Source organism: Haliotis rubra, unplaced genomic scaffold (assembly GCF_003918875.1).
Source record: "Haliotis rubra isolate DU_JTF1 unplaced genomic scaffold, ASM391887v1 Scf52, whole genome shotgun sequence".
NCBI classification, from domain to species: Eukaryota; Metazoa; Mollusca; class Gastropoda; order Lepetellida; family Haliotidae; genus Haliotis; species Haliotis rubra.
This window is the reverse complement of record NW_025767213.1, coordinates 308,527-452,705: the sequence shown is the minus strand read 5'-3', so window position 1 is coordinate 452,705 and position 144,179 is coordinate 308,527. Positions and strand designations below refer to the sequence as shown.

The window sequence follows — 144,179 nt, the reverse complement described above, 5'->3', positions numbered from 1 at the left end:
GTCTAAGTCGAACTTGTTGCCATGGAAATGCCAAAAATATTTTATTCAGAATTCCAAAACTAACAAAAGGCACCAGTACACCACAAGATCGATCTATCTATGTGTCAAGCTTAGTGAAGAAATAGTGAACGGTTTTAGAGTTCTGCTCCGGAAAAGACAAATGTGCACAGACGGACGCACGGACGGAGTCCATTTTAATACCCCCCGCAAAACGTGTTGCGGGGAATAAAAAGATCACCCACTACTAATTTCAAAGGTCCTTACAACAATTATGAGCATCCTGAAAACTACCGAAATGGAGTATTGTACTGAACTGCAGGATATAATAATTATTTCTATTACTGGAACACTGGAGTTCGTGGCAAGAACTTAGTGCAAGGAATATTTTTGTGCATCCCTTGGGATGAAATGTACATTTTGTGTGCGTCAACTTGTAATCACCGGACAGAGACTTCGTCCCATTAAACTCTGGTATTAGCAAATGGTAAATGGTTTAAGGAAACTGATCCTGCATATTTTCATTAGCCTTTAAGACATCCTGAAGTTAATGGCCTGGATAAATGATTACTGGCATTTGTCAAGCTGAGATGTGTATTTATGAAACCTTGAATTCTGTTGGCCTGTGTAACTGGATACATGTACACCATATGATTGGGTAACCCCTATAAAACCTCACTTTCATGATGAACAAGAAGACAAAGTCATCAATATCCCCCGCAATGGCAAAATACTCTTTATGAAAATGTCTAGTAATTATGATTATGTCAATGTTTTGGAGTGTATACAGCAAAGAGGAAGGAGAGTATTGAAAGGTTTTAAGATCTGCTCCAGAAAGGAGCACTACCACCAAATTCAGTTGAAGCCTAACTTGTTGCCATGGAAAATGCAACAAGATGACATCCTCATAGTCACAGCCTAAAGTCATGTTTACATGGTAACAGCCAAAAATAAAATTCATATCGGGGTCTAACCCCCAAAAGACACATCTAGGGATCATGATTGATATGTGTACCAAGTTTGATGAAGCTAGCATGTATAGTTTAGGAGATCTGCTCCAGAAAAGATGACATCCTCATAGTCACAGCCTAAGTCATGTTTACATGGAAACCACAAAAAATACAATTCATATCGGGGTCTAACCCCCAAAAGACACATCTAGGGATCATGATTGATATGCATACCAAGTTTGATGAAGCTGGCATGTATAGTTTGGGAGATCTGCTCCGGACAAGATGACATCCTCATAGTCACGGCCTAAGTCATGTTTACATGGAAACAGCCCCCAAAAACATTCATATCTGGGTCTAACCCCCAAAAGGCACATTCAAGGATCATGCTTGACATATGTACCAAGTTTGATGAAGCTAGCATGTATAGTTTAGGAGATCTGCTCCAGTAAAGATGACATCCTCATAGTCACAACCTAAGTCATGTTTCCATGGAAAACGCCAAAAATAAAATTCCCATCTGGGTCTAACCCCAAAATGGCACATCTAGGGATAATGGTTGATATGTGTACCAAGTTTGGTTAAGATATCACCAATAGTTTAGGAGATATGCTTCGGACAAAGTGTGACGAACGCACGGACAGACACGGATTCACGAACGGAACTCGTTTCTATATCCCCCGCAATTTCATTGAAGATCACCTTAATTATACACATATTTGTGCAGCTGAAAGAAGTTCTTTGGGCCATCAAAACTTGTTTTCCTGATTTTTTTTAAGTTTCAGTTTTGATCATACTGACCATATTGGTTTACTGACAATAGACATGTGTTCATTAAACATGACTTCACATGATATAGTCCAGCTACTTCAACAGATGCATACACTGCACTTACTCATCTGAGTTATTGTCAATGTGATAAATACCCCTATCAATCAATGTTTTTCAAGGTGTTCCACAATACTGACCTGTCTATGAGGTTATTGTCCAAAACACATATATAGTCCCACCCATCTGTGAGATTATTGTCAATATGTACATACCCATCTGAAGTTATTGTCAATATGTAAAGATATACGCAGCCCTCTACGAAGTTGTCAATATGTTGATACCCATTTGTGAGGTTATTGACAACGTGTACAGATATACTCAGCCTTCTATGAGGTTGTGAATATGTACATACCCATCTGGGGTTATTGTCAATATGAACAGAAACACTAAGCCTTCTAAAAGGTTGTCAATATGTACATACCCATATGAGGGTATTGACAATATGTACAAATATACCCAGTCCTCTACGATGTTGTCAATATGTACATACCCATATGAGGGTATTGACAATATGTACAAATATACCCAGTCCTCTACGATGTTGTCAATATGTACATACCCATATGAGGGTATTGACAATATGTACAAATATACCCAGTCCTCTATGATGTTGTCAATATGTACATACACATCTTAGGTTATTGTCAATGTCTATACATTTTAAACCCCGGGGTTACCATCCGTGTGTATAATTACTGGAACTTGGTTGAATAATCGCAAGGGACACCAGAAATGGCCTTCACACATTGTGCCCATGTGGGGAATCGAACTCAGGTCTTTGGCATAACGAGAGAACGCTTAACCACTAGGCTACCCCACCGTCCAGGGTGAGGCAGAAATGCCTACTCCAAAAAACATGAATCTGCACTTGATCAAGACTGTAGGTCTGAGTTTCAAGATGTGGATGAATCAGATCTGGAATTTGATTCAGAAGATTATATAGTTACTAAATAGCCATTACACCTATGTATTGGTATTTACGTGGAACAAAAACGGGTACTATTCTTATGTTTATCCTTTTGTTACATTTTTTATAAAGTTGAGAACGGGCAACATACTATCTCGACAAGTCACTTTGCAAAGTTGCAAGACTGTCTGACTGAAATTTTGGGGAATTTGATACATTCTCATTAGGCCAGACCAATTTTATTTCTTGTTTTACAGATTTTTGCCCTCAGAAAACAGAAAATAAAAAATAAAAATCAGTCGAAGTAATATTCCTTTTAAATACTAAAAGTTTAAAAAGTATTTTATTTTTGGCAATTTATGAAGTGTGTATGGGGCAAAAAACAATTTTTAAAAAAAAAAATTTTTGTGTGGCAAGTTTACATTTTGGGCAAATAAAAACATGAGGATTTTATTTTTTGAGCAGAGAAAAATTTGTATTTTTTTTTTTATTCTTGAAAAATATACGACTGGTAAAACAAGAAATACAATTGGTCTGGCCTCATGTATATATATTTTGAAACAAATTTGAAGTTATTCACAGTGATTGTGGACAAATACCCCCACCTATCAATGTGCTGTTGAAACAAAAAAATTTGGGCTATAAATTTGCTTTCCTGATTTTATGGGTTTCAGTTTTGGTCATACTGACCATATTGGATTACTGATAATAGACAAGTGTTCATTAAACATGACTTCACACAATATTGTCAGAAACACACAGGTTTTGTCCACATGTACAAATACGCCCACCCACCTATCTGACTTTTGTCTGTGTATCAACATACCCACATATCTATGATGACCAGATGTTATTGTCAATGTGTAGGTGTCAAGGACATACAGCGATCAGTGGTTTGCATTTGACATTTCTCATGTTTGACGTAATCATTCAGTCTAAGATTGGGTTATAAAAAGGCTTTGAAGTGGTGAATTTCTTACATGTTGTGTAATATGCACGTGGCAAAGCAACAAGAAAGGATTTGTCAAAAGAGTTTATGTATGTAGGCATAGTATAGCACATAGAATATGTCCAAATCTAAGCTGTACAAAGGAGTCAATGTTAGTATGTTGACTGATAAATAGATGTCATTAGTGTTGGGAATTGGTTGAAAACTCACAATTGATGATTGGTTCAATACCAACGACCAATCATCGAAAAAAATTGGTTAGCATCATTTTTTAGATTTTCCTATTCATGTTGTAGTTGCAAATAAGTATAAAGAAAAAAACATTGGTTCTCTGTTGTTTTTTAATAACAGCACAAATTACATTTGCAGATTTCACATCCAGTGTAAAATGATTCAGTTCCAGTGTAACATTAACTTCCCAGATTCTTCAAGAAATATTCAGTCATGACTTTTCAGAAAGTGGAGCGAGTTTTCTAAGAAATAAACACATTTTCAGGCCCTGACAACGTCCTAGATATGTTCCATCATCAAGTATTTCAAACACTATTACAGCGGTTCCAAAATTGTTTTTGTTCGATTATGAGAAAATGTGATTGATTGCTTGGTCGTTCGGCCACTGCGACCAGTCTTCGATTATTTCAATCAATCAGACCACCACTAGATGTCATGTGTGCTATCTCATTGATTGTGTGCAGCAGGAGTGTCCGAGTCCTCAACAGTTACTGAATACCCTGTTTCATGGATACAAATTACAGCGCAATAGCAGTCAATTATTCCAAAGCGCTATTATTTTATAAAATATGTAAAACATGCAACTAAAATAACTTGACATTGGAATATATTATATCTGATAATAACTCTTTCCATTCAACCATTGAACCAAACTTCTTTGAAGTTATATTGTTGGGTATTTTTTAATCTAATCACCTGTAGATTAGTGAAAAATGTGCATACAGTCGATAGTTAGCCATTGGCTTATTTTACGAGATCATACACACAGAAATATTTTTATCTGAGTATAAAGTATACCTAGCAAGAAATACAATATAAATAGTAAATAATAATGTCTTGGAATAATTTGTCTGATTTCGCAATACACATCCACAAAAATATGTCAGTTTGGTTGAACCTCTTTATTGTATGTTCTTTGTCATAAAAGACAGCTTCTCATTCTCGATCCTCCGAAAAGTGACGTGTCATGCAGTGCATTGATACGGTTGCTGAGAACAAGTAAAACTGCAGATATTATAGTCCATAATAATCAAACTAACATTCAACAGAGGAAAGACCTGATCCATACTTTGATGCTTTCTAAGTAGAGTTGTTTCCCTTTGAGTGAGTATGGTTTACGCTGCTTTTAGCAATATTCCAGCAATTTCACGGCAGGGGACACCAGAAATGGGCTTCACACATTGTACCCATGTAGGGAATTGAACCCGGGTCCTCGCTTTAACCACTTGGCTACCCAACCGCCCTGTTTCCCTTTCAGGTTAATGTCAATATGTAGGAACACACTAACCCAAGAGGTTATTGTCAGTGTGTACAAATATCTGCTATCATCAGAGGTTTTGTTAGTGTGTACAAATACACTCACCCACTGAGGTCTATGTCACTAAATACACCATACTGTCTGTGAAGCAGTGAACATGACGTAACTTTGCTCTTTGAAATTATTGCGAGTGGCTTATAATAGCTGTGTTAGAAAAGCAGAGGCCTAGATAAGCTGCTTATCCCGGTAAAATATGCATAGAAAATTTCCAACTACGCATTGAAAAATAATTGTTGCGTACCAATTACGCATTTAAAATGTTTGATACGCAAAACGTTTAAAACAAATGCGTACGCAATATATTTATAAAAATCGCTTGCATAATGAAAAAGACCTTGATTGCAATTGTCAGTATAGGATGAGTGATTTTTTATGAAATTATTTCCATTATATTTAAGTTGGTTTTAATTAGGTATGACATAAGGCAGAACATACCTGCTTAGTAAACTTACTCAATGACAAAATACTTAGGTGAGCAACAGTATACTATCCTGTGTCGGTATTAACAACACACCCTCCTGTGCCAATATGCAACAATATACCCTCCTGTGTCGGTATGCGACAATACACCCTCCTGTGTCAGTATGCAACAATATATCCCCCTGTGCCAGTAATAGTGCATGCAACAATATACATCCTGTCGGTATGCAACAATACACCTTCCTGTGTCAGTAATAGTGCATGCAACAATATACCTCCTGTCGGTATGCAACAATACACCCTACTGTGCCAGTAATAGTGCATGCAACAATATACCTCCTGTCGGTATGCAACAATATAGCTCCTGTATCGGTATGCAACAACATACCCTCCCGTGTCGGTATGCCAACCTGTGTCGGTATGCAACAAAATACTCTCCTGAGTTGGTATCGAACAATATACCCTCCTTTGTCGTTATGCAACAATACACCCTCTGTGTCGACATGCAACAATATACCCTACTGTGCCTGTAATAGTGTATGCAACAATATACCTCCTGTGCCTGTATGCAACAATATACCCTCCAGTGTCGATATGCAACAATATACCCTCCTGTGGGAGTATTTACAAAATACTTATCTGTGCCTGAATGCAACACTATACCCTCCCATGCCAGTATGCAACAATATACCCTCTGTGTCAATATGCACCAATACACCCTCCTGTGTCGATATGCAACAATATACCCTCCAGTGTCGATATGAAACAACATACCCTCCTGTGGGAGTATTTACAAAATACTTATCTGTGCCTGTATACAACACTATACCCTCCCATGCCAGCATGCAACATTATACCTTCCTGTGTCGATATGCAACAATACACCCTCCTGTGTCGATATGCAACAGTTTACCCTACTGTGCCTGTAATAGTGTATGCAACAATATACCTCCTGTGCCTGTATGCAACAATATACCATCAAGTGTCGATATGCAACAATATCCCCTCCTGTGTCGGTATGCAACAATACACCCTCCTGTGTTGGTATGCAACAACATACCCTCCCGTGTCGGTATGCCAACCTGTGTCGGTATGCAACAATATACTCTCCTGAGTTGGTATCGAACAATATAACCCTCCTGTGTGGGTATGCAACAATACACCCTCCTGTGTCTGCATGGAACAATATACCTATCTGTGCCTGCCTGCAACAATATGCTCTCCTATGGGTATAAATCTACCCTCCTGTGCCTGTATGCTACAATATACCCCCGTGTCGGTATGCAACAATATATCCTCCTGTGTTGGTATGCAATACCCTTCACGATCGATATGCAAGAATATACCCTCATGTATTGGTATGTAGCAATATACCCTCCTGTGTCGGTATGCAACAATACACCCTCATGTGTCAGCATGCAACAACACACCCTCCTATGCGGAATAATGGAACAATGTACCCTCCTGTGTGGGTGTGTAGCAATGTACCTTCCTGTGCCTGGATACAACAATATACCCTCCAGTGTCGGTATGCAACAATACATCCTCCAGCATTGACATGCAACAATATACCCTACTGTGCCTGTAATAGTGTATGGAACAATATACCTCCTGTGCCTGTATGCATCAATATACCCTCCTGTGTCGGTATGCAACAATACACCCTCTGTGTCGACATGCAACAATATACCCTACTGTGCCTGTAATAGTGTATGCAACAATATACCTCCTGTCGGTATGCAACAATATACCTCCTGTCGGTATGCAACAATATACCTCCTGTGTCAGTATGCAACAACATACCCTCCTGTGTCGGTATGCAACAATACACCCTCCCATTTCGGAATGCAACAATACACCCTCCTGTGTCAGTATGCAACAATATACCCTCCTGTGCCAGTAATAGCGCATGCAACAACATACCCTCCTGTGTCGGTATGCAACAATACACCCTCGCAATTCGGTATGCAACAATACACCCTCCTGTGTCGGTATGCAACAATACACCCTACTGTGCCAGTAATAGTGTATGCAACAATATACCTCCTGTTGGTATGAAACAATATACCTCCTGTCGGTATGAAACAATATACCTCCTGTGTCGGTATGCAACAATATACCCTACTGTGCCTGTAATAGTGTATGCAACAATATACCCTACGATGCCAGTATGCACCAGTATACCTCCCTGAACCAGTATGCAACACTAAGCCCTGCTGTGCCAGACTTCAACAACTTGCCCTCCCATGTCAGTATTCAACACACAGCCCAGTTTTGCCAGTATGAAACAATATGCCCAACCATGTCAGTATGCAACAACATACAATTTTGTGCCGACATGCATCAATTTGCCTTCCTGAACCAGTAGGCATTACTAGGCCCTTCTGTGCTAGATTGCACCAATATATTCTTCTGTGCCAGATTGCACGAACATACCCTTTTATGACAGATTGCACCAATATACCCTTCTGTGCCAGTATGTTGCAGTGGTTCCCACTTGTGTAGTGCATGTAAATTCCAGGACAATAAGGATTTCTTTCCCAGTTTTCAAGAAAACATTTACCACACAAAAAACGACTGAGCAAAGTTTAAGTTGGGTTTAATGCTGCTTAAAACAGTATTCCAGTCATGCCATGGAAGGTCAGCTCAATGTAGGAAAAGCCGGACGCCATGCATGTCTTAGTGAGTTACACCTTTGGTGAAACCAATGAGCACTTGTATGGTGGTGACAACTATAAATATACACAAAGGAGAATCAGGATTCTCTTTGGTGTGCCCAAGGGATGCCACACTGCACGGTGAATTGCAGCCATAAATGGCCCACAACTCCAAAGGCAAGAAACATATATGATGGCCAAGGGACTCCTGGATGCTAAAGATTATACCTATTTGCATTTACACTGAGTAGAGGGAGCCATGTTATAGCATGCTTCAGGATTTATCTAGAGACTTATAAGGACATGTGACCTCATAAAACATGAAGATAATCCCTCCACATATGTATAGAGTAAACAAACACAAGGCTAAAGATAAGTAAGATAAGCTTTTAAGTTGGTAATGTTTATTTCATCGCCAACATTACCACAATCTGAAGACCTTGGTACAACAGCTGATACCTGTACATGTTGTGAAATAATATTAATCACCATGTCCTATCATAAAATTATCTGTATGGTTATATCCAAACCTTGCTATGTCCCAAATACTTAGCATGTTTAAAAACAAGCTCGAGTGATTAAGTACACAAATGACTTTTATGGAAGATTTTGTCAATCTGTCACAAACAATCTGAAATAGAGTTAATTACATGAAAACATGACTTTTCAACACATGAATAAATAGTGTTAAAAAAGCAGTAACATGTCAACAATGAATGAAAGACAATTATCCCTGAAAAGAAACTTCATTAAACATGACAAGTTCAACATCTTTCTCTCCCAGTCACATTCACGCTTGCCTGCACTTACGTAACAGTTTTAATTATGTGTTAAGTGGCTTGTATGCTTACTCCACATCAAGTAAAATTTGCTTACTTGCAAGTATCATTTCCCTAGACTGAAATCTTACAATAAATGGTATATTTATATGCACATCCTATCTCACAAGCTGAACAGTGTAAGATAGGACTAGCTTTAAAAATGTAGTTCCTTTCTTACGTCCGTAATCTTGTATGTAGTCAAACAATTTTCACCATATTAGACCCAAATGGGTCCGAAACCTGAAGCTTTCCATAAAAGCATAATTCAACCAATGAAAAATCAGTACCACATCCATTGGTGTACTAACCAAATCATTGAGCTGTGATAAGCTTTTGTTATAATGTGTCTCAAGCTCAAGATGTGTTTCCACCCAGCCAGGGTTAACATATATGTCCATCTGCCATCACCCTTTAAAGAAAAACCCCACCCCAAACCCTACAACTTTCATCAAAGATTTCTGTGAAGCTAAACAAAGATGCACAGTACCTGTGTATTATGAACAGATACTCGAAATAACTTACTTCTCCCCAATGAGGTTTACATTCTTACATTAAAATAAGACTTAACACAGACATGGAATTAACTTCCCCAAAAAGAAACAATTATTTGATACAATGTGAGTGCATGACTGGCACATTGTAGCATACAATTGCATTTATTAAACATGCTCAGATATGTTGGCATCAAATGTCAAGTCAACTAAACGTTGGGTATTGGGTTTTGGACAAAATAGTTTTGGAATGTAATTTGGGGACGAGCAGAAAGATGATGTTATGTTGCAAGTACCAAAACTTTCACATCTCATTCTCACCACACAGAAAAAATTGAAACAACACAGTGAAAAGTCAAAGGCCATGTCAGTTTGAAGTGGTTTTATGCAACATTCTCAAAAAGAGAAATAAACCCACAAGACAAACTTGGTAAAGTAACCATGGTAACCTAATCATGAAACTTCACAAAAAGCATACTTTCCTGAACTCAAGACTGCATCATACACAAGACATAAATGATCATTTTCATGCAATCAAATTTCCTCTTTCAGCAATCCATGTAGACAAAGTCTGCATATGATTCCTTAATCACATCCGGAAATGTTGCTACATCTGGTTCACACTTCCAATAATCATTTATGCTTAAGAAAAAACAAGGACACATTCCAAATGCAGGGTCAGAAATCCTGTGAAGGTTTTTCACGTTCAAATGTCTTGATTGTCAATAATATAATAAAAATCAGATCTGTTAACTCTCCTTCATGATCATACGCCTTAAGATCTCATAACCATATACACGATGTTGTATAAAGTGAAATTTGAGAGAACTTTTAATGCTTAATGTCAATGAAAGATGAGCAAGTCCTTGATCCAGTTAGCTTAAGTTCTTTACAATCATGATTAGAAAAATATGATTTAAACCAAACCATACATACAAACATAACACAAACATTCCTCTGCTGGAGCTCCATCTCGGCTATTGATGCCATGGAGCACAAGCAACATTGAATAAATTATCCACAACCATTCGCTGGTGCAAGCTCTAATACTGGCCTACAAAACATGATAATGAAGTTGGTTTTCGAGACAAAGAAATCAGACGTGCTGGTCTTCATGTTTTGTTAACTAACCCCTACCAAGGATTTAGAAGCTTTGTTTCTGATAGGCAGAAGATGGCAAAAGATAACCCCTTATATCTTCTCAAAGTGGTATGATATCAGAGTTAGAGATCTGTTTTTAATGAATTTGATTGTAATGGTCTGTACCAAATCCCTTGTTTTCACAGGTGCTGGGCCACTTCATGCAGCTTTCTGAGATCTGAAGTTCTTCTCAAGAGAGAAAATATGAGGAAATGCCTACATTAAGGATTATGTCCTTGTATCTACTGTATCACAATAATTATAAGGTATAAACTTAATAACCTCTTGCTCTATATAGATTTTCCAGTACTTCCCAGCATTTGGAAACTGTTCCACCAGACGTTCATAGACAACCCTCGCGTCTTCAATCTTTTTCATCTAAAATAACAAACAAGAAATTCAGTGAATATGTTGCAACATGATGCATTGAAAGCGATTTATTATCAAACATATTTTCAAACATGTTTCATGCAGTGATTGTTCTACATATCCATTCTGAATAATACAAATTGTACTGGGGCTGCCAGATGCTTTTAATGGGAATGTGCATCAATATTCTGCTTTATGAAAGGTCATCATTAATATATCATGTATCAATCATTTATCCAGAAGTTTAGAAACGCTTTCTAGGAATGTCATCATCCTGATTAATGGTTCAGATGCATTTCCAAAAGTGGCAACAAACTTGATGCACAAAATATAGGTTCTCTTGAAATTGAAAGTTATGGTTAACTCTCTGGTTGATTATCACCACACACGCAATATTTGGCTGTATGTCGGAACATGACACTGTTAACTTATCTCTGACAGACCACCAACCACCATGTCAACATGTCAAGGAGTGGGTTTAGTTTTACGCCACTTTTAGCAATATTCCAGCAATATCACGGCAGGGGACACCAGAAATGGGCTTCACACATTGTGCCTATGTGGGGAATCAAACCCGGGTCTTTGGCATGATGAGCGGCCACCTTAACCACTAGGCTACCCCACCGCCCCTATGTCAACATGTAAATCAAAACACTACTGATGACATGAGTGAGACACGGGTGAGATACATGGGCTTAGCACATTGTACCTTTGTGGAATCTCAAATGAAAACAATAGGCTATGACATTCAAAATCATGTTGTACCTGCGCATCTCTGATGAGAATACTCCAGGCCTCAGTATCTGACGGATAGGCCTTGATCCTCCGTTCTGCCTTTACAATCTTGTCAGCAATGTAGCCTTGCTCCTGAAACACCGACACTAACTGTAATAACCACACACAGATAAATCCAAAATATACTCATGGAAACGAATAAGGGAACACATTAAAGTACAAGTGTTCCTTTATTCTTTTCCAGGTTTCTTCACAAAGTATGTATTGCACTGTGAGTGAAGTTCTGGAAATAAATAAAGGAACACTTGTACTTTAATGTGTTCCCTTATTCGTTTCCATGCATATAACTTATAAGTCTTTGGCAGGTAAATTGGAACAAAACATCAATGTCACCAATAAGTTCATATAAATACACAAGGACACAGTCTGTACATTAAAGTCAAAGGGTGGTCTAAAACTAATGTGTTTGTTGGACTTGTGTCTGCAGAATGGTTTGCTTTAGCTAGTTCAATATGGAAATCTCCAGGTTTGATCACTTCAAAGTAAGACTTAAAAATAGTGCACAGTCTCCAAACACCAAGTGATTGCTCGCGGCGCTTTATCAGAATCTGACTATTATTACCCCGGATAACCCAAGCTGCCTGTTAGGCACTAGAAAGACATAGTCATATGACTTACTCCAAATTGATTCCATCAAAATGTGGTTGACTCCTGTTTCTTTTGATCAAATAGGTACAGACCATTGTTATTCGGGGGAACTCTTTCAGACAAAACAACTAAACAATATCCATGTCTTTAGTTTTTACATCAAATATACCGGTACTTGTGTTAGAAAAATATTGGAAAATAACATGAAAAATGGACCTACTTTGGCATAGTGGTATCAGTCACAGTTCAACATTCAAATAGAATCAACAATGTCCTAAAACAAGCCCTACATGAGGTTTGAACTACATCACAAGTGTTGATAAACTGACTATTGCTACCAATTTGAAAAAATGCCAAACAGTCCAGACTAAATAGTGGGAAAAGCGAAACATACAAGTTGAACATATAGAAACACCGTAAATAAACAGTGTTACTTGTACTTTGAAAAAAAAATCATTGGAAATGCCAAGTGCTGTTTTTCAGTGGTCATAAAATAAAAATATGATTAAAAACTTTGCTTATTTTTGTGGTCTGTCATTAGTGTGTCATACAGACCCTGAAGCAAATATATCCATTATAGCCCTTGCAAGTCTTGAAAAAATGGTAAGTCTTGGTTTCCACACCTTCTGAAAATGAAGAAAGTCTCAGGGCTCCTTTTCATTATATTTTATTTTTTTACTATGAACTTTTTTTCTGTAAAATATGTTAATTTCAGAGACTAGTTGTTATCTTTATTACTGTCATCTACAGACATGAGAACGACAAAGCACAAAAAAACACTGAAAATTTTGCCGTAGGTCTTGGGGTCTTTAATTGTAGATTTACAATATACATCAATCTCAAAAACGTTCAAAATGAAACAAAAATCCTGGAAATCCGAGGAAAACTCTCTTGTATGCATCTTTCCTATTTCCCTAATCTCAGCCCTAGCTTGCGATAACATTGAAAGAGTTGCTGTTTTAACAGAGACTGGTATAAATATTCCCCACCCACCTGGTCTGTAGTCATGGATGATTCAGCGTCATGTTTTAAATATGCTAGAGTCATCACAAGCAAAGAAGTCCTATCGGACTATTGTATAGTTGTAATGTGAAGTGGCTCTCAAATCTGTAGTAACTATCTCTTATTAACCACTTCAAATGTAGCAAATTGATCAATTATTTCAACTCAACCTTCAATATCAATGTAATGTGAAAAACAGTTGGTTCCAAATAAGTGGCCTAAAATACTCACCAACACCTAACTACAGATCACAAAGTGCAGAAATTTACCAACATTGTGTGAGTGAATGAGTGGAGTTCCACTCACTTGTCACACAGACCAGAAATTATGGCTCAGAAGCAGTGGGCACTGGCTGAACACAACAGTATCACTCTCACTTGTGACATACAATGGTTTCATGATCATTATGATCTGAAGGAAAATTACTGTGGTTCTACTAATATCGTGGTATACAGTTTCACCCCTAACCATGCTTACTTTATTGTAAAAGACAACTAACAGGATTAGATGATGGATGTTATCCTAGCCAAGTATATACATTATACTCCACGAGGAAATCCCTATTGTGAGATGAGCATGAGTATTGGAAGCATGTGTTTGCTATATTATATGTGTGTCTAAAGCGTAGACAGTTTGGCATGGACAGTAATACTAGTGCCAAATTATACTTCTGTATAGGTCCATTCAGAAATTTTTAACTAATGTTGCAAACATTTTAATGTTAGATGCATTAGTATTTATACTGTATGTAGATGTTATTTAGATTAACTGCATGCATTTAACGTATAAATGAAAAATAACAAAACATGTAGGCCTGAGTCCCTGCACATAATGTCTGCTGCAATAGATTGGCTGCGTTGGTCTATTTGCAACTATTTATCTGTACTTGACAAAAAGAACCAGAATAAGTCGTCACACATATCTTACCTCTGGTGGTAGGGCTCCTAGATGCGCCATCATCAACTCTCAGATTCACGGACTTTACAGGGAACAAGTAAGTTTGATGATAATTAAAGAATGACTCGGCGAGTTTTCCGAGACAGAAGACAACAACAACCTAGCCAAAAAGTACAAATAGACGTATGGATAGATATATATTTATTTTAAATAGTTATCCTAAAGGTGAAATAAAACCAAAATGTGTAATTTCTCCCGCCATCGTCTCGGGTTTTGCGATAACACCCTAACAAGAACTGAATTTGGTAAGGCATGTGCTACTCAACAACACAACATGGCGACCTCCATCAACACCGATCAACTTCCGGTTGTCACGTGATCTGCAAAAGTGCCTTTACACTGAGCGGGAAATACAATTTCTGTACTGTCGCGTACTGGATGGCAGTTTTGAGGTTGGCACATTTTGTAAAGGCGCATTAACTTAATCCATACATTGCCATGCATATGTAAGAAATGTCACTAAACATGGGTTTGAATACATGACACGTTTTATGGATAACAACTACTTTTTTTATTCTTTACACGACGTTTCAGAGCTTGATGAAGGAGCAAGAATTAGCTCTGAAACGTTGTGTAAAGAATAAAAAAGGAAGTTGTTATCCATAAAACGTGTCATGTATTCATGTTCATCCAACTTCTAAATGCCTTTCAAAAACTTTAAACATGTGTTTGATTAATATTTTCAGAAATCCCAACATATAACGAAAGAGGCATTACTGAAAGCAGTCGTAATATAACTTCACATTTATTTAGGAAATTATGCCTGTCATATGATCATTTGGGGGCTCCCTTTTGTGGACTACTTGAGTTGATAAAATCACAATGAGGCGTATATATATAGTATGTTGACGAAGGAAAATATTTTGTTAAAGGTCACATGCAACCAAAAAATCAAACATAATTAAAACACAATTATCACTTCTTCATGACATATAATATGCATTGCTGATTATGAAAAAACAAATAAACAAAATTATAAGCGTATAATCGCAAATCAAAAAATGCAATATTTTGTACTTGGGTTTACCTCACTCGAAACGAAGCAGCCGGGATACCGAACCCAGTCAGAGCGGGTGGGTGTGCACTCAAGTGTAACGGCTGGTTCATTTGCAGATGCCGCCCTCACAGCTCATTGTGTGTGTATATATAGAGATGTTGGGTTTTGTAAATACATGCTCATATTTTGTGTATAACATTTTGCAATCAACAGACATCATAACATGTCATGTGCTCAAGTATCACACCTGCCTGTCTGTGTAATTACATAATGTGACAGAGACCGAACTCGGGCCATAAATCAATGCGTTTTGTTTATGGTGTATAGCCTGATTGGTGTTAAGTTCAAATTGCATGTGGTCAGTGATAGCAGTTGTGTATTGAATATTGTCATTAGCAGACAGGCAGGCAGACACACAGGTGTCAATAAAACAAGACATTGAGTTTTGTCTGTGACAACGACATATCTATATCACAGTTAGAAATTCTGTCAACGCTAAATAATGACATTGCTTTTAAGTATCAAATTCAGAAAGTGACTCGGTAAGAAGGACGTGTGGTGAAATAGACAAATGAAACTATATAAACAGTTTACTTACTGTCATAACATATAAAAAGCTCGCGCCTGTGAGATATCAACAAAACATTAGGAAAATAGCTCACACCAAAGCCTTCACCGAGTATTCACCAGACAGCCCGCTTCCAAGTTGCGCGAACCTATTTCACTGCGCACATGCTATGAGCGCAGCCCAGCTGTTGAAACCCGTTTTCCCCAGAAATTTTAGGGTGAAAATTAGTGAATCGTTTGAACTCCGATTTCGCGTGGTGTTTTTCATCGCGTTATTTTTCAACTTTATAACTTGAATTTGCATTTTTGATGATTTGTTTTGGTAAGTCCATACCGAAAGGTATCAGAATCTGCAAAGTTGTGTTTTACGTTGCATGTGACCTTTAAGCCAAATGAGTATGCTTAAGTTTGGAAGAACAACACAAAGAAAGCGAAAACAAACCCGCAATTTATCATATACTACTGGAATAAAGTATCTGTCCATTATTTGTGGTGTTTTCCTTAATCACTGTTTAACTGTTGACAGGATAATACCGAAATCTGTATGAATTGACACCAGGCATCGTGACACACCCTTGAAGAGATGTGGAGTCAAAAGTCAGTTCACAGTAGGCTATCGTGTGTTTCCACCATTAGCGTTGATGCAGGCTTGACAACAATGACGCATAGAACACACTATGCGGTTGAAGAAAGCCACGTGTCTGAACCAACGCTTGTCCCATTTCAGCTAACGTCACTGCCTGATTCTGGGCTTGACGTAAACGATGTTCCATTTCAGCCCAAACCTGCTCGAGAAGGGACAGGTCCGTAGAAACAGATGGCCAGGGGAGTACCGGAATGTTCTGCTGTCTCAGGAACTCACAACACGAGCGACATGTGGACGGGCATTATATATCTTGATAGGCGCGTAGCCAGGAAACTACAGAGTGTAAGCACAAATGATGAAACATTTTGAAATCAGGGGAGTATGCCACATTTAAAAGTAAAGCATTCTTCTGAACACGAGATAAAGTTGAGACAAACATCAATAACATGGTAAAACATGCAAAACATAAAAATTAAATCCAAACTAGCGGACCCTGATCACGTAAATATTGTAAATAGTTAAGTATTAAAACAACTCTAAAACTCGGTAAATGAAACACTTCAACTTCAAACCGTAAGGTGGATCTCATGACGAGAGGATTCAACAAACTATCAGAGCAGCATTAGGTCTTCACAGATGTTAGTCAAAGAGAAGAGTCAGTCTTCTAGTTAGACCTTGTGCGAATATGTCAATGGCTTTGTCCATGTCTACCACGAAATCACGATGTACGTGAACCAATCTTAATATTTGTCAATTCTCAACAGAGGCAGAAGATGGTTTCTGAGTGTCTGCTTTACCAAATGGCGAGGAATCAGTACATGACTCAGATAATGCTATTGTATCAGAATGTGTTTGGGAACACTGGGTACTATTGTCAGGTAAAACGGGCGTTTCAGTCAATCCGGGTTGTTTAACGAAGTAACAAACAATTGTAGAAGAACGTTTTGCAGATTTGTACTCATTTCTGCACATAATAAAAGATACAATACTTAAGGGGTAAAACAATTTCAAAGAACAGATCAACGATATAGCCTACTGAACAAACGATTTCGACCTGTTTCCAGACACGATTTATTGCACAGTGTAGACAAAACATGTTTGTCTATAAATGATCCGCGAGGCGAGTTGCGTTCGGGTGCCACGGTACTATACCAGAAACCACCCAGAAAACATGAAAACAAATTAAATACTACTTTTTTTTCATCTTGAATCAAAACATTTTGTTTTCAATTTTAAAGTGTAAGCACGTGCTTTTTGTGCTACGCTGTAGCTACGCCACTGCTTGCTGAAGCGTGGAGTTAGTCTCTGTCCTTGAATGAACGGCTGCACATGAGTCCCAATGAAGTCATCCCTGTATCGCAGATCTGGCCGACTGCCAATGACACGTTGTGTCCGACCATGAAATGTTATGTCTCCCTGTTCCATAAAGCTTACGTCAGCATACCGTTCACCTCACCGTCCGTACACCCTTGCCCTGCCATCTGATCTGTCTAGATGAAATCTCGGCTCGTCAGTGAACAAAACATTCCAATCTTGCCTCCTGTACCGCAGATGTGTCCGTACCAGGCAAGATGTGCCTGTCGGTGACGTTGGAGCAAAATTAGACGTATTGCATGCCGTCGGGGCCGGGTGTTGTGTTCCCTCAGTCGGTTCCTACAGTCCTGGAACTGACGTGACGTAAGCCAGGAATGGTTCGAGCAGTCAAACTAGCAGTCTGGAATCGATTCCTTAGATGGGTCAGCCGAATGTGGTTGTCTTGCTGTCGTGACGTCAGTCGTGGACAGCTGGTTCGAGGCATAATGTTAAAAACGTCTCCATAAAAATGAGATCGTGTTTCGATGAACACCAAAATCAGTGTCTGGCCACTTCATTTTGGGCCATTCCAGTCTCCAGCATACCCACGGCTCTGATTCTCTGTAAGCCGTGGCATGACGTACGCGTAGTTCAGGTTGAAATTAATGTTTTCCACAACATTCAGAGGCAAGAGAATAATCAACTGTTCTTCAATATTCAATATCAGGTGTGTGAACCTCTGGTGTCAAGAAGCATGCAAAATGTGAGTAGGTTCATTGTGCACAAAGTGCATATATACTTTCACTTTCCTCCATTGCGGAGAGCTCGTACAATGAGAATTACAAGATTACATCAGAAATATAATGAGAATTATAAGATTACATCAGAAATAGAGAGTGGCTCAGTCTTCTTTCCATCATTCCCTCAGTACTAGAAGCCAGTTTGTGTTTTATAGTACACATCCTATACACGCACCGTACAGCAGTCAGTGTGAATTGTGATCTATCACTTTCACCTTAAGTGAAGTTAGGATTGCGGGATAGCAGATTTAGGGTCAGATCACCTTCAGATATATTGTGAAGAAAAAACATTTAAATCAATTGGTCCAATATTGGCAAGTTCACACCACAGATCATCTCGCACTTCAGATGTATATTCACATGACGTTATGATGTGAGACAAGGGATCTGAAAAGAGGCTTCCATAGTGTTCGCACATATACTCCTCAGACTTCAAGTTTGTAAACGGCTACAATTTTCATAAAATACCCCGCAGAATGTCTAAGGAATGGATTCTTCCACACAGCTACCCATCCTGGGTGAACTGATAATGAAGAGTGAATGTGCATGAATTCTTTGAGATGTGAGTCGTTATGGATCCGCTCAGTCCAAGATCTCGATTGAACGTCGAATACTGCAGATTTTACTTTCGTTTTATACCGTTGGCAAGAAAAGTCATGATATAATCCATTATGCCACTTATCACAAAGTCTATAGTTATCTGGCACAAGACCTTGTTGATTTGGTGAACATCCATGGTGAAAGCTGATCAATCGAGTGAGGAGTATCTTGTATGGACGATATGACGTAACCATTTCCAACTGCCTGCCGAAGAACAGTAGTTTTCTGGAGTCTATCACGCCTTCAAGTGGAATAACAAAGTAGACGCAAACAGACCTCAGTACGTGTTAGTTTCTGCAATCCTTGAGTACACTTGATTATATATCTGTATGCTCTCTCAAGCATCGTAATTTCAGTTTTTTGTTAGTGCTGACCAGAGCTCACATCTGTATAGGACCCTGGGCAGTGTTATTGCTTCAACGAGTGCGAGACAGGTTTGGGGACTGACAAACTTGAGACTAAATCCAGGCCTGATGAGAATATATACACTGTCTCTCATTGTCGTACAGGCATTATTACCTCACGACTTTTTTATTGATTGGTCTCGGGTTTGGTACATGTATCACGACACCAATGATGAAGTCAAACTCCGTTTCAATTGGTTGTATAAAGGATAAATTCCTTTTAGACACCAAGAGAGCTACACCTGCTTTAGCAATAAACTATTCGGATTATATGTTTGATTGACATTTTAGAAGATGCTATTTGATGAATATAGAGAATTTTCATCTTCTTTTTTATTGTAGTATTATACATATTCGGATTATGTATGTAATCCTCTCCATAGCATTTAACAAACGCTTCGTGCTGGCGAGACAGTTCTTTTAGCAAGTAGAGATTATGCGTCTACAACTGGTGTTCCGTTAAGCCACATATATCAGTATTATATCCTATTCCTTCACTCAGTTTAGTAGGTCAGGGATACTTGTCGACAAACCTCGACATTTCCACGTCATAATCTTGATCGGAGACATGTGGTTTTAATCAGTTCGCTTACTTCAGCAACGTCGAGGGGCATGACAATTCCGCTGGGCCAGAAACGTGAATCACTTACAACCTGTCTTTCAAAGAACGGTACATTAAGTTGTGCCCAAGCAACGCGTCGATGGGGATTGTAGTTATACCTTATTGACATGAATACCTCTATCTGACAAAAGTTCTCTCATTTCATCTTCATTCGTATCTTCACTGATATTACCACATAGAATCTATAGTAGGGCTGTAACGATGCATCGAACCATCGATGGATTGTAATTGTTGGGTCTTCGATAGCAATTAGTCGATGGTAGAAGAGTCATTCTCAAAAGTTGCAGCTATTTGATGCACACAAGACAACATAATTGAAAATATACAAAATCATCAATCTTTACTTTCACAAATGGCAAGATACGTTGTTAAGGTTCACATATCGATAGTATTTGAGGCTTAATTATTTGCCATATTTCTATGAAGACTGCTTAAACTAATTAGGACGAAGACACAATGTCATTCCTGTAACAACAGTAATATCGAATTTTTTCTTAAAAATACATTGATATGTAAAGATATTGCATTGTAAAATCTACCTTATGTGTTATTTTGTTACTCACACTTAAAACATCAGTTCTAAAATTGTATTTTTATGAAATAAACCTGTTATACACAGTTCAGATGAAAACTTGAAATGTGTTAGTACTTTGCAATACTCTTGATATCCTTTCAACTGTCTCCCCTCAAATATCATTGCACTGAAGGTGATTTGAAGAGAACATTTTGATATTTCTGAGTGATTTCTGACAATGTTTTACTCTTTAGATGATAAAACATTTACTTTTTAGTCATGTTATATGAAAGACAGTATCGTTATGCGAAAGACACCCTATGTTATTGGAACGAAAGTACATGTATATCAAATAAATTTGAAAAACCATTTAATTGTAGCAAATGTTTTTTATCTATCTGTAATGAAAGATAGAGTTTTTGCCTGTTACCCTCAGAAGTATAAAGTGTTACATGTTATATTTGTATCTCCAGACAAGGTGAGTAACAGTGACATGTTTGTTACAGAGAAGACAATTCAATCGTATATTTGAGTTAGGATAAGAATACTTCTATGCCAGTGATGATAAGATAGGTTCACATTAATCAGTTTATAAAAGTATTGTTTTTCTCATACTTGAAGTGCAAAATATATAGTCTGTATTTTGGAACTTAGCCTATTTGTTACCCCAAAGACATGTCAGTGTTACTGGAAAGACATTTCAGAACAACTTGATGGGAGACAAAGAAGAATTAAATTCTGGTATTCAATAAAAACTATAGGCATTGTGCTTTGAATGAACAACAATAAAAGTAGCAGTTACCACTTTGAAATTTGTTTTCTAGGAACTCAGAAACTCATTTCACAACAAGTTTGACAGTAATTGTCATGAATTTATCAAACCATCAAACAGGTTTGCAACTAACAAAAGTATCAAAGTTTGGATCACCATCCTCAAACTGTCACACAGGTTTGCAGCCAACAAAAGTATCCAAGTTTTGATCATCCGTCTCAAACTGTCAAACAGGTTTGCAATTTACAAAAGTACCTTCCTCAAGCTGTCAAAGTAACAAATTAGTCACTAAAAATAATCTCCGCATTTGTCCTGCCCATCTTGACAGTTCTGAAAAACATACAGAAATGAATGTTTCATTGAATTTCTGTTTCGGATTACGACACATTAACTTTAAATAGGAAACTAGATGTTAACACTTTGATGGTTTTGCAGACTGATCATTACACTGTCATATTTATTTTTAGTCACAGTCACACACTGTCTTTCAAATAACAGTCTTTGAAAATTCATAAAAGCATTCAAAGTTTCAAGAACAGACTTCTTTGTGAAGCATAAGGTAATCTCATCCCATATATTTAATGCCCATCTGAATGAATCAGGAAAGAAAGACAAAAATGAAAGATAATTAGTATTAAACCGTCTTTCCAATAACGACCTTTGACAAAAATTAGTATGATTGCATTCAGACAAGAAAGTGTAAAACATGTTTCAACCTCAGCATATATAAACCTTAGATGATAACTGATGTTATCTATAAGACACTGATAAAAAATACTCACAAATGCTGACCTTTTCAACTTGATTTTCTTTGAAAATTTTGTCTTGAACTCAACACATGTTCATCACTCTCAACCAGAAGTTGTTAATAGGCATGACATGTAGTTCCACTTTCACAGGATGAGGGATCATTAATTATTTCATAATTTTATGGAACTGTTACAGGTAAGACATTTTTCTTGTATACAAGAGAAAACATTTGTTTTTTATATCAAAATTCAGCTTGAAAATCATGATCATCTACCAGGAATGGGAAAAAGGTCTATAGTTTTCAACCACTCCAGAATCAATATCTTCTTAAATAAAACTTAGTGCTCAGCAGACACATGATGTCAGGTTTTTGCACCTGGATACATGACAAAATGTCCCTAGTTACAAAAAGGACAAAAATAAACATTATTTGGTCCTTTTGTTTGTGATAAAAATTCCCAAGTAAGACTAGATATGGACAATGAAGGAGAAATCAGATTTTTACACATTGATAAAATTTGACGGTTTTAATGAGGTTTTAATCCTGATACGTGAAAAAGCTGCATCTTTTGAGAATGACTCAGAAACGAAAAACTATCGATGCAGCGATAGTATGTGTGACTATCGATAGTTTAGTAATTGACTTCCGTTGATAAATGCGCAGCTTCAATGAGTTTATGTTTTAACCGTTTACTTGATCTGGGTTTCAAGTTTCTTGTCAGTTATTAAAAGAGACTAAGACTACTTCAACTTGTGTTTATTTCATATAAACTATACATTCATGTGGGAAATGAATTCAAATGAGACAGTTCAAGGAGAAAATACCCTATTGCATTATAGTATTGCAATAGTTGGTCGCAATAGTACATGTATGTTGCAGTAGACTATCGCTATCGCAATAGTCCCCCCTAGAATCTAGCTACCCGTGGATGGTGGTTGTACACTGTCTGTAGGTCGTGGTATCCTGTGTTACTTATAGATGGTGGTTGTACACTGTCTGTAGGACGTGGTACCCTGTGTTACTTATAGATGGTGGTTGTACACTGTCTGTAGGTCGTGGTACCCTGTGTTACTTATAGATGGTGGTTGTACACTGTCTGTAGGTCGTGGTATCCTGTGTTACTTATAGATGGTGGTTGTACACTGTCTGTAGGTCGTGGTATCCTGTGTTACTTATAGATGGTGGTTGCACACTGTCTGTAGGTCGTGGTACCCTGTGTTACTTATAGATGGTGGTTGTACACTGTCTGTAGTCTGTAGGTCGTGGTACCCTGTGTTACTTACAGATGGTGGTTGTACACTGTAGGTCGTGGTATCCTATGTTACTTATAGCTGGTGGTTGTACACTGTCTGTAGGTCGTGGTATCCTGTGTTACTTATAGCTGGTGGTTGTACACTGTCTGTAGGTCGTGGTACCCTGTGTTATTTACAGAAGTTTGTTTTGACCTATAGATGCAGTAAGGTCTTTTACAGTCCTTTTATTCCTTGTCTTCTATGTGTGGAAACTAACAGATATGTCATATGATAGTCATATCGTCTATGTTTGTTCTTCCTGATGAAAGAATCATAATCTGTGTCAACTGACTTCCTGTTATCCACATTCCTCTGGTTCTTTGTTGATTAAGATTCCTCGCTTTGCATAGGCGGATCCAGAAGGGGGTGCAGGGGTAGCGCCCCCCCCCCTTTTGTCCTGAAAGTTTATTAAATCAAAATGAAATGTGCACCCTCCCTTTTCTCAGTAGTATGCACCCCACCCCTTTCTAAAAAGCTGTATCAGCCCCTGCTTTGATTGAATTCATTGTGCCTGTTATCCACCGGTTGTACCGTAGTCTTAGCGAGTAATTCGTCACAGAAGAAGGACAGGTCAGCACTATGATTATTCAACTCATTGTATTTCACTGCATTCTCAATGTTTATGTTATGCGCGGTTACTTTTATTCCGTTTGGATACTGCGTTACTGTGTTCCCATGGAGCACAGGGCCTATAACTTATATTGTACAGTGGCGGATCCAGAGAAGGGGGGTAGCCATTCGTGGTGATGAGATTGTATATTAACATAACTTCCAAGAGAGAAGAAAAGCCTGAGGTGCCGGCAGGGTTCAGGAGCCGGGGATCCAGGGTGAAACGTGGTTAGGGGTTCAGGGGGGCAAAGTCCCCTAAAGCCAACGCATAAATGCAAATTAGCTTTTCTGAGAAAAGTCCCTGAAAACGTGTGTTCAAACCTATTCGTGAGGTTTTAAGTGGTCAAAGTGTGCATGAACCGGGATCGGGGTGAGATTACCAGTTTTTTAATTTTTTGGTCCCGAGAGCGTGACATGAGTAATAAACCCTGTGAGTTGCGGCAGGTGTGTATGAATCGAAACTATATTGAAAAGTATTTGGATTATGACTAACCTGTCACACACTTTGTTTAAGAATAGCCCCATCCTCAGGATGGAATAGCCCAAACACCTCAGATATCGTATCCAACTACGGCGTTGCCATGGAGGGACTCACGCTTCTTGCCCAATGTAGACGATACAGGCAATGTTGACGGGTTCATGACGTGTCCCAAATGTAAGACTATGGTACTTGTCAAATGTGAATATGAAGAAAGTCTCTGGGCTCCCTTTAGTTATATTTTAACATCATTAAAGAACCCCTTGTTGTAACCATAACCAACCAGTTTCACTGAACAAACTAGCTCTGGATGCGAATTTTGGCAGACCGGTTACAATTTTTGGCTACTTCAAGCTGAATCATTTCAAGTTTATCACAAATATCTGCGGGACAATTATCACAGACCTCAGAGGCATATTCTAAGATAGGTCTAGCATACATTTCATACATGCTTGCTGGAATGTTTCTAGGTAGGAAGTACTTTAACGCCCGTAATGAGGAAACTATTTTAGAGGACTTTTCTATTACAGCAGTTACATGATGAGACCGATTTGTATTGTCTGATAAGATGACACCAAGATGTTTATGTTAATGTTAATGTTAATGTTCATTATTGAAGATCAAGTCAGGAATTTGTGGACAATTTCCGTGGCTGGAAAGCATAAATTTTGTCTTATTAGGGTTAAACTTAACTAAACCATTTGTCCTCCCATTTATTCAGTTGGGCTAAATCATAGCTGAGAGTAGCTTCTATCGATTTTACATCATTTCCCGCAACACCGATTGATGTGTCATCGGCAAACATTCTTGTGATATTTTTTAAATTTTCAGGCAAATCACTGATATATACAATGAATGAAAATGGACCAAGGCCAGATCCTTGCAGAACCCTTCAGTAACATTTAGTTTTTTGATAATGTTCCATTAACAGAGACACACTGCGTCGTCTATCAGATAGATAGTTAATCAACTAAGTACGTTTCCACGAACACCATAATTTTTAATTTGTGCAATTAACCTTTATGCCTAACCCTATCAAAAGCTTTTGAAGTATCACAAAATAGCATACAGTAAAGGTGGCATTTGGCTAGGGCAGAGCACATATTATTATAATTGTCTATGAGTTGAGATGTAATGATTAGCAGTAAAACCTGACTGGAATTTAATTAAAATACCATTTTCATGGAAATTGTTGTGAAAATGCTTTAACATTATTCTGTCAAGAATTTTCCCAAGGATAGATAATAAACTAATAGGTCTGTAATTAGTTGGGAAGGGTTTATCCCCTTCTTTCAAAATAGGAGTAACATTACCCGTTTTCCACCTTGTAGGAAATACACGGTCACTCAGTCTTGCCGCCATCATTAACATTTGAAACAGATACAAAATATTCATTTAATGTTTGAGCTTTATCCAAATACGTATGGTTTTGGCATATCCACTTTATTAAAATAATCCCAAAACACCAAGTGTTTACTTTCTTTTGTACGGCAGTTAAGACAAACCAAGTAATATTGTGCATATAGAAACTAATAGAATGTATTGCTAATCTTTTTAAAATCGCATCTCCGTTTTCCCTACTGCTACGATATCTGATTTTTATCAAACAACGGTGTGTGGACATGTCAACTCTAGCTTATCAGTCTGTGGTGCTTGTAGGGACTGTTTCGCTCTTTTAGCCTATAAACCGTATCTTACATTTCGAATAACCTTTTAATAAAACCTCCGTCTAGAACGCAGCATATCATCGTTTTGTAAACGTTTGGAGGAGGTCTATTTCTGGACATGCCACGTCCATACAACACACTATAAAGAGTAAGTCATAAAAATATATGTAAACAAATCATATATCACGAGCGGCATTTCAGGATCCCAAAGATAAAGATATCTTAAATCTAACCTAAGTCTTAAGCAATTTCCGTTTGGTTTAAAGGGAAAATAACTGTGAAAATTGGATGACTGGATGACTGAAAATCATGTTCGTGTAAGCATGTTCTGCCCTAAGGATAGCACCAGAGATGGCAACCTTAATTTAGGCCAATTAGTATTTTGGCCAAAAACTGCTGAAAAAACCCAACCCCATACAACAAACAAACACACAAACAAACAAACACAACACACACACACACACACACACACACACACACACACACACACACACACACACACACACACACACAGAGCAAATCATGCAATAAACATTTGATTTGAAATCTTACCTCATTCGAACTGACTTGTATTATATTTGAGGTGAGACTATAACATATTGTCACCATATACAACTTGTTTATTTATACAGGAAGCTGCACATCACACAATCCGTCAGAAACACCCCTTCCTAGACATAATGCATCCCGTTCCAGGAATCAAATCTAATAAAATCTAATGTACGTTGAATATAGTTATTTGTTTTATTTAACGTCGCACGCACAACTAAGGTATTTCGGCGACGGGGTAGTACACTTATTAAGAAATGAGGGGGAACAGAAAATAAAATTTTTGAATGAGTGGTGTTACTACAAAAAAACAAAAACAACCCAAAAAAAACAACCCCAAACATCTGGGATGTTTATATCCAGTGGTCAAGCGGATGTCATCTGTGGCAAGACTCCATGCCAAGTGAAAAAGCAATTTCTCAGTGTGGTGGGCGAGCTGGTTAAGGCGCCAGGCTAGTGATCCAGCAAGCTTGAGGTGCCGGGATCGAGCCCACCTCTGACCGGGCGTAAAAACCTTGGAGTCAACTTTTCAACTGTTCACTGTTGTCACAATCCCTAGTGTACAGTACACAACCCTGTGCACTTAAAAGATCCCAGGAATCCGCTGGTAAATGACCAGATGGTGGCCACATGAATACATGCTAACTGCCCCCCGACAACTGCCCCCTGGCTATCTGCCCACCGTCCATTGTGCCCCCCGGACAACTGCTCCCTATCATGACTAATCATGTTCTGGGACATGTGGTAGAAGCAGCCCTTCACTTCTACTGCGGGAAATACTTCAGGAATTGCATTAATGGCTGCTTGTTGGAAGTCCACAATCAAATTAGGGATGATAACTGTGTGAAAACTGCTCATATGTTGACTGTCGCTTGTTAGGAAGACTGACTGACAGAGCATGGCTTAACGCCGTTTGTAGCAATGTTTCACTTTAAGTTTTGATGGGGGCACTTGTCCGGGGGGGAGGGCAGATGACCAGGAGGCAGTTGTCGGGGAGGCAGTTGGAACAGGAAACCAAACAGCACCACACCTTGTCGGTGACATCAACTGATTTGTTTTCTACTAACAGTCACAATGAGTAACGCGACATCGTGACAAACATGTTTGTGCTACGTCAGTGTGGTAGTCAGCACAGCAGGAGGTCCTTCTGTTCATCCTGTACGTTGACTAACGTATTCTCTTGTGTCCGTGTAACAAGAGTATACTCACATCCAGGTCACTCACCCTCAGGATCAAGGAACACCAGGCTTCAGATAGGAAAAATTATTCTAAATCAGCCATTGCCGACCACATCAAAGCCCATCCTAGCCACACCATCAAATGGGACAAGACCAAAACCATAGAAAAGAACCAGTCAGACTACAAAATTCGTAAACTTTTGGAAGCAGTACACATCAAGAAGATAGCACCCGCCCTCAACAGGGATGAAGGATACTACATTCCCAGTTCCTACCATCACTGGATAAAGCAATCAATAATATTCCTTGTGTACATTATCTGTTTCAATTCAACTATGTACATCAACCTCATCAACCTGAGCCATGTTGTCCACCCCTATTTAATTAATGAGCTGACCCAGAGTCACTACAGAGTATAGTAACATATTACTAATCTAATCCTTTACTGAACAGTACAGAATAGAACCGAAATTGTATTCTCAGAAATCACATATAGTGACACAGAGAACATACAGAATATTGATACATATTAAAACATTGAACAAAGTCCAGTTTTGACAGTTAAGTGGTGAATAATCACATTTCATTAGATAAACACTTTTTTCAATATTAGGGTGTTTACAGAAATACTGGGAAGAAATTGATTTCTGAGGGCATTTAGTGCTGGACAGTATAATAACAAGTGAAGTTCATCACAGACATCTAAATTCACACTGTGTTTCCATTCTTTACAATACTGGTCAAACACATTCAATCAGTTTTGCAATCCATCACTTGTTTCAGCTAGTATGACAGTATCGTCAGTGTAAAGTAATATCAACAATTTCATAAAGATACCAAGCTGGTCCTCAATCGGGTTATTTACATGTTTGAGGCCAGTTACATCATCTTCATAAAGAAAAACTCAAGATCATACAAGTATAAATAACTGGAGAATAGGACGTTTTATAACAGTTGTTGAATTAGTGTTTGCAAATAACTGGAGAACAGGATGTTTTTAGTACTTAAGATTATTTAAAGTTGAAAGTGAAATAGTATTTATAAAATTCAGTATAAAGAAAGTATATAACAAGAGAACAGGAGGTTTTATAATTATTTTATTTTGAAATAATATGGTGCTTGGTCTCATATGTTTGACAGGTACATGTACATAAATTATTGTTTTGCATAATACTCACAAGTAAATGTGATCTAGCTAATATATGTTGATGTACATATATGTTGATGCAATATGTCTTAATTTAAAAAATTATAATTCATTACATGATTGGATAAAACTATAGTTAATACCTAATGTTGTCTTTATTATCTGACACATACCATTACCATCGTGACTCTGAGAAAGTATATGCGAAACTTCGTGAGAACAACTTTTACATCTTTATCTATAGAATTTGATAATAAATACAATTCTGTGAGTGAGTGAGTTTAGTTTTACCTAGTTTAGTAGAACCTTGTGCTAAAGTAGAACCTGCACCGAAAGGTCGTGATTGAGTATGGTTTTACGCCGCTTTTAGCAATATTCCAGCAATATCGCGGCGGGGGACACCAGAAATGGGCTTCACACATTGTGCCCATGTGGGGAATCGAACGCGGTTCTTCGACGTGAAGAGCGACCGCTTTAACCACTAGGCTACCCCACCGCCCTTTCGTACTTATAAATAAGTAGGAGTTGAAATCCATAAACCCTGCTTGTTGTTATTTACACAAACTTCTAAATGCCACCAAAGATACTACTGGAACTCACTCACAAGTGGGTAATGACTTGACTCAGTGCCACCACACTTTAGTGATTTTCCCCTCAGAATATACCCGCTGTTTGCACGATACATTCCTGCTGCGTTCCCGCTGCATCCAATCAACATATTACTGACTTCCAATGAACTCTCGCTGTCTACGTTTAATTCTTGGTCAACCGCCGAGTTTCTTAGATCGTGAACCGGTTCAAAGATTACTCCCGCTCTCCCCGATCATAGAGATCTATTCCAGACCATTGCCGGTATCTTAAGATCAATTAACGACTTCTGCCGTTCAATTACAGATTAATTTTCGAAAAAAAATAAGTCCGAATGTTTCAGTTTATATATGACTATCAAATTTTAGGGTGTTCCCATACTTTTTGTTTGTAGTATATATAAGTTATATAAAATATATTCATTAATTCTATCACTGCATTTTGTCATTTTGCCCTCTAATCACAATATATGGACTCTCCCATACCCACTTCACCTAATCCTGAGTAATCAACCAGGTATGACATACCCACTTCACCTAATCCTGAGTAATCAACCAGGTATGACATACCCTCTTCACCTAATCCTGAGTAATCAACCAGGTATGACATATCCACTTCACCTAATCCTGAGTAATCAACCAGGTATGACATACCCTCTTCACCTAATCCTGAGTAATCAACCAGGTATGACATACCCTCTTCACCTAATCCTGAGTAATCAACCAGGCATGACAAACCCACATCACCTAATTAATTTTCCGTACCTATCGGGTAAAAATTAGGTGACGTGGGAGGACTCCGTTTCTGATAGCTGATCATGGAGACATAGACATATCTTCGCTACTAGGTAGAACCTGGAACATGTCTGTGAAGCGGACATTTTGTATGCAGATGGAACCTTCTACTCCTCACCCAGACTGTTCCTGCAGACGTACACCATCCACGCCGAAGTACAAGGGATCGTGTATCCTCTTGTGTACATGCTTCTCTCCAGCAAGTCCCAGGCAACCTACACCACAGCATTCCAGTTGTTGAAGACTGAGACAAAGCGACTTCATCTGAATCCCCAGCCGCAAATTCTGCAAATAGACTGTAGACAGCTGTCGCCAACGCTGCTCTTGCTGTCTTTGATGGAGTGGAAATCCGTGGCTGCTACTTCCACTACGCCCAGGCACTTCAGACTTCAGGCAACGGGCCCATAGAGGAAAGACCCATCACTTGCACCCCTAGATCAAGTCGACAATGTCTGGTTAGACGCTATTGCTGAAGCTCCACTGGATGAGACCAGCTCGAAGTTCATGGACTATATGTGACAACGACCTGGGTAGATGTGGGAGGGCTGTGGGAGAAGCTTGTATGGAACCACTTCGCCAATGACGGCCACAGGACCAACAACCACCTTGAGGGTTGGCACTTCAAGCTGAACTCCCTGACATCAACAAGGGGAGTGTTTTCAAACAGGTGTTTGTTTAAGAACGAATAAACTGTTGTTTTTTGTACTCTTTTAACCATTACATATGAAATACTTGTGGTTAGTCTTAAGCGGAACACAAATTCAAACTTAAAAAACTTGTGGTTAATTAAAACAGAGCGATTATAAGTTGCCCAAAGGTCGTCTGCTTCTCTCTCGCCCGTCAACGAAACCCCATACAGGTTACGTAACTCTGTCGCCAGAGGCACTGCAGCGAACCGGAAGTGACGTCATGTGAGGAAGGATTTTCAGTTAGTTGTATATGAGGTGTGTAACAAGCTCGTCATGTTGCTGATTTTTCGACGTTTTCATCCAGTTAAAAAAATCAAAACTACTTACTAGTTGTAGTAAAATATGTATATGATTGATGACCAAAAACATTTTCCATGACACAACTTGTAACATAACGATTTCTTCCTCGGAAGCGAGGTTGTGGTCGAAGTGACAATATAATACTGTAAGTAGTATTATATTGACACCCGCTTCGCTTCCAAGAGAGAAATTGTTATGTTATACGCTATGTCATACAAAGTCCAATTGGCCATCAATCAAATACATATTTTACTACCAGTAGAAAGTAGCTTTGATTTTGTAACTCGGTGAAAACAAACCTAAATAGTAGGTCTGGGTAACCTATATATATATAGGGGGTGGTTAATGAGTTGGACCTGGGTACCGGTCTCAAAACCAGGACCCGTTATGATCATGTGACTAATAGATTACACAATGTAATATATTATTCTTTCATGATTAAAAGGTTTCAGGTTTAGACAAACCTGTAAACAAGATAATATCCCCCCAGAAATGTACATGAATTCTACAGAGACGCGCCCCTCTGATTGGTTGAAATTTCGTTGGCGGGCGAGAATTGTGCACTGTTGTCAAAAAGGTCGATTTAAGTTAATTAAATGTCGAAATGAGTAGTTTTAATGACGGGGTTTCATTTATAACGATGCCAATAAATGATTTATGTGTTTGTACCCCCCTAGAGTATATGTGATCTTTAAAAGCAATTATTAAGACGCCTTTTTTAGACGCACCGTTGCACACGGTAGTAGCTGTGGACGGCGGGTAATATTTTAATAACAGGAAATGAACGATTTTACACGCGAGAGGTGAGCAAGTTTTATTTTTTAGGTGTAGGAAAATTGTCAATATCTTATTTTTATAAGCCACATTGTCACCAAAAATTCATGCTGTAAAATAGAAGACACGTTTGCGAAATTCCACCAAATAACTTTCCATTCCGTCATTATTCTAGCTCACGAGCCTGTAAAACAATGTCTTGCTTCGGCTACGTTTCCGTAAATATGCATAAACGTATCAAGGTATTTATAACCTGCGAGGGCTAAAAATTTCGGGGTTCATATTTAGGGGGAATTCCATAGTAATTCCTGTTTTTATGAAATACTTACTCATAATATCATGAGTTCTTTTCAATTTGCCCATACTAGCCAAACTTACAAAATACACGAAATGTGTTACCCCGAACCGGGAAACAAACGTAAAGATTTTCCCAGCCATATGGTTCTAGCGCTACGCTGCGCTGCTCTCGGGGCAACACACCACTCGTCCGTGGCGGGTGACGTCACGATATCTATAAATACGAGCGCTAACCACGCAACTTCCTCATTGTCCAAACCATAACCGGTTACCCTACCACTCCTAGAGGCCCGTCCTTGTTAGAACGTTGCTCAACATTCGGAAAATAAGTTTCCCAATGTGGGGAAGGGGAATTATGATATTACAGGAATTACTATGGAATTCCCCCTTTTTATTGCAATACTTACTCCTAATATCATGAGACTTTGTCATAGCGGATGGCGGGAACCGAGCCTCGTCCTGACAAGTCGCCGTTTACCTCGATCTTTTATAATCAGATACTGTTAAGTGAAAACATTCGTGTCTGATGAAAACTACACGGAAATTAAATGTTTCATTCCAAATGTGTTTGTATAAAACATACACCATAATCAGTCAAAACAATAACTTTATCAAGATTTCACATGTCTGAACTTTAAGAATACCACAGTTTACTCATCTGCAAAACAAACGGCATGATCAGTAATGCCAAATTTACATACTAGTAGATGTCTCCCTGTTACGGAGGTTATAATTTGACATTAAGTTCTCAAATATAAGCATAAACATGAAACAATACAAAAATATCAATGTAATATCTCAGAAAAGGCAATATCACTGTAATTCTAAAAGCTACAAAGCAATATATGCTGTAACTTGCAACACGTTACGGAGGTTACACTAGAATTTGAATTATTAAAATTGTCTGTTTTATCAAAACCAGACAAACGTAACATCCATCATGTGTCCATAGCACATGTGAAGCACCCTCTGAAACAATGTCCGCTTTGCTATATACATTACCGTTATGGAGGTTAGGATTGTTTTCATCACAGACATCTAATTAAAAACCTGTCATCATGTGCGCGTTTAAGTTACATATTTTTAAATCCTCTTTCATCAATTATTTATTGAGTAAATTCAGTCTTTGCTAAATGAATGTTTACAGGATGAAACACATGTTATGGAGGTTAGGTCCTTAAATGCGACATTCACAAAATCCAGGTCTAACGCGATGCTAAAGATATATAATGTGTTATGTTGACATTAACGCTAACAATATATATTCAGTGACTATTTCTTAAACCTTCTGAATGAAAAATGCAAATATTTCTGGCTGTATGTTGAAGTCACTGGTGATAATTAAAACGTTACGTAGGTTAGACGAGTTTTGGCGACATGAAAACATCCAGAAATATTTGAGTTTGGATTTGGTACACTGTGGTTGAACTTTTTCTCGAAGAAATTTAATATATTTATCTCCAAGACATAATATTAATTTTAAAGGACCACTGATGCAGAGCAATTTCCGTGGACTGGTTGTTGCTTTTGTTATTGTTTTTCTCCCGTGAGTACCCGGATGATATCCCAGAAATTCATGACTGGTTCGTTACCTCTGTTGCGCCACCACCATGCGCACAATTGATAGAAAACGTATAGACTGATCAACAAAGATGAAATCTTTTTAACTCGATAATCTTGATGTTGTAAAATTATGTAGACTGTGATGAATAATTTGGTTTCTTATAAAAAAAATTGATTTCATAGTAATGTTGACTTTATAAAAATGTTAACGTAAATGGATGTAGAATTTGATTTAAGAAATAGTTTGACCTTGAATTTGGTGAGAAGCCTGAATAATAGCATTGTTTGAAAGTAAGAGGGGAGGGGGAGGGGGAGTCTTGGGGAGAGTAGTAAGCTTGGTTTCACTACTAGTCAATCTTAATTTTGTATTAAATGGCATTATTTTGATAACAAATGAAAACATTTTAAGTTTAACCATCTGCCAGTGGTAAAAAATGTTAGGACTGAAATAACGAAGTCAATGTACGTCTTTATATTTTGTATTATAATCCTAATTAGTTTATTATCATATTTGTATGCATTTTGAAACTTAATTAAATGCACATCCAAACATTTGTAAATCTGAAAATGCCTACACTGCTGGGATACTTTATCACAATCAAACAAGAACTACCGGGGATATTTTCAAATATCCATCTGATGGGCATCCACCCTTCCTAATGTCCCAATGATAAGGTTGAAGAAATTCTGCCAAGGTGGACAGTAGCCAAGTCCCCGTGTCCGTCACGGTCGAGGGAGCAGGGGCTGACCAGTTTGCAGCTAGGTTTCGTAATTAGACTGTTGCCTGGAGCACAACAACGACATGCTAGTCGATTGCCTTTTCTTAAGAGCCGAGGAGAACGCTGTTGATCTGTCAAATTCATGATAACGGAGTGATCGACAACTAAACCGGAAGCACGCAAGGGGTTTATTTACACGCTCAGCGCATGCGCGCCGCGAGTCGCAAATTAATGTGATCTGCATCAGTGGCCCTTTAACGATTACAACAACAGCACTGCGCCTTATATAAATAAAGACATTTACTGGCGACATTGCATTTTTAATGTCTTGAACTTATTATGACTACTTTCTGGCACTGATAACAAACAGCAGTGAAACTGTTTTTGTTTTCTAGTCAGCCTTGCCTAAACAAAATTCCCCTCAAACCAATTTCTTGTTTATTTAAAAATGTCTATTACCGTATGTATGCTGGAGACATGGATAAACATCAATTGCCACCATTTTGGTGGAATGACTGCAATGTACAATACAATTGGCTTACAAGCAAAAGTAAAGCAATCAATCATGCCAGGGCACATTTTGTTTATCTATAATAAAACCATCATGCTTGCCGGAATGACACCAGTAGATACGAATGTAATAAAACGTGACGTGTGAATTAACTCCCTTTGTTGTTGCGCATAAGATGCGCAGAAAATCTTTTATAAACCATGCTGCCGTACACGTGAGGCGGAATAGACCACATGACCACTCTAAGCAAATCAGAAGCCAGTGTATTGATTGTATCGTTGAATGTGCGATGAGCTGTGTGGAATTGGTGTGAGAGATACTTGATTTTGACCTGTAGTTACCTGTCTTCATATCGAAAAGACGAAGACTTCAAACGATATGACTTGAGATCAGAAATTTGTGAATTTCATAGCAGTCAATTATGTCAAGACCAAGGAAGAATACTGTACACTGGTTTCGAAAAGGCCTCCGCTTACACGACAATCCGGCGTTGCGAGAAGGTATTCAGGATTCCACTTCATATCGGTGTATTTATATACTTGACCCATGGTTTGCTGGGGCTTCTCAAGTTGGAATTAATAAGTGGAGGTAAGTTTAATCGAAAAATTGTGTTTTTACTCTGTGTGATGAAAAAAAGAGACTCGCATCCATTTTCCGCCTGCTGTCATAACTTAGTTCTATTTATAAACCAGGCCAATGTCAACCTCATGAATATTAACGAGATCTTGTACACATTGCATAACGTCTGAGCCCAGGCAGTTAACTTGAACATGTTTTTTGGATTTAAAATTTTATTTTTTTTAAATATGGGTACATGCCTAGGCCCTAGCATATGAATGTACTAGTCCAGCATATTATAACTAGACGACTTTGCAAAGGTGTGCTCGATGTTGGCCTTGTATATTAATTGGCTGGAATACGAGTTTATTCATATGAACTAATGAATGTACAAGTGAAGAACCTCGGATGTCAGTGAATCGAATAGAATTCAAAACTACATTGCGGAATTATATATTATTCGATTGATATACCGGACATTACCGGTATATGTAAACAGGCCAGACCTTAGAAGTGCGTAATTAATAAACGAACGATTTATGTGTGTCAAACGAGATCCTCAGTCTATGTACAGTAGCCCAGTAGAGACGATAATCCAAAAAATCCAAGTCATTTAAAAATCATCATTGTGTTTGTTTGAGATTTCTTAGATGACATTTGCTCATTGATTTCATTAAGCTGAACTTGGCTTACATTCCTGGCTTCTGATTGGTTGATTATTTATTTCAAGGTTGACATTACTGTCTTGTCCCCATCCTTAACATAAAATATGCTTTCCTTATTATGATCAAAGTCAAGGCCAATATAAAGTGTTCGGACTATTGTGTATTATTATTTTATACTTCCATGGTTTTATCAAGGAATGTTCTTATGCCTGTTTTTCTTGTGTAAATATGATTCAGTTTTTGACATATATCCATTAATAATGGAATATCCTCTTTATAGTTGTACTTGCAAAGGTCAATCGTGGGCTGAAGGGTGACTGATCTGGAGTAGAAAGTACATGGATTTCTGTTGCTTCATCACATTGTTAATAATTTTTCATTTTTGGTAAATAATCTGTCATCTAGTTGTGCTTAAAATACATGATCTAGTGTTAATTTGTTCAGGGTTATTTTTCATTAAAACTCTGAAAGCAAGACTTTTCTTGAAAAGTCTGTTGCAATAATGGCTTTCACAAGCAGAATATATGCAGCCTTGATGCCATTGTACAAAGCCATCTTAGCACTTTGGTGAGGGTAACTCTATATTGCATTAACATAAACTGACAATATTTCTAGGTTGATTTGCTTGTTGCTAAAGTTGCTTTGTACAGCAGCACCCTGATCATCACTGAAAATAAAGCTGATATGGATAAAATTACCAGTTTTGGGCCTATTAAGTATGTTTGAATGAGTATTTTCTAACCAGACTATTTAGAATTGAAAACTTAATTTTGATAATTTTGATAAACATTTAAGAGGTTCTCTCTGTATATTGAGAGAACATTTTAGAAGAATTACAGAATTAAGAGTATTAAGAATTATGATGATGAATAATTATTGAATGCTACAGTCAAGTCTCGTTAATCCGACATCGTCCGTTGCTCAGCAAATTGTTGGATTTAAGAGGATGTCAGATTATCAAATTCTGAGTACTGATCACGTTCATGGTCAAAAACAGGACAATCATCATTCATGTTAAGCGTGTGTGTGTAATTAGTGTTGGGAATTGACCTCCTAAACCATAACCGATTATCGACTTTAGATCACAAGTTTGACAGCTAAACGATACGTACGTCAAGATATTTGTGTGTGTGAAAACTGAGATAGTAGAATCAGCTTCATCATCCCCAGACGAGAAGAGTGGTCAGACTGAGTGCTTCAGTGGAAGATGTCGGAGATGCTTTAAGTTCTCCATACCATGCTCAATTTATTTTCTTGGTGCATGAAAAGTTGTAATTCTATTGGCCTTGCAACTCATGAGGAGAGGTACATGAACTGTTTCCATCTTCTGCTATGAGTATTGTTACAGTACAGAAATTAGCATGACAAAAGTCTTGTGGGTCCCCTTTAAACCAGCAAAATAGAACAGACAAGTCTATGATATTCAATATTAATATATTGAATAAGCAATAATACATAACAATTGAGTCACAAATCACACCCAAGATTGTTGGGGCTATGCGTTTTAGGAACGCAAAGCTTTTTTTCCTACCACGAACACTGGAGTTAGATTGTTTTGCAGCGTCTACTGTTGGCACATCTGTTCATTTCAAAATGCCATACGAGAACAAGGAGTGTGGGATGACCAAAGTTAGGAACGAGGGTCAGTCTAGTTTCTTTTCACTGTATCAGGGGGAACACACAAATAGGCTAAATAGGAGTGATTGCAGTGAATCGCCAGTGAAATATGAAAGTTTACAACTGAAGCAAGAAAGATGCTTTCAGTCTGTGATTAGATGGCAAAGCTTTTAAATGGTTTGAGGACAATTCTTGTGAGAAAGTCTGCTTAAACAACAACCCTGAATGTCCATTAGGCCAAATCCAAGTGCTGCTTATGCCTGCATAAATAGTGAGTGGGTGGGTGTGTTGGTCTTTACACCGCTTTTATCAATATTCCAGCAATATCACTAGAATTGGGCTTCACACATTGTACCCATGTTGGAATTGAACCCAGGTGTCTGGTGTGGCAAGTGGACGTTCTTACCACTAAGCTATCCACCGCTTCTATTGATGAAGACAAGGGGACACCCTCGTGGACCTTACTTTACCAAACAATACTGATCTTTCAATACATTTTATACCTGTAACAGTTTTTGCCATAGTTACCAATCCCTGTCTTGTGTGTAAATGTTCAGTGAGTGAGTGTGGTTTTTCACTGCTTTTAAAATATTCCAGCAATATCCCAACAGGGGACTCCAGAAATGGACGTCACAAATTGTATCTTGAATAAATAGTTAAACAAATGACGTAGAACAATAGTGAGCATATATAGGATGAGAAAGCCACAATAACTCGGTGCGCCTAGTGGCAGCAAGAGTTGTATACTCTCCAGGGAGTTGAGATTGCTAATACGATGTGCAGTTGATATTGACATCCAATGATCGAGGAGGAAAATACCAGCGCCTTGAGCATGCACTAGTGCATGGATATGTGCGCTATATAAATATCCTATAATAATAATAATAATATACACTTCCTAGGGACCAAGCACAAGTCAAGAGCAAGCCTGAAGACACTGTTTCTAGAATATTATCAGCATGATCGTGTATTACGATTACCAATGTCTGCTTGTGGGTAAAGTGTTGTTTCTTTTCAGGTTCTTGTTGGAGTGCTTGGAAGATCTTGACAAGAGTCTACGGCAGTTGGGATCACGTCTTTTTGTGATCCGGGGTCAACCCACAGAGGTCTTTCCTAAAGTTTTCAAAGTAAGAATGATTGAAGTTCATGTTTTGTAGTGTTTGTTTGTTAATTAACAGTGAACTTGGCAATATTCCAGCTATATGGCGGCAGTCTGTAAATAATCAGCTCTGGATGAGGCATTCAGTGATCAACGACATTAGCATTGATCTATGCAATTAGAATATGATGGCGTGTCAACCAAGTCAGCGAGTCTAACCACCTGATCACGTTACTTGTCTCTGACGACAATTATAGGTTGCCAAAGACCAATGCTAACCTGGATCTTTATTGATTTTTCATGTTGGAAGCGTGCATGGTAGTCAAAGGCTCCTTAATAGAATGATAGGTGTGATAAGCACAATGTTTAAAGTTAAGGTATAGGTGGGCCCTGGATTAAAAAACTGAATCTAAAGAAAGAGAAAACAAAGGTCTCCTGAACTCTGTTTAGCAATAAATGAGTTTGAAAACTGATGTCTTAAAATATTTTTAACAGTTATGGTTATAGTTCTTTTTCCATACTTTTTAGCTTTGTGCATATTATGTGAAATGGAGACCAATTTACGCAAGTTACACTAGCTTATTGAAGACATAATCATCAAGCCTGAGTTCGAAAAGTGGTAAATATTTTTCCAAAGTTACTTCTCTTTCCACCTGCTTGATCTTTGGCATACACAGTTATGGCACTTAGTAGATTGATGATATTTTACTCAGTGCTTTGTCTGAATGGGGAGAAGTATTCTCAGATACTGCTTGAGTTACTAAGGTTTCAGATGAAAAATTAGTGTCACAGAATAATTTTTTCCAGAGAAGGCTCTAGACTGTCTCCTTTGTTTATGCTTGTAGTTAAAGGTCACATGCAACCAAAAAATCAAACATAATTAAAACATAATTATCACTTATTCATGACATATAAAATACAAATATCAACAAAACATTAGAAAAATAGCTCACATCAAAGCCTTCACCGAGTATTCACTGTCAGCGAAGGTTTTCCGTCTTGAAATGTCGAACGCCTCACTGGTTGACACATAGCTGAGTAGATCTAGATCCTAACAAGGTTCTTTTATGTAATGAGTAGATTATTTACTATTTGTTTTGATTAGACTACTCCTGCTCACTACCTTTTAATCCGGACATCCCACTTCCAAGCTGCGTGAACCTATTTCACTGCGCATGCGTTATGAGCGCAGCGCAGCACAGCTGTTGAAACCACTTTTCACCCCAAGCGCTGGGGTGAATTTAGTGAATCCTTTGAGGGTTTACCTTTGCGTTATTTTTCAACTTTATAAGTTGAATATGCATTTTTGATGATTTGTATCTGTAAGTCCATACCGAAAGGTATCAGAATCTGCAAAGTTGTGTTTTACGTTACATGTGACCTTTAACATTTACATGTGTATTAGTAATTACTAAATCAACTAACTGTGAACATCCTGGTTAGTATTGGTCTTCAGTAACCCATGCTTGTCGTAAGAGGCAACAAATGGGTGATCAGACTAGCTGACTTGGTTGACACATGTCAGTGTATCCCAATTGCGTAGAACGATTCTCATGCTGTTGATCACTGGATTGTCTGGTCCAGACTTGATTATTATACAGACCGCCATCATATGGCTGGAATATTGCTGAGTGTGGCATAGAACTAAACTCACTCACTAACTACTATACCAATATGAAATTCTAATGTGGTAACACTGTTTACTAAACTCAGATTGTCAATATTGCTGAATGTTTACTCTGTGCGTGTGTCAGTTGAAGTTATAGATATAGATAGGCTCAGCGTTAGCTTTACTTATGTTGGCCTATACCTTGACCTACAAAACTGATGGTCTAAAGGGCATGATGCACATTTCTGTTACGTATAAACATTACAAAGGTCATCATGACCTGATTGAGCAGTTTGTTACCCAGACCTGTCCTGTTGGCTGATTCAGATACTATTTCGGTCAGATTTTGTTCTGGGTCAAGTATAAACACAGTTCTAAAAGTCACTATACGTAGATCATGTGATAGTATGGGACCAGTTTAAAAGATTGATGTTGGATAGATGCCCTGATTAATTAAATTTGGGGACCAGAAGGTTAATGGTTAACTTTTCCATTGACAAAATTGCTCAATGGGTTACATTGTAACTAACCCAATTTGGTCCCATGTTCTTTCATAGGCTGTGAGGCATTGTGCCACATCCTGCCTTTGAACTATGTTTTGCAAAGTGGAACCGCAGATTTGATCTATAAAAAATCTTCAAATAACTATCCACAACTATCAAATAAATTTCAGCTGGTCAGGGCAAAACACAAGCATGCATGTTAAACAGGCAACTAAACTCTTGAATTCGACTCTTTCAGATTTGAGGTTCTTTTTTATGCCACCCGTGAAGGTCCGGGTTATATATCCTTTTTAAGTTTGATTTGATAATTTGTGGCGGGGTATTATGTCACCTTAGTGACAATGCTTGTTATTTGTTGTGTGTGTGTGTGTGTGTGTCGCCTGAATGTCAGTCACAAGATAAACAACAGTCACTCAATCAACATACATGGCTTGGGTCAGAGTCGTTTACAATCTATTTTTAGTTTGTTGATAGCACACAAACTTGACCCACTAATTTCACTGTTAGTGTGACACTAGGTTAGTGTATATGTAAGATAGCAGCATTTGTTTCCTTGTTTGTGGGTCATTGGGTCATTAGTTTAGAAATACTGCCTAACATGGACAGGGAATTAATTGATAGGCAGTATCTCTTCAGTAAAGGGGTTTACCTTGACTTAGAAAACTAGGGTGCAGGGGACCTGCAGTCACAATTTTCAAGGGTATTTATATGAGGGTCCTGTAATTTAGTCAAGTGGTGTAGTGTACTATAATGTAAAGTTTCATTATTAATATAATTACAGAAAACCTTTGTTTCTTGTCCAGGATTTTGTACAAAAAAATTAATATATTATTGTGCATGGAACCGATGATGAGTAACCTTTGTGACTTCCCAAGCACTTACAATTTGGATCTTGAAAACAATGAGTGAGTGAGTGAGTTTAGTTTTACGCCGCACTCAACAATATTCCAGCTATATCATGGCGGTCTGTAAATAATCGATCCTGGACCAGACAATCCAGTGATCAACAGCATGAGCATCGACCTGCACAATTGGGAACCGATGACACGTGTCAACAAAGTCAGCGAGCCTGACCACCCGATCCCGGTAGTCGCCTCTTATTACAAGCATAGTCGCCTTTTGTGGCAAGCATGGGTTTGTGAAGACCTATTCTACCCCGAATCTTCACAGGTCCTTGAAAACAATGACATTTAGTAGCCAGTCTATGTAAACTTAGCCTCAGTATTATTCGTTACACTGCTATACTGAGTCTAACAAACCCTAGTAGAAGGTCACGTAGCTAAACTTTGAGCGACCTATGACTGTCCAATCAAACATGAGACAGCCAAACGGATTTAACCAATCCGACAAAGGCTACTATTTTAGGGTTTGGCAGGACTTGCAAAACGGTTTTTGGATTTTCTCTTCCCTGTCGCTGGCACTGATCTCTCAACAAACGAAAATCCACATAAAACACAGATATTTGACCTGCAGTTTACTAGTATATGCTTAGGCCGGTATCTGATGATGTTGTTACTATTAGCAGTGTATAAAATAAGGCCTGTCCAACCGCCCGAGACGGGCTCGATTTCTGACGGACGGTCTAAATTTACAGCTTGCCAGCTCGATGGTCTGGTGAAAATCTTAGATGACATGTTCCATACATCTGAGTAAATTCGCCATATCTTCGTGGCTGGTCTTGTTAAATCCATTTTGGGCTGGTAACATTTTGAAGTTACCAGCCCTGATGTCTGGGTGGGATTTTGGCTCATTTCATACACTGATATAAGCTTATATTTCCGCAAGATGACGTCCTGGAATATTGACAAAAATGCTATGTTCAGCGACTATTTACTCGCTGTTGTGAATAATGCATCCTCTATGTGTAACACTCGGAAGGTATCGTGCGGAAAATAACATTTGGAATCGTTCGAGTTTTCGAGGTTAAAATGTTCAAACGGTATGTGCGAATGTTAACTTTAGCGATTTGGTAAGATGTGTTCTGAATGGTCAATTCCAAAGGTTAGCTGACGAGACCTTTTACTAGAGTTTGTTAGATTCAGTATGGCAGTGTAACGAATAATACTGAGCCTAAGTTTACTTAGACTGATTTAGTGGCCAAACTACAACAAATTTCACTTTAAAGGAATCAAGGTATTGCATCTGTGAAGTGTGTGTTCATTCTCTGATGACTATGGGTTGTTTTGAGGTTGTGATTAATTCCGATGCTTATGAAAGTTTTCACAAGATAATATTTTCGAATTGTGTATTTGAGATATATACTTTGTTCCTGCAGGAATGGAACATCACTCATTTATCATTTGAAGAAGACCCAGAGCCATTTGGAAAAGATCGTGATGCTTCCATCTGTTCTCTTGCTACTGAGTGTGGGGTCAAGGTCATTATCCGAACTTCACACACACTCTACAAGCTTGAAGAGTAAGTACAGTCAAATGTTGTTTCTAGCTTTTGTTGTGTCGAACATTTGGTTGTCTTAAAGTGAAAGCTTAGTATTTGCATTTTCTGTATTTAGTCTTTTTTGTGGTTTTGTAGAATCTCTGATAGCGTTGAGTATTTACAAATCACTTCTGCTTCATCACAGCTATGTTTGACTGAAATATGTTGTCACATCACTTTTTCTTATGGTGAATTTGGACTCATCCTCTCAACCACTGGTTAGCTTGGCCTCTACTTGATATAGATCAAAGGCATAGATCTGGTTGCTGTGAAATAGATCAAATTGTAGCAACTGTTCTCTCTCTCCACCCACCCACAGATTTGGTTGGGGTTACAGTTGGTCAAACTACCTAGATGCTACAAAATGAATTTAGTTATCCAACTTCCAGACTTTGCTGATAATATCGATCACTGCTTTTTCTGATCAACAAAAACAGCAACAAACTACCCATGTGTTCAAGGTGTAAGTTTTAATGTGCTTTTAATGCTATTTTCAGTGTTATCAAGATGAACAACAGCACACACCCGCTCACGTACAAGCGGTTTCTGTCAGTTCTGGCCCAGATGAAGCCTCCCCCCATGCCCGAGGAAACGATAAAGCCTGACCTGATTGGTCAGTCTGTCACTCCAGTCACCCTGGACCATGATGAGAAATATGGTGTTCTCAAACTTGAGGAACTTGGTATGTATTGAAACAGTGTTTGACAAATATTCAGTCTGTGCTTTAATACTGATGAGTCATTTCATCAATGCAGTTGTATTCTTAAACACAATCTATATGTCACCTGGATTCAGTTTTTACACCTGTTTATAAAGCAACACTGACCAGACGTAAGTTCCTGGTCCACTGAACATGTTGAAATGGATCTGTTTTTGATTCCTATCATAATTTAGCCAATAGAAAAACGACATATTTGAGAAATTGTTTTTGCTACAATAAAGATTGCAGATACGTTTTTTAATCATGGTAACAACTGTAAACAATGTTGAAACAGGTGTAAATGTTTGAGTGATTCTGTGCCAGGGTTTGACATCGATGGCATTCACCCCGTGATATTCCGAGGTGGTGAGTCCGAAGCCCTCACCAGATTGTACCGTCACCTGGAAAGGAAAGTAAGCAAAACATGCCATATTGAACCTTGTATCTGATGCTCCGCTATACATGAATGTTTGTATTAGAATTGGTCAACCTATGCTTGTCCCTGCGTGTGACCATGAGGATCTGGAGGTCAGGCTTTCTCACTTGGATGTTACATTGTCATTGTATCCCAATTGTAGATTGATTGTAATGATGTCAATCACTGGATTGTGTGGTTCCCACTTCCCACTTGATTATTCATGGACTGCTGCCATGCAGCTGAAATATTACAGAATTCGGGAATAAACAACAAATACTTGTTGCAAGAGCTCTACCTCGTAAGGATGGGAAAGCTGCAATAACTTGGTGCACCTAGTGGCTGCAAGAGTTGTATGATCTCCACTGAGTTGAGATTGATAATATTATGTGCCATTGAGATTGACATCCAATGATCGAGGGAAAATTACCAGCGAGTATGTACTAGTTGCGTGGATATGTGCACCATATAAATATCCTAATATTTACTGCTTTGTATAATGACCCTAGGTACTGTTCCTCACATATTATCATTAAGAAATAGACTTCAGGATTATGTTTAAAGATTTGTGCTTTCATTGGTTTAAAAAAATCCCCAAAGGAATTTAAATAAGAACATCTAACCAGATTGTATGACCACCTTGTGTAAAAGACAGGTAAAACATGGCCGTATACCATACTGTTGTATATGTTACTGTAGTCATACTCATCTTGATAAAGTAGGTTCCCACGCAACAATTTCCATTGTGAATTGTCAGTGTGGGCGACATACCTTGTGGTAGCCTCACAAAACATGGGGGCGGTAGCCTAGTTCATGCCGTTTCCCCACAGGGCTACAATTGTGAATCCCATTTCTGGTGTCCCCGCAGTGATATTGCTGGCATATTGCTAAAAGCAGCGTAAAACCAGGGACATAGCTACCATTATAAAAAAGAAGCCCCGGGCTTACACATGATTGTTGCTAAAAGGTTGGGCAAGTCTTCAGTACTAGAGGTGTGATGATACGGAAATGTCACGATATGATACGTATCATGATATCTTGGAACGATACGATTCGATGCATATCACGATATGCTATCTTTAGTTATTTTCTTTAAAAAAAGTATATTTTGATAGCAAGTAACCGTGTAAAGTTTTACATAACCGTCAATTTCTAGTGAACATTAACAATTTTAAGGTCAACGATACATATCACGATACGAACAAAAGTATCGATATATTTATCGTGAGATAAAGTATCATGATTATCGATACTACGATGTATCGTCACAGCTCTACTCAGTACTATCTAAATATGACGCTTTGCAACCTATCGGGCTCACACAAAAAAATGGCTTGCTATATGCCTGAAAACTAAACTCACTCACTCACACTCACAAAAACATGCATATTTAACTGTAACTTTAAGATTTGACATATTCAGTGTGTAAAGAACCTTAAAATTTCAGTCTACTCCAATTATTAATGCAAGGGTTGTCTGTTTTTCGTTTGTATGCATATATATAAGTAATAATACTTTTTTCAAGGCATGGGTTGCAAGTTTTGAGAAGCCAAAGATGAGTCCGCAGTCCTTATTTCCCAGTCAGACAGGACTGAGTCCATATTTGAGATTTGGCTGTCTCTCCCCAAGACTCTTCTACTGGAAACTCAGGGAATTGTACAAGAAGGTAAGAATGATCCTCAATACTGGAAACATCTAGAAAACATATTCTAGATTTAGAAACCTGCTCGGAATTAACAAGTTGGTTCTACAAATTTGTGTGATTTCTCCTTAAACCATTTTGTGTTTGATGTGTAGTTTCTCTATTCATTGGACTAATGCAGACTGGCTTAAAATATGATTTACATAAATCTATCTGTGTCAAGGTTTGACTATTAGCTTAGAACTGAAACAGGCCTACCAAAGAAAACTTTCCCACTGTGCAGAAAAACGCAGCAAAGCCCACATTAATCATGGAACTAGCAACATAAACACATTACCTAGCTACTGAGTTAGGTTAGATTCATAGATATATTTTATGCTATCATCATGTCTTTGTACCTTTTTTTTAGCAAGAAAACAAAGCTTAAACCTTTATGGTTTAATATCCACACTTTTGATGACCTTTCCATAATATGTCAAATATTTAGACCCTCTCCTGATTCCCTCAATCCCACCCTAACATTGAATATATGGCTCCTCCCCACACTCACCCACCGTCCCTGCCACCCAGCCTATACTCACTTTGGAACTGTTTCAGGTGAAGAAAGGTAATGAACCACCTTTGGCTCTACATGGTCAGTTGCTATGGAGAGAGTTCTTCTACACTGTGGCCACAAATAACCCTAACTTTGACACGATGATTGGAAACCCTATGTGCGTGCAGATTCCATGGGATCGCAACCCGGAGGCATTGGCCAAGTGGGCCGAGGTGAGATACCAGCGTTACACGCCGCAGCATTACTTGTAACATACCGACAAGCATGTAATTGTTCAGAAAGAGAAAGAGTTATCTGCCCTTCATTTGAAGGTATAGTTCAAGCAAGCATTTTCTTTGTTTACAGATTATTTGTTTCTTAGGTGGGAAAAATAATAATAAATAAATTCTAGATTATTACGTATGTTCTTCAAAATGAAAGTCAGTATATTGCTGTGGGTGCAGTGTTAGTAAAGCTTATGTTGTTGAATCTAGTGCATATAATAGTTGTATTTGCCTTTATATTACTCGAGGTCACAGATGTTATCTAAAAATAATAAGTTTTAGCAATCCTCACTGCATTTTTGACTACCAGACAAGCTTGTAAGCTTTGAAACTTTTCCATACTGTATCCATACACAATGTTGCAAACGCTTCAGAAAATATGAGACCGCCTTCAGACATTAGTTGTAGAATGGTGTAGTGGTTAGTTTAGCGGGACCGTCTCAAATGCAAAACGGGCGATCCATCCTTGACGGGCGGTCTAACTTGATGAAAGGAGTGCTTCTAAAGAGGTCTCAAACTTTATGAGAATTAAATATATAGCTGGAAGGTCAATTTGCGAAGTCGATCCCAGGCCAATATTCACCTCATACCAAAAGGTACCGAGGCTGTACTGAATGCTGAACCCATGGTTCTATATCCTTCAAGAGGCAAGACTGGATAAATGGACAGTATCTAAGGACCCAAGTTTATTATTTTTATTTTTATAAGAAATAATCATTTAAACTATTAATTTTTACTTTGGAGACTTGTGCAAGTCTAGACTGTATCCTTAATACTCCGAGGTCTGGGGACCGCCTCCGTGGTGTAGTGGTTAGAGCGTCCGCCCGGAGAGCGGAAGGTCGTGGGTTCGATCCCCGACCGCGTCATACCAAAAGACGTTAAAATATGGTACTTGTTGGTCCCTGCCTGGCGCTGGGCAGTAATGGGTACAACAAGGACTGGTCGGCTCGGAGTCAGTATAATGTGTCTGAGTGGGGTATTCATGCTTCACTGCGGCATGGTATCTCAGTGGGCTAGCACTATAAACCAGCTTCAGTCTGGGCTAGTACAAGCAGCCGCACATACACATACACACGCATGCACGTCGTCATATGAGCGAAATATTCTCAAGCACGACGTTAAACCCAATTTCACCTCACCTCACCTCACCTCAGAAAACATGATGGGGAATTTGAGTATTTAGGATCAAGAATCCATGTTTCACACAGATACAGAGCCAACAAAACTCAAGATTATCTCTGAAACACAGCCAGAGGGTGGTGGCCCTTGAACTTTTGAAGTAGTTCTGGAGAAAAAATAATATGTTTCCACCAAAAAATACAGTCTTGTGCAAAATGACTTTTTACCTGATGTGAAGGTTGTAAAGAACCTGTTCTAGGATTGTGTTATCACTTACTGTGTAGAACACAATATCAACAAAGCGTGAATGCCTAACTGTATAGAACACTTTATCTCCCCAAGGTATTCGCCTAACTGTATAGAACACTTTATCTCCCCAAGGTATTCGCCTAACTGTAGAGAACATTTTATCTCCCCAAGGTAATCGCCTAATTGTAAAGAACAGTGTATCTTCCCTTAAAGTGAGTGAGTGAGTGAGTTTAGTTTTACGCCGCACTCAGTATAATTCCAGCTATTTGGCTTCTTCCCTTGAAACTCGTCTAACTGTGTAGAAAACTGTGTGTCGTCAGTAATTGCCTAACTGTAGAGACCTCTGTATCTCCCCAGGGTCAGACTGGCTTCCCCTGGATCGATGCTATTATGGTGCAGCTTCGGCAGGAGGGATGGATACACCACCTGGCCCGCCACTCTGTCGCATGTTTCCTTACTCGGGGGGACCTCTGGATCTCCTGGGAGGAGGGAATGAAGGTGAGATCTTGTCACAAACAGAGGGGTGACATATAACAGGTGACAAATGGTCACTCAATGCTCTTGAATTCTTTTCCAAATGACTATAAATGGTTGAAATTGCCATTCCAAAGGAGCAGAACTAAGACGATATGTTTCCTCTTGTGGTAATGTCATGTTTCGTACAATTCGTTAGATTTTTGTGTTGGTTCTCAGTACTTTTACAGAACACATTGGAACATCAGTATTGACAGAAGATTTGTTTAATGGCTGTCTTTGCTTTTTGAATTGTTGACTTAAATGACTGTATGTAAATTAGCTTTAGTTCAGTACCATTGGGTTTTTTTAAATTTGGGTTCCGGTGAACCTGCTCTGTAATGCTGTCAGATGACATGACCAAAACAATGTTAACTCACTCACTTACATCAGTACTTTCTGAAGACAAAGGGTCAAAGTCAGGGTTTGACAGGACCGCTTGTGTTTAAGATGAGTAAATCCAACGACTTCTTGTTTCTTCACAAAGACGTCAGTAGTTACTTAAACCAGGAGTCTGAAACACTTTGTGGACTAGTTGATTTGAATAACGGTATACCATAATCTAGCTGACTTACAGGATTGGGCAGCTATGTCAATATCCTCAGTTGTAGATTGTTGCTCATGCCATAGCTGAAATGTTAACTCTCTCATTCTCTGTGTAATAGTAATAGTGTTGTTTGATGTCTCTTTGAATAGGTGTTTGACGAATTGCTACTGGATGCCGACTGGAGCGTCAATGCCGGCACGTGGATGTGGTTGTCCTGTAGCTCCTTTTTTCAACAGTTTTTCCATTGTTATTGTCCTGTGGGTTTCGGCAAGCGGGCAGACCCCTCAGGAAATTTTGTCAGGTATGGTCAACTCTTGTGTTTTGTGCATATGGGCGGTGGGGTAGCCTAGTTGTTCAACTTTTCGCTCATCACGCCGAAGTCCTGGAGTTTTATTCTCCACTTCTTCGAGTGACATTTAGAAGTTGGTGTGGTGAACAAGGGAGATACTTTTATTGCAGTATGTGCGATGTATTTTTTGTGAATGAAGGTCTTTTTATTATCTTGTGAAGCCACTGTTTTTGTGGAACTTCAGATCCAGCTTTCTCATTGAATTGCAATACAATTATTTGCCAATATGCAGCAATAGTTACTTGCTGTTTTAAGGAATGTGTGTTTATTTATTGTTTTTTTTAACTTCTTCAGGCACTACCTACCTGTGTTAAAAGCATTTCCAACAAAATACATCTATGAGCCTTGGTTGGCTCCTGAGTCTGTGCAGAAAGCAGCAAGGTGCATTGTGGGTAAAGATTACCCATTACCAATTGTAAACCATGCTGTTGTGAGCCGGATCAACCTGGAAAGGATACGACAAGTGTTCAAGAGGTTGACAGTCAAAGCTAATTGTAAGTTTAGCGAATTTAGTATGTGAGACAGCGATGTAGGATACTGTACATTGATGGTTGATACTGTACATAGATGAATGATACATTACAAGGATGGGTCTTACTGTACAGGGACGGTGATTCTGTACATTGATGGTTGATACATTACAAGGATGGGTGATACTGTACAGGGACGGTGATTCTGTACATTGATGGTTGATACTGTACATAGATGAATGATACATTACAAGGATGGGTGATACTGTACATTGATGGTTGATACTGTACATAGATGAATGATACATTACAAGGATGGGTGATACTGTACAGGGATGGTGATTCTGTACATAGATGAATGATACATTACAGGCATGGGTGATAGTGTAAAGAATGGATGATATGGTAAAAGGGTGCATGATACAATACAAGAATGGGTAATACTGTACAGAATTTTGGATCTTCTTCTTCCTCTGAGAGCCCCAAGGTAAATTCCTGAATATATATGTAAATCATCTGAAAACCTGTTCGATTTTTGCTTCGTGCTGTTGTTTCGTTTTGACTCAGTGGAAACAGTCAGTTAACCCAGAAATACCATAGCTTGCAGTATTAGTCAGTAGCTGTTCATGAAGATTCTAGACTGTGCTTTATTCCAAAATATTGAAAGTTCCATACCGCTGCTAAAATTCAAGACATTCCTGACAATATATTATTGTTAAAACACATAACTATCAACTTCTTCTGAGTCTTAACAAAGATTAGTGCAAAACAATTTCAACTTTGTATAACAATAAATTACATGACCATATGACAGTTCCTAAACTTTCAGTTTGATGCAAGCAGAGACTTACCATTACATTCCTATTTCAGTGTCCATTCCCAGAGACCTTGGGTCACCTATTTTCAAGTACACTAAAGGTGAGTCTGAAGTATAGTTCTTTACTTTTCCAGTCTTGGCTGCCCATGTTATAAATCTAATATCATCTGCTCAATATGAAGGTTATTGAAAGCCCCTGTAATTAATTATCTGACTGTCATTCCTTGCTTGTGCGTCGTGCACATGCTTGTGTGTCTGTTTTCATCAGCAAATGAACGCAATGGAATTCAAATGAGTCCTATTCCAGTCTTCAATTTGAAGCCATCCCTACCATTAAATATTGTAAAGCTAAAAGTAGAGTAGACATGGTTTATGGCTGGGAAAAACATGATGCACAAGAAATATTGCTGACATATCTGAGTGCCCATTGGCCTCAGCATTGACTGGTTTCCTTTTCATTGGAACCATTGTCTTGATTTTCTTGGTTAAACATGGAGATTTCATTGCAAGTTGACCATATGTATTTACAGGTGGTGGAGAATATTACCGGTATAGTGCATTCAAACCAGCTAAGCATATACAGCTCACAATACCCTAGTCTGACTCACTTTGTTAATAAAGACTCGTAGTTGCTAAGGTTACACCCGTTGTCATGGTAACAGTCTGCCTTCAGTACTTAAGTGACTATTGTGCTATTGCAGGACTGACAGACGTGGATATTGTTAAGTCCTACATCAGTAACTTATCTGAAGTGCCAAACTTACTGACAACTTTGTGCCATGAAACATTTACTTTCTGTGTGCTTTGTGATAATGAGACGTCCAGTCCCTCTTTCCTATGAGTCTAGAGATGCAAGGTGTTTGGTAATCAAAGCAAAATGTGATTCTAAAGGACCAGTAGGAAGACCAGTGATGTGAAGCGATCAGTGATGCGAAGCAACCAGTGATGTTACGGGTTCTGTCATGCTTCTAGAATAGTGATGCTAGGCTTCTAGTGATGCCAGGGATCCTGTGGTGTTCCATTGAGTTCAAGTGATGCTTGTAGGCTACTGATCGTAGGGTTCCAATGATGCTAGGGTTCCAGTGATGCTAGTGTTCCAATGATGCTAGGGTTCCAGTGATGCTAGGGTTCCAATGATGCTAGGGTTCCAGTGATGCTAGTGTTCCAATGATGCTAGGGTTCCAGTGATGCTAGGGTTCCAGTGATGCTAGGGTTCCAGTGATGCTAGGGTTCCAATGATGCTAGGGTTCCAGGATGATGCTAGGGTTCCAGTGATGCTAGGGTTCCAGATGCTGATGCTAGGGTTCCAGTGATGCTAGGGTTCCAGTGATGCTAGGGTTCCAATGATGCTAGGGTTCCAGTGATGCTAGTGTTCCAATGATGCTAGGGTTCCAGTGATGCTCCAGTGATGCTAGGGTTCCAGTGATGCTGATGGGTTCCAGTGATGCTAGGGTTCCAATGATGCTAGGGTTCCAGTGATGCTAGGGTTCCAATGATGCTAGGGTTCCAGTGATGCTTCCAGTGATGGGTTCCAGTGATGCTAGGGTTCCAGTGATGCTAGGGTTCCAGTGATGCTAGGGTTGCTAGGGTTCAGTGATGCTAGGGTTCCAGTGATGCTAGGTTCCAGTGTTCCAGTGATGCTAGTGTTCCAGTGATGCTAGGGTTCCAGTGATGCTAGGGTTCCAGTGATGCTAGGGTTCCAGTGATGCTAGTGATGATGCTAGGGTTCCAGTGATGCTAGGGTTCCAGTGATGCTAGGGTTCCAGTGATGCTAGGGTTCCAGTGATGCAGTGTTCCATGCTAGGGTTCCAGTGATGCTAGGGTTCCAGTGATGCTAGGGTTCCAGTGATGCTAGGGTTCCAGTGATGCTAGGGTTCCAGTGATGCTAGGGTTCCAGTGATGCTAGGGTTCCAGTGATGCTAGGGTTCCAGTGATGCTAGGGTTCCAGTGATGCTAGGGTTCCAGTGATGCTAGGGTTCCAGTGATGCTAGGGTTCCAATGATGCTAGGGTTCCAGTGATGCTAGGGTTCCAGTGATGCTAGGGTTCCAGTGATGCTAGGGTTCCAATGATGCTAGGGTTCCAGTTCCAGTGATGCTAGGGTTCCAATGATGCTAGGGTTCCAGTGATGCTAGGGTTCCAGTGATGCTAGGGTTCCAGTGATGCTAGGGTTCCAGTGATGCTAGGGTTCCAGATGCTTCCAGTGATGCTGCTGAGATGCTAGGGTTCCAGTGATGCTAGGGTTCCAGTGATGCTAGGGTTCCAGTGATGATGCTTGTAGGGTTGATGCTGATGATGCTAGGGTTCCAGTGATGCTAGGGTTCCAGTGATGCTAGGGTTCCAGTGATGCTAGGGTTCCAGTGATGCTAGGGTTCCAGTGATGCTAGGGTTCCAGTGATGCTGATGCTAGTTCCAGTGATGCTAGGGTTCCAGTGATGCTAGGGTTCCAGTGATGCTAGGGTTCCAGTGATGCTAGGGTTCCAGTGATGCTAGGGTTCCAGTGATGCTAGGGTTCCAGTGATGCTAGGGTTCCAGTGATGCTAGGGTTCCAGTGATGCTAGGGTTCCAGTGATGCTAGGGTTCCAGTGATGCTAGGGTTCCAGTGATGCTAGTAGGCTAGGGATCCAGTGATGGGTTCCAGTGATGCTAGGGTTCCAGTGATGCTAGGGTTCCAGTGATGCTAGGGTTCCAGTGATGCTATGCTAGGGTTCCAGTGATGCTAGGGTTCCAGTGATGCTTGTAGGCTACTGATGCTAGGGTTCCAGTGATGCTAGGGTTCCAGTGATGCTAGGGTTCCAGTGATGCTAGTGTTCCAGTGATGCTAGGGTTCCAGTGATGCTAGGGTTCCAGTGATGCTAGGGTTCCAGTGATGCTTGTAGGCTACTGATGGTAGGGTTCCAGTGATGCTAGTGTTCCAGTGATGCTAGGGTTCCAGTGATGCTAGGGTTCCAGTGATGCTAGGGTTCCAGTGATGCTAGGGTTCCAGTGATGCTTGTAGGCTACTGATGCTAGGGTTCCAGTGATGCTTGTAGGCTACTGAACGTAGGGTTCTAGTGACGCTAATGAAGTTATTAGTTATTAGTGTTATTTATTAGTGCCTACACTCTCAGATGTATGTAAAAGTTATCTGTATCTTGTTATTCATGCCAGCTGGTAATTGTCTTATCTGATCTGTATCTGTCCTGTATAAATCATCAGTTGATTTGTAGTAAAAGGGAAGGAGTCAAAATACAACAAATGGAGAATGATTCAAGGTAATCATGAAACCTGAATGGCGATAACATACATTGGACAATTGACTGGTCATTTTGCTGACTGGCATTAAACTTAGCTCCCTCACTGACTAGCTCACTAATACTATCACTAACTCTGAGTAGTTGAGTGGGCGGTGGGGTAGCCTAGTGGTTAAAGCGTTCGCTCGTCACGCCGAAGACCCGGGTTCGATTCCCCACATGGGTACATTGTGTGAAGCCCATTTCTGGTGTCCCCGCCAGTGATATTGCTGGAATATTGCTTAAAGCGGCGTGAAATCCAACTCACTCACTCACTCACTCACTCTGAGTAGTTGAATCATTATTTCATCGAACTGAAACCTTGGATACACAATATGTACAGTGTTGAGCTGCGATTACATTGTGTTGATGTATGTTTCAGAAGCATCTCAGACGGCGATAAAGACCCACCCTAGTGCAGAGGAAGGCACTGCTCATTGATGGACCAGGCTTCAGCTGGGTGCTTCCTTGGATCCTACACAATAGTAGTAGAGATTGGGGAACTATGACCGGACCATTCTCATGACCCGGACCTGTGATGGAACATTCTCACATTTCAAACCTGTGCCGGGACATTCTCAACTCTTGAATGTGGGAGGGGATATTTTCACTTCTCTAGCTGTGGTCGAACATTCTGACATCGAAAAACTTTGGATAATGTCCACACCTCTCAGCATTGTTTCGTAACATTCTTAGATCCCTGAACAGTGGTGGAATATTCTCACATCAAAGAACTGTGTCACATCTGATAATCATGGTGGAATATTCTCACATATCAGCATTTTGTTGGAACAGTTATACATCCTGAAGATGTGGTGGAACATTCTCATATCATAGACATCTTAGAACTGTGCTGTGATCTTTCACATTCCTGAATTGTTGTGGAATATTTTCACATCCAAGAAATGTGGTAGAACCTTCCCACATCCCTGAACAGTGGTGGAATATTCTGACATCAAAGAACTGTGTCACATCTGATTATCATGGTGGAATATTCTCACATATCAGAATTTTGTTGGAACAGTTATACATCCTGAAGATGTGGTGGAACATTCTCATATCATAGACATCTTAGAACTGTGCTGTGATCTTTCACATTCCTGAATTGTTGTGGAATATTTTCACATCCAAGAACTGTGGAGGGACCTCACATCCAGGAAATGTGGTAGAACCTTCCCACATCCCTGGACAGTGGTGGGACTGTAAAGGCACTTTACTCAACAAGTACAGACGTATCTCTGTACTGTTGCATAGTATTTGGTTACGTAAGAGTCCAACCTAACCACATTTCAGAACAGACTAGGACTGTTCAAATCTGCCTGTTCCAGTTTGTCTGATCATATATTTGTATGTTTTCCTGTCAGATCCATTGTCAGAATGCTTTCACATTTGAAAACAATGACTGGCAACTTATTTCACCTCATACCAAAACTGCCAGAACATTTGTGACATTTTTTGAGGTGGGAGTCTCTTTACTGCCTGTGACAGGGTAGCAGGAGAGTTAACCTTAATGCTTGTTGTTATCACATTTACTGTAATGAATCATTGCCATAGGAACAAGTTGTGTGAAATGATGTCCACAGTATGGTGACGCCGATAACTAGAGTGGAGTTTGTAGTGCCTTGTGTGAATTCTTACGCAGACGTCCCTCTAAAAAACCGCTTGATTGCCCTTTTTCTTAAACTTGTTTCTGAATCCACAGGTTCAGCTTGATTAAAGTACATGGGTTTGTGTTGTCTTTCTTCTTAGGGGTTCTCTAAGCACTATCCGCAGGAGGTATCTCTGCTATTCTCTTGTCTCCTCAACAAACTTTAGTAAAGCATGACCAAAGATTATGAGGTTTCCCGCTCTTTTTGGGGGAGGGGGGAGATAACTCTGGTGGATAGTGCTTTTAGGACCACTTGGAAGTAAGACAAGACCATGTACTTTAAAACAATTATTCAAGCTAAACCTGTGGATTCAGAGACAGGTTCCATGAAAAGGCAATCAAGTGTTAAAGGTTTGTATTCTAAGAATTATTATCATTGTTGATAATGTTTCAATTCAGTCAGTGAGATGGTTGAAGGAGCAATATGTTTTGATTAGAGACTTATGTTGATCTTATTTTATCAGGGATGGCACCAGGAAAATGTATTTTCAGCTGATAACTTAATATTGTGTCATTGGGTTGAGGGTTTCTCAATGGATTTAGACGATTCACAATTGAACAATTTGAAATAAAATCTGCGGATCAGCGGAAAATTGCCATCCCACCTTTTATCATGCAAGTTTATTAAATGACCATTGGAACTCTCGTGAAAATGAAGTGGGCACCCACCCTTTCTCAAAAAGCTGTATCCGCCCCTGTATCTAGTGGTGCACAAAATGATTATGCACCATGCTACCTTGCATAACACTGTTCCTGGTGTTTTCATGACAACTGTTATATGTGATGCTCCTTACAAAACTGTGAAATGCATAATCATGTTCCGTACTCACAGTCTAGATATCTGTCAGATATTCTGGAGTTGTGTATCAATGATGTCATAATTCTAACATTGGCTATTACGCATAATTACTGCCATTACTGGATTCCTGTTTAATCCAGGTCAAAGGTCACACCATAATGATTCAGATTGTTGCCAGATTTCCATACAGTAGCCAACATACAATGAAGAATTCTCACTTCTCACTGGTAAACAAGAATTCAGGTCAGGTTCAAATGGAAATGTTACTGAGATAAATCGGCCTCCAGCTGTGACTTGGGGCTGATTTAAAGACAGTACCTTGAACAAATGTTGACTGATGTAAAAAATAACTTATAGTTTAGTTGTCACATATCTCAGGCATGCAAACACAGAAGAAACCAAATCCACATAAATTTTATTGATCAATTAAGAATTGAGTGTAATGGCAACTACATTGTTATCTCTGAAGACAACTGTAAAATGTTAACTCTTGAAGATGAGGTAGCAATTAGTCTTCGGGAAGTTAGCATGTATCTCCATTGTGGCAGCCATTTTGAAATGAAGGGAAGACAATTGTACATTATTATTAACGTTGATATGTTTACATATGTGATGATACTTATTTGCTTCAGTTGGAAACTTTATGACGTGATATATGTGGTAACTGTAAACAATTTTTTTAGTGAAGATGTAATTATATTAGAAATGACATGGCTGTCAGCCATTTTGTTTTGGCTGTTCTTCATATTGATTGTTTGTTTTCATGTTGTGTGGAAAATAGTTTGGAGTAATGTGCATTTATCAAACTCCTTAATAACAGTGTCAGAAAATAAAATGCCAAACCAAATCATGGTAGGGTCACAATTGTCCCTGCCATCTAAGGTGTCGCTATTCAGCATGCAGAGTTGCATCACTAAGGTGTCCAACATAGTTATTGTTGGTATGAATCCTGGTTCACCCAGGGTATGTTTCTAGCTTACAGGGCCCGCGTTTCACAGAGCTCTCGTAACTTTTCTCAAAGCATTCGTACTTCCTATGTTACAGTATAGAAGGTACGAATGCTACGAGAAAAGTTACGAGATCTTAGGCTTACAAGAGCTTAGGCTTAGGAGAGCTTTGTGAAACAGGGCCCAGAAGAGTACCCGTGCTCCTGGGTTTTAAAACACTGGAAGCCATCAAAAACTTTTGGGCTCTCCTAACACATCATCAGATAACTGAAAGTGACTAAAGCAGGTTTTCAGTCAAAGAATGAGTGTTTCTTTGATAAAGGAACATTATTTATATTTATGATAGAAAGGATAAACGTATGTCTTAAATATAAGGATGGTGTCATTTTCAGTGTTTTAAATGCGTATTGTCCACACTTTTGAAACTGTGAAGTGTGAGGGGAGAGACATGGAAGGGCAGTACCTTGACCAGAGACTATTTAATACTCTCTGGCTTTGTTTGGGTTGTTGCGTAATTCAGGTTTACATTTAGCGCCTTATTAGGTATGTCGCTAACCGGTAGTCATTCTGTTTTTATGGAAGACGGAAGAGTGTAAGGTGTTCAGAGCTTCTTTCTGAACATCTCGTCACCCATCAAAAGTGCCTGAGTAAACATTCACTTATCCTTGATCTCCTTGGGACTGTTTCTTGGTTGTGATAAGTATTTGGCGTTTGGTGAATCCAAAGTCAAGAAAAGACTGTTCCCAGGGTTAATTCCAAGCTATTTTAAACAGAAGTAGGCAGTGCCTGTTGTCATTCTTCTGGTCTTCATAATATACCATTGAACTGGTGATGTCGTATTCCTAATACCATTTACAGCTGTTCATGATTTGATGATTTTCACCTTATTGCTCTTTCCATTTTACTGTGTCATGGTTCTGTTACTCAGGGTTACCTTACTCTGGGTTGTGGGTGGGTTTATAGCCCTGCAAGGTTTCCACCTTGCCCAAAATGTTTTAAACAACTGAACTTCAGTGGATAAACATTCTGAAGCAGTAAGGCAAAACACAAAGATGTGTGACAAGAATAGCCACTCAACTATCAACAGTTTTAGAATTAAGTTTTGGACCAAGCACTGAACTTGTGAGCTTTTCCCTGAAATGAAATGATAACACCAAACCTTTTTATTACCTTTTGAAGAATTTCAGTTATCTGATTGGCCAGTCACTGTCTTATAAACATCATTGCTATAATGATGTCATAATGTTTGGGGGGTGGTGAGGTAGCCTAGTGGATAAAGCGTTGGCTCGTCACGCCGAGGACCCGGGTTTGAATCCCCACATGGGTACAATGTGTGAAGCCCATTTCTGGTGTCCCCTGCTGTGATGTTGCTGGAATATTGCTAAAAGCGGCGTAAAACCAAACTCAGTCAGTCAGTCATAATGTTTGGCATGCCGTGCCGTCACAGATGACCCTGTTCCCACTACAAGCCACCATGTTGTTTTCTGAAGGTCACAAGGTAGATTAAATGTCACACAAAAATAAAATGAACTTGTAATGATGACTTCATTAAATGTACATCCAAACGTACAGGATTGTATGAGCTGATTGTTGGTATATACTACTCGACCTTCGTTCTTGTTGTGTATAAAACCATTCCACTTGTAAAGTTCTGTATATCCCACTTGTGAAATATGAAACTCAAAATTCCAGGCAGTTGTTGCGATGTAACAGGAATGGAAATTAACTGGAAAAGCGAACATGCGGACAGTGTTTGTGATATCTGCTGGCATAGCCCTAAGTTACCAGCTGTGTGAGTATCAGAAGAATCCAAAACTTTAGTCTTTAAAAACTGAACGGTTATGCCAAATATCAGAGGTTTGGCAGGTAATAACGAGAGGATGACAGATAATATACAGAAAATAAGGCAAAATTGCCGGCCCAAATTATGATTTTATTAGCCTGGAGCAATTTCTGCTTAAATTGGGCCAATATATGAGCATTAATTTCCATCCCTGATATATTTTTGCATTCTGTGTATATTTATAATATACTACTCCACTTTCTAGGGATATTTGTTATGTTTATACACCAAAATGGTTATCATAATATGCCAAGTGTACATTTGAATATAATGACATTTGACTATCCTTACAAAAAGTTGAACAGTATACATTGCAACATTCCTGTGAAACTTTCATATTTTCATAATGTCAATTTTTGGTGATGAACAATGACTGTTTTATGTAAATGTACACTTGTATGACTGTAGAATTTGGGACTTGCCAGCATTAAACATGCTATAATAAGTCACTGGGTAAACAGCCTGTGTAAACTTGATAGGTGCCTGGTCATCTAATAGGGGAAATATGGTAGTTGCAGCATGTGTGTAGCTTTCTGTCCATGGGAGGCTGTCTGTCCCTCACGCATGTGTTGGACAATCAACGATACACTACCTGGGGACTAGGGACCGTTCGTAATTCATGGCTGTGATGGGAGTGCTGATTTTTATGGAGAAGCATGTACAATGTGAATGACCCCCTTTCATGTCATGTACAAAATCAATGACCCCATCCCATATTTCTTAAGCATAATTTTAAAATATTCTTCTCACCCTACCCCCAGTACACATGTACGAAATTGATGACCCTCCCTACCTCCCCAGAACAAAATGGGTGCCCCCCCCCTTAAAATCACTATCATCTCTCTTCTTTCCTCTTTTTCATGGTGTAGCGTTATCTCCCTTCATCTTGTTACTGTAACACTGTATGACAAATATCCTGATTTTTCAAACATACGGTAGGAAATATTCTTGAAATTGCCTGAATTATGTGATAGAATGTGGAAAGCCATCATATTATGAACCTGTATAAATCGTAATATTTGTGCTCACCAGTTTAAAAAATCATATTTCCGTTATCTCATATTTTTCTGAGGTTAAATTGACATTTTTTTATTGGAACAATGGCAAATTATAAACCAAAAATAACAAAATAAATATTTGCCAAAAAAGAATTGTAATAAAATCATATCGTCATCACATCTGTTCAGATGCCACTGATACGTGTATTCTTATGTCACGTCACAAAATGGCAGGATATATTATATTATATTCACCAATCCTACTTACCAGTCTTTGGTTCATTCATTTTATTCATTTCATATGTAAAATATATTTCATTTATGCTGAAACAAAATAAATCCTGTGTTGTATGAAAAACAAACATGATGCTCTTATCCCAACCCCTGCCTACAAAAATTCCTATTTTAATGTCAACAAAGCTTACACTGGTTTCATGTATACACCTTGACAAAAGTTGACGAGTGTTTCATTTATCACTTTCAGTTTACTATGACTATAAAGAAACAAGAATGAAGATGATAAAATATAACACCATTTTTCAGTAAGCACAAAGGTCGCTGGGTTTGGCACCGGCATTGAGAGGATTAACAAATCGCATGCTGATTTACTTAAACTTTCTCTGTCCATGGCAAACTTCCGCAAATGTAAGATAGTATAATTCGAGTCTTAAAGCTAGCTAGTTGTCCGAGCAGCAATATTTTGAGACTAGTTCATGCACTGGATGACAAGTCGCTAATGAATGATGTGCCTTGATAGAGAGACCTAAGGGCGCTATTCTTCAGTATCCAGTGTTTGGTTCACAAGTGCTAACAGTGTTGCATCTGTTTGGGACCAGGCATTTGTTCTGGGAGGAGAGGCTTGTGTCAAGTGGTCAGGGTCAATCTACAGATGTATAGAAATAATAGTTACCTTCTCCTTATACTTGTCATATTTAGGGATGATCCATTGCATGACCTTATAATGTTTTCATGACCATTTCAACACATATATTTTATTATGAAATCTCCATCTTTTCATGACCTCCCTAAGAATGTATATTATTTTTTTATGCTTCTCACCTAGAGTTTTATATTTTGGTGACCCTGTGACCTGTGACCTCCTTTAATAAATGACTCGTCCCAAAGATGTACCAAGAAACCTATAATCGTGGATTCCAGTCCTGGGCCTCCTTTCACAAAGCACTAAGGTGATTGTATGTCACTAAGGTAACCTTAGTGCAGTGTTAAAGAATGGGAGTTAAAGTTAACCTTAGTAAAGGTTGCTTCGTGAAAGGAGCCCCTGGTTTCTGCCCAGTTGTTTCTTGGTTTGTCAACACCAGCCTTGTACTCGTGTCTTGAAGTAGTAAACATCTGACATGCATCGCTTTGTGCTTTCAACTCAAATAAAGCCAACATGCAATGATTTAACTAACATCATTTTCATCCTTAGTATGCCTAAACCATGACCATATGTGGCAGACAAGGACCAACTGGGATGCAAGGACGACCATGAGATGCTGACTGGCTATGTCCTGGTCTGAAGGATTTGCAATCTCAACAGCTTACCTGCCTCAGGCTTTATTGTATGAAACTTAAGTAGAGAAAAGGGCCTTGTTTCACAAAGCTATCGTAGCCCTACGACTGTCATAACTCTATACTGTAACATAGACTTATGACAGTCGTAGACCTATGACAGCTTTGTGAAACGGGGCCCAGTACCGTACTCACTTGTATATTTTGTTGCCAGTACATCTATTTTTGTACAGATATGTCATTTGAAATTTATCATTGTTGGCTATTGATGCATAACATGGGAGCTCAACTGTAATCGTGTCATTGATTGTACCTGTTGTTAATTTGGTGATAATAAAAAATGTTATGTGGCAAATAAATGTTTTTTGTTTTGAACTAAGGCCAGACCAATTTTATTTCTTGTTGAATGGATCCGCCTGTCATATTTTTTCAAGAATAAAAATAACAATTAATTTTCACCACTCAAAAAATAAAATCCTAATGTTTTTATTGGCCAAAAATGTAAACATACAAGAAATTTTGTTTTTAGATTGTTTTTTTCCCCATATACACTTCACAAATTGCCAAAAGTAACATACTTTGAGTATTTAGAAGGAATATTACTTTGACTGGTGATTTTATTTTTATTTTTTTCCCCTCCTGCCTTTAGGTTTTCTGAGGACAAAAATCTGTAAAACAAGACATAGAATTGGTCTGGCCTAAAGAACAATATAAATATACCCAATGTATCCTGTAACATAGCCAAGGACAGCCTTGTTCGTTAAGGCGTTCGCACTTAACGCCGAAGACCCTGGATTAATTCTGTATGTGGGTACTATGTGTGGAACCCTTTTCTGGTGTAGTTGGACATGAGTGGGTGAGTTTAGTTTTACGCCGCTTTTAGCAATATTCCAGCAATATCACGGCGGGGACATCAGAAATGGGCTTCACACATTGTGCCCATGTGGGGAATCAAACCCAGGTCTTCTGCATGACGAGCGAACGCATTAACCACTAGGCTACCCCTGGACATATTGCTCGAAGATTGCTAAAAACAATTTCTAAGATGCTTCGGTGAAAGATCAAAGGCACCGACAGTACTTTATTAGACGATAATGTGCACTTTTTGCATTACGTCACAATGTATTGGCGTCACAAGGCCCCCTCGTAATCGAACACTTTTGCATTACGTCACAATGTAAGCGAAGTCACGATGCATCTCAGTTATCATCGCCTCGTACAGTCTCCTACAGTAAACTACTCAGTTGCATCCCGTTTCTTGGTTTGCAGCTGCTTCACGCAGATAACATCACTGGTGGATTCATTATGTTTATGTTTTCCGTCGGTTAAAATGTCACACAATTCAGCTCACAAGTTTTCAGTGACACGGTGACGTTCGCAATGTTTACATTCCCACAATGCAATCGTGGAATGTCGCTTGACTACTCAGCTGCATCTGGATGTACGGATCTAAACTTACGTTGGTATTAAAAATGCGACGTTCATATTGCCCCTTATGGGTTACGTTATAATAGTTCAGGGCGAAAGTGTACTTTATTACACTATACATGGTGGTAGAGCGAACTGTATTTCTTAAGTAGAAGAACAATGATTCATTCATAAGGAAATGATCCCAAGGAACAACCCCTGTGATCTAGTGGATGGAGCGTCTGCCCAGGGAGCGGAAGGTCTGTGATTTAATCCCCAACTGCTTCACATAAAACAAACTAAGAGATGGAACTGTCTGGCATTCATCATTAAATAGAATAAAACCAAGCGTCCAGGTGTGTTCAGCTTATGCCAGTCAGTATTCTGTGTCCTTATGTGGTCTTGTCAGAGTCAGTATACTGTTGAACTGAGAAAGTCTCTGAGTAAGATATAGTCTCCGTGTGAAGAACCTGATGTTATCAGGGTTCTGTGTCCCATTCACCTGTGTCCCATGATTTCGTGTCCCATTGTGTCCCATGAAAGTCTCCTATGTCAGAACACAGGGGTCAATGTCCCCATGCCAGAACAGGTACTTTGTGTCCATTTTCTGCTATAGTCTCATGTCAGAACAGGTACCTGTGTCCCATGCCAGTCTCCAATGACACCAGGTACCCTGTGTCCCAGAACAGTGTCCCATGAAAGGTACCTGTGTCCCATGAAAGTCTCCCATGTCAGAACAGGTCCCATGAAAGTGTCCCATGTCAGAAAGTCTGTCATGTAACAGAACAGGTACCCCTGTAATCCATGCCAGTCTCCCATGTCAGAACAGGTACCCTGTGTCCCATGTCAAACAGGTTTCTGTGTCCACAGAACACCCTGTGTCCCATGCTAGTCTCCCTGCATATGCTAGTCCATGCCAGAACAGGTACTTTGTGTCCCATGCTTCTCCCATGTCAGAACAGTGTACCCCCTGTGTCCCATGTCTCCCCATGTCAGAACAGGTACCCTGTGTCCCATGCCAGTCTCCCATGTCAGAACAGGTACTCTGTGTCCCATGCCTATGTCATCATGTCAGAACAGGTACCCTTGTCCCATGAAAGTGTCCCATGTCAGAACAGTCAAGAACAGGTACCCATGTGTCCCATGTCAGAACAGGTACCCTGTGTCCCATGTCCATGTCTCCCATGTCAGAACAGGGTACCCTGTGCTAGTCTCCCATGTCAGAACAGGTACCCCATGTCAGTCCTCATGAACAGGTCTGTCAGAACAGGTACCCTGTGTCCCATGAAAGTCTCCCATGTCAGAACAGGTACCCTGCATCCCATGTCAGAACAGGTACCCTGTGTCCCATGCCAGTCTCCCATGTCAGAACAGGTACCCTGTGTCCCATGCTAGTCTCCCATGTCAGAACAGGTACCCTGTGTCCCATGCCAGTCTCCCATGTCAGAACAGGTACCCTGTGTCCCATGACAGTCTCCCATGTCAGAACAGGTACCCTGTGTCCCATGCCAGTCTCCCATGTCAGAACAGGTACCTGTGTCCCATGCTAGTCTCCCATGTCAGAACAGGTACCCTGTATCCTGTGTCAGAACAGGTACCCTGTGTCCCATGCCAGTCTCCCATGTCAGAACAGGTACCCTGTGTCCCATGCCAGTCTCCCATGTCAGAACAGGTACCCTGTGTCCCATGCCAGTCTCCCATGTCAGAACAGGTACCCTGTGTCCCATGCCAGTTCCCCATGTCAGAACAGGTACCCTGTGTCCCATGCCAGTTCCCCATGTCAGAACAGGTACCCTGTGTCCCATGCCAGTTCCCCATGTCCAATGGCAATGTTCCTTTGCATAATAGGTCGCTATGTCCATGTCTTGCAACTGAATAGGTGCTCGGTAGGTGGGATAATATAACGCAGAGTCAACATGTTTTCACTTCAAGTCTCACATTTGGGATCTACTTATCCTGATATGCTTGCCGTTTAGTTCAATGGCAATAAAGTAAACACCATCACAAATACACATTTCAAAACTAATATGTTTATTTATACAGATAATAAAAAACCCAACAAGAATGACTGACTGTAAGCCACAAAGCTCTTGTTGGCTTAATGTCTAACAAAGCAAAGATGAGAGAAGGATGACTTGAACACAACCACAAATTACATGAGATTGACATGACAAAACAAGATGACATTTATCCAGGGGAGTTACCTCCCATAGTTTGAGAAAAAGATTAAGATGGGGGAAAATTCCTATTTGTATTTTCACCTAAAATATCTAGTTTCTCAAATTAGTCAAATAATAATCAATGGCAGAATCTGTTCCCAATAGAAGAAACAATATCACGTAGAGGTAAATTCAGAAACCCACAGTAGTCTGTAATGTCTGTGAGTGATCATTACAGACACAACCTTCCTCTGCAATATATTTCCATCCAATCTGGAATTAGCATCAGCAACACATTTAGCTCACAACAGACAGGTAATGAATCTGTATTTGACTCTCAATATAGGCAATAGTTTGGAAGACTAGGTGGCTGTGGCACTGAGAACAGGATGCAAAAATGTCTTATGGTGTGATCGGATATATTCCAGCATTACCCCATTGGTCAGTAGATAATCTATGCCCAGGTGATCCACACTGTCATGGTGTATTGACAACTAACCCAGTGACCACCCAATCCTCAATAACACATCTGCTATTGTCAATCTCTCATATCCCTACTGTAACACTTTACTACCTACTGTAAGGCATGAATACCCAGGTATATCTATCACCTCCTTTCTGAAATGCATGAATACCCAGGTATATCTATAACATCCTTCTGTATCGCATGAATACCCATGGTATATCTATCACATCCTGTATCGCACGAATACCCATGGTATATCTATCACATCCTTCTATATCACATGAATACACATCATATATCAATCACATCCCCCCTGTAATCCATGAATATCCACGATATACCTTCATATCCTTTTTGAAACACATGAATACCCAAGGAATATCTATCTCATCCCTTCTGCAAGACATGAATGAACATGCTACATCTATCTCATCCCTCCTGTAACATTCAAATACCCAAGGTATATCCATTTCATCTCTTCTGTTACCGGTATGCATCAATACCCAAGGTCTCATCTCTTCTGTAACAATTGAATACCCATGGTAAAGCTATAATGTCCCAGCTGTAATGGTATATCTTTTTTATTCCTTTTATAATCATGGGAAAATCCTATGCACCTCTATCTGAAACCTCTTACACATGAATACTGATGGTATATCTGTCTAAACCTATTGCAGTTAACCCTTGGAAATCTCATGAAAATGTGATGGATTCACTTACACATACTCTTTGAAACTGAACTGCCAATGGGGTAGCCACAACGAGGAGTTAACTCAGATGCTATGTGCCTCACAACTAAAACCTTATAGCCCTAGAATGAGACTCAACCTTAGCTTAGTAGTCAAATTGTTCCATGATTTTTAAACTGACTACACATTTTACATATAATTGGTTTTCACTAAGGCCTTTTATAATATTTAAAGGGGCTAAAAACTAATTTCAATGAGGTGGTCAATAATAAAAATTCAACTTCCAGAGTAATACTGCCAATTTTGAATTAAAAACAAATCTGTAAATCACACCTTCATGGAAGTACGATTCTGTAAAAGCATCCAAAGATACAGACAAATATCACTGTCAAAGTATAAGGGATCAACGTAAAGACTTTCAGTTGAGCAAGCTTTAATAACAAAACTAAAACATTATTTTCAAAGATAGAATATTGAGGAACCAAGCTTTTCCTTCACACAACCATAAGTTTGACAGATCAAAGTATGACACAATGGCGTTTGGCTGAATTTGATTTTTCTGTAAGCATAAATATTTTCTGACACATTATTCACCATTTCTTACCAAATCTGGCGTTGCTTTTATTTCACTTAACTGTAAAACATGTTGGAATTTATTGTAGGATTGGCAAAATGTATTTATTGTTTTTCCAATTCCAAATTTTTCATTTGGTACAAGGCCAAATGTGCACATATGATGAAACAGCTCTGTATCCTCATCAAACATTGAGAAAAATGCCCATGTGAGCGGAGACGGAAACTTCAAAGTTGAAATATAAAGGACAGGGAAAATACTACAATGTAAACAGTCATCACACAAACATCAAGTGAGAATAACAAACTATCAACATAACATTGTTTTCACAGATCATAAAATCCATCACAACACAAATATGGACTACTGATCAGGGGAGACAAATCTGTAACAGTGCCTAGAAAACAAGTGGTCTATATGTACATTCTTACAACTATATACATCTGTCCGGCCCAAATTTGCATTGGTTCTGTGCAAAATTTATTAAGATGCATTACCCTTGAAACAAGTCAATCTCTTATGAACACATTGCGTACCTGAAATAGTCACTACCACAAAGTCGCTTGTACCACAGTGTACCACATGATTACAATTATACGCATGACCTTGGGATGCGGCAAGGGCCTGTCATTGATAACAGGGGAGATAATCAGACAAAACAATCACAGGATCTGGGTATGGTCTTCAAAAGTCCTAAATAATGACTTCCATGAAACAAATAGAAGTTGGCATAAGCACTCCCAAGTTGTGCAATAACTGCAAAACTTCGCCAGAAGCCATCTGGACAATTTTTAAAGTCATCTATTTTATAAACTTATCTATTGCACCCTAAGTACATGACAGGTCCCTATACAGGCATGAATGGACATAAATGGGGTAGAGCATAATATTACACCCTACCAGACTCACATGTGGCACTGGGAGCTTATTAACAGTTACAGAAATCTATGTACATGCGTTGTCACAGTGTCTGTACCCAATGTAAATGAAATACCACTTTCCAAAGTATATTTACTCATATCCATGAATACAGAAAACACAGTGAACATTTTCACTTTGACATGAGTGGCACTTAAAGGAAATTATAACATTGGTACCCTTTTAGTTGGCTAACCACCATTTACCATATTCTTCATAAAAAACACCCTGCAAGAAGTGCCTCCTGTTCCTGAAAGCTCAATCTGTTCAAAATTCTAGACTCATCTGAGAGTAATTTATTAACGCACCACCTACTAACATTAATAGATACATGATAGATATATTTTCCTTTGTGTATTACAGAATACAGAAGAGCAATAGGTATGTATATTTGTCTGGAAAATAACAAAATCATTTAAGTTTCATCACTGAAGTAAAAACTCCCTCCCTTTCTCAATTAAACATTTTTCTTAGTAATTTGGGTGCTTATTATGGTGAATATGGTACTTGCTTACGGTGCCAAGTGAATCTGGTGAATGGTAATCCATCGTAACGTAATACCAGCATGACTTCCATCGTAAGGTAATACCAACATGACTTCCATCGTAAGTTATACCAGCATGACTTACATCGTAAGGTCATACCAACATGTCTTCCATTATGAAGTAATTCCAACATGACTTCCATCGTAAGGTAATACTGACATGACTTCCATCGTAATGTAATAACGGCCTGACTTCCATCGTAAGGTAATACCAACATGACTTCCATCGTAAGGTAATACCAACATGACTTCCATCGTATGGTAATACCGACATGACTTCCATCGTAAGGTAATACCGACATGACTTCCATCGTATGGTAATACCAACATGACTTCAATCGTAAGGCAATACCAACATGACTTCCATCGTAAGGTAATACCAACATGACTTCCATCGTAAGGTAATACCAACATGACTTCCATCATAAGGTAATACCGACATGACTTCCATCGTAAGGTAATACCAACATGACTTCCATCGTAAGGTAATACCAACATGACTTCCATCGTAAGGTAATACCGACATGACTTCCATCGTAAGGTCATACCGACATGACTTCCATCGTAAGGTAATACCGACATGACTTCCATCGTAAGGTAATACCAACATGACTTCCATCGTAAGGTAATACCGACATGACTTCTATCATAAGGTAATACCGACATGACTTCCATCGTAAGGTAATACCGACATGACTTCCATGGTAAGGTAATACCAACATGACTTCCATCGTAAGGTAATACCGACATGACTTCCATCGTAAGGTAATACCGACATGACTTCCATCGTAAGGTCATACCGACATGACTTCCATCATAAGGTAATACCGACATGACTTCCATCGTAAGGTAAAACCGACATGACTTCCATCATAAGCATATATTACAGCTATTGGAATATATTACTACGACAGCTGCAAGTTCATGTTATGACCATTGTAGATATTGTTACAACAGTTGCAAACTTTCACAAGGTAATATAACAAAAATCATAGCTGGACATAATTGTTGCATGTTTACCACTGCAATACAAACAAATATCATCACATGGATGTCAACTATGCTACTCAACTTTTGCAAGGGGTATTGAGATTTTCCACACAATTATGTACTCTACTGAAAAACCTTCAGGACTAACCAATTCCTTCATATTACTGACATGATCGGCCTGGGATAAAGCAATATGCAAGAAACGACTGGTCCCTAACTTCTGTTGAGTCAAATATATACAGTACAAAACATACACATGGTAACAATCTGTTTTTGAAATGAAGATATTTTTGTAGTTACTTGAAATGCAGTTGATGTAGTACATTCTCCTCACAGCATACTAAAGTCTCTGATCCAATGTGTGTTTGTCGTTTGGGTCATGTGACACACAAATACATCGTAGAATTGTACTGAGTACTTCACAAAGCAGGGCAATATGGGCTGCATGTACTCAATATTTACACAGTCCATTGGGTCATGAGTGGAACGGAAAAACGAGTGCATGAGCTGATAAATGGAGGATCACAATACTGTTTCATTGGGTTAAAAATGAACACTTGTGAAAACACAAAGATTGTTTTCACCTTGATTGTTGTAGCCACAGCACTTCCTTTACACAGAATAATGATCTAAATCAAATCAGAGTCAAATTATATGAACTCAGAATAACCCAGACAGAAGTTGAGCAGTATATACTGACATATATTACAGCAACCGATAGCCCATAAAAGGAGTTAATGGGCAGGTAACTCTGCCATCTATTCTGCAGCTGTCACACAATGTTTGCCAATTTCATTTTTGTGTGACAAAGCCTTGGCTGATAATATCAACACAAAACATCCACAACTCTGAAATATGTTCATGATTCAATGAACAAAGTATTGCACACATTATAAACAAATAAAATATAACTTGGACTTTCTACAAATTATTGCAAATACTGGTACCCTCTGCTCAATGTTCACATTACTTGGTCAAAAAATAACACTGTTATTGCTGTTGTAGCTGGCCGCCGTATAAAGGACAGTCATTTATACTGATTAACAGAGCCAAGGATGTATGGGGAGTGTTTTGTACACTATCAGAAAGGGAAGTGATTCAAGCCTCGCTCTTGCAAAACAGAGGGCAATGCAGGCGGACCTCCACCATTTTCAAAAGCACTATTACAAAAGTGTGCTAGAATGGTTGTAATATAATGATGTTATTTCATTCTTTGAAAAAGATTTATTTTTAAAAATCTTAACAGTGTAAAATCCAAACATTTATTAAAAGTCCCATTAAAAGTGGCATTCAGGGGCTGTGGTATAAATGGCATTTTTCCTTCTGTATTGTCTTGCGAGTGATCATGTAATACCAACTGCAAGTATAAATGTTTACACAATAAAATCACTAAACATTAAAGAATAACAAAAGTTTAGTACAGTGACTTGTCTTGATGATTTAGTCTTTGGTATTATAATGTAACATTTCATTGCTGAGCTTGTACCTTTACCAAACAATTATTAAAGTCACATTGAAATATCATACAGTCTTCAGTATTCCAAAATATATACTTTCAGTATTTATCATCTTACATGTTCTGTCACAGAAATGAAAGCAGATTTATGTCCTCCCCGCAGACTGACCATCTGCATTCAGGCTCTTGTGAGTGAGTTTAATTTAATGCTGCACTCAGCAATGTTTTTACAAGCATGGGTTACTGAAGATCAATTCTAACCCGGATTTTCACGGGTCTCAGGCTCTTGTACACACCTTGAGCCTACATTCTCATTAGACAGCTCGTGCAACATAGGGTCACAATCTTCAATACCTGCCAATGGTTGGGTTTGAAATTTTCATGAATGGTTGGTCCCTGGATTGACTGAATTTTACATCTCAATTCCCATTAGTTACCCTCTGTACTTACATGTGATGGAGTGAGTGAGTGAGTTTGGTTTTAAGCCGCTTTTAGCAAATATTTAGCAATATTACGGCAGGGGACACCAGAAATGGGCTTCACACATTGTACCCATGTGGGGAATCAAACCTGGGTCTTCAGTGTGACGGCCGAACGCATTAACCACTAGGCTACCCTGACACCCTCGTGTGATGGAGGATTACTATGTGCTTGCGATTATATGCCTCACTTTTGAGTGTGGGTTTGAATCCTGGATGGGTCTCAATCTCCCAAAAGAACTAGAACCAGTATTTACTGAGAAAGTGTAATCACAAATTTGAAGATATGTTACATTGTATATAAGCTGGTGAAGTATGGCAGTTTGTAAACACTGGAAAATACACAATGCCAGTTAGTACTTATGTTGCAATATTTGGTAGCAAAAAAGGTATTTCAGGCTTTCCATAAATTTTCAAATTTTAGACTGACTGAGTTTGGTTTTACGCCGCTTTTAGCAATATTCCAGCAACATCACGGCGGGGGACACCAGAAATGGGCTTCACACATTGTACCTATGTGGGGATTCGAACCCGGGTCTTCGGCATGACGAGCCAACGCTTTAACCACTAGGCTACCCCACTGCCCTCAAAATTTAGAAGAAATGAAGGCTGTAAAGAATGATTCACATGAAATATCTGTGGAAATGTTTAGTTACTTCCAGTAGCCTTGTACTTCATCTGTATGTACCAAGTACAAAATCTGGTGATGCTAGCAAACCTCGAGGGAACACAAATGTAACTATTTATGAGAATGAAATAGTGTCAATGTTTTCCGCAAATTCAGATAAAGAATAAACAATACATGAACAATAGTAAACACATACGCCCTGTGATCATAATGTACTCTCCCTCTCCCTCAATGTCTCAAAGTGGGTGTCGAAAAGATTTTCATGACCTTCTTTGAAGCCATGTTAGCATGACTAGACCACATTTCATTCAAGCAAGAAGCTAGGCAAGGAAAGATAACCCTATGTCTCCCAATCCAGATAATCTACACATTCACAGAACAAATATTGAAACTGGACAAAATCAAACATTATTGATCATCCTAAAATGTTGTCTTAATGACTCATACAATGATGAGAAATACAAACTTTCAACAGCCTAAAATATTCTTAGAAATGACTTAATCACATGAACACCAGTGCCATTAAGAGGAATTAGGTGGACATGAACTATGAATGAAGCTCTTGAAAGGTATTTAGAAGTTGGACAAACATGAATCCATGACACGTTTTTATGGATGTACGTTCTCCCACCTTGCGTTTTGTTAACATGTTTTATCTATATATATTCACTCTGTGCACTGACTCAGTATACACCTAATGAAGGAGCAAGAATTAGCTCTGAAACGTCGTATAAAGAATAAAAAGAAGTTGTTATCATCAAAACATGTCATGTATTCATGAACTACAAAGATCCTAGTACAGAAGCACAACACACAAACCAGGAAGCACCCACTTTGTAACATACATATATCAACAGAACCCTTAGCAAAAATATTTGGCTGTTCACTGAAAGCTATTGAGCTGATGATGACGGAGTAGTGAGTGAGTCAGGTTTAAAGCTGCTTTGATCAGTATTCTTGAAACATTACGGCTTGTTGGTGTGTAAGGGAAAGCCCAAAGTTCAGGTTTCACACCTTTACCATGTTATGAATACACAATGCCATTTTAGGAAGTGGTCAAATGTAACATATGTCATATTTGGGATTACACTTTCTTAGTAAAGTACAAATTCCAAAAAGGACTAGAAATTGCACTATACTAAGAAAGTGTAATCCCAAATATAACATGTTACATTTGACCAGACCCGTGAAGAACCGGGATAGAATAGGTCTTCAGCAACCCATGTGCTTGCCATAAAAGGCGACTATGCTTGTCGTAAGAGGCGACTAACAGGATCGGGTGGTCAGTTTAGCTGACTTGGTTGACACATGCCATCGGTTCCCAATTGCGCAGATCGATGCTCATGCTGCTGATCACTGGATTGTCTGGTCCAGACTCGATTATTTACAGACCGCTGCCATATAGCTGGGATATTGCTGAGTGCGGCGTAAAACTAAACTCACTCACTCACTTACATTTGACAACTTTCTAAAATGGCAATGTGTAATCATAGCTTTCGGACGTGTGAGTCGTGCCAATTTACACTTCTCAGAGTGGTACACAAAGTCTGAAGTCTCGACTACCAGAAAACGGACTTCCATTTTTGTGGAAGCAGCGGTGGCTGAGCGGGTTAGGCGGTTGACTTTGTGTGCTGGCGATTAGGTGCCTGACTCTGAGGGTGTGGGTTGGAATCTCGCATTGGAGTCAAGCCCACAAAAAGTACTAGAATTTGTACTTTACTTAGAAAGTGTAATCCCAAATATGACAACATATGTTACGTTTACCACTTTCATGAAAACCTTGGTATGGTGCTGACATAATTAAAAACACAATAAAATCCAGAACCCAATATCATAAGTTTCAAAGTTTCAAAGCCTGATTGAGATGAGGCTGATACTTGGTACACTGACTGACTGAGTTTGGTTTTACGCGCTTTTAGCAATATTCCAGCAACATCACGGCGGGGGACACCAGAAATGGGCTTCACACATTGTGCCCATGTGGGGATTCGAACCCGGGTCTTGGTGCTGATGAGCGCTTTAACCATTAGCTTTCTGATACTTGGTAGGCACCCACAAAGATAATGGTACAGAGAATGGTAATGTGTCACTCTACTATACATGAATGTCACAAAGATAATGGTACAAACAGAGAATGTAGGCATGTGTCGTAACTCTACATGAATGTCACAAAGATAATGGTACAAACAGAGAATGTAGGCATGTGTCATAACTCTACATGAATGTCACAAAGATAATGGTACAAACAGAGAATGTAGGCATGTGTCGTAACTCTACATGAATGTCACAAAGATAATGGTACAAACAGAGAATGTAGGCATGTGTCGTAACTCTACATGAATGTCACAAAGATAATGGTACAAACAGAGAATGTAGGCATGTGTCGTAACTCTACATGAATGTCACAAAGATAATGGTACAAACAGAGAATGGTAGGCATGTGTCAGTAACTCTACATGAATGTCACAAAGATAATGGTACAAACAGAGAATGTAGGCATGTGTCGTAACTCTACATGAATGTCACAAAGATAATGGTACAAACAGAGAATGTAGGCATGTGTCGTAACTCTACATGAATGTCACCAAGATAATGGTACAAACAGAGAATGTAGGCATGTGTCGTAACTCTACATGAATGTCAAAGATAATGGTACAAACAGAGAATGTAGGCATGTGTCGTCATGTGTAACTCTACATGAATGTTTTTGTCTTCTTCAATAATACAGTATAATATATCTCCATTCTGTTATGATGAATATGCTGGACCTCGACTAACAATAACCATTCAATCAAATATTATTTGCAAGAGAATTTCCATGTTAAGTTACTGATATTACTTGTTTATGATTAAAATGTAGTTTAGAGAATGTCTTTCAAAACTGTTGGCTGTTTGTCACAAGAGAAAGATTACAGAACCATTTGTTGATAAAGTGAAATTAGAAAATGTCATTTTCAATGTACTGATCACGTTTAATTATTAACGCAAGTTGTAAAGAGATTTAGTGGTAGGGAAAATGTTATAGTGAGTTTTTAGCTTTACACCACACTCAGCAATATGGCTGGAAATCTTTTAATAGGATTTTAACATTTGTGAACTTTTTGTAATACATTCCCATCCTTAAAACACACAATAAAGGAAAGCAACAAGTAGCTGTGATGAAGGGACACTGAATCTAGGAATACGGCTAGAGACAACACATGGAATATCACCACAGTAGCTCAAACAGATGAGTAAAAGCATGCATGGATGACCGGCAACCCGTGATGGCTTCCCCTGTTGGCTATGATAGGATGGTGCCCTAAGATGACAATGTTAGATTGGCATTCCCATAAGAAAATGTTTACATGGCATGCTAAAACGTCAATGTTAAGATGGCACCCCAATATGACAATGTTGGAAAGGCATCCCAATATGACAATGTGGGGATGGAACCCCAGTATGACAGGATGGCACCCCAATATGACAATATGACAATGTCAGGGAGGCACCCCAATATGACAATGCCAGGGAGGCACCCCAATATGACAATGTTGGGGAGGCACCTCAATATGACAATGTCGGGGAGGCATCCCAATATGACAATGTCAGGGAGGCACCCCAATATGACAATGTCAGGGAGGCACCCCAATATGACAATGTCAGGGAGGCACCCCAATATGACAATGTCAGGGAGGCACCCCAATATGACAATGTTGGGGAGGCACCCCAATATGACAATGTCAGGGAGGCATCCCAATATGACAATGTCCCAATAGACAATGCACAATGTCAGGGGAGGCACACCAATATGACAATGTCGGGAGGCATCCCAATATGACAATGTCGGGAGGCACCCAAATATGACAATGTTGGGAGGGAACCCCAATATGACAATGCCGGGGAGGCACCCCAATATGACAATGTCAGGGAGGCACCCAAATATGACAATGTTGGGATGGAACCCAAATATGACAATATGACAATGTCAATGTCAGGGAGGCATCCCAATATGACAATGTTTGGGAGGCACCCCAATATGACAATGTCGGGGAGGCACCCCAATATGACAATGTTGGGGAGGCATCCCAATATGACAATGTCGGGGAGGCACCTCAATATGACAATGTTGGGGAGGCACCCCAATATGACAATGTTGGGGAGGCACCTCAATATGACAATGGATGGCACCTCAATATGACAATGTTGGGGAGGCATCCCAATATGACAATGTCGGGGAGGCATCTCAATATGACAATGTTGGGGAGGCATCCCAATATGACAATGTTGGGGAGGCACCTCAATATGACAATGTTGGGGAGGCACCTCAATATGACAATGTTGGGGAGGCACCTCAATATGACAATGTTGGGGAGGCACCTCAATATGACAATGTTGGGGAGGCACCTCAATATGACAGGATGGCACCTCAATATGACAATGTTGGGATGGCTCCCTAAAAAGACAACATGACAATATTGGCACCCTAACATGACCAATCTCTTGCAGTTGTTAAACTGTTGGGGTCCCTGGGTATGGCATGATGAATGGAGTTACCATGGCTACAATGTCATTGTTCAAGGCACTACAAGACACTGATCTTTATGGCAGTAACAATTAAAACAGTACCAGCTAAAAACAAAACAATTTCTTCACTCAAACCATACATGAGGACTGCATGAACACTATGAACACTGAAGACGTATATGAAAAAGAGAAGAAAATTTGGGCATGTTTGTCAACATCGATAATTATTGGGATGAAGAAGGGAAGATAAATACTGAGAACACAAAGAACAGAATAACAAGGATGTGTGGTTTACCAGCGTCAGTTAATCTCTCACAGAACATCACATATATCATGTCATGGCAACAATATATCATCCTTGTCATGTTTTTCCAAAGTTGAATTATATTATTAATACACTTGTCAATCCTGACATGTCAGAGTTACAAACATGAAAGCGTGTAAAATGTTACTTATATTCTCGGATATCTTCTTTCAGTAAGGCTGTATGTCCCATTATGGCAGCAGCTCAAGCCTCCTGTTGCATCCTCGGCAATCAGGGTACTAGCACTAGGAGAGTGTATTTACAACCCTGGGTATAACAACAGATGTAAACTGCAGCTATCAGCTTATAACTGCCATATGTAACACAGCCTGTAGAAGTAGCTTGTATTTACACTCCAGCAACGGAAAATATCATCTCAATATACACCAGAGTATATAACTACAACCACAATGTATCAAGGCTACAAATACAACAGCCTGCAACAGAGCATGTTTTGTTTTCCTGTTGCTTAACACCACTTTCAGCAGTATTCCAGCCATACAACAGCGTTCTGTAATCAAATCTGGTCCAGAAAATCTAGAGATTGACAGCAGGAGCAACTATCTATGCAACTGGGATATCATGGGAGCAGTGCAGAACCTGTTGGCCTGATAAAATACACTCAGTTTATTAATACTACAGAAAGAGTACAACTCATTTATACATTTTCTGGAGCATACATTCTTTCATTCTCTTCCCACAGAGGTCACTTGTCATATCTTCCTACGAACCTCTGTTCTAATACTCGTAACATCCCCTAGTGGCAAAAAATCGCAAGACAAATTATCTCCCTTCTTTCTATCTAATCAGAACACGTGTTACGTCAACTTAGATCCAACTTGACTAATACAAGCAAATGTGGCAATGGAGACGCTATTGATCCGCCATTACATGACTGAGATCTGTCTAGAAGAAACGTTTGCGTATCACACAGGGGAATAGGTTCTAGTTTTCCTGAAGCATACGGAAATTACAGAGGCCTTGCGAATGATCACTTTTGAAACAACGTTGCTGCACAACAAAATCTGATTGCAACCAATCACGAATCCTGAACACTCACACCATTAAAGGGCCATATTAGAACAGAGGTAGATATGACTTGAGTAACCTCTGTGAAAAGAGAATGACATTCTTTGTACTTCATTTGGAGCACATGACATTCATACTTCTGGAGTGTAAATACTGAATACTTCTTACCGAGTGTCAATACTTAGTGTATACATAGTAGGGGTGAAATGATACAGCAGGGGCATGATACAATACATATCTCATACATCATGATACTATGTGTTTGTGACAGCTTTACTCATGTCAAATCGCTAGGAAACTTCTTGACCATAAATATTTCAGTGCAGGTCCACAGCTAGCTGTAGAAACGTGTAAATGTATTAAACTTCAAAAGCTAATAATTTCTTTTTGCAATATTTGACTAAAAAACATTCTGGGGGTGGGTGGTGTCAGAAAATGAGTGGTATGTATTTCGGTAAGAGTATCGTCTTGTATCGATTGAGGCAAAAAAACATACTGGGTACTGTAGTGTTGCATGAGACTCAAGATGCACAGATGCACTGGTGTATGGTTTCATCCCTAATACACAGATGGTATCGGCAGCTGGTTGGATGTTGTACACGGCTACAGGATAGCAGCTGAAGAAAAGCAGTGGATAACAGTCGTACTTCTGAAAACTATGACTGGTAAATAAACATTAAATGCAGTTTCAAATGCAAAAATACGATGAAGAGGGTATCAATACCATGACCAGAATATGAACACTATGTCCAGAGTATTAATATTACAGTTAGAGTATATATACTATGGTCATAATATATATACTATGTCTGGAGTATAAATACTATGGACATGGTATAAGTACTATTAATGGAGTATAAATACTATGGACATGGTATAAATACTATGTTCATTGTATGAATACTGTCCAAGGTATAAATACCATGGTCAGGATATAAATACTATGAGCAGAGTATAGATATTATGACCAGGCTATAAATACTGTAGCCAGAATATAAATCCAATGGCCTGCCTATAAATCCTATGGCCAGAGTATAAATACTTTGACCAAGGTATTTTTTCATAGGTAGGAATTAAATGCAAAATGAGTATACCTAAATACCATGGCCAAGGCATAAATGCAATATGAAGAGTATAAATACTAAGGAGACGGTATAAACACAATAAGCGCAGGTACTATAGACACATCATAAATACTATAATCACCACATACACTGGAGTGACAACAGAGGTTCTCGTCCTGGGCGCCAGGGGACGAGATAATCTGACAAATGTCTGTCAACAACATACACTGAATATCCACCGAGGAACTTATCAAAATACTGTAGTATTATGTGTACCATAGGTATGTTAACACCCAAAGCATGAACTCGGATTCCCCTCCAGATGTGGGTGTGGTATGGCACATGGGTTGACTGAGCAATGTTATGGCATGTCTGTTATGACACTGTTGTGTCGTGTCTTCCTTCCGCCTGAACCGCCTCGGCTATCGTCCACGTTTTTGGCAGCAATGAGCAGAGCTGCAGTTTTATTGAAGTCAATCATTGCGTAACTGTCCGTTTTTCGACATGGGGATTCTGGGAAGGATCCAAAACTGGTGGGTGATGTTGGCGAAGCACTAGCTCCGTTGGTTCCATTGTCCATGGGCTGGTTCTTCAGATCCAGGGTAATGTAGTTCACTTTCAAAATTTCTTTATGCCGAGACCTAGGAGGCGGGGAGTTTTCTCCCAGGTCCAAATTTGCATAATTAGGTTCTGACTGCTGTTTGACAGCTGCTCCATTAGGAATGGGTTTCTCATGTACTGTCTGTGGGCAATCAGCAACAACATTCACATATGTAGGACATGCAGCACCCCCTTCCTCATCACCATCTGGGGAGACCGCTCCAATGTCATCCACACCAACAGCTCCTGCCCCTCCGATACTGAGACTATGCCGCGAGTCTCCTGCACCACTGTCTCTCCGAATCACATCACCATCTTCACCTAGATTTTCAGCAAGGTTCTCTGTGCTCTCAAGGTCTAACACAGCGTACGTCACTTGTGGGTGATCGGGCTCTGCTGGGGGCAGGGGGCCATTATGAAGTAAGTCCATCAATGCTGCTGCGTTGTCCATGCTTGTACACCCCGGTCGCGTCGCCGTGCTTCCCGTATTGATGTACTCATGCAAGTCATTGTTTATAGTGCCGTTAATATAGTGATGAGCACTGCCATTACTGGTGACGGAATCAGTCCTGTTGGTCATGAATATTCCGTCCATATCTGTCGGCGTGTCCACCATGCTCTGCGGCCGGCTGTTGGGGCGACTAGATGGTGGCAGGATGTTATGACTGACCCGGCTGCTGTCTTCCTGCCCAGCTCGCTGGATGCAGTCTTGGACTGTGTTAAACAAGGCCTCCGCATTACGACACTTGAAGGCGTAAATACCAGCACCTGTGGGACAGCGTCTCCCGCTCTCAAAGGAAAACAATTCTGCGTCAAAACCGTATCTCCTTAGACATCGTAGCGGCCATCGGATGGCTTCCTTGCCTTTCTGGATGAGGATGAGCTCAGTGTCGCTGACCTCGATCTTCCCAGGGTTCAGTTCCTGCCCTTGTTCATCAACATTGTAAACACGGAAGACGCGTGAATTCAGATCTCCACTACGACTACGAGAGAAGCTGCAGCCCATTATTGGCAATCCTAGTCACCTGCAACAAAAACAGAATATTAGTGACTCAACAGATTCCATATAGGGATCCTAAACATATATGCATCAGATTTGGTCAATACAGATATATTATGGTGAAGGTTTCACCTCAACAGTCTATATACCAGGGAAGGTTTCACCTCAACAGTCTATATACCAGGGAAGGTCTCACCTCAACAGTCTATATACCAGGGAAGGTTTCACCTCAACAGTCTATATACCAGGGAAGGTTTCACCTCAACAGTCTATATACCAGGAAGGTTTCACCTCAACAGTCTATATACCAGGGAAGGTTTCACCTCAACAGTCTATATACCAGGGAAGGTTTCACCTCAACAGTCTATATACCAGGGAAGGTTTCACCTCAACAGTCTATATACCAGGGAAAGAACAGTCTATATACAACCTCACCTCAACAGTCTATATACCAGGGAAGGTTTCACCTCAACAGTCTATATACCAGGGAAGGTTTCACCTCAACAGTCTATATACCAGGGAAGGTTTCACCTCAACAGTCTATATACCAGGGAAGGTTTCACCTCAACAGTCTATATACCAGGGAAGGTCTCACCTCAACAGTCTATATACCAGGGAAGGTCTCACCTCAACAGTCTATATACCAGGGAAGGTCTCACCTCAACAGTCTATATACCAGGGAAGGTCTCACCTCAACAGTCTATATACCAGGGAAGGTTTCACCTCAACAGTCTATATACCAGGGAAGGTCTCACCTCAACAGTCTATATACCAGCACCTCAACAGTCTATAGGTCTCACCTCAACAGTCTATATACCAGCCAAGGTCTCACCTCAACAGTCTATATACCAGGGAAGGTTTCACCTCAACAGTCTATATACCAGGGAAGGTCTCACCTCAACAGTCTATATACCTCAACAGTCTATATACCAGGGAAGGTTTCACCTCAACAGTCTATATACCAGGAAGGTTTCACCTCAACAGTCTATATACCAGGGAAGGTTTCACCTCAACAGTCTATATACCAGGGAAGGTCTCACCTCAACAGTCTATATACTACGCTTTCACCCAGTCTATATACCAGGGAAGGTTTCACCTCAACAGTCTATATACCAGGAAGGTTTCACCTCAACAGTCTATATACCAGGGAAGGTCTCACCTCAACAGTCTATATACCAGGGAAGGTTTCACCTCAACAGTCTATATACCAGGAAGGTTTCACCTCAACAGTCTATATACCAGGGAAGGTCTTCACCTCAACAGTCTACATACCAGGGGAAGGTTTCACCTCAACAGTCTATATACCAGCACCTCAACAGTCCTCATATATACCAGCGAAGGTCTCACCTCAACAGTCTATATACCAGCTACAAGGTTTCACCTCAACAGTCTATATACCAGGAACCAGGGCACCTTCACCTCAACAGTCTATATACCAGCGAAGGTCTCACCTCAACAGTCTATATACCAGGGAAGGTTTCACCTCAACAGTCTATATACCAGGGAAGGTTTCACCTCAACAGTCTATATACCAGGGAAGGTCTCACCTCAACAGTCTATATACAAGCGAAGGTCTCACCTCAACAGTCTATATACCAGGGAAGATTTCACCTCAACAGTCTATATACAGCAGGGAAGGTTTCACCTCAACAGTCTATATACCAGGGAATGTCTCACCCAAACAATAATAACACAATGTGTGGTGTATCCCTTAATAACTGTTTAACTGTTGACAAAATATTATTGAAATCTGTATGATTTGACACTAAGCATTGTGACATGCACCAGAGGTGGTGTCAAAAGTCAAATTCAGTATCGAATGTCAACCATTGTGTTAATGCAGGCTGATATCTCAGGAAAGCTATCACAGCACGAGCGGCTTGTGAACGGGCATTATCTTGCTGAAGCGTGAAGTTACGTCTCTGTCCTTGAATGAACGGCTGCAAATGAGGCCCAAAGATCTCATCATCCCTGCATCACAGACCTGTTAGATTGCCATTGACAATGACACATTGTGTCCAACAATGAAATGTGTATCCCCCCCACCACACACACACACACACACACACACACACACACACACACACACACCATAACGCTACCACCACCAAACTGTCGACATTGAACAATGCATGCGTCAGCATACACTTCAACTCGCCATCTGTACACCCTTTCCCTGCCATCTGAGCTGTTCAGATGAAATCTCGACTAGTCAGTGAAGAAAACACCATTCCCATCTTGTCTCCTGTACCGTAGATGCTGTCTCCACCAGGCAAGACATGCCTGTCGGTGATTTTGGAGCAAAATTGGACATATTGCAGGCCTTCGCGGCCCGGATGCTCCATCACTCGGTTCTCTACAGTACTGGAACTGACCGGACGTAACCAGGAATGGTCCAAGCAGTCAAACTGGTAGTCTTGAATCGAATACTCAGAATGTGGTTGTCTTGCTGACGTGACGTCATGCGTGGACGGCCAGTCTGAAGCAAATCTCTTGTGTTCCCATTATATTGAAAACATCTCCATTGAGATGGGATCGTGTTACGATGGACACTAACTTGTCTGGTCACTTCATTTTGGGCCATTCCAGTCTTCAGCATATGCTGATTTTCTGTAAGCCGTGGCATGACGTGAATGCAGTTTAGGTTAAAATCAACAATGTTTTCCACAACATTCAGAGGCAAGAGAATAATCAACTGTTCTTTAATTTTCAACATCAGGTGTGTGAACTTCAGGTGTCAAAAAGCATGCTAAAAATGAGTAAGTTTATTGTGGTTGGTTAGAGCGTCAGCAATATATTCTCAAGTATGACGTTAAACCCCATTTCACCTCACCTCACCTCCAGCTATATGGTGGCAGTCTGTATATATTCGAGTCTGGACCAGACAATCCAGTGATCAACAACATGAGCATCAATAAATAGATATAGGTCTTCTATATAGATATAGGTATTTCAGAGTGTCAAATCAGAAAAGGTGTGTCCTTCTTTCCAAACATTGGGTCCCTTTCTTCAGAGTATGCTCACATTGTATTCAACATATCATATGCAAAACTACTGTTTACATGTAACTAGTTCGAGAACCCGTAACAATACTATCTTGACAACTACCCATGAAGGTTAGAATATTGATCTTCAGTAACCCATGCCTGTCTTAAGAGGTGACTGATGGGATCGGGTGGTCAGACTCGCTGACACATGTCATTATATCCCAATTGCATACATTGATGCTCATGCTGTTGATCACTAGATTGTCTGGTCTAGATTTGATTGTTTACAGACCACCGCCATATAGCTGGAATATTGCTGGGTGTGGCCTTAAACAACAAACTAAACAACCAACTAGTACCAGCTGGTTCTGTCATATGTAAATAAAAAGGCACAATTGAAAATATAAAGCATTTATCTCACATTTGGAGATAATTAGTTGGAAACTGTGACAAAACTTTATTGTACATATAACATGGCCTTGACAACTCCACTCACTGTGGTATCTAATGTCATCTGAACTGTGTATGTTACAAACAATACGTGTCCTTGATAATCATCGATATTGTCATAGCTGAATACACCAGCAGACAAATCAATAATAGGACATTATAACCACGCAGTTGTCTCCTGCCCTTCTGGTGTGTTGAGGGCCGGTGGGGTAGCCTAATGGTTAAAGCATCCGCTTTTCATGATGAAGACCCAGGTTCGATTCCCCACATGGGTACAATGTGTGAAGCCCATGTCTGGTGTCCCCGCCGTGATATTGTTGAAATATTGCTAAAAGCGGTGTAAAACTAAACTCACTCACTCTCTGCTGGGCGACTACAATGGAGCTTTTTACCTGCGTACATTTTTGAGTCCAGGCTTCAAGACAGGTACATGGGGCTACCATGCAGGTGCAAAATGGTTAACTTCACTTAATGTTGCTCTGGTTATATCCCTGCGTATGCTCAGAACCCTTCAGTGTATAATGTCAAGAAGAAATCATGACAACTTGTGAATTCTACTTTCAGATTTGAGTGCCTTCTCTCACTTACACCATGTAATCCTATGATTGGTGTATAATTTCTCTGTAACTTCCCTTGTAATGACCAGTTTCATGACATACAGTTTGCTTGAAATGCAAAATTTGATTGGCCAGGGAAATCAAGTCTCAACAACTGAAAATATGACACCATCTTAATGTATTACAGTTGGGGATTTCAATGATAAAATATAATGCATAATATACTCAAAATCTTAGGCTGAATCAACGACATACACTCTGAAGTTTTAGTGAATTTCCTACAGGAATTGAAATTTCAGGCACATGTAACTGCAAGATGAAGGGAACATGTTAAAATAAACTTTTTGATAAAAGTGAGTGAGAAAGTTTGGTTTTACTATATGTTTAGCAATATTTCCACAATATCCTTGTTGGAGACACCAGAAAATGGCTTCACATACTGTACCCATGTGAGGAATCAAACTGGGGCCTTCAGAGTGGTGAGTTAACACTTTAACCACTAGGCTATCCAACCATCTTGTTTGATTGAAGCAACCAAATCCGTTGGCATCCTTAAGTGAGCTATATTACTTGCAAGCTCAAAAGACATGATATTTAGCACCAGTAAAACCCTATCATGTTTGACACTTGCAAAAATGATTAAGCAAGTGTCCTGAAATAGTCCTAATATCATAACGACAAAACACAATCGTGATGAAAAGGGCATCGCTATTGAGAGCACACTCAATCAAGAGCTACAGCTATCATGATGAAAGCAGGGAATAATAACCCGTATTCTCACTCCAACACTGACACTGACACACATTCACCAGTGTTTCTGATTCATGTGCTGTTGTATATAGACTACTGAACAGTCATATCATCTGGGTCATAACAGAATGAGAACGTCCCCGTGATTAGGTCATCATGACCTAAGTGTGTCACTCACGACATACCCTGATCAGTAGTGATTAATAACATCACAAGCCATCAGCTGTTCTTGCCGTATTAAACGCTCCACTTCGATTAGTGCCTCCTACTTCTAGACTATCTTTACGTAATCTTCATAATTTTTTATGCAAATTCATTTTTCTTTACAAAACACACAGCAGTCCAGAAGGGGCATATAGTTGCCTAGTAACAATTAAAAAAAGATTTGATTTTATTTGGTTAAGAATTACAGTTTAGTCTACCCCCATGTATGGTTGCCCCAGAACTATTATAGCTAATGCATGAGGACACTTATATTAGAACTAAGTTTGTTCTCTTCTGCACAGTTGACAACTAATTTAGTTTTTGAAAGGTGACAAGTGACTCCCATTTTCACTTAACTAATGAACCAGAATGTCTTACATTAAGCCAGGTATGAGCCCCTGACATTAAACGGTACTGGCATTTTTGTAGGGCCCTCAATCTTAATCTACCGTATATGACCGTCTATAAGATGACCCCATGGATAAGACGACCCCCAAACTTGACCCTTAAAATCAGTGTCAAAATGGTATGTTTCGTGCATAAGTCGATCCCCCGCGATGGGGTCCTAATCGCGGCAAACACAGACAACTGGCAGTTACCAATAATTATAACTTTGGTCCACATTATTCAAAGAATTCACTGTCATATATATTGTGTCTACTCACGGATCGAAACGAAGTGTAGTTGACAGAAAATGCATAATATAGATTCTCTAAATATCATATTTATTGTAGCAACAAACTGGCTTGCTTATTTTACCCCATTCAACAATCACAAACTGATTACCGCCTCGTTCCATGTCACGTGCTTACCAAGTCCATGAGGGTCCGTATAACCTTAGTGTTGATTATATATATTTTACATAAAAACTATTACACAATGCTAGGATATATTTCTTTGGGTTAAATAATAGTATTCAATCAATAGAATTCATCCCGTTATATTACTGTGCATGTTTGAACTTGTTCGCGGGGAAACGTGTGCACAGCTGATTGCTATTTCCGGCTTTGTGTACGAGACAAATACGCACGGTAATCTTAATTAATTTATAGAGCAAAAACTGTAACTAATAATATCTGTGTTATGATAAGGATCCCTCGACTTTCATATTTTATTGTCAACACTGTTATTAATAATGAATGTGTCAGCCATTACGGCGACTATGGTACAAAGGAGTCTATTAGACATTCAGCAGGTGGAATTGTTGACAGTAGATTATGATATATTGACATCTGCCATGACTGTATTGTATGGAATCCAAATACATAGTTGTTGCCACGGAAACATGATGGCGGAAGAAGGGTGTGGCTGTGTCAAGACTAAAGCTGGTTTAACAGGAAGCTGGGACATCATGCTGCCGGGTAACATGACCAAAACACTGACAGTACACAGACTCTGAGCTGAACAGACCTTGTCAGGCAGGGTAACAAGTACCATCTGGCTCACTGAGATTCGATAACCTGAATACCCAACTCTGAGCTGAACAGACCTTGTTTCATCCCCTTAATGCCGACTGCCAGGCAGGGTAACAAGTACCATCTGGCTCACTGAGATACCATAACCTGAATACCCAACTCTGAGCTGAACAGACCTTGTTTCATCCCCTTAATGCCGACTGCCAGGCAGGGTAACAAGTACCATCTGGCCCACTGAGATACCATAACCTGAATACCCAACTCTGAGCTGAACAGACCTTGTCCCCTTAATGCCAACTGATCCCATCTGGCCCACTGAGATACCATAACTTAATGCCGACTGCCAGGCAGGGTAACAAGTACCATCTGGCCCACTGAGATACCATAACCTGAATACCCAACTCTGAGCTGAACAGACCTTGTGTGATCCCCTTAATGCCGACTGCCAGGCAGGGTAACAAGTACCATCTGGCCCACTGAGATACCATAACCGAATACCCAACTCTGAGCTGAACAGACCTTGTGTGATCCCCTTAATGCCGACTGCCAGGCAGGGTAACAAGTACCATCTGGCTCACTGAGATACCATAACCTGAATACCCAACTCTGAGCTGAACAGACCTTGTGTGATCCCCTTAATGCCGACTGCCAGGCAGGGTAACAAGTACCATCTGGCCCACTGAGATACCATAACCTGAATACCCAACTCTGAGCTGACAGACCTTGTGTTGATCCCTTAATGCCGACTGCCAGGCAGGGTAACAAGTACCATCTGGCCCACTGAGATACCATAACCTGAATACCCAACTCTGAGCTGAACAGACCTTGTGTGATCCCCTTAATGCCGAAACTGCCAGGCAGGGTAACAAGTACCATCTGGCCCACTGAGATACCATAACCTGAATATCCAACTCTGAGCTGACCAGACCTTGTGTGATCCCCTTAATGCCGACTGCCAGGCAGGGTAACAAGTACCATCTGGCCCACTGAGATACCATAACCTGAATACCCAACTCTGAGCTGACCAGACCTTGTGTGATCCCCTTAATGCTGACTGCCAGGCAGGGTAACAAGTACCATCTGGCCCACTGAGATACCATAACCGAATACCCAACTCTGAGCTGAACAGACCTTGTGTGATCCCCTTAATGCCGACTGCCAGGCAGGGTAACAAGTACCATCTGGCCCACTGAGATACCATAACCTGAATACCCAACTCTGAGCTGACCAGACCTTGTGTGATCCCCTGAATGCTGACTGCCAGGCAGGGTAACAAGTACCATCTAGCCCACTGAGATACCATAACATGAATACCCAACTCTGAGTCATTAACTGTATTCACCTGTTCAAAATTTAGTAACTGGAAAAATCATTTATATTTTTGATTATGCCATTACTTTTGTTTACATTAAAGTCCTTAGATTATGACTGCCTGATAGCCTTTGCATATCTCATGATAGACTAACGCTTAGTCTCTGAATATACATAATTTTTATAGTAACAAACAAACTCACTTATTAAAATTGAAAATTGAAATTGTTGATATTATGTACACTAGGGGTGACAATTGAGGGTGAAACAGCGACAGTCTATTGTGACCAGCTATTGCAACACTATTGCAATAGTTCGTTTTCTGCTTGAATTGTCTCACTGTAAGTCATTTCCCAAATGAATGTATAGTTTATATGGAATAAATTCAAGCTGAAGTAGTTTCAGTCTCTTCTAATAACTGACAAGAAACTTGAAACCCAGATCAAGTTTGTTTAAGAGGTAACAGGGGCGGATAACTCTAAATCCAAGTGAACAAATCTGGTCCATTTATCAACAGAAATCAGTTACTAGACTATCGATAGTCACACATACTATTGCTGCATCGATAGTTTTTTTATTCTACCATTAACTATTGGAGACTCAACAATTGCAATCCATTGATAGTTCGATGCATCGTTACAGCCCTAATGTACACCCATCTTGTTTGTGACCTCCATTTCTACTTAGGGCTTGAAAACGGTGTAACGATCTACGCCAAAACGTCGCTCTATGCAATAAACAATAAGTTATTATAAATTATAGTCTATATTCTGACATTTACACCTAAAGGGACCACCATAAAAGAAAATTTGTCTTTCATGGGTTTTATTTTGTTACAATATATAAACTTCCAATCACAGTGGTGAAGTCATGTTTTCATGAAGCTGACATCTGATTGAGCTATAAATCTTTCAAAAGAATGGACGATCAAAGACTGTGTAAGGTGCAGCTGAGTTGATGTCCTCAGAGAGGTACTGTAAACCCCTGTTTACAGGTGGCAAGGCAACAGTTTTCCACTGCGATACCCTTCCACATTCCTTAACAGAAAGTGTATGAGTAACCTCCATCTAAGCGTGTGTTTGCGTAAAACATGCACAATGTTTAAACATTACTGAATTAATTTTGTTTACATACAAATACCCTTGTGAAGATTTGGTTGTTTTTTGTTGTTGTTGTTTAATGCTGCACTTAGTAATATTACAGCTATATGGCAGTGGTCTGTAAACAATCGAGTCTGGACCAGACAATCCAGTAATCAACAGCATGAGCATCAATCTACGCAAATGGGATACGATGACATGTGTCAACCAAGTCAGTGAGTCTGACCATCTGATCCCTTTAGTTGCCTCTTATGACCCCTTGTGAAGAAACAATAGCATAACAACACAGCACAATTACCTACATTAGCCTCTTCAGCCTCAACAACACAACACAATTACCTACATTAGCCTTTTCAGCCTCAACAACACAGCACAATTACCTACATCAGCCTTTTCAGCCTCAACAACACAGCACAATTACCTACATTAGCCTTTTCAGCCTCAACAACACAGCACAATTACCTACATTAGCCTTTTCAGCCTCAACAACACAACACAATTACCTACATTAGCCTCAACAACACGACTGCCCTCAACAACACAACAACAACACAATTACCTACATTAGCCTTTTCAGCCTCAAACAACACAACACAATTAACAACATTAGCCTTTTCAGCCTCAACAACACAGCACAATTACCTACATTAGCCTCTTCAGCCTCAACAACACAGCACAATTACCTACATTAGCCTTTTCAGCCTCAACAACACAGCACAATTACCTACATTAGCCTTTTCAGCCTCAACAACACAGCACAATTACCTACATTAGCCTTTTCAGCCTCAACAACACAGCACAATTACCTACATTACCTCAACAACACAGCACAATTACCTACCTCAACCTTACCTACATTCCTTTTCAGCCTCAACAACACAGCACAATTACCTACATTAGCCTCTTCTGCCTCAACAACACAGCACAATTACCTACATTAGCCTTTTCAGCCTCAACAACACAGCACAATTACCTACATTAGCCTCTTCTGCCTCAACAACACAACAGAATTACCTACATTAGCCTCTTCTGCCTCAAAAACACAGCACAATTACCTTCTTTAGCCTCTTCTGCCTCAACAACACAGCACAATTACCTACATTAGCCTCTTCTGCCTCAACAACACAGCACAATTACCTACATTAGCCTCTTCTGCCTCAACACAGCACAATTACCTACATTAGCCTCTTCCGCCCTATTAACACAGCACAATTACGTACATTAGACTCTTCAGCCTCAAAAAACATAGCACAATTACCTATATTAGCTTCTTCAACTTCAAGAACACTGCATAATTACCTACATTAGCCTCTTCAGCCTCCATCACTGTCCATACCTATGTGTTCACAGATCATTATTTAGAGATCAAATGATGCATCGTGTATAGAACTCTGCTTCAATGAATATAACAAAAAGCTGCCACATTCTGCTTGTTGCACTTCAGACATGCATCCCTGATATTAGCCAATACAATACGTGATCTACTTGAGGCATTACATGGACCGATGCAAATTATGTGTCAAAGTGACGCATTAGCCTTGAGACTAAACCCCACAATCACAGGTTTCTGGTACAACTAAGGTACACAACTCTGTCAGGCACTACAACCACCATGAGCAACAGGTTCTCCCAGAGAGTATATATGAAGAGGATTGACACAGAATGACAGGATAATTTGATTTTCATAACGCACTAGTTCTTTCTTCTCGGAAGGTCCTATCCACAGATTATCATCAGACATGTCAGACGAACAACATGGTGGCAGTTACCGTCAGAAAGATTAATTACCTTTTTCAGCGGCAAGCATCATACAACATGACATAAGCTTGATAAGTATCCATGGAAGAAACAAACAAACCTGCTTCTGTCTGTGGATAAACAGTCTAAATAAAGTCTGGAACAACAAATCTGACATGTACAATGTGACATGGAGACTTGCCCTCACTTCCTGCTCTTTCCCATCTGCCTAGTCCCAGTCAACTAAGTGACATTTCATCACTGAACAATGCTGACATTTAGCTGGAATAAATCAACCTATTATCTTCCTCTGGAAATGTGGCAATCATTCTCTGTCACCAAAGACTCTTTTATTATAAAAGCTTGTGTTGTCCTCAACTGGACACAAACACACACCTACCACTACAACAATCCTACACCCAATAAATAACACCGAAACCTTGAAAGTCTTTGGCATATTTCTTATAAAAACTGGCCTTTTAGGTCACTAAAATCCCACATAACCAACTAGTGCTAATATAAAAAATAATACCAAACAAAACATTAAAGCAAATAAAACAAATACCAACCAAACCATCCCGTAGTTGATCCCCCTAAAACTTCTGGCAAATTTCCAGATTCAAAATTAATTCAAATTTAATTATGCAACACTGACAGGTTGCAAACTCAAACTCAAACTGTTTAATTCTCAAAAGAACCACGCTTGGTGGTACAAGAGAAACATTATAAACATTTACAATACATATACATATCTTTTGGTCAAATCAACCGTCTTTTGATCAAACACTAAATGGCCTGTCAGGTCCTTGTGCAAAATAAGCATAATGTCAGAAAGTGCAAGTTAAATCTCCAAATCATCATCATCATCATCATCATCATCATCAACTGACCGCCAAACAAACAAGGAACATAGCTTGTCAGGATCTCAGAAAAACTTTTCAACTATATCAATGGCATTGTGTAATCATATATCAATCTCTCGCAGTCTGCGACTTTAGCCAAAAGTTCAAGTCAAGTAAAATTCTGCACAATCTTGTAATAATATAATATTAACATCTACTCAAAAAGATACTAAGATGCTAGTTCATGAGCTAACTCATGTGTTTGGCACAGACTGCTCTTTGACATGTTTGATTATCATGTCACTGAATTGTTTGCTGTTATTGTCAAACTCAACAATACTCCAGCCATAATACATCAGCCTGTAAATAAGCATGTTTGGGCCTGATGATGCAGTGATTGCCATTCAGAGCACAGACTGGTTGGAGTAAGATGACATGCTATAAATCAAGTCTTCGAGTTTGACCATCCTCTTTCCTTATAACCTGATCCATCCAGAATGAAAACACAGTTGGGAATTTACAATTTCTAGACAGCTGCAAGATAGATTGATGGCTTGAAACAAGGAAAAAAAATAATTGGTGACGTCATAACAAAAACCTAGAAAATCCTACAATTAGAGAAAGATTTCAAATAATCATGTCAAAAGCACTTGACCACAACGCTCCAGTTTGTCCATTTTGAAAGGTCACAGACCTATGCCTGTCAAAGCATAACAATTTGCTATGCTGGCTCAAGTTTTTGTGGATATATCTCAACATCACAACAACCGACTCCACTATTAGACAATATCTTCTATGAGAGGCTTACGACTTATCAATTAACCCACATACACCAAGACAAGACCGGTCCTTAAGCTGATACAAACAGACACCCTTTTCTTTATGTTTTGATTTCACAAACAAAGTGTAAACAAGATGAAGTGTGCCTACCTGCATGACCTTCTTGTGTGGCAGCCGCCTCTATGGCAGGCTCTACAGCAGTATGACGTACATAGTCGGGCCACAAATCTCACAGAATCTGCCCAGATCAATATCGGAGACTAGACAAGCACTGTAGCTGTAGTGATTCTAGTTGAATACCAACAGTTGACGTAAACAGTCAATACTGTAATGATGGCAAGACTTGATGTAAACAGTCAACACTGTATGTAAACAGTCATCACTGTAGTGAATGTATTTGATGTAAACAGTCAACACTGTAGTGAATGTATCTGATGTAAACAGTCAATACTGTAATGATGGCAAGAATTGATGTAAACAGTCAACACTGTAGTGAATGTATCTGATGTAAACAGTCAATACTGTAGCTGTAGTGATTCTAGTTGAATGGCAAGACTTGATGTAAACAGTCAACACTGTATGAAACAGTATTGATGTAAACAGTCAACACTGTATGTAAAGTCAACACCGTTGAATGTATTTGATGTAAACAGTCAACACTGTAGTGAATGTATCTGATGTAAACAGTCAATACTGTAATGATGGCAAGAATTGATGTAAACAGTCAACACTGTAGTGAATGTATCTGACGTAAACAGTCAATACTGTAATGATGGCAAGACTTGATGTAAACAGTCAACACTGTATGTAAACAGTCAACACTGTAGCTGTAGTGATTCTAGTTGAATACCAACAGTTGATGTAAACAGTCAATACTGTAATGATGGCAAGAATTGATGTAAACATTCAACACTGTATGTAAACAGTCAACACCGTAGTGAATGTATTTGATGTAAACAGTCAACACTGTAGTGAATGTATCTGATGTAAACAGTCAATACTGTAATGATGGCAAGAATTGATGTAAACAGTCAACACTGTAGTGAATGTATCTGATGTAAACAGTCAATACTGTAATGATGGCAAGAATTGATGTAAACATTCAACACTGTATGTAAACAGTCAACACTGTAGTGAAGGCAGTATTTGATGTAAACAATCAACACTGTAGTGAAGGCAGTATCTGATGTAAACAGTCAATACTGTAGTGAAGGCAGTATTTGATGTAAACAATCAACACTGTAGTGAAGGCAGTATCTGATGTAAACAGTCAATTCTGTAGTGAATGTATCTGATGTAAACAGTCAATACTGTAGTGAAGGCAGTATTTGATGTAAACAGTCAATACTGTAGTGAAGGCATCTGATGTATCAATGATGTGTAAACAGTCAATACTGTAGTGAAGGCAGTATCTGATGTAAACAGTCAATACTGTAGTGAAGGCAGTATCTGATGTAAACAGTCAATACTGTAGTGAAGGCAGTATCTGATGTAAACAGTCAACACTGTAGTGAAGGCAGTATCTGATGTAAACAGTCAATACTGTAGTGAAGGCAGTATCTGATGTAAACAGTCAACACTGTAGTGAAGGCAGTATCTGATGTAAACAGTCAACACTGTAGTGAAGGCAGTATCTGATGTAAACAGTCAACACTGTAGTGAAGGCAGTATCTGATGTAAACAGTCAACACTGTAGTGAAGGCAGTATCTGATGTAAACAATCAACACTGTAGTGAAGGCAGTATTTGATGTAAACAGTCAACACTGTAGTGAAGGCAGTATCTGATGTAAACAGTCAATACTGTAGTGAAGGCAGTATCTGATGTAAACAGTCAATACTGTAGTGAAGGCAGTATCTGATGTAAACAGTCAATACTGTAGTGAAGGCAGTATTTGATGTTAACAGTCAACACTGTAGTGAAGGCAGTATCTGATGTAAAAAGTCAATACTGTAATGAAAGCAGTATCTGATGTAAACAGTCAAAACTGTAGTGAAGGCAGTATCTGATATAAACAATCAAAGCTGTAGTGAAGGCAGTATCTGATGTAAACAGTCAATACTGTAGTGAAGGCAGTATCTGATGTAAGCAGTCAATACTGTAGTGAATGTATTTGATGTAATCAGTCAACACTGTAGTGAAGGCAGTATCTGATGTAAACAATCAACACTGTAGTGAAGGCAGTATCTGATGTAAACAGTCAACACTGTAGTGAAGGCAGTATCTGATGTAAACAGTCAATACTGTAGTGAATGTATTTGACGTAAACAGTCAATACTGTAGTGAATGTATTTGACGTAAACAGTCAATACTGTAGTGAAGGCAGTATTTGATGTAAACAGTCAACACTGTAGTGAATGTATCTGATGTAAAGTCAATACTGTAGTGAAGGCAGTATCTGATGTAAACAATCAACATTGTAGTGAAGGCAGTATCTGATGTAAACAATCAACACTGTAGTGAATGTATCTGATGTAAACAATCAACACTGTACAGTGGACTCTGTCAATACCGGCCTTTGTAAACACCGGCACTCTGTCTACATCGGCACAAAGTTTCAGTCCCGGCAGAAATGCACGTTATTATCATTTAGAAACTTCTGTAAACATCGGCATCTGTCTATTCAGGATATCGGCATTGTTTTTCAGTCCCAACGAACAAGTTGTTATGAAAACGGATCTGTAAAAACCGGCACATGAAAGACGGCGTAACCCTTTGATGCAATTAGGTCCAAATGATGTAACAACACAATGCGCTGTGACTCCTGAGATTATTCAGAAACGGGAAGTGTTAATCAGTATCTTGTTAATCGGTGAGTGGTAATGTAACACTTACCCTGAGTAATTAATACATGTTGTGGGCAGTTTGACTGTATAAACAAGCAAGCGTTTACATTTTGTTGATTCAATGGTATTGACTCGGAGATTATTCAGAAACGGAAGTGTCAATCAGTTTAAAAAGTGGCACGCCACTTACATAGAGGCTAATCGCTTGATGGCGGTATCGCTCGAAAAGCTCTGAACATCAACAATATCACTGTACTCTTGCCGAGAGTATTTTCACATTTGTAAGAAGCGATTTTATTGATAAAGATTGGTTTATAACGACGCTTTTTCACTACACTCTGCTTATAAGGGTCGTGATTGGTCAAAATCAGACACGCGACCTAAGCAGCCAATCATATTATGGAAATGGATACCGGTTTTGGGTAAAATAATGCTATTCTGAACATATTAAGAAAGACATCGCTACCTATAATGAAATTATGGAACGTATTGGACATATCGTGATAGGTTATGGCCTATGACAAAAATGCTTCATGCATATATTTTCACATTAAGCATCGTGGTCCGGCCAAGACGGAAGCGTGAAAGCCGAGATGTAACTTGTCAGTGACTTGACTTACATTGCATGATCGCACAAAAGTATGGAAATAGTAATTTTATATGCACGCTTGACAACTTTTATGAATGTTATTGTTGATTTCAATTTATTTAATGATTTCCTCGATGTTTGAAACATCGCTACTTTGCTCTTTGCTCTATTGTAGACCCGCTGCGAAGCATAAACAAGAATCGTTGTTTTCAATAACATTGCGAAAAAATAGTTTATAATTTTAATTCTGCCGATAATATATGATCAGTTGAAATTTAATAAGAGATTTCAGACATTTTTATTTGATTTAAACAACATGAATGTGCATTCAGACACTGCCTTGTTTCTTATTCAAACATCTTGTTAATGCTAAAGTGACAGTACGACAGCGAACTTCCGTATGCGCAGGCGTCATAAGCGAACCTAGCTAAACCGGCACTCTGTCAAAACCGGCATTTTTATTTGGTCCCGACTGATGCCGGTATTGACAGAGTACACTGTATTGAAGGCAGTATCTGATGTAAACAGTCAATACTGTAGTGAAGGCAGTATCTGATGTAAACAATCAACACTGTAGTGAAGGCAGTATTTGATGTAAACAATCAACACTGTAGTGAAGGCAGTATTTGATGTAAACAGTCAATACTGTAGTGAAGGCAGTATCTGATGTAAACAGTCAATGCTGTAGTGAAGGCAGTATCTGATGTAAACAATCAATACTGTAGTGAAGGCAGTATTTGATGTAAACAATCAACACTGTAGTGAAGGCAGTATTTGATGTAAACAGTCAATACTGTAGTGAAGGCAGTATTTGATGTTAACAGTCAACACTGTAGTGAAGGCAGTATCTGATGTAAACAGTCAACACTGTAGTGAAGGCAGTATCTGATGTAAACAGTCAACACTGTAGTGAAGGCAGTATTTGATGTAAACAGTCAACACTGTAGTGAAGGCAGTATCTGATGTAAACAGTCAACACTGTAGTGAAGGCAGTATTTGATGTAAACAGTCAACACTGTAGTGAAGGCAGTATCTGATGTAAACAATCAACACTGTAGTGAAGGCAGTATCTGATGTAAACAGTCAATACTGTAGTGAAGGCAGTATTTGATGTAAACAATCAATACTGTAGTGAAGGCAGTATTTGATGTAAACAGTCAACACTGTAGTGAAGGCAGTATTTGATGTAAACAGTCAATACTGTAGTGAAGGCAGTATCTGATGTAAACAGTCAATACTGTAGTAAAGGCAGTATTTGATGTAAACAATCAACACTGTAGTGAAGGCAGTATTTGATGTAAACAATCAACACTGTAGTGAAGGCAGTATTTGATGTAAACAGTCAATACTGTAGTGAAGGCAGTATCTGATGTAAACAGTCAATACTGTAGTGAAGGCAGTATCTGATGTAAACAGTCAATGCTGTAGTGAAGGCAGTATCTGATGTAAACAATCAATACTGTAGTGAAGGCAGTATTTGATGTAAACAATCAACACTGAAGTGAAGGCAGTATTTGATGTAAACAGTCAATACTGTAGTGAAGGCAGTATTTGATGTTAACAGTCAACACTGTAGTGAAGGCAGTATCTGATGTAAACAGTCAACACTGTAGTGAAGGCAGTATCTGATGTAAACAGTCAACACTGTAGTGAAGGCAGTATTTGATGTAAACAGTCAACACTGTAGTGAAGGCAGTATCTGATGTAAACAGTCAACACTGTAGTGAAGGCAGTATTTGATGTAAACAGTCAACACTGTAGTAAAGGCAGTATCTGATGTAAACAGTCAACACTGTAGTGAAGGCAGTATCTGATGTAAACAATCAATACTGTAGTGAAGGCAGTATTTGATGTAAACAGTCAATTACTGTAGTGAAGGCAGTATTTGATGTAAACAGTCAATACTGTAGTGAGTGAAGGCAGTATTTGATGTAAACAGTCAATACTGTAGTGAAGGCAGTATTTGATGTAAACAGTCAATACTGTAGTGAAGGCAGTATCTGATGTAAACAGTCAACACTGTAGTGAAGGCAGTATCTGATGTAAACAATCAATACTGTAGTGAAGGCAGTATTTGATGTAAACAGTCAATTCTGTAGTGAATGTATCTGATGTAAACAGTCAATACTGTAGTGAAGGCAGTATTTGATGTAAACAGTCAATACTGTAGTGAAGGCAGTATTTGATGTAAACAGTCAACACTGTAGTGAAGGCAGTATCTGATGTAAACAGTCAACACTGTAGTGAAGGCAGTATCTGATGTAAACAATCAACACTGTAGTGAAGGCAGTATTTGATGTAAACAGTCAACACTGTAGTGAAGGCAGTATTTGATGTAAACAGTCAACACTGTAGTGAAGGCAGTATCTGATGTAAACAATCAACACTGTAGTGAAGGCAGTATCTGATGTAAACAGTCAATACTGTAGTGAAGGCAGTATTTGATGTAAACAATCAATACTGTAGTGAAGGCAGTATTTGATGTAAACAGTCAACACTGTAGTGAAGGCAGTATTTGATGTAAACAGTCAATGCTGTAGTGAAGGCAGTATCTGATGTAAACAATCAATACTGTAGTGAAGGCAGTATTTGATGTAAACAATCAACACTGAAGTGAAGGCAGTATTTGATGTAAACAATCAACACTGCAGTGAAGGCAGTATCTGATGTAAACAATCAACACTGAAGTGAAGGCAGTATCTGATGTAAACAATCAACACTGTAGTGAAGGCAGTATCTGATGTAAACAGTCAATTCTGTAGTGAATGTATCTGATGTAAACAGTCAATACTGTAGTGAAGGCAGTATTTGATGTAAACAGTCAATACTGTAGTGAAGGCAGTATTTGATGTAAACAGTCAACACTGTAGTGAAGGCAGTATCTGATGTAAACAGTCAACACTGAAGTGAAGGCAGTATTTGATGTAAACAATCAACACTGTAGTGAAGGCAGTATTTGATGTAAACAATCAACACTGTAGTGAAGGCAGTATTTGATGTAAACAATCAACACTGTAGTGAAGGCAGTATCTGATGTAAACAATCAACACTGAAGTGAAGGCAGTATCTGATGTAAACAGTCAACACTGTAGTGAAGGCAGTATCTGATGTAAACAATCAACACTGAAGTGAAGGCAGTATTTGATGTAAACAATCAACACTGTAGTGAAGGCAGTATCTGATGTAAACAATCAACACTGTAGTGACAGCAATTGATGATGTACTGAACACCAAGACACACTCCACACAGTTCTAGTTGCTCCAACATGGGCCTGTACTGAACACCAAAAACACTCCACACAGTACTAGTTAGGCCCCCAAAAAGTAATATTTCCGTTAACCTGACCGACCTTATCTCTCTCTCACACACACACACACACACACACACTTACTTGAACATGGGGCTATTCGTAAGCGATCACGACAGAGAATGAGGTATTGGTGTCAGAACTGGTGGGTGGAACCGGTCAAAAAGTAAGACAGGAGCTGACAAGTTGTACTTTTTCACCCATCCTCAACAGCTCCTATTACTCAAATATGGATCATTTTACATTTACATAACATTAATCAATCAAATAGGCTGAATGTAGGTGATACTTACACTCCCTGTTTATAATAGGCTTGTCATCAATATCAATGGCACAGCACCAACTGCTGCATGATGGGTGTTCTTAGTGAACCTTCACGTAATTTGGTTTGATTCAAATTGTGAAATTACTTGTTAAAAAGTGTTACAAAAATATAAAATAACTTATGAATACACAATGCCCACAAACCCACACTCTCAGAGTGAATCCTGGATGGGACTCAACCAAACAAAAGAACTAGAATCTGTACTTTACTGAGACAGTCTAATCTCAAAAATAACGTGTTACATTTGACCACTTTCTAAATGGCATTGTGTATTCATAGCTTTCAGCTGTCACGAGGGGTACACAAAACCTGTGATCTGACTTTTCTCCATTTTGTGGAGTGAGTGAGTGAGTGACTCAGTGAGTGAGTTTAGTTTTACACCGCACTCAGCAATATTCCACCTATATGGCGGCGGTCTGTAAATAATCGAGTCTGGACCAGACAATCCAGTGATCAACAGTATGCGTATCGATATGCGCAATTGGGAACCGATGACATGTGTCAACCAAGTCAGCGAGCCTGACCACCCGATTCCGTTAGTCACCTCTTACGACAAGCATGGGTTACTGAAGGCCAACATTCTAACCCAGACCTTCACGGGTTACATTTTGTGGAAGCCAAGATGGCTGAGTGTTTAGATGGCTGACTTTGGGTGCTGGCAATTAGGATTCTAGATGGGTGAGTGAGTGAGTGAGATTAGTTTCACACTGCTTTTAGCAATATTCCAGCAATATCACGGCGGGGACACCAGAAATGGTCCAGATGGGACTCGACCTAACAAAAGTACTGGAATCTGTACTTTACCGAGAAAGTGTAATCCTAAATATAACTTGTTAAAAAACAACATCATTAGATGCAAATGAATTGGTTAAGTTCAACAGTAAAACCTTGAAAATCCTGGTTTTACTTGAACATGAGCAAGTAAAACTTCACATGAGGTCTTACTTGAAAGTAAAACATCAACACAGGTCTCACTTGAAAGTAAAACCTCCAAGCAGATTTAAATAGAAAGTGTCTATATTCACAGTTGTTTCCTTTCTACATCACCCAGGACTGAAAAGTTATGTCTTTAAAAGAAAGGTCCTTAACACTTAGGCTTTCAGGCACATTTCCACAAAGTGATCTTAGCACAATGGTGATCGTAACTCCCAGCAACTTACGACAATTGTAGCACTAAAGTTGTTTCCTTTTTACAACACCAGAGAGAACTGCGAACACTGAACATTTATGCCTTCAAAAGGCGGTGGGGTAGCCTAGTGGTTAAAGCGTTTGCTCGTCACGCCGAAGACCCGGGTTTGATAGCCCCCATAGGTACAATGTGTGAAGCCCATTTCTGGTGTCCCCCGCCTTTATATTGCTGGAATATTGCTAAAAGAGGCGTAAAACCATTCTCACTCACTTATGCCTTTAAAACAAAGGCCCTTAACACTTAGGCTCAGGGCCCTTTTCCACGAAACAATCTTAGCACTACGGTGATCGTAAGCCTATGTTAAAGAATGGGTCAACTGAGTTGGCTCGTCACGCCGAAGACCCCGAGTTCGAATCCCAACATGGGTACAATGTGTGAAGCCCATTTCAGGTGTCCCCCATTGGATGTTGCTGGAATATTGCTAAAAGCGGCTTAAAATTAAACTCAGTCAGTCAGTCAGTCAACTGAGCACTAAGATCGCTTTGTGTAAAGATGGTAATATGCTGGTCACCTGACGTGTCTCTGTGACAGTGGTGTTCTGTACTGGTGTATCTTCATACTTCAGTGTGTGTCGTCACCGTCTGTGACTGCCGGCTACATCTGCATACAACATCTGCATGCCTGAAAAAGATCAACAAAGTTTCACCTCAAACACATGGCACATATGAAAAGGTTTGTTTACATATTAATCTCATATGACCTAGTCCTCGGAAGGTTTGTCTGGAATTGAGAATACTTCCACACTTTGTCTGGGCTTCCCACAAGCCCCATGTTAATAAACACTACATAGGTTCTGCAGCTCACTGGAATATCTCGTTATCAGACTGTTACGAGTCACTAATGCATTATAGATGTATGCCTGACTATCAGATACATAAGACATCTACCGATGTGTCTATTCATGTTCAAATCTGTATTGACTGAAGTTTTTGCATCAGATATTTATCTGTATCTCTAAAGAAGCTGTTAATCAAGTGTGTTGCAAATGTCAGTCCAAAACATGAATTAAGAAATTCTCAATTCAGGTTACATAGTAATAACAGACCTGTGAAGATCAGGGTTAGAGCTTATCTTCAACAACCCATTATCTTACCTTCATGTAAACTACTTTAATTTCATTGGTCAATGACGCTTTAACAAGTTTCAGTCTCACCCCTCCCAGGAGGGTGACAACTGGAAAAAGTATCACCCTCGGCCAAGGTAACCGCCAAGCTCTCCGCCGAGAAGCTGAAGCGCTAACAATCGTATGACGTCATAATAATATGTCGTGCCCGGAGTTAAAAAAACGTTCGATCAGCTGTTTTTGTGTTCACCTTGTACAGATTTATTTTACCGACTTTCACTGCTATATTTAAACTATTTTATACATTGAGTGGTTTGCACACTCAGCTGAAACATAATTAACCATTTTTAGAGCAGTTTTAAGCTTGTCATAATAAGTTTCACTGATTTTAAAAATCCAGCTGAGTGGCAGACGCCATTTTGTTTACATGTCACATAGTAAGTCGCGATCTTTAACATAAAATAAAATGATGTTTTGTACATTTTAACATGGTGGTGAGATAAATACGTTGTATGCTTCTCCCTCGGGTAATACAGTCTGATGTTCGCCTCTTTGTAGCAGTGACATCAACTTTGAAATGTTACTCGCTTGTAAGCGGGGTACATTGAAAATAAAATAGAAGAGCGCTCAGCCAATCAGAAAGTGACATTTATGTGTGAGGTAAGATAATAATCATTAATTACCTCTTTATTGCCCAATCAACAATTTTAAGGCTCAAAAGATACACATATGAAACATAATTTGTAACTATTCATCTCATTTTCAATCTTTTCATTTGTCTGTCTTGGTAATCAAATGAGACACTAAGCAGATGTGGCAATGTATTGACATTTATAGACCACTTGAAAGTTGAATGAACATGAACCGACCACCAAAGGGAAGTAACTCTTAGCTGCATCTTTGTGTTGGCAAAGTTTTCCTTCATGATGGAAATTAATAAACACATGTTGGCAAAGCAGTATTAGTTTCCTGTAAAATCATAACTTCTTGACAGGTTTTGCTAAATTTATGGCCTTTTCAAGGCAAATCACTGGTAAATAGGGCCTTTTTAGGGAAACATGTTCAAATTTCAGGCACAATGTCACTTCTTTCTTGACAACATTTTGGCCTATAATTTATATATTGGAGGCATATGCCCTCACTTTACCTTCCTATTGATGCAATAAAAGACTTACCCCTTACCACTTGCCTGAAATCGATAATTGAAAATCGAGGCAAACAGCTTCCAAACAGAAACACTTGCCATGTATGGATTATGTAAACTATTGCTACGTATATCGAAAACTGTCGCACATGGTACTGTTGGGTTGTGGGTTTAATTCACCACCGAGGCACTGTGTGATGCCCATTTCTGGTGTACCTAACAGTGATATTACTGGAATAGTGCTAAAAGCTGTATAAAACCTTAAAAACACAGCTATAAATTCTTTTATCAGCATATCGTGTATCATATTATTACATCAGAACTTAAAGTATCGTTCACCCCCAATGAACCCGTCAAGTTATACACAAACTGTCAGCTATGTTGACAGACCCTAATCAAAGCAACACGATATGTACTGCATCATGATTCCAGTACAACGATATGCACGACTTCTATCAATATGTGAGGTAAAGTTGTGACATCCCTGTTATATACTCCTCACAAAAAATTAAGCAACAAGTATTTTCAGTGTAATATTCTTATAAATCTTGATAGCGATTTTTGCCGACATGTTACTGAAAGGTAAATATTCAAAGAATACATAACCTTTAGTGACTGTCAAATTGATTTATCTGATAACATTGACAACATCACCCTAACACAACCACCCTCAGAAACAACATGCAAAATGTGTGGCATGAATGTGCTCCACTCTTCACACATGCACCCTGATCAGTGTAAACCTACCTGTAATCATTCTTCTGGCACAACAAACGAGTGAGTTAAAATGTAATGTCACATCGGCAATATTTCAGCCATATCGTGAAGAGATCTGGCACAACAAGCGGGTCCCAACTTCATTTTTTCTGGATGATAATGCCTGTCCATGGATGATAATGCCCGAGAAAGAGTTGTTAACGATGTTGTTTAGATCAACAACATCACACATATGCACTGGCCTGCAAGGTCACTTGATCTTAATCCCATTGAACATGCTTGGGACATTATTGGAAGTCGTGTTTACGGTCTCCATGTTCACCCCCAGACTCTGGATGACCTTGAGCAGGCGTTACAGAGAGAATGGCAGAACATTCTACAACAGCAACTTTTGAGGCTCATTTGGTCAATGCAAAGACGTGTAGAAGCTTGCATTTGTGCCCATGGTGGTCATACCGTGCCTGAACACTGCTTCACTGTCCAAAACTGACTTGAACCTTAATTATAACATTTTGCTCAATCAATGCAGCACATTTTGCACGACTGTTTCACGTGTACATGCTGTTGATGATTTGTAAGTCTATTATTGCTCAATACCATTTCATTTCATTTTTTTAATTGTGTGTACATATGTTTCACCTTTCTATTGCATCATTCCATGATTTGCAATTTCAATAAATGAAAATGTAATGTGACAACAAATTTGTGTTGCTTAACTTTTTGTGAGGAGTATATTAGATGAAAGAGACCATGTAACATTTGGGTAAACAAGGATATGTAAAGAAATAACAAAAGTCACTGCCAAACAGACGTCCTCACAGCTTGGTCATTAAATTACAAGGACAATCATGATATATTCATTCTGGTTACAATCATCCAGTGTTTGCCCTAGGCATACAAATTTAGGAGTCATCATGACTGAGCTGACTGAGTTTGGTTTTACGTCGCTTTTAGAAATATTCCAGCAATATCACGGTGGAGGACACCAGTAATGGGCTTCACACATTGTACCCATGTGGGGATTCGAACCCAGGGCTTCGGCATGACGAGTCAACGCTTTAACCACTAGGCTACCCCACTGCCCCCAGGAATCATCATGACTCCCTGGTGTTATGAGAGGGAGTCATGGACATGTTTTTGGGAGTCAACTTCAGTTTGGAACTTTCATCATGACATCAACTGTGATTGTTTAATAACGACAAAAACCATGGTAAGGCAGGTCAGGCATTTAATCAGCACTGACTGACTGACTGACTGAGTGAGTTTGTTTTTACGCGACTTTTAGCAATATTCCAGCAACATCACGGCGAGGGACACCAGAAATGGGCTTCACACATTGTACCCATGTGAGGATTCGAACCCGGGTCTTCGGCATGTCGAGCAAATGCTTTAACCACTAGGCTACCCCACCGTCTTAATCAGCACTGAGCAGTTAACTGGCAAACATTTAGTTTTAGAAGTTTAGATTATCTGAACTAAGGGCTCAGTAGCATTGCGTCAACAATGACACAAGCTTCTAAATTCACGACATATCTGAGATAATTTGTGCATCAAATACGCAGATTTTCTATGTCATGGAAAAAACACTGATCATCAAGAATCAGTCATGGCACTGGTGGCATTATAATATTGCCAAAGCAGATCAATGGTGTTCCTTGTGGTAGATACCACAACACCCTGTCAAACATAACATTCATTAGTTTTATCCATTACAAATGCTACAATGGTATAGGGGTGAAATGGTATACCGCAGTATTTTGCCTTCGGTTCGGTATACAATAATGCAATCCCAAAATTCGATATTTTCGATTTTTGTACCGTCATTTTATGAATCATTTTAGACCTTTCCTAAAATGTCTAGCAATCGAGTCATTTGGTCAAAATCTATGCATTTCTCAGTTATTTCAAATCAGACAAACAACGGAACATCGTAATAACTTATAAAAAAAAGTCAACTTTATCATAAAGACACGGAATCAGCAGAGTACTTACAATGTTTGCTGGATGCAACACACCGCATTATATCTATATAGCGCGAGTCAATACTGCTGCACTATCGGAAAACGTATGATGTCAGAAAACTCATAATAAAACGATCTTCCTCGATTTCATTTTAATTGAATTTGAATTTAAATTTAATCCCATTTTCATTCATTAAAACTGTTTACAGTAACATCAGAGAAAACGTGTGCGAAATGACATCACCCCATTCTATACGCGTACCACTTCCGCTTACCTTGTTTATAAGGGTCCGCTTTTCACCCCTACCGCGAAAGCACCAATTTCATATTATTCTCAGTAATCACTCGAACAGATTACCGCCTCGCCATCCATGATTTGTTTGTACTGTACCCAGACATCATTCCCCCATATGCTTGAAAACGGTATAAGAATCTATACCGAAATGTTGCCATTGTCAAAATAAAGAAGTTGATCACCCATAAAGCCTTGTCATCCCTCGTCATCCATTGACCCCAAGACCCGCGTTATTGACTTATTGAAGTCATATTTCACAATTAATTGCAAAAATTTTGTTTTTACAATCAAAGTGGTAGGAACCGCGGGAAGTCAACGGTGATTTGTCAAACTGTCTCATACGTAAAATGTATCCCGCCACTTAACCCAAAGTGCTGAACCTACTGGCAGTATGTTAATTAGTATGTTAAATATTTCGTAGAAAACATGCATAGTACTAATACCATACATGATATATGTTATCTCCGTTACAATAACTGCTTGAGATATAAATATTCTGGTAATGGAATAGAAATTCTTTGATGTTATATTTTTAGATCATTTTTAACTGAATCACCGGTAGACTGGAGCAAAACATGAGTACACAGCTGATTGTTATTTCCAGCTTAGTTAAATAACAGGTAGCATAACAGGAAGGACAACTGAATTATCATGTCTAGTGATGTTAACTTTGATTTGCAGGTTTCTTTTCATTTTATAAGATTGTTTTTGTCACCTCCAACGATACGATAAAGTTTTGACTGGGCACAATACATGAAATAGGAGTTCTGTTATGTCCATGGATAATACAAATTTACTTGGCCTTTATTCCGGGTTATGTATAACGCGGGTGTCTCATAACTCGCGGGGGTCATCCATGGACCCCAAGACCGGTGTTATGGCGAGGGATGTCTGCAATTATGGGTATGGATTTTGTGGCTTTCCAATCACAGTTCTGAAGCATTACCGGTATGTTTGTTTGTTGTTGCTACCATCTCATTACAAGCTATATCAGAAATTTGAACATTTAACGACCAATAAGAAGAGAAAGCAGCATTTTCAAGCTAAATATATTTCTTTCAGAAAGGAGAAATACACTTATAAGTGAACTTTAAAAGATATTTTGAATGAATCTGAAAACTGAATAAAATAAATTTCTGGAATGTTCCAAGATAGTGTAGCAGTGCTTCCCAAGGACTGTGGAAAGTCTCTAAATGTTTAACCAACTGAAACGACAGATAGACAATGATATAGAGCAAGGACAATGATCTGTCACACAGACTGTAACTGTCTTATGACAACTGGGTTGTGCTAATTTGTTTAATTTATTTATCTATGATATGTCATCAACAGAGTCACATTCTGGGACGTGGTCATTTCACTGCAGAAAATGCTGTGATGTTAGTGTCTTTTAATCATACTTGGCTACTTGCTATTTTTCCACACAGCTGTGAGCTTCAAGGTTCCAGTGATACTTTAGTTCTTCTATCTTGTCATGAAATGACAGTTTTATTCATTCAAAATAACAAAGATTATGGATATTTTTTCCATCTCATATACTGAACCGAAACGGACCAAACCAAAGACCTTGTACCGCAATACATACCGCAATACATACCGTACCAAGAGTGTACCGTTTCACCCCTACAATGGTACATTAAAACATTGCAAAATAATTTATGAAATTTACATTTTCAAGCAGATTCAAATATTTTACACTGTTAAAATCAGAACGGCCTGATTCAAGTACATATTTGAGACAAACTAGTGAGGAGGAGGATGCTGAAAATACAAGACAACTAGATAAAAGTGGATTGTGAAAATCAAAGGACACAACTTGATCAAAACATATAACATGTAGCAAGAGAGTTTCGTTTTAACGAAAAGTATCGAGAACGAGAAGTGAGCAAGTCTGTGGAGATTCCAGGGGCTTTCACCAGGATGACAAAACAGAGTAAGTGAGTTTAGTTTTATATTCAATATTCCAGCTATATGGCGATGGTCTGTAAATAATCGAGTCTAGACCAGACAATCCAGTGATCAACAGCATGAGCATTGATCTACACAATTGGGATACGATGATATGTGTCTACGAAGTCAGCAAGCCTGACCACCCAATCCAATTAGTCGCCTCATACTACAAGCATGGGTTACTGAAGATCAATTATAACATGTACAATATGAAAGAATTACATGATATGCTTATTCAAGCATATACAAGTATGCCTACATATCAAATGAGATAATGTTACATGTATTAATGCTGGGCAAACATTTTGCTTCCGGTGTTGGTCATGTACCTTTCGTTATTAGGAAATGTATTTCCTGCATTTGATTGAACATTGGTGTTGAACTTCCAAAGTTGCAGTCAATGACCATAGCTTAGGTGGTGGCAGATTTCCAGCCAATCGTTGGTTGTTATGTAAGACGAGGGCAGCTTTATGACACTCCTATAACAATATTCATACATGGCCCAGTCAGCTGTATTCTTATCATAGGCAGCTGTATTGTCTATGTATTAGAGAGGTTGTTATGTAGGCTATCATACACAGCTGTATTCTACCACAGTCAGCTTGTATTTCTTTTTTTTAGGCCAATACAGTTGTATATTTTGGGGTAAATTTGTTATGGGGACGGCCGGGTTTTCACCACCAGTCAGCTGTATTCTACCACAGTCATTGCTGTAGGATTTTAGTGTTATTTTAAGTGGTTCTGTAGTTTGAGAGGTTGGGGAGCTGTTAGGTTCTTAATAAACCATTTTAAGTAAGCTGTATATCTTTTGTTCTCACAGATTTGTTATATTCTACCACATGTTGTTTTGTTGAGTTATAATTTAATAAATTATGTCTTTATTTGAGAAATTTGTTGGTTTTGACCTCTGCATCCACGCTGTTTAATTCAGAACCACAAAACAGTTAGTTATCATGGTCTACCAGTTAAGGCAGCTCCTCGTATTCATGTATACAAGGCTGGGCAAAATGGCATATTAACATTTGATGGAACTGTGAGCAACTTCTGACCATAGCAAGTTCAGCCCATGCTGTATGAAACTCTATACAATATTCATACATGGCCCAGTCAGCTGTATTCTATCATAGGCTGCTGTATTCTAGCATAGGCAGCTGTATTCTGCCACAGTCTGCTGTATTGTAACACAGCTGTATTCTACCACAGTTAGCTATATTCTACCAGTCAGCTGTATTTTAACACAATCAGCTGTATTCTACCACAGTTAATTGTATTATGCCAGTCAGCTGTATTTTAACACAGTTGTATTCTACCACAGTCAGCTGTATTTTAACACAGTCAGCTGTATTCTACCACAGTTAGCTATATTCTACCAGTCAGCTGTATTTTAACACAATCAGCTGTATTCTACCACAGTTAATTGTATTATACCACAGTCAGCTGTATTTTAACACAGCTGTATTCTACCACAGTCAGCTGTATTCTACCACAATCAGCTGTATTTTACCACAATCAGCTGTATTCAACCACAATCAGCTGTATTTTACCATAGTCAGTTGTATTCTACCACGGTCAGCTGTATTCTACCACAATCAGCTGTATTTTACCATAGTCAGTTGTATTCTACCACGGTCAGCTGTATTTTAACACAGCTGTATTCTACCACAGTCAGTTGTATTTTAACACGGCTGTATTCTACCACAGTCAGCTGTATTCAACCACAATCAGCTGTATTCTACCACAATCAGCTGTATTTTACCATAGTCAGTTGTATTCTACCACGGTCAGCTGTATTCTATCACAGTCAGCTCTATTCCACCATGGTCAGCTGTATTCTACCAGTCAGTTGCATTCTACCAGTCAGCTGTCTTCTACCACAATCAGCTGTATTCTACCACAGTCAGTTGTATTCTACCACAGTCAGCTGTATTCTACCACAGTCATCAGAATTCTAAGTAAAAGGCCCTATGTTACCACAGTCAGATGTATTTTACTACTGTTAGCTGTGGTCTAACAATCACCTGTATTCTGCAAGTGTCAGCTGTATTCTGCCACATTCAGCTCTATGCTATAGAAAGTCATCTCTCCAGTGCGACACTGCCTGCACTCTACATCTGGTGGTAAACAAGCCAGTGAAGGCTGTTCTGCCAAGGTCAAGGTTGTGCTTGAAGCCTCAACTCCACACAACATAAGTAGATTGCTACTTGCTAGTTTTTGCCTGTGTGCTTCCTAGTCCAACCAAATATTGAGTACATGTTGGTTAGAGAGGGGACAGGTCAATGAATCCACGCAATCAATACTCCACTGTCTTCAAATTATCCTATACTCATGTGATATGGCCTCTCAGACACAAAGGCAAACACTCATCAGTTATCATGTAAATGCTTGCTGTATACCATGCTTACAGTTATCCTATACTCAGGGGATACGGCCTTCTCAGACATACAGGGAAACTTTACACTTATCAGTTATCATGTAAATGCTTGCTGCTTACAGTTATCCTATACTCATGTGATATGGCCTTCTCAGACACAAAGGCAAACACTCATCGGTTATCATGTAAATGCAACCATGCTTACTTATCATCTGTTATCATCTCAGACATAAGGAAACTGTTATCATGTAAATGCTTGCTGCTTACAGTTATCCTATACTCATGTGATATGGCCTTCTCAGACACAAAGGCAAACACTCATCTGTTTTCATGTAAATGCTTGCTGTATACCATGCTTACAGTTATCCTATACTCATGTGATACGGCCTCAGACATACAGGGAAACTTTACACTCATCAGTTATCATGTAAATGCTTGCTGCTTACCATGCTTACAGTTATCCTATATTCAGGGGATACGGCCTTCTCAGACACAAAGGCAAACACTCATCTGTTATCATGTAAATAGTTGCTGTTTACCATGCTTACAGTTATCCAATACTCATGTGATACAGCCTTCTCAGACACAAAGGCAAACACTCATCTGTTATCATGTAAATGCTTGCTGTTTACAATGCTTACAGTTATCCTATACTCATGTGATACGGCCTTCTCAGACACAAATGCAAACACTCATCAGTTATCATGTAAATGCTTGCTGCTTACAATTATCCTATACTCATGTGATATGGCCTTCTCAGACACAAAGGCAAACACTCATCTGTTATCATGTAAATGCTTGCTGCTTACAGTTATCCTATACTCATGTGATACGGCCTTCTCAGACACAAAGGCAAACACTCATCTGTTATCATGTAAATTCTTGCTGTTTACCATGCTTACAGTTATCCCATACTCATGTGATACAGCCTTCTCAGACACAAAGGCAAACACTCATCTGTTATCATATAAATAGTTGCTGTTTACCATGCTTACAGTTATCCTATACTCAGGGGATACGGCCTTCTCAGACATACAGGGAAACTTTACACTCATCAGTTATCATGTAAATGCTTGCTGCTTACAGTTATCCTATACTCATGTGATATGGCCTTCTCAGACACAAAGGCAAACACTCATCGGTTATCATGTAAATTCTTGCTGCTTACAGTTATCCTATACTCATGTGATATGACCTTCTCAGACACAAAGGCAAACACTCATCGGTTATCATGTAAATTCTTGCTGCTTACAGTTATCCTATACTCATGTGATATCACCTTCTCTGACACAAATGCAAACACTCATCAGTTATCATGTAAATGCTTGCTGCTTACAGTTATCCTATACTCATGAGATACGGCCTTCTCAGACCCAAATACAAACACTCATCTGTTATCATGTAAATGCTTGCTGCTTACAGTTAATCCTATACTCATGAGATACGGCCTTCTCAGACACAAATGCAAACACTCATCTGTTATCATGTAAATTCTTGCTGCATACAGTTATCCTATACTCATAAGATACGGCCTTCTCAGACACAAAGGCAAACACTCATCAGTTATCATGCAAATGCTTGCTGCTTACAGTTATCCTATACTCATGTGATACGGCCTTCTCAGACACAAATGCAAACACTCATCAGTTATCATGTAAATTCTTGCTGCTTACAGTTATCCTATACTCATGAGATACGGCCTTCTCAGACACAAAGGCAAACACTCATCAGTTATCATGTAAATGCTTGCTGCTTACAGTTATCCTATACTCATGTGATATGGCCTCTCAGACACAAATGCAAACACTCTCATCAGTTATCATGTAAATGCTTGCTGCTTACAGTTATCCTATACTCATGTGATATGACCTTCTCAGACACAAATGCAAACACTCATCAGTTATCATGTAAATGCTTGCTGCTTACAGTTATCCTATACTCATGTGATACGGCCTTCTCAGATATAAAGGGAAACTTTACACTCATCAGTTATCATGTAAATGCTTGCTGCTTACAGTTATCCTATACTCATGAGATACGGCCTTCTCAGACACAAAGGCAAACACTCATCAGTTATCATATAAATAGTTGCTGTTTACCATGCTTACAGTTATCCTATACTCGTGTGATACGGCCTTCTCAGACATAGAGGGAAACTTTACACTCATCAGTTATCATGTAAATTCTTGCTGCTTACAATTATCCTAAACTCATGTGATACAGCTTTCTCAGACACTAAGGCAAACACTCATCGGTTATCATGTAAATGCTTGCTGTATACCATGCTTACAGTTATCCTATACTCATGTGATACGCCCTTCTCAGACATACAGGGAAACTTTACACTTATCAGTTATCATGTAAATGCTTGCTGCTTACAGTTATCCTATACTCATGTGATATGGCCTTCTCAGACACAAAGGCAAACACTCATCAGTTTTCATGTAAATGCTTGCTGTATACCATGCTTACAGTTATCCTATACTCATGTGATACGGCCTCAGACATACAGGGAAACTTTACACTCATCAGTTATCATGTAAATGCTTGCTGCTTACCATGCTTACAGTTATCCTATACTCAGGGGATACGGCCTTCTCAGACACAAAGGCAAACACTCATCTGTTATCATGTAAATAGTTGCTGTTTACCATGCTTACAGTTATCCCATACTCATGTGATACAGCCTTCTCAGACACAAAGGCAAACACTCATCTGTTATCATGTAAATAGTTGCTGTTTACAATGCTTACAGTTATCCTATACTCGTGTGATACGGCCTTCTCAGACACAAATGCAAACACTCATCAGTTATCATGTAAATTCTTGCTGCTTACAATTATCCTATACTCATGTGATATGGCCTTCTCAGACACAAATGCAAACACTCATCTGTTATCATGTAAATGCTTGCTGCTTACAGTTATCCTATACTCATGTGATACGGCCTTCTCAGACACAAAGGCAAACACTCATCTGTTATCATGTAAATTCTTGCTGTTTACCATGCTTACAGTTATCCCATACTCATGTGATACAGCCTTCTCAGACACAAAGGCAAACACTCATCTGTTATCATGTAAATAGTTGCTGTTTACCATGCTTACAGTTATCCTATACTCATGTGATACGGCCTTCTCAGACATACAGGGAAACTTTACACTCATCAGTTATCATGTAAATGCTTGCTGCTTACAGTTATCCTATACTCATGTGATATGGCCTTCTCAGACACAAAGGCAAACACTCATCGGTTATCATGTAAATTCTTGCTGCTTACAGTTATCCTATACTCATGTGATATGACCTTCTCAGACACAAAGGCAAACACTCATCGGTTATCATGTAAATTCTTGCTGCTTACAGTTATCCTATACTCATGTGATATCACCTTCTCTGACACAAATGCAAACACTCATCAGTTATCATGTAAATGCTTGCTGCTTACAGTTATCCTATACTCATGAGATACGGCCTTCTCAGACCCAAATACAAACACTCATCTGTTATCATGTAAATGCTTGCTGCTTACAGTTAATCCTATACTCATGAGATACGGCCTTCTCAGACACAAATGCAAACACTCATCTGTTATCATGTAAATTCTTGCTGCATACAGTTATCCTATACTCATGAGATACGGCCTTCTCAGACACAAAGGCAAACACTCATCAGTTATCATGCAAATGCTTGCTGCTTACAGTTATCCTATACTCATGTGATACGGCCTTCTCAGACACAAATGCAAACACTCATCAGTTATCATGTAAATTCTTGCTGCTTACAGTTATCCTATACTCATGAGATACGGCCTTCTCAGACACAAAGGCAAACACTCACCAGTTATCATGTAAATGCTTGCTGCTTACAGTTATCCTATACTCATGTGATATGGCCTTCTCAGACACAAATGCAAACACTGATCAGTTATCATGTAAATGCTTGCTGCTTACAGTTATCCTATACTCATGTGATATGACCTTCTCAGACACAAATGCAAACACTCATCAGTTATCATGTAAATGCTTGCTGCTTACAGTTATCCTATACTCATGAGATACGGCCTTCTCAGACACAAAGGCAAACACTCATCAGTTATCATGTAAATAGTTGCTGTTTACCATGCTTACAGTTATCCTATACTCGTGTGATACGGCCTTCTCAGACATAGAGGGAAACTTTACACTCATCAGTTATCATGTAAATTCTTGCTGCTTACAATTATCCTAAACTCATGGCAGACACTAAGGCAAACAATCATCAGTTATCATGTAAATGCTTGCTGCTTACAGTTATCCTATACTCATGTGATACGGCCTTCTCAGACACAAATGCAAACACTCATCAGTTATCATGTAAATGCTTGCTGCTTACAGTTATCCTATACTCATGAGATACAGCCTTCTCAGACACAAAGGCAAACACTCATCTGTTATCATGTAAATGCTTGCTGCTTACAGTTATCCTATACTCATGTGATATGGCCTTCTCAGACACAAATGCAAACACTCATCAGTTATCATGTAAATTCTTGCTGCTTACAGTTATCCTATACTCATGTGATATGACCTTCTCAGACACAAATGCAAACACTCATCAGTTATCATGTAAATGCTTGCTGCTTACAGTTATCCTATACTCATGTGATACGGCCTTCTCAGACATAAAGGGAAACTTTACACTCATCTGTTATCATGTAAATTCTTGCTGCTTACAGTTATCCTATACTCATGTGATACAGCCTTCTGAGACACTAAGGCAAACACTCATCAGTTATCATGTAAATTCTTGCTGCTTACCATGCTTACAATTATCCTATACTCATGTGATACGGACTTCTCAGACATAAAGGGAAACTTTACACTCATCTGTTATCATGTAAATTCTTGCTGCTTACAATTATCCTAAACTCATGTGATACAGCCTTCTCAGACACTAAGGCAAACACTCATCAGTTATCATGTAAATTCTTGCTGCTTACCATGCTTACAATTATCCTATACTCATGTAATGGACTTCTCAGACATAAAGGGAAACTTCATCTGTTATCATGTAAATTCTTGCTGTAAATTCTTGCATGCTTATGGCCTTATCCTATACTCATGTGATCACAGCCTTGCTGCTTACAGTTAGACACATATGGCCTTCTCAGACACAAATGCAAACACTCATCTGTTATCATGTAAATGCTTGCTGCTTACAGTTATCCTATACTCATGTGATACGGCCTTCTCAGACACAAAGGCAAACACTCATCTGTTATCATGTAAATGCTTGCTGCTTACCAACAGGCATGGGTATGGTGCTGACAATTTATGAAACATAACTGGTGGGAGGCACTGATTCCTTGTGTACCCAAGGGAGGCAACTTTGCACAGACATAACAGGGGCAGCTCAGTTGGAAAAAGAAAGATATCATCATGATAGTTACAAAGTTACAGATAAACATGATTTATACAGATTATACCATAACTTTCGGTGCATAATCCTCATAATCATGATAACAGGCAGATGTGTTTCAGCATCATTTTAACATCTGTTGATCTCAGTGATGTGGATCTCACTGGTGTTAGCCTTGGTAACTCATAAGACTAAGGGCTTGTTAATCAGTGGAGAATTATTGATCAGCTATATATAGATACTGGCCAAAACTCATTTGCTATATTTAGCCAGCCTCTATGGCGGTCTTGTTGACTTCATGGCTGTACTATAGAGTGTTTATGCTCGAGCTATCATGTTTACTTGTATGCAGTTGTAATATTGGTGGCTGGGAAAAAATAATTGTTCCCATTTACATGACACAGTGATAAACAGTTTTGCCAGACTCTTTGGCATGCAATAAGTAAATTATACTCACCCTCAACATGAATAAGCTCTGACCTTTTCTTTTGACCAGAGTGAGTGAGTGAGTGAGTGGGTCAGTGAGTGAGTGAATGAGCAGGGAAGGCAACAGGAAAATCTATTTTAAGCTGAAAACTTAATATTGTGTCATCGAATGGCGGGTTCAGAATGATCAATTTGAAATAAAATCGGCGGATCCACGGAAAATTGCCATCCCTGAGTGAGTGAGTGAGTGAGTGAGTGAGCAAGCTAGTGAGTTGAGTTGAGTTGAGTTGATTTTATGTCGCTTTTAGCAATATTTTAGCAATACGATAGGTAGGGGGGACACCAGAAATTTTGGCTTCACACATTGTACCCATGTGGGGAATGAAACCCTAGTCTTTGGCGTGACAAGCGAACGTTTTAACCACTAGGCTACCCCACCGCCCCGTCTGGGTTTTAAGTCCACACAGGACCTGCTTCATTTTCCCCCCAGCCAGAATACAACCCTGGGAGTTGGCCAGGTTTGGGGTATTGAATAAGAGTCCTGTGGTCTGTATGGACAACCTTCTACACAACTTGAACTTGTACGGGATCTAGATGCCCTGGTTACACTTGCAGTGTTCACGAATGGTGTTTCAAAGTCACAGGACATTGGGTCTGTAAGTTTCAGATGTCTGTCTGACCCATTGAAAATGCACAGGACCCATGGAATAAAATTATACACACATTTAAGATTTAATATTTCTTATAATTGACATTGAAATTATTAACAAACATAAGATTTATAAACAGCAAACAAGTATCACATGTCACATAAAACAACCTCAGTCAAAGTCACTGTGAAATATATAGTCAGACACTGGGGCAGGCAGGTTGTAGACTTCTGTCTGACCGTAGGCGAATCTGCCGATTTGTCAGAGGGTCAGACGCTATTCGTGAACACTGCACTTGCCAGTGGCACCGTTCATGTCAATGGGAGGGATATGCCAGAAGCAATTAAAGGCTTGTGCAAACATGTCAGTGACCAATGTCTTTACAGAAGCAGGGAAATTCTGCCTTTCATTACAATGAAAAACAATGTTTAGACTGGTGTGTAAATACAAGCCTTGATTGCCTCCTGAATATATTTACCTGTGTGACTTCGAACTTTGTTAAAAAAGTACACACAACAGAAAAGTTTTGAAATAATTTTCATACGGTCTAGTTCTCCAGTGTATATGATGGGCCTAAGTGTAATACTGGAGGTCAAAAAGTGTAATTTGGACCTAAAAAGTGTAATACTTAAAACAAAATACTTAGTGAAAGCTGATAACTTTATAAAAATTACTTGTAAGAAGGTTTATTCACATGAATAGGAAATACTCTAGACAGAAATACATGTGACCAATCATTATGAAGCTCCATACATTGAAAATTGTTGGTCATGTGACACAAAATACTTCAATTCCTTACAAGTTAATTGGAATGAGCACGATGCTAAGAGTAAGACCATTTCTGAACCCCTGTACCAGTGCGTTACGAAACACTTCCCTGTGAATTTTTTCCCCCACTTTATTGATTTTCATAAAAAGAGTAGAAAAGCGTAATTTTCGCAGATTAAATGTAATGGTGTAATTTAATGGTCAAAATCGTAATAATTACGCCCAAAGCGTAAAGGTTGGCATCTATGTATACGGTCTCACTGACCTGTAGAAAAACTTTTACCAGGTTATGACCATGATCACTGACCCATGACGGAATGAGTGATGAATTGCGCAAAAAATATTCCCCAGGGCTATAAAATATATTTATCTAAAGGGAAGTATTCTCTGTGTCAGGAGACCATCTCCAGACCAAATCTTGATCATAGTTGATGTTTTACTTAGTGACCTGAGTGAAGTTGACAAATTACTGGTATCTCGATGGACTAAAGATTTGGACCATGCAATCAAACACTGATTTGCGATGATACATTCAATTACAGTGAGTGAGTGAGTGAGTTTAGTTTTACGCCGCACTCAGCAATATTCCAGCTATATGGAGGTGGGCTGTAAATAATCGAGTCTGGACCCGACAATCCAGTGATCAACGTTATGATCCTCGATCTACACAATTGGGATACGATGACATGTGTCAATGATCCTGGGTTAGTCGTCTCTTATGAAAAGAGCATGGATTACAGAAGACCAATTCTATCCCTGATCTTCACAATTCTTTCAATTACGGACTATATGATCACATGATATTGAACACTGCAGGTAGCTGACTTAGATGTATGAAAAACAACATTTAGAAACATAAACAGTATTGTGCACATTCAAACACAACCTCTGTGATGTTACAAACTTACAATTTGTATATCCACCATGCTTTTGTATACATAAATAATCATCGGCAAACATTTTGTTTTCTTTGACTGGCATTTAGAAGCTGGTATGAAAAGAAGAGAAATGTTGCATCTATCGCAATAAAGAAGTTGTATATCCATCAAAAATTGTTCCTCTTTAAACACTGTGATTGTATATATTATTCCTGTTATCTGACTTTATACTACAGGCCTGTGGCCTCCTCAGAACTGGAATAAAAGAGATTTGAGATATTACTATTATTGAGCTCGTATATCATGTATATGATTTTCTTTTAAATTGATAGACCACTCATCAGTTTCGAATTTTAAACAAAAAAACTGTTTGACGACAGCTTGAATCATGCTATTGCCAGATCACCTACACACGTGTTTACAGGTCTTGTGGTTATGTTGTTAAAATCTGGTTGTTAGGGGTGAAACGGTACGTTCTTACCACGGTACAGTATGTTTTGTGGTACAAGGCCTTCGGTTCGGTTCCGTCTGTTTCAGTTTGGTATATATGAGAACTTACTTTAGAGAAAATAACAGCCTTCTGGCCAAGAAATGCATAGAATTTGACAAAATGATTTGATTTCTAGACAATTTAGAAAAGGTTTTAAAAGGTTAATAAATGACAGTACGAAAACCAAAAATACCGAATTTTGGGATTGCTCTGTTTGATTGGCATTTACAAGTTAGTGACTAATAAGAAAGTAAGATTGTTTATGGATAACAACTTCTTTTATTATATAGGATGCGATGTTTCGGTAAGGATTCTTATAGTACTTATACTATTGTCAAGCAAGAGTGAAGTACTACAGCACAGAAATTAAGTGTGTATATAAGTCTGTTTTGTGCTGTAGTACTTCACTCTTGCTTGACAACGGTATAAGAATCCATACCGAAACGTCACCTCATATATAATAAAAGAAGTTGTTATCCATAAACAATCTTACTTTCTTATTTTTGGATTGCATTACGGTATACCGAACCGAAGGCAAAATACATGGTTCTACTAATACCGTGGTATACCGTTTCACCCCTACTCGTTAACATCACATGTCCACTATGGTGATTCTGATTTCTGAAACTGGATCAAGCATGAATCTGTTGGTTACCTCGGGACAAACTTGACCAGTTTAGACAGCCACTGACAGTCATGATAATGGGCCACGTTATTTGCAGCACATTGATGCGGTAAGGGCATCAACTTATTACTGTAATCAGGTTACTGGTAGTGCTACCTCTTATACTGCTCAACTTACAACTACTTCACGTGACATTAATTAATAGATCACACTGTTTTATAATAAGCATGACAGTCAAAGGGTTCTCTTTAAACCTTGATGGCAAGAATAGGTTTTGCATGGTAGAGGAATACAACTGTTATTAAAAAAACACCTTATTTTCTAACACTGTAGCTCTGATAGAAGCACTGGTAGACATAGTGAGAGAATGACCTCTAAGTCCCAGGCTATATTTAGTGGGGACAGCACTTATTCAATTTGTTTGGAGCTTTGTGTTAGCGACATGGCTCTGATGTTATTGCATGGTACAGATATCAGAAATTGATGGGTTCATTACACGGCTTTTCGAAATATAAACCCTCAACAGGATGTGGGTCAAGATCACGTTGATGCATAGCGCCACAAATTGGAGATTATACAGCTTCAAGAGCTCGACCCTCAACAAGATGTGGGACTAGGTGGTGTTAGCTTGAGGAATTATAAATTGGTGGGTTCAATACATGGCTTCAAGACCCAGCCCTTCAACAAGATGTGGGACTAGGTGGGATCATAAATTGGTGGGTTCAATACACTGCTTCAGGACCCAGCCCTTTAACAACATGTGGGACTAGGTGGGATCATAAATTGGTGGGTTCAATACATGGCTTCAAGACCCAGCCCTTTAACAACATGTGGGACTAGGTGGGATCATAAATTGGTGGGTTCAATACACTGCTTCAAGACCCAGCCCTTCAACAAGATGTGGGACTAGGTGGGATCATAAATTGGTGGGTTCAATACACGGCTTCAGGACCCAGCCCTTTAACAAGATGTGGGACTAGGTGGGATCATAAATTGGTGGGTTCAATACATGGCTTCAAGACCCAGCCCTTCAACAAGATGTGGGACTAGGTGGGATCATAAATTGGTGGGTTCAATACATGGCTTCAAGACCCAGCCCTTTAACAAGATGTGGGACTAGGTGGGATCATAAATTGGTGGGTTCAATACATGGCTTCAAGACCCAGCCCTTCAACAAGATGTGGGACTAGGTGGGATCATAAATTGGTGGGTTCAATACATGGCTTCAAGACCCAGCCCTTTAACAAGATGTGGGACTAGGTGGGATCATAAATTGGTGGGTTCAATACACAGCTTCAAGACCCAGCCCTTCAACAAGATGTGGGACTAGGTGGGATCATAAATTGGTGGGTTCAATACATGGCTTCAAGACCCAGCCCTTTAACAAGATGTGGGACTAGGTGGGATCATAAATTGGTGGGTTCAATACATGGCTTCAAGACCCAAGCCCTTCAACAAGATGTGGGACTAGGTGGGATCATAAATTGGTGGGTTCAATACATGGCTTCATGGCTTCAGACCCAGCCCTTCAACAAGATGTGGGACTAGGTGGGATCATAAATTGGTGGGTTCAATACATGGCTTCAAGACCCAGCCCTTCAACAAGATGTGGGACTAGGTGGGATCATAAATTGGTGGGCTCAATACATGGCTTCAAGAGCCTGCCCCTCAACAAGATGTGGGACTAGGTGGCGTTACTTTGTGGAATCATAAATTGGTGGGTTCAATACATGGCTTCAGGACCCAGCCCTTCATCAAGATGTGGGACTAGGTGGGATCATAAATTGGTGGGTTCAATACACAGGCTTCAAGACCCAGCCCTTTAACAAGATGTGGGACTAGGTGGGATCATAAATTGGTGGGCTCAATAGTGTGCTTCAAGACCCAGCCCTTCAACAAGATGTGGGACTAGGTGGGATCATAAATTGGTGGGTTCAATACATGGCTTCAAGACCCAGCCCTTCATCAAGATGTGGGACTAGGTGGTTAGTAACATGGCGGTGAGAAGTATATTTGAAATTAAACCAATCAACTGAGAAGTGCCTGAACTGCAAGTCAAGCCCTTGGCTTTAACATCATCACAATATGCAGGTTGTCAAATCCTTGGACTTTCTTAATCAAGGGACATTTTAATTCTGTTAACTAACTTTTGGGAGGTTGTCAGCAAATGATTGTCGATGCCAACTGTTGTGAAGACTGGCAGGTGATAAGTGAGCAGAGGACATGGTCAAGAAATACGTAGCTAACTCCCTCCATGTCAACACAGCCGACACAACCATAAGGAAGTCACATTGACATGAATGATATGTAACTTGAAACATGTCATGTCAACAAGGTCAAGATGTACATAACTTGACAAATGTCATGTCAAGATGATCAAGGTGTTCACACCTTGACAAATGTCATGTCAGGATAATCAAGACGTTCACATTGTGGCAAATGTCATGTCAAGATGTATAGAACTTATCAAATGTCATGTCAAGATGATCAAGATGTTCCCAATGTGACAAACATCATGTCAACATGATCAGGGTGTTCGCACCTTGACAAATGTCATGTCAATATGTTCACAACTTGACAAATGCAATTTTGACATTATCAAGATGTTCACAACTTGAACAAAATCATGTCAACATGAAAATATACACACCTTAACATATCACATGGTATCCTCTTTATCTTTACTTGTACCGCTATTGATACATGACATAATGACTTGTTGCACAAATGACAAAGGACTGAATGCATGGAACCATTGGTGAATCACTGGGATAAAAACACCTGAAACTAGCTGGAACAAAATATTTAAGACACTAGCATCCTTTTCTAATATGTTGGTAACTCAGCACAAAGAGTAAATAGCAGATAGATTAATTTCTTTCGATATTAATTATCATTTTAACATGTTTTGGACAGGACCTGTTGAATATTGTATTGGAGATCCTACAGAATAGGCAAATTCTATCTCTATCAGCAATGGTCAAAATAGGGGACAAACTTCAAGGGGACATGTTGAGGGTTCTAGATGTTTCCAAGATCTGAGTACTACTGCAGCAAGGTTTAGGATCATGGTGACAATAAAAGAAATCTTCACATCTTACTCCAAAACAACACCCTGTAAGTTTTAACACATTGTAAGTGTGTTGTATACAAAAAATGCTTTGAAAATAGTTGTAGATTTACCTTTGAAGTATTAACACTGACTATACTAACAGGGGTATGTAGTAATTCTGCTGTATTAGGACAGATGTGGAGATCTAATATTTTGGGAGTAAAAACATCCACGTCTTCTTGCAACCTGCACAGAACTGAATAAGTGAACAAACCCAGCATAACAACATACTGGGCTGTTTGCGTGACACATTAAGGGTGATATTTAAATACCTGGCTCTTACTGTAAATTGACACCAGCATTTGAACCATATGACAGACCTCTATCTCCTTTCTGTTTTGCTGCAATATACGTCTACTGACTGACACACAGTACTGACACTATGCTTAGCATCACGTGACGTGTGTTGTTACATTTATAAACATGGATATTTGTGACGTGCCCAACATGACATTTATCATACTCATAGTTCGAAAGCTATTAAAAACGGGCACCTGTTTGAACGTAAATACCCCGTTAAAGGGTTATTGTTGTTGTCTTTTGATTTGTAATGCTTACACATAATTGTGACTGCATTTGGACCGCGAATTGATACTTCGATGTGAACAACGTGGAATATTTTTCCACACTGGGGATTCTGTCAAAATCTCCCATGTTTTAATTTCAAATGAGGTCATGTTAGAATGTCAAACGGTGCATGCACGTTAAACAGGGCCGTCGTTTAATTTCACAATATTTACGTAAAAAATATTCTTACCTCTATCCTATTAAAACTGTCACATTATACAACATATCTTCTTCAATGATCTCTTTAAAATTCTGGTTTTCAAATCTACGGAGTTAGCTTCTTATCCATATTCAAAGCACTTCCGCCATTGTCTGCTACCTGACCTCGTGCTGACCTACCACTAGATGGCGCACCAAAAGGAATCCCCATATCTATTTTTAGTATTACGTTACATCTATTTTTAGCAATGTTCACGGCGTTGAAACGGGGAATTCCAGAACAACAACACCGAATCAGAGAGTGGGTTAAAAATTCACCGTCACATCGACATTATTGAAACCATATCAGTACATGGAACAATATACATTGTATTGTAATGTTAAAGTGGGATTGTATAATATAGATGGAGAATGGTACGAAAACTATGCCCCATTCGACACAAACAGTCTAATGACGTGATTAAAGAATAAGGTTGTTGTAATTATTATTTTTCCCACAAGAGTTGTAATTTCTCATATCCCTGACATTAACATTTCATCAAGTGTGCCTGTCATTATCACTCATTCTCAATAACGGGGTGCAAATGCTGTCGCCGCCATGCTTTTGTTATGGTTGGATAATGGTATCAACCAGGCCATCATGCATAAACAGTCCAATAACTCCAAAAGTATATTTGTTACAGCTAAGGTAATCGGCCAATTTGACATGTTCGTTACTGTCGCCGGTAACAAAACCTTACTTTGCAGTTAAACGTAATGCAGTTTGGTATACAAATACCTGGATATTAGTACATTAGGACATTGATATTGGTCAAAGGTTTCATTTTCTGCAAATTGTTTAGCCAATGCATTCGTTTGAGATAAATGAATTTGGTCTAGTGCCATGTCGCCAGTTTTGAGGAAATGTCCGTGACTAATTTTCAGCTTGGCAAGTACATGCAAAGCATAATGATAACCATTCACTTTGAATGAAAGCATCAGTTGTAGATGTCTCCTTAAACAAGCAAATCTTTGAAGGGCATTTAGAAGTGGAATACATAGGAAAAGCAGGATTTTATGGATGTCAACTTCTTTATTGTGAATAACACGACGTTTCGGAGTGTATGCTTGCTCCTTCATCAGGTGATGCTTGCAAGCATCAGGTGATGAAGGAGCAAGCATACACTCCGAAAGGTCAAAATCGGCTTTCAATCGACTTGTAGAAATAACAATAAAAATTGGTAGATGTCATGAGTGATCTATAGGCCAATCATCCATAATTATGTTTACATTAAGTTTTAATCGATTGCATGCGATGGTAGCGTAGCGATCGGCAAAGAAGGCGGATGGGGTACACCGAAGTGTCCGGCCTTGTCATGATGTATTATACTGTGCAGCATATATCTTTAAAATCTTTAATCCTCGCAAAGACACGAGGGCCTGTGTGCCATATAGGAAAAGAAAAAAATATTCAAAGCTTGTGTGTGGTAAATGGTAACTTACTGCTTGATTTGCTAGAAAATGTATTCGAAACTACATAGCTTGTGAAGTTCAGATACTATTTTTCAATTAGTGGTTTATATCTAGTGGTTGGAAAACTATTAAACCATGTTTGCTCCTAATAGACTACACATATGGTTTATGATTAAACTTTCAGAGGATTTGAAAGTATTTGTCACTTCATGGCATTTTGTTTCATATGTAAAGTTTAATTTCACCCAGTCTGGTCAATGTTTGAAAGTTCAGTATGTTTATCCTGCACTGCACTTGCTGGTTATTAGTTAGTTCGCCTAGCAGGAACACAGTCACAATGTTAAGGAAACATGGGTTGTCTCCCCATTGACAGGCACCCATTTGACAGACAGTCGATTAACAGACACTGAACTAGAAGGTTAATTAGGGTAAATTAATGACATGTATTTTCGGCAATCTTTTAAAGTAAATAATATAGCTCCAGTTTTTTTCCTGTGTTTTTATTTGGACTATCCCATTATAATCTGTAGGTAACAGGTAGTAACTAATCTGTTCATTGAACCGTAAATGTTGTTGTTTTAAGGTGTCGGCGAACTGCCTGTCTGCGTAATGGGAGGACACCGAAACATGTACTCTTAGGCTTGGTAATAAGGGCCAGTAGGTGCGTGTATTTATCGGTATGTTCTCATTTCGCCTACATCCCATTTCACCTACAGTCTTAAAACAACATGTCATGGCCTGTTGACTGTTGATTACGCAATGGTGAACTAGTGGTACCCCTATGATCTAATAATGGACTCTTCTAGCTGAAGTAGTTGGAGGACAAAAAGAATTTATTTATTTCTGTTACTTATCATTTTCTGATCACAATGAAATGATAATTTATTTATCTTATATCACATCATATAATCACATCATCTTCTAGTTGAAGTAGTTGAAGGACAAAAAAGAAAAGTTTTTTAAAGAATATATTTCTGTTATTTGTCTGTTACTTATTTATTCTGTTATTTGTCATTTTCCGATCACAATCGTGACATAGTCCATTCTCCATGATCGATCTGTCTTCGTGCCAGTCTGTTCACTGTTTCCAATTTCTTTATAGCAATGACGAATTCATATAAGCACAATATCCTTTAAGTGAGTAAACAGTCTGATATATGTGTCACGGGATTTGCTGGGAAGTAGGGAAAAGGCAACTGGATACATCTGGTCCTGTACAAGGCAGTGCAAAACATACACTTGAGTCCAGAGACTAGGGCACACATAACATGTTCCATCCGTGTACAGTGTTTCGGCCACAGCAAGGATATCCAGCATCTCTGCGGTTGTGAAGATTAGAATCCTGTTGTCATCACCGTCGTCTACCACCAGGAACTGCCGGCCGTCTGAAGTCTCTGTCGTAAAAGCTTCAATTTTGTCTCTATTTGTTTGTAATTATTTTAAAAAACACAATCATGCGCAAGTCTTGAGGTTGTCACTTGTGACAACAGATCTTATCCTCTTTACTCAACTACATATCCTTATAACAACTTAGTATTTCACAGTGAGAAATTAACTACATCTCATCATCGCATGCATTAAACCCTGTCATTTTATTTTAACCCTGTTTTAACCCCTCGGTGGATGCACTAATCCTGTTTACTCAACTACATATCCTTATAACAACAGTCGACCAAGACTCAGTGAGTCAGGTTCCTTATAAGAGTAGGGCTGCATTCTCTAATCCCAATTCGCCTACATTGTTTTTGTAGGCGAATTGAAATGTAGGCGAATAGAGACTAAACCGTATTTATCGGCCTAGGTGGTTATCCCTTTTTTCAAACCCCTAGGGAAAGTTATGTCTATTGTTCTTGGAAGTGTTTTATTAGCATAACTGATTAACTGCCCTGGGGCAATTATTTCTACTTAAAACAATAAAATTGTACTTATTTTGATAATCTTCATTATGCCTAATACATTACACGTATTAAATAAGTATGTCCTCGTGGCGTAAGCTGTTTAATCACCCTCACTACGGTAGTTATTTAAATAAACTCTGCTCGGTTTACTTACGTTACGATTACTCTCAACTATCGTGGAGTTGTTGCCAAAGCCAGAGCAGAGTTTATTTAAATAACTACCTTGCAAGGGTGGTGAACATATACATAACGAACATTTCACTGTTAGGATTCTCTAAGAGTCTATACCTATCTTGTTAGCTTGTTATATTTTCTAAAGCTTTCAATTACTGTTGAATTCCCGTTGGTTTTAAGCAGCCCAATATATGACCTTGGCAAAATGAATGATTTCACTCAAATACAACTTGTAAATCTTCAATGTTTTTGTGATCCATTTGCACCCCGTTAATGAGAGAAAGCGTATGATTGTAATAACAATTCTGTGCTGAGGATACGAATATCCATGCTCTTAGACTAAATCCAAGTCTCCGAATTTATATAATAACAAATAATTTCATATACATTTAATTTAATTTAATTTAAATTGAAAAGGAGCCCTAGTAAGATGGGGGATTCAGAACCTCCGGAACTTGAGGAAATCTAGACTTGCTTCATTTAGACTTAAGCATTGCATAAAGGGCTGGGCGGAAGGGGAGATAATGCTGACTAGGGACTCTGAGACAGACCAGCACGCCCCAACACAACCATTATACCTACCGGTAAACATCAATACAGGAACCAGGCACAGGGGTGGGTGGGGCTGGAGGAACAGGGGTGGCGGTGGGTGGGTGAGACAGACCAGCACGCCCCCAACACAAACATTGGGGAACAGGGGGGGTGGGGCAATTGATTAACATTCTTGTTGGAGAATGACAGAATGTTCAAATCCATATATCGATGATGAATAACAGTGTATTTTCATACATCACCAGTACGTTGGTTTTCATTGCGTGAATTCATCTTTAAACGACTGGAAGCGAATGTGCTAAGTTCATTATAATACTTCATAATGTCAAGGAGTGTATGGTAATTTAAAAACATAAAGAAAGTTAATGTAATAGTTACCTTTTTAAAGCCTGGTGGTAGTGACAGAAACAAATATTTCCATGTCGACACCTCGGAGTTTGATTTATTCTAAATGAACTAGGAATTTCAAGTATTTACTGCACGCTATGGTAAGCATGGCAACCAGCTGTATACACTTCAACCAGTGTGAGTGTTTATCCGACTGATACGTTCAGAATTTGTCTCAAATTAATCAGATCAAGATTACTTTTTTTAATATTTAAATATTATTTTGATATTTAATATTAAAAACAACAGTATCAACTTGAAACTTACTTTTTATTAAATGTAAACAAACATGTAGGCCAGGGTCAATATTAATGTGAATATGTTTAGAATAATATCTTTCCGAGGTCTGGATCGCATATATAAAAATAGCTCTGAATCTATCGTGTAAAATAGAGTGCTGTCTTAAAAAACATTCTCCGTTCAATATATTTTCAGAAAATATCCAAAGATGGTCTAATGTGTGTTATCAGTTGTAATGCCATCTGTCATTTTTGAAAATGAAAATCACGTGTTATTTGGTAACTGTTAATAACGTGTGGATATACACTCAGCAACAAGGTAACAGCTATGACCTATTTTCCCAGACACGGAGACGTACGGTGGCATGCCACGTGCTCGGTGCCGACCCGCGCTAAGACTTCAATCGTTATAAGTCATCAATATCTTGGTTCAGTGCCTAGTGAAAGGGGCAGTGGGACAGTGAAGGATCGGATGGAAGGGTGTGTGGATGGGTGAGTGAATGGACGAGTTGGTAGGTGAGTGGACGGGTGGGTAGGTGGGTGGATGGGTGAGTTAGTGAGAGGGCGGGTGAGTAGATGAGTGGGCGGATGGGTAGGTAAGTGGACGGGTGAGTATATGAGTGGTCGGGTGGGTAAGTGAGTGGACGGGTTAGTAGGTGAGGACGGGTGGTGAGGTTGGCGAGTGGACGGTAGAGAGTGGACGGGCTGGTGGGTAGATGAGTGGTCGGGTGGGTAGGTGGTGATGGAGGGGTTGGGTGTAGAGGGAGGGTTCCCACTTTGCCGGACGCTTTTGTACGGAATAAAAAATCACTGATGCGCGATAATCCCTATAACAATAGGGGATTAAGTTATAGTCTGTTTCGATCTAACAAACGGTCTAACACACTACACTTCAGCTGGATTTTTTTTATTTCAGCAATTCAGTTTGGTATATATCTCTTCTACAACACAGGGACAGCAACCAGGTCTGAGACAAGATCCCCATATTCCTGTGGGGTGTAAGTCCCATTCACAAGACGCACCTTCAGCACTGCAAGACGATCATCCAGGGCTCGATACAGTTTCTTCCTGGGACGTCTGGACCCGCCGTTCTGCAGCTGAGAAATTGTAATTTCCACCCTGGACTGCTGGGTAGGTGAAGTGGACGGGTTAGTTAGTGAGGGCATTTAAATGAGTGGGTGGGTAGGTAGGCGAGTGGACGGTAGAGTGAGTTGGCTGGTGGGTAGATGAGTGGACGGGTGAGCCAGAGAATGGGTGATGGAGGGGATGGGTGTATGGATGGATAGCGAATACATGTAACTAGTGCTTGTATATTTCAACAATCACTGTTTGACGTTTCATGTTTTCATTGCTTAGTATACGAATAAACTGACCTTAATAGTCATGAATTTGGATAAATAAGTCCTTTTTAATTTTTTTTAACGCAAACCTGGTATTCACGCTTATAAATAAACAAATAAAAGCAATGCTGAAAAACGTAGAAGTAGTACAGTCAATTATTTTTCCAAAAACTATCCACAGCGAATCTTGTCATACAAACAGTGCCTCGTGTTCCGTGTAAATGCGATTTTAAAAATCAACATTCCTGTCCGGATGGGGCACGGTCGCCAGTGGGCAACTACAGCGTGTACACTACTCACGTGTCATCTTCCACCGAGGGCGTGGGTCGTTGTTCATCTAATCAATCATTTATTAGGGTTATTTTAACTGATTCTCTTTCAAAACACTGCTGGACTATAGGCAGACAGACAGATATTTTATTTCAGTCTCACCTCACATAAAATACATATATAAATATACTTATAAAATGTAACATATAAGTGAGCCACCCTTTAAGGGTTATGGGAGACTAATGTGTTAATGCATTATAAACACGAAAAATAAATAATGGTATAGTTATATACAGTATAAAATCTATCCGTATAAAATATGTTTTCTTCTTTGCAAGATATAAAAGCAGGTTTTGGAACTGAAATATACATGGTGTTTAAAAAGTAAAACTAATTTATCATCATCACAGAGATCTAAGAAGTTGGGATAGCTAAAACAGACATTTTCATATAGACCTTCACGTTAATCATCATACACAGGGCAATACAACAGAACGTGTCTTTCATCCTCAACACTCTCACTGCACTGAAAACATACCCTCTCATTCACATTCACATTTGTATATCTGCCGGTTTCCAAATGCAGAGGAGCAGTACCTGAAGAAAAATCCCAAAGCAGGATGGTGGACAGCATATACAGCGGGAACCTCCCGATGTCCCCATATAGATACCCCATAACTTAAAACTGACCACACCATCGTATCATATAACTTTGTATAAGTTGTGTACTCCATTCCTCCAAGTGTCTTATATTTACAAATGTAGGGGAACTACGTCGTTAAAGAATTACTCACTCATTCACCATCTCAGCGGTCCAGCACCCGTTTCTACCGTCCGTTTGATTTCATCTGAGACCGTTGAATTGCTCACAAACACAAAATATAAAAATTGCAACAAAACCAAATTTTACACAGTGATTTTCAAGCATAAAGTTTTAATATTTTTTTAGGTAATAAATTGCTGACCCCCCTACCTCCCCAGAACAAAATGGGTGACCCCTCTTTAAATCATCATCACATCCACCCCTACCCCCGCCATAAATTTTGAACGGTTCCTTAGCTTAGCCCAGATATGTTCAACAGGTCATCATCACTGAGAAAGACAACATGACCTTTTCGTGTCACCAGGACATCTGTACTGATTTGGTCTTTCTTTCAGACTCTCCTTTTTAGTTGGTCTGATGTGCAAGGTGTCCGATATTTGTGCACTGCCGCCGTGTCACTGATTATGACAGGTGCGAGTATCGTAGAACAACCACTACACCTTTGGAGGACCGTCTCTGTGATCAATGTTCAGTCACTGAGGATGAAGAACACTACTTTATGTCTTTTAGTAAATATTCAGATGTAAGACGCTCCTTATTTAATTCCCTCCCTTCTCAAATTAATAACTATCAAAGCCTTACTACCACATAAAAAATACCTTCCTGTTTACAAATAATGAACCAGATAGCATAAATATAATTTGCTATAATATGTACAGCTTCAAACAAATCTAGAAGATCTCTACATTTTCCTGGGTCATTATACACATATGTATTAGTATGGGTATTGTTGTTACTGGGGCGGTGGGGTAGCCTAGTGGTCAAAGCGTTCGCTTGTCAAGCCGAAGACCGGGTTCGATTCCCCACATGGGTGCAATGTAGGGCTGTGAGGGGTAACTCGGATACCCGGGACAGGTGGGTAATGAGTTGGACCCGGGTACCCGTCTCAATACCCGGACCCGTTATGATCATGTGACTAATAGATTAAACAATGTAACATGTCATTCTTTCATGATTAAACGGTTGTATTGTCTTTGAAGATTTAGACATAATTGTGCAGTCACCTGTTTGAATATAATACATTCAGGTATTGAAAAACTCGAAATTTTTGCCTCCGAGTTGAATCATATATTGCCATTTCTTACAAATTTGTTGTTAGGAATTAACATAACGGGTATCGGGTAGGGTAATAGGGGGTGGGGTACCCGGGTAGTACATTTGGACCCGTCCCAGCCCTAGTTTAATGTGTGAAGCCCATTTCTGGTGTTCCCCGCCGTGATATTGCTGGAATATTGCTAAAAGCGGCATAAAACCAAACTCACTCACTACTCTGACGTGTTATATATGTTGTTTATGTAGAATGTTTCTATATGGAACGTTTGCGCAATAAAATATCTTGTATCTTGTATATGGTTCGACCGCCTCTGTGGTGTAGTGGTTAGAGCGTCCGCCTGGAGAGCGGAAGGTCGCGGGTTCGATCCCCGACCGCGTCAAACCAAAAGACGTTAAAATATGGTACTTGTTGGTCCCTGCCTGGCGCTCGGCATTAATGGGTACAACAAGGACTGGTCGGCTCGGAGTCAGTATAATGTGTCTGAGTGGGGTATTCATGCTTCACTGCGGCATGGTATCTCATTGGGCTAGCACTATAAAACCAGCTTCAGTCTGGGGCTAGTACAAGCAGCCGCACATACACATACACACGCATGCACGTCGTCATATGAGCGAAATATTCTCAAGCACGACGTAAAACCCAATTTCACCTCACCTCACCTTGTATATGGTTCAAGGATGTTATTACCTTCTCATTCTTTTGCGTCTCGAAACTAGTTCACATTAATCAATAATTAGTCCCTGATCACAGGTTCTCGAGCGCGAAACAATGGTGCGTGATTGCCTTCACCTAATGGATCCATGGGAGCTTCTTTTGTTTTACCTGACGGTAGCCACGTGTTGTCGGTGGCTGAGTGTGTAATATGCATCATGTAACAGTATTGACAAAACTAATGCAGCGCCATTTTGTTATTTTGTAAGATACACATCGAGTATTTTCACCACATCACGTTTTTCGTGGATTAGAAGTGTTATAAACACTACGTTATGAGTAACATTAAAACGGATTTGCATGTGCATATTTCTATAGCACGTTTCAAACTTCCCTGTAAGGAGTAAATCCTGGGGTCGATCAGTATAGGCAGTGGCATATTATCAACAAATTTAGAAACATGTTATAACTTACGTCACAATCAACAATGGGTGGTCACAACCACCTGCAGCACTGTTTAGACGGGAAGATGCATTTGCACGTGCGTTGCCATGGCGATTGTGCAATTGACAATCAAAGCTATGAATAAATTCGTAAAAATAGTAAACTTTCAACAAGAGTACAGCCATGAAAAATGTACTGAGAAAATCCCTGAATCAGTTATTTTGTATATTAGTTAGGATAAAAGAAATAAAGGATGAATGGTATATTACGTCTTTCATAAAATATATTATGTACGCGAACCTGTGGAGAGTACATATCATTTGCATACTATAGCTTTTATCAGAAACGTACATTTTGACATGAAATATCAAGGGGTAAAATGACACGATTTGCTCTCCTGCAAACTCATCTATTTCGGATGATTTTACAGAAAGTATTAAAAACACAAAAAGTTGGGAAAAACGATAGTCATGGAATATTTAACAATCAAACTTGAGTTGTGTTCAAAACTACGAAATAAATGCCAAAAACCATTTTATTTATATTTCCGAGAGTACTGTTACCTCAATCAGTGCTGAGTACCTGTCAGTTATAATCAACGCCTGAATTTACTACCGGCTTACATTTTTTCAATTGCCATTGCAATCCATGTCAGTTAGCTACTGGCTTTCCTTGTCACGTGTCCACCTTTGTTATCTTATTACTTTTATTGTTTTCACATGAACACAGACAAGCTGCTGCTTCCTATCTTTCACTGACTATCTGGCGGTGCAGGAATATTCACCGAAACGTCGTGTTCCTTATACGGCAGTGGTTGATATCAATGCATTTCCACCTTTCACTGTTGACTTTTCGACAGGAATTAAATACTTCAAACCATAGGTAGGCAGATAGGTAGTTACTCCATATTTCAACCCGTGAAGATCCGGGTTAGAATTGGTCTTCAGTAACCCATGCTTGTCGTAAGAGGCGACTAACGGGATCGGGTGGTCAGGTTCGCTGACTTGGTTGACACATGTCATCGTATCCCGATTGCGTAGATCGAAGCTCATGCTGATGATCACTGGATTGTCTGGTCCAGACTCGATTATTTACAGACCGCCGCCATATAGCTGGAATATTGCCGGGTGCGGCGTAAAACTAAACTCATTCACTCGCTTACTACGTATTTCAGAAGCAACACCCCGTGAAACATTCCGTATTGTTTTATCGGGTAATATTTTGCTAGACCTATCGACAGTGCGTTTTAAAGCATACAGGCTTAAAGGTAGACTGATACTTGGAGCACCCAGTAGTCTGTCTCACAGTCCCTGAACCGCATTATTGTTGTACCTAACTCCCCGCAATGCTAAAGCCATTAATGAAGCAAGTCTAGATTTCCTCAGGTTGAGTTTCCTGAATCTCCCACCTTACTGGGGCTCCTTTCCAATTAAAATGTGATTATTTGTTAGCATTTGTTACTATCATACATATTCAGGGCCTAAACGTTAAGTCTAAGCGCCTAGGCGCCCGAGGTGTTGCAGGCTGTTTCTGAATATTTTACAGCACTTCCTTCAATCAACACCAACACGCCGGGGAAAGTGGTAACCTGTCACACACACCCTGAGCTGTACTACATCACATCCCCTAATCTACTTTGTCCACAGAATTATGAATCTCAGCCTCACTGAGGTTCCATTTTAAATTTAAATCAGTTGCTGGTTTCCATTGATGTGTTTTCAGAGACTATATAATTTTATAAACGTATGTAGAAAAACTCGGTGTTGTTAGTGATAGCCATGAAGTCGATCACGTATACCTATCTCACGTAATGTTAATGACTATCAAAATAAACGACGAGATGACAAATCAGACAGACAGACAGACATTTTTTATTCAGTCTCAGCCCATATATACATATACAAAATATCACATGAGCAACCCTAAAGATAGGGTTATGAGAGACTAATCTTTCATAATAAAACAAGGCATTTTAATAGGAAATATGGCTATAAATAAAGTACATAAGATATAGATATACTGTACACTGATAATACAATATTGCAGCTGCCGATGATAGTTATGAATTCCCGACTGTGGTATCATGTCTCCCTAAAATACTCTTCACATCTTAATTTTGTATCTCGTCAATGATGTGAACGAAGGGACATAACTCTTACATCCTTAGCACGTTTACACTTGTGTGCCGAGAATTAACGGCGCAATAGACCAAATGCATATCAAATTACGTAACTGTTAGAGCCATGCAGTGGAAGAGTGAGTGAGTGAGTTTAGTTTTACGCCGCTTTTATTCCAGCAATATCACGGCGGGGGACACCAGAAATGGGCTTCACACATTGTACCCACGTAGGGAATCGAACCTGGGTCTTCGGCGTGTCGAGCGAACACTTTAACCGCTAGGCTACCGCCCCTGCCGTGAAGGAAAGGTAGACCATTGACGTTGAGGACACGTATTGTTTACTTGGTTTCAAGTCGTCGATAAATGATCTGTCATTACTGCCTGAAATTCCTCTCAATCGTCGTCGTCTCATTATCGGAATTGATTTTGTATGCATGGCGTTTGTTGCCATGTTTCACCCAGTTTTAAAAAAACAAGGGGTCTCACTACTTCCTAATAAGCGTCCAGCCTGTGCTCTATGAAGCAGTTCAACTTCACCTGTAACATCAGGTCTTGCATATAGTCCGGTCTAACATGATATATTTGAGATTACACTTTCTCAGTAAAGCACAGATTCCAAACGGGATTCGAACCAACACTTTACCGGATGGGACTCAACCTACCAAGAGTACCACAATTAGTGCTTTACCAAGAAAGTGCAATTCCAGATATAACGTGTTACATAAAACCATTGTCTATACAAATGACAGCTTGTATTCAAAGTTCCACCTCATTATATTCCGATGTAGCACTCGTATACGATATCTCTCAGTTTAGCCAACTCATGCATTTAATAATTATGAAATAATTCATAACATTTTTTGCGAAATGTTTGTCCCAGATGTATACGATTTTTCACAGCTACTGTGATCATAGGCGGATCCAGAAATTTTCAGGGGGGTGGGTAGGGGGTGTTTCAGGGTGTTCAAACATTAACTTCAATGTGGTATTAGTCATTTTCAAAAAGGGGCTCCGACCCTATACAAGTTAAGAAATAGGACTAAGTTGACATTCGTTGTTTTCCTTTCACAACCTGTTTAAAGATCAGGGTTAGAACTGGTCACAAGCAACCCATACTTGTCGTCAGGCGTCTAATGGGATAGAATGGTCAGGTGACTTGGTTAATGGTCATCGTATGTCAAATGGGATAGAGTGGTCAGGCTCGGTGACTTGGTTAATGGTCATCGTATGTCAAATGGGATAGAGTGGTCAGGTGACTTGGTTAATGGTCATCGTATGTCAAATGGGATAGAGTGGTCAGGTGACTTGGTTAATGGTCATCGTATGTCAAATGGGATAGAGTGGTCAGGTGACTTGGTTAATGGTCATCGTATGTCAAATGGGATAGAGTGGTCAGGTGACTTGGTTAATGGTCATCGTGTCTCAAATGGGATTAAGTGGTCAGGTGACTTGGTTAATGGTCATCGTATGTCAAATGGGATAGAGTGGTCAGGCTCGGCGACTTGGTTAATGGTTATCGTATGTCAAATGGGATAGAGTGGTCAGGTGACTTGGTTAATGGTCATCGTGTCTCAAATGGGATAGAGTGGTCAGGTGACTTGGTTAATGGTCATCGTATGTCAAATGGGATAGAGTGGTCAGGTGACTTGGTTAATGGTCATCGTATGTCAAATGGGATAGAGTGGTCAGGTGACTTGGTTAATGGTCATCGTATGTCAAATGGGATAGAGTGGTCAGGTGACTTGGTTAATGGTCATCGTATGTCAAATGGGATAGAGTGGTCAGGTGACTTGGTTAATGGTCATCGTATGTCAAATGGGATAGAGTGGTCAGGTGACTTGGTTAATGGTCATCGTTTCTCAAATGGGATAGAGTGGTCAGGTGACTTGGTTAATGGTCATCGTATGTCAAATGGGATAGAGTGGTCAGGTGACTTGGTTAATGGTCATCGTATGTCAAATGGGATAGAGTGGTCAGGTGACTTGGTTAATGGTTATCGTATGTCAAATGGGATAGAGTGGTCAGGTGACTTGGTTAATGGTCATCGTATGTCAAATGGGATAGAGTGGTCAGGTGACTTGGTTAATGGTCATCGTATGTCAAATGGGATAGAGTGGTCAGGTGACTTGGTTTATGGTCATCGTTTCTCAAATGGGATAGAGTGGTCAGGTGACTTGGTTAATGGTCATCGTATGTCAAATGGGATAGAGTGGTCAGGTGACTTGGTTAATGGTCATCGTATGTCAAATGGGATAGAGTGGTCAGGTGACTTGGTTAATGGTCATCGTATCTCAAATGCGTGGATGATTGATCTCAATCACTGGATTGTCTGGTCCAGATTATTCACAGACTTTCTGTCCATTAGCTAGAATGTTGCTGAAAGAAACCTTTGTTGTCGATAATAAACATATAAATCCGACTCTTTGTTAGTTTGGACCAAAACAGGGAGGTGTGAGAATATTACGCATCACTGTTAAACTAAATTGTCTCAATACGTAGGTTATATTGTCGCATCTGGTGTTGATGTTTGCTTGAACCCGGGAACATGTGATAACCTTATATAACACAGGATAAAGGTCAAAGGTGAAACATTTGATGCGTCACGTGCGTCACATGTATACAGCATGTGGAACAATGAAGTACTACCTGCAATTACTGTCAGCCATCATCGAAAGTTCAGAGTTGAGGTGTGTTGTTTTACCGACCAGGAGTGACTGAACATGCTCCGTTCGGGACCGGTCATTCATGACAGGAGTGGGTGGGCCGGAGGGAACCACCAAAAGCATGACACTGTCTAGGGGTGGATCTTTAACAATATTGCACATATTCGGGCTGCGTCATGAATAAAATAAACAAGGACATTGGGAGAGTCATCCGAAATATGACAAGAAGGAGGGAGGGTTATTATTTTCTTTTCTGAAAATTAGACATTGTAGTGCAGCTAAAGGGGTCGTTGTCAGCACGAGTACTACAGATATGTACCCCACGTATACAGAAACGTACCCTAGCCAAAATCTGAACACAGAAACGTACCGACACGTACCCTATCCAAAATCTGAATGCAGAAACCTACCCTATCCAAAATCTGAATACAGAAACATACCCTATCCAAAATCTGAATACAGAAACCTATCCTAACCAAAATCTGAACACAGAAACATACCCTATCCAAAATCTGAATACAGAAACATACTCTATCCAAAATCTGAATACATAAACATACCCTATCCAAAATCTGAATACAGAAACCTATCCTAACCAAAATCTGAATACAGAAACATACTCTATCCAAAATCTGAATACATAAACATACCCCATCCAAAATCTGAATACAGAAACCCCTATCCTAACCAAAAATCTGAATACAGAAAAACATACTCTATCCAAAATCTGAATACATAAACATACTCTATCCAAAATCTGAATACAGAAACCTATCCTAACCAAAATCTGAATACAGAAACATACTCTATCCAAAATCTGAATACATAAACATTCCCTATCCAAAATCTGAATACAGAAACCTATCCTAACCAAAATCTGAATACAGAAACATACTCTATCCAAAATCTGAATACATAAACATACCCTATCCAAAATCTGAATACAGAAACGTTATCTAGGGCAGTTCCATACAGCGTTTTCAAAATTTTGTTAAGTGTACATTTCTGTACACAGAAACGTATCTGGGGTACACATCTGTAGTATCTGTGTCAAAATTGACCTCTTCAGCATTGGTGCATCAAAACCCTCTGACCATGCATCCCTTCAAACTAATGGCCAGTAACGTCTATATGAACTTGACTGGCCTGTGTGAAACATGGGAACAGGACACTCCCTTTAACCTGTCTGGATACAATACACTGAGTGTGTCAAGATAGAAACAAATTGGATGTAGTAGAGGAGAAATAGCATTCCTCTACAAACAAGAACTAAAACGATTCATAAAGCCGATATCAAGCAGTGTGTTCTCACTTTGGATAAAACTTGACAAAGCTATCACTAACTCTAAGAGTGATATCTCTCTCTCTCTCTCTCTCTCTCTCTATATATATATATATATATATATATATATATATATATATATATATATATATACATTCCTCCGGACGGATCATCTCTCTGGTCCAAAATAGACTCTTACCCATTTGACACCCTTACTGAGGAAATAGTGAAATATTCCACACTGGGAGACACTGTTATAGGAGGAGACATCAGTGCTCGTACTGGCGTGACTGATGACTTTATACCTGATGACTGTTCCAAGTACATACCATTTCCTAGTGAAATTGTGTCTGAAATTGGATTAACGACAAACTGTAAGTTAACCATTTTAAATGGAAGGACAACATGATATGTTCTAGGCCAATTGACATGCCACACATATAATGGTCAGAGTGTTGTTGATTATGTTTTAGTCTCTGAACTGCTATATCCCAAAATATCAGGTTTGATAGCGAATGTAAGCAGGCGAAACATTCAATGGAAACACTATATACAGACTTTAACAAGGAACCTGAAGTCCAATCAAAATTAAATGCACTTCATGCCAAAAATACATAAAAAACCCATCGCATTTTTTGAAAAAAACCCAAACTTTGATAAACTCTCAAAACTGTCCGACTCAAATCCCAAATCCTTTTGGCAAGAATTAAATAACATAAAAAATACCAACATGCCGACAGGACAAGTGGAACCAAACCCGTCAGATCTGCTAAATCATTTTAACACACTTTATAATTTAGAATCGGCCCCAAATAACATTAGTCACGAAAAGTGTACTAAGCATAACAACAATCTCTTAAATGCAGAAATCAGTGCGAATGAGGTTAAGACTTGCATAAATGAACTTAAATGCAACAAAAGCACAGGCTTTGACAATATTAGTCATGAATTCCTGAAATCAATCAGCCCTGTAATAATAGATCACTTCTGCAAACTGTTTAATGACGTGTTTAAATCAGGTCACTTTCCAAGCATATGGGCAACATCAGTCATCACACCACTTCATGAAAAAGGAGACAAAACTGACCCAAATAACTACAGAGGTATTGCCATTAGCAAAAGCCTGGGTACGTTGTCCTGCAAAATCCTAAATAACATCTAGAAGAAAACAACCTCTTACATCCATGCTAATCTGGATTTCGCAAGGGCTTTAGAACTTCAGACAATATCTTTGCTCTAAAAACTCTAATTGATAAATATAAACGTCAGCGCAAGAATATTTATGCTTGCTCCATCGATTTAAAAAAAGCCTTTGACACAGTTGACCGAAATCTGTTGCTCAACAAACTAAATATGCATGGACTTAATGGTAACCTGTTACAGTCCATATACTCCCTGTACTCAAATGTAAAATACCAGCTAAAAACATCACAAGGGGTGTCTATGCCATTTGTTTTCAAACACTGGTGTTCGACAAGGATGTACATTCTCACCAGCACTCTTTAACATATTTATAAACGATATACAACAATATCTACAACCATAAATACTAAGACTAAAACTTAATAATATTCAAATATGTCATTTATTATTTGCTGATGATTACCCCTTAAATTGCAAATACTGTTGAACAATGTATCACGATATTGCACCATAAATAATCTGCAAATTAACCATGACAAATCCAAAGTAGTTATCTTCGGAAAGAACAATAAATGCAAAAAAAACTGTAAATGGTCAGCACAAGGCAAAACGATGGCTTCAGCTGACAGGTACACATATCTTGGAATACAACTCCATGAAAATGGAAAGTTCAAAAGTTGTATACAAGCACAGCCACAGGTGCTTATCATAGATTAAAAACATCAGTCTTTCATGATGATATTCCAGTAAAACTAGCAATAAAACTATTCAATCTCTGTGAAATGTGCAACTACTTATGTCAGACGATGAGCAGCACCATGTAATATCATGTACCAAGTATAACGAAGAAAGGGAATCACTTATACACACAATGCTTTATTATGACCAAGAATTTACTACATTCTCAAAAAAAGAACAATTCCTAATATTTTTCACGAACAGAAGTCCTGAATTAATTTCCAAAATATGTCACCATCTTTACAACTTTAAATGAATTCTGTATCTTACCATAGTCTCCTCATATATTATTTCCATGTCACATGATTTCTAAAAAAATGTTATAATGTACATCCTTCCTGCGTGATATGTATCTATATTTCTTGTACCTGCTGTGTTTATATTTGTAGTTTATAGAATATTGCCACTGTTTCTTCATGGAATGCTATGCAATAAATATCTTATCTTATCTTATCTTACCTATGAACGTCTTTGTTTTAGTCTTACAGTTTCCTTTTATGTATAGCTCTGATCATTTTACGTTAACGATAAGAAAACTTTTCAAACCCACCGACCCACCTTCTCCCCGTCACCTTCACTACATCACATTACGTGTTGTCAATATAAAACAGTTGTACGCATGCCATTACGACACATACATATACGGTCTTAGAGACCGCTTTGCAGCACAGGAAGAGGGCTGACCTGGATTTTCAAATAATTAGCCCTCTTCCGTTCAGTGTCGACCCAGTTGTGCGAGTGACATGTGAAGTTTGATTGACATGCCAGTCACGTGCACGCTGGCGCGCTAAATCTCGGTCACGTCGGAAGTCATGGAGTAAACATCGTATTCTCAACGCTTACTCCACTGTCTACGAACAACATGTGACGAGAAAGTACTGTAGGCTTGGTCCAGGAGCCCGGACAACTAGTAAGTAATGAATATAGTTGTACGCCTCCTTTAGCAATATTCCAGCAACATCACGGCGGGGGATACAGCAAATAATCTTCACACATTGAGCTCATGTTGTGAATCGAACCCGGACCTTTGACGAGAAGAACGAAAGCTTTAACCACTAGGCCACCTTACTGACCATAAAACAACAACCTCTATTATCTTTTCACATTGTGAAGACATTACCTTCAGAATGAGAGGTCAGAATCTATACCAACTAAGGGTGTAACGATTAACTGATTGAGTTTTCGTCATGTTGCAAAAAGATAACACATTTGGGGCGTTGGAATAGATCAATAGATGAAAATATCCTCACGGGTAAAAAGAAGACATACCAGGAGCTTTCGAACATTTATATCTTTGACATCATAACATATCTGGAGAGTAAAATAGACATTTGTTGAGGAGGTCTTTGTAGGGGAAGTGATGCGGTATCGGAAGAGTGTTGTAGAGGTAGGGATCTTTGTAGAGGAAGTGGTGCAGTAGTGGAAGGGTGTTGTAAAGGTAGGGATCTTTGTAGAGGAAGTGATGCGGTAGTGTAAGGGTGTTGTAGAGGTAGGGTTCTTTGTAGAGGAAGTGGTGCGGTAGTGGAAGGGTGTTGTAGAGGTAGGGTTCTTTGTAGAGGAAGTGATGCGGTAGTGGAGGGAGTGGGTGTTGTAGAGGTAGGGTTCTTGTGTAGAGGAAGGGTGTTGTAGAGGTAGGGGTGTAAGGGTGTGATGCGGTAGTGGAAGGGTGTTGTAGAGGTAGGGTTCTTTTTGTAGAGAAGTGATGCTTTAGTGGAAGGGGTGTTGTAGAGGTAGGGTTCTTTGTAGAGGAAGTGATGCGGTAGTGGAAGGGTGTTGTGAGGTAGGGATCTTTGTAGAGAAGTGGTGCAGTAGTGGAAGGGGTGTTGTAGAGGTAGGGTTCTTTGTAGAGGAAGTGATGCGGTAGTGGAAGGGTGTTGTAGAGGTAGGGATCTTTGTAGAGGAAGTGATGCAGTAGTGGAAGGGGTGTTGTAGAGGTAGGGTTCTTTGTAGAGGAAGTGATGCGGTAGTGGAAGGGTGTTGTAGAGGTAGGGTTCTTTGTAGAGGAAGTGATGCAGTAGTGGAAGGGTGTTGTAGAGGTAGGGTTCTTTGTAGAGGAAGTGATGCGGTAGTGGAAGGGTGTGTTGTAGAGGTAGGGTTCTTTGTAGAGGAAGTGGTGCGGTAGTGGAAGGGGTGTTGTAGAGGTAGGGATCTTTGTAGAGGAAGTGATGCGGTAGTGGAAGGGGTGTTGTAGAGGTAGGGATCTTTGTAGAGGAAGTGATGCGGTAGTGGAAGGGGTTGTAGAGGTAGGCATCTTTGTAGAGGAAGTGATGCTGCGGTACTGGAAGGGTGTTGTAGAGGTAGGGTTCTTTGTAGAGAAGTGTTGCGGTAGTGGAGGTGTTGTAGGGTGTTGAGGTAGGGATCTTTGTAGAGGAAGTGATGCTCCACTGGAAGGGGTGTTGTTGAGGTAGGGTTCTTTGTAGAGGAAGTAATGCGGTAGTGGAAGGGGTGTTGTAGAGGTAGGGTTCTTTGTAGAGGAAGTGTTGCGGTAGTGGAAAGGGTGTTGAGGTAGGGATTTTTGTAGAGGATGCGTTCGTGTTGAGGTATTGTAGATTATGGCGATGCTGTTGTAGAAATGGTCTTGAATAGTAAGAGGATTTAAGTGGA

General features: G+C 39.3%; 4 protein-coding genes across 6 annotated transcripts; 1 reads left to right on the top strand and 3 right to left on the bottom strand.

The window, feature by feature from the left end:
* Window positions 1–8,647: 8,647 nt before the first annotated feature.
* LOC124292525 (cleavage stimulation factor subunit 3-like) lies at window positions 8,648–14,719 on the bottom strand. The gene is made up of 3 exons (XM_046729645.1): window positions 14,394–14,719; window positions 11,847–11,948; window positions 8,648–11,090 (listed from the first exon to the last, which is right to left on the bottom strand). Exons 1-3 carry the CDS (start codon window positions 14,424–14,426, stop codon window positions 10,941–10,943), a joined length of 285 nt encoding a protein of 94 aa, XP_046585601.1. The 5' UTR covers window positions 14,427–14,719; the 3' UTR covers window positions 8,648–10,940.
* Window positions 14,720–35,733: 21,014 nt separating this feature from the next.
* LOC124292511 (cryptochrome-1-like) lies at window positions 35,734–56,450 on the top strand. Its single transcript, XM_046729629.1, has 12 exons — window positions 35,734–36,072; window positions 39,343–39,451; window positions 43,811–43,953; window positions 44,469–44,653; window positions 44,996–45,084; window positions 46,612–46,752; window positions 47,326–47,496; window positions 49,273–49,413; window positions 50,125–50,276; window positions 50,619–50,818; window positions 51,665–51,712; window positions 55,264–56,450. Exons 1-12 carry the CDS (start codon window positions 35,906–35,908, stop codon window positions 55,320–55,322), a joined length of 1,605 nt encoding a protein of 534 aa, XP_046585585.1. The 5' UTR covers window positions 35,734–35,905; the 3' UTR covers window positions 55,323–56,450.
* Window positions 56,451–78,614: 22,164 nt separating this feature from the next.
* Window positions 78,615–124,506, bottom strand: LOC124292512 (fibroblast growth factor receptor substrate 3-like). Of its 3 annotated transcripts, none has more exons than XM_046729630.1 (3): window positions 124,378–124,506; window positions 102,282–102,391; window positions 78,615–81,466 (listed from the first exon to the last, which is right to left on the bottom strand). In XM_046729630.1, exon 3 carries the CDS (start codon window positions 81,445–81,447, stop codon window positions 80,203–80,205), a length of 1,245 nt encoding a protein of 414 aa, XP_046585586.1. In that variant the 5' UTR covers window positions 81,448–81,466; window positions 102,282–102,391; window positions 124,378–124,506; the 3' UTR covers window positions 78,615–80,202. The 3 variants fall into 3 exon arrangements, with proteins under 3 accessions (XP_046585586.1, XP_046585587.1, XP_046585588.1); XM_046729631.1 differs by having other exon boundaries at window positions 78,615–81,469; window positions 102,294–102,391; XM_046729632.1 differs by lacking the exons at window positions 102,282–102,391; window positions 124,378–124,506 and adding an exon at window positions 93,725–93,792.
* Window positions 124,507–142,875: 18,369 nt separating this feature from the next.
* On the bottom strand, window positions 142,876–143,826 carry LOC124292562 (mucin-2-like). Its single transcript, XM_046729702.1, has one exon. It carries the CDS (start codon window positions 143,824–143,826, stop codon window positions 142,876–142,878), a length of 951 nt encoding a protein of 316 aa, XP_046585658.1.
* Window positions 143,827–144,179: the final 353 nt, after the last annotated feature.

Coding starts and splice junctions, on each gene's coding strand:
- LOC124292525 (XM_046729645.1), bottom strand. CDS start 14,426: ATGATGGCGCATCTAGGAGCCCTACCACCAGAG. Junction 11,949..14,393: donor TAGGAGCCCTACCACCAGAG/GTAAGATATGTG, acceptor TCGGTGTTTCAG/GAGCAAGGCTACATTGCTGA. Junction 11,091..11,846: donor TTCTCATCAGAGATGCGCAG/GTACAACATGAT, acceptor TTGTTATTTTAG/ATGAAAAAGATTGAAGACGC.
- LOC124292511 (XM_046729629.1), top strand. CDS start 35,906: ATGTCAAGACCAAGGAAGAATACTGTACACTGGTTTCGAAAAGGCCTC. Junction 46,753..47,325: donor TCAGGGAATTGTACAAGAAG/GTAAGAATGATC, acceptor GAACTGTTTCAG/GTGAAGAAAGGTAATGAACC. Junction 51,713..55,263: donor TATTTTCAAGTACACTAAAG/GTGAGTCTGAAG, acceptor TGTATGTTTCAG/AAGCATCTCAGACGGCGATA.
- LOC124292512 (XM_046729630.1), bottom strand. CDS start 81,447: ATGGGCTGCAGCTTCTCTCGTAGTCGTAGTGGAGATCTGAATTCACGC.
- LOC124292562 (XM_046729702.1), bottom strand. CDS start 143,826: ATGCCTACCTCTACAACCCCTTCCACTACCGCATCACTTCCTCTACAA.